This window comes from Dipteris shenzhenensis, chromosome 21 (genome assembly GCF_047967505.1).
Source record: "Dipteris shenzhenensis isolate YYH24624 ecotype China chromosome 21, Dip_SZ_1.0, whole genome shotgun sequence".
Lineage (NCBI taxonomy): Eukaryota > Viridiplantae > Streptophyta > Polypodiopsida > Gleicheniales > Dipteridaceae > Dipteris > Dipteris shenzhenensis.
The window spans coordinates 44,394,847-44,539,025 of NC_141616.1; the positions used below are offsets into that span (position 1 = coordinate 44,394,847).

General features: G+C 42.0%; 2 protein-coding genes across 3 annotated transcripts; both read right to left on the bottom strand.

Annotated features, from left to right (window-relative positions):
• Positions 1–13,593: 13,593 nt before the first annotated feature.
• Positions 13,594–83,281, bottom strand: LOC147888913 (sterol 3-beta-glucosyltransferase UGT80A2-like). 2 transcript variants are annotated; one of them, XM_087392614.1, is made up of 15 exons: positions 83,084–83,281; positions 81,419–82,953; positions 75,907–76,067; positions 75,521–75,766; positions 73,518–73,629; positions 70,102–70,272; positions 62,316–62,379; positions 61,995–62,052; positions 61,670–61,847; positions 61,157–61,287; positions 60,297–60,399; positions 40,961–41,037; positions 31,805–31,852; positions 14,393–14,542; positions 13,594–14,009 (listed from the first exon to the last, which is right to left on the bottom strand). In XM_087392614.1, exons 2-15 carry the CDS (start codon positions 82,104–82,106, stop codon positions 13,818–13,820), a joined length of 2,379 nt encoding a protein of 792 aa, XP_087248740.1. In that variant the 5' UTR covers positions 82,107–82,953; positions 83,084–83,281; the 3' UTR covers positions 13,594–13,817. The 2 variants fall into 2 exon arrangements, with proteins under 2 accessions (XP_087248740.1, XP_087248739.1); XM_087392613.1 differs by having other exon boundaries at positions 81,419–83,281.
• Positions 83,282–110,710: 27,429 nt separating this feature from the next.
• LOC147888914 (TMV resistance protein N-like) lies at positions 110,711–114,480 on the bottom strand. The gene is made up of 3 exons (XM_087392387.1): positions 113,945–114,480; positions 112,635–113,793; positions 110,711–112,453 (listed from the first exon to the last, which is right to left on the bottom strand). The coding sequence occupies exons 1-3, from the start codon at positions 114,478–114,480 to the stop codon at positions 110,711–110,713; spliced, it is 3,438 nt and encodes a 1,145-aa protein (XP_087248513.1).
• Between the last annotated feature and the right edge of the window lie 29,699 nt (positions 114,481–144,179).

Here is a 144,179-nt window from a genome sequence, read left to right on the forward strand (position 1 = left end):
TCCCTTGCCCTCTCCTACTCCCACTGCTACTCCTCGCTCTGTAAGCACTCATAGTAACACCACTCGCTCTAACTCTTCCACTACCATGAGTCCTCCTTACTCGATTGAGGACCTGTCCTATGAAATCATAGTTGCTGGAGAGATAATAGAAAATAAAAAGGGCTCCACAGTGATGGCCACCATGAGGCGGTTGATGAGCCACCACTTCAAGAGCGGCATAGCTACTGACTGGCGGTACGAAGATGACCAAAGAAGCAGGCAGTCATTGATGAATTAAAAATACAATACCCTAACCCCCCAAATTGGGAGTTCAATTCGGATTACATGAAAGAGCATATGGGGTCCTCTTGAAGCATCGTAGGTCAACCTTGTGTACTTCCATCGCAAAGGGGAAGGCTAAACCCAGCTGGGCAAACAAAGCCAACTGGAAGTTTTTCAAGAAGTAGTACAGGGACCATCCTGAACTGTTCGAGGGTCAGAGGAGGGCTGTGAGGAGATGGCTAGACTCTGTAGGTACTTTGCACTTTGGTGTAGGCGGACGGTTGGCATTCGAGGCAACCGTGGTAAGTCTACTTCTTCTCATTTAATGTATTGTTCTACTTGTTTTACTACATATTTCATGCACTTTATCTAACTCTCGTAAATTGGGCCCATAGCAAGCTGTGATGGGTCGCCTTCCCATAGACACAGAGACAAGATACGGGTTCTACATAGGAACAAAGCCATGGTTTATTGAGCAGGAGGCATTGGGAGCGACGATCGATTGGGCTGAGGTGGCTACTCGCAAGGTATAAGTCTACTCCTACTTGTAATCTCACTTTTTAAACTGTTTTATTCTTTAAGTTGCAATCTTATTTCCAATTAATATGGTTTTACTCTTAGAATCAAAGCTCGAACGTCCCATCAGTGGAGGTGAGCGGTGATGACGAGAGATTAGGCTTACACAGCTTCGACGAGGGCCAGGGATCAAGCATAGCTCATAAGGGCCAGGGATTGGGCACAGCCCACGAGGGCTAGGGATCAAGCCAACATGACAAGGATGAGGATGAGGATGAGGACGAGGATGACGATTCGGATGACCAGTAGTAGTAGTATTAGTAGTAGTTTGCATATACTACACCATGTATATGCTTCTGTATGTCGGCTCGTTTGAGCAATTTTGTATCACCCTTTTCAAAAGGGTAATTTTGTAACAAACAATGACATGTATATGCTTCTGCATCTCGGCTCGTTTGAGCGATTTTGTATCACCCTTTTCACAATGAAAATTTTGTAACAAAAAACATTCTTTTGTAATTACTAAAACAAAAACATTAGTGGGGCAAAACACGGCTTGCCATGGCCCTGTTTAGCCCCACTAATGTTTTTTTTAAGCTTTTGTTAATCGTCACTATATAGCGACATTTACCAGTGTCGCTATATAGTGATGTCGCTATATAGTGACACTTATATAGCAACTGTCTTTTTCGATGCTAATCGTGACATAAATACTGACCTTTGCGCCCATCAAAAAAAAACTTTTGTGTAAAAAAGGTTGGAATTTCCGTCAAAAAAGGGCCTGTGCCTTGTAGTGACCTTACATCAATTTTCTCTACTCAGTAATAATTACCATATGTCCACATTGCATTGAACGAATGGTACTGCAGAAGTAATGAATTCTCGTTAGATTATATAAAAAGATTGTAGAAGAATGTAAATAAAAGCAAAATGATTCCATACCTTTATATCACAACCTCATGTAAATTTCTCCTCCGTGTCTATCACAATCTCCCCTCTTCGGCTAGAAGCTTTAAGAGCATCTTCCAATCGATCAATCATGCATTTAGTAGGCATGTTTGATAGCTCTGGGGGATATTCTTACCTCTTTTGGCCCTTTATCAAGCTTTTCTATCCTGCTCTGTTTTAACTCTTTCTTCTTCATATTGTTTGAGCTATTTCTCCACATTTGTAACAAAAAAAAGTGTTCACGTTTTGTTGCAAGGTGATACTCATTTTCTTTTGCTTTCCCTTCCCTTGTCCAAACTCTCCAACATGCAAGTCATTGCCATCATCCCAAAGTCGAGGCATGTCTGGCATGAGTTGTACAAGAAACTCCATATTGTAAAACATTGACTCTTACATTTTGTCTTACATATCATTTCAACATCTTCATAAACCATTCCAAGAAAAACATCCATTGGCTATGCAAAGTGCCTACATATGCCACTTCATTTGCCAAGTGCAAATGCAATTGGATGTCCATGATACTCGTGGAAATGCCTTTTGATCAATCATCTTGGCCAGAAGGCTCTTTTCTTTTCTTCACTTTCAATTCAGCTCATGCCTTTGGGGTGTCTCTATCCCCAAGCAAATGCTTTCACAAACTTTTAGACACATTTTTGAATGTGTGCATTGGGTCCAATAGATACGTGACTTTGTGTTGTCTCCTATAAGGAAGAGTATAAAATATGGAGAGACGCAGCATGCTAGGTGGAGGTATTTAGATTTTTGGATCATGCCAAAGTCGCTCCCAATATTCGAACTTCATGATTGGAGGAATACAAGCTAATTGCCCCTTCTTTATGGTCATCCAAGGAGTCTGAATATTGTATATTGTGACGACTACTACTAGCCACATGGATCATGATGTATATTGATATCCAAAGGGATTAACACCATCCACAACCAGCCCAAGATGCAAATGACAAGGCTCAAGCCCAAACTCTAGCCACCTCTTCTCTATGTGTCTTATTTCCTTTTGGAAGTAGTGTTTGGAGTAACGTGGGACATTGATTGAAGCAACAATTTGGACTCATGCATGAAACTATAGTTTAGACCACATCAAAACTCTTACCAAAGGAGGGACATAACGCTAGTGTCTGACCATCCATACATTTCTTGTAAATTTAAGATCAGAAGAATGGAGGCAAGAATAGAATGGCTTGCCCCTTTGTACAACATGGTGCTTGCTTCATGTCATGAGCTCTCCTCTTCAGGACTCATGTTATCCTCCCTATTCACGTCACATCTTCATCTCTTTCATTTTGTGGTGAAGGAGCATCAAAGTATGTGTTTATCATGTTATGCATTATTTTATCCTCATTCAAGGCATCTTCCTCTTCACTAAATCTATTGTGTTTCTCTTCCAGCTCTCCATCTTTCCTTATAGTGTTTTGATATCCTTGGGTGAACATCGACTCATGAGGAAGATAAAGCATGAGTTCTACCTCATCGTTCAACTATAACTCTGGTAAGGGTTAAAAGTGACCATATCTCTTTATGTGTGTTTTTTATATGTTGCATAATCTCCTTAATGATCATCACATAAATTTGGATGTTAAGTCACATAAATGAATCATGGTTGGCTATAGTGAAGAAATCAAAGCATACAAGCTGTATGATCCCATCAATCGAAAGGTCACAATGTTTAGATATGTAACTTTTGATGAGGAATCAAAATCGAAGACATCAAGTACACAAGAGACTACCACACTGATTACTCAGCCACCTAATGAAAAGGTTGATGAGGAGGAGAAAGAATTGCCAGAGTCACCCCAAGAAGAGCACCAACAACTCAGACTATCTACCAAAGAAAGAAGACCGCCAGCCAGATTGACATATGCTCAGAAAGGCAAAGAAATCTGAGATTGAAACCACCAATTATGGTCTTATGACTACCATCATGGCTGTGGAAGAGCCAGGGTGCTTCGAAGATGCGATTGACAAGCCAGAATGGCAAACGGCTATGAATGAAGAAATGGAAGGTTTGTACAAAAACAAAACTTGGGATTTATGCGACCTTCCACCAGGAAAGAAGGCCATTGCAAACAAATGGGTTTACAAAGTGAAGTACAATCCACATGGAAGCATTGAAAGATGCAAAGCCAGTCTAGTTGTTGTAAAAGGATTTGCCAACAGTATGTTCAAGATTATGATGAGACTTATGCTAAATGACAGTCAACAGCCATACAAGGAGCATACAAGGATATGATGAGACTTATGATTTTTTACATCACTAGCAACACTCAGTAGATGGAATGTGTACCAGCTAGATGTCAAGAATGATTTTATCAATGGTTACCTAGATGAGGGAGACTACATGCAGCAACCAACAGGTTATGTTGAACCAAGGAAAGAGCATCAGGTTTGCCATCTCAAGTAAGTCTCTATGGCTTAAATCAACACCTTGAAGTTGGTATAGGATAATTGACAAGTATTTTGCTAAAAGAAATTTTCAGAAAAAATTCATAGACTTGTATAGAAAAAGGGTGGCTTTTAATCATGAAATATTCACAAGGGATTTAAAAAATAGGTCTTGAATGTGTGTGATCTATAGGGTTTACATATAGTAACTTCATTGAGTGCTTTACCTATTACAACTTCATGTTGAAGGTGTGTATGTTTGCAACATATGCTTTCTTTGATTGCAAGATGTCTAACCACAACATCTACTCAAGTTGTTTCAAAGCCATCAGAAGTGCAGCAAGTTATGAGAAAATAGAGCATCCTATCCATCCATATTTTATAGCTTTCATCATCCTTTATACCTTGCAAAAGAGGGGTGAGTGGAATTCCTTTCCATTCTTGTAGGGGTGAACTCTTTATAGAGAGTGGAATATTTTTGGGACATTAATATTTCTTTTGAAATCTTTATTTTTTCAATATCTTGGATCCATATCATGTTTAGCTATGGGTTTTTCTCTAGGTTTTTGATAGCTGTGACGATCAAATGTCTCATAGAATGGAAGGCTAGGGATGCCTTACAGACTTGTATCATATCAGTTGACTTCATAAAGAGTAAGAAGGAATTGAATGAATCCTTCAACGGCCTATTGGGGAAGAAGGCTTGCAGATTATCGGCTATGTACCATATTGCGTGGTCAAACCATAATGGTTGTGCTGATCTTTTCTTCCAGGCACCTACATTTCAAATATGCTCTTCCCACATTAAAGATATCATTAACATATTTTGCAAATTTCCTTTCAGTTTCTAATATCCTGCTCTTACATCTACCAAATACTCCTACAAGGGAAGGGCTGCGGTCTGCTGCAAATGCAGACATAGGAGTAGATTCATGTCATGCAGTTCCCACACCTTGTTATCACAAGCTAATAATTTTTCTTCCCAAACTCTTGCAGGAAAGAGAGGGTTTGTACAAGTCTGCGTTGAGCCCTTTCTCCATGTGACCGTGGATACCATAAGTTGGTCGGAGAAAATGGTATCTTGTACTTCTTGAGATAATCCTTCCAAATCACAAAAGCTATGTTGGGTTTTCCTTGATGCAGCACTGCCTGGAATGGAAAAGCACCTCAGGCCCAGGTTTTTCCATAGATAGAGGGGACGCTGGTGGAGGAAGATTGAAGTATTCAAACAGACATCAAACAGACATCGCATTGCGTCCGGGGTTTTCTCTGCAAAATCTAGCAGAGTAGTGCTGTCCTCTTCCATGAGTGGGTCCAAAGACTGAACCAGTTGATTAATAATCTGCATGGTTTTTTCAAAGTTTCCCCTCCCTAACACTAGCAATCTGCACCAATCATTGAGGGATAATTGTATCACCAACAACTTGCTAGATTCAGGATGTGTTGCAATTTCTTGAGAGTCGAGAGCAATGATTTCTTCATGGATCTTCTTATTGAACATGGTCATGACTGCCTGGCAGCCAAGTGATGGGGCTGGGAGTGGCTCATCATATCCTAAGGATTTTCAATCCTGATGCCAAACAGAAGTCTGCATCACAAAAGCATAGCATGTATAACCATTAGTTGTGAAGAGTCTGTTCCCTTACAATGGTTACACAAGTGTATTTTTCCTAGGTTGTAATCTATCCTATCATTATCTACTCTTCCAATCCATTGTCATGTCAAAGCATATAGGCTTACATGATCCAACGCTCTCATTAAAATTCAAATGGCATTACTGGCTAGCACTCACACAACTACATACAGCAGATACGCACTCTGTAAAACTGCCCTTAGTGCTGGTCGAAGTGTGTTATTCTTTAGTCGTTGCTAAAAGAACTTGCATGCTTTGATGTTGACTTTGTTCTGCAGAGCCAAATACTTCGATGTATACTTCCGTAATCCCTACTTCTAGGCGAAATAGAAGCGAATTAGAGTTTCGTATGTCAGGAGGATCCATGTCGCTTACGTCACGCTAAATCGTGAACATGCTAACGTCTTAATAGCGAGATTCTAAACTGGACCTTAATCCTACTGTTCTTCCGTTTTCGGGAGCTTGTGTAGCTATTTGTAGAGCTTGTGCCAAATCACGTAGAGAAAGACAAGTATCCGAACCGCGCAGTAGCTGTACGACTCCCACGTCCAGCTCGCATTTTCTATCCTCTAACGTTCAAAAATGGAGGGAAACGTGGCATATTCTCCTTAGCAGGGATGTTAAGTCACATAAATGCATCATGGTTGGCTATAGTGAAGAAATTAAAGCATGCAAGCTGTATGATCCCTCCTCCCGCTATCATTTCCAAATTTTATATGCAATATGCCCTTCTATAAAAAGCCTTCAAGAGGTAGATTATCTATCTATAGCAAAGCGAAAACATAAGGATACGTTCAATTACATGAGGAGTGCACTTATAAGGTCATATAAATGTAGACACATGTGGATGCAACGCCTGATTCTCTAGCGGAAGCCCTTATGTATATTATCTTCACTCCGCCTCCGCAATCTATTAGTAGTCTTTAGTCTTGCTATATGCGAGCTCCAATGGTCTCTTTTATGTAGGTCATTAATACTTAACTGAGCAATTTCCTTGATCATACCGTGAAAGTAGTGACTATATCATAATCGTTGGCATAATCAAGGATTAGGCAAATGTATTCAAGGGGTGGAAAAATGTATGTGCGTGTGTGTGTGTGTGTGTGTGTGTGTGTGTGAATATTACTAAAAAAAAAGTGTGTGTGTGTGAGAGAGAGAGAGATGACAAAATTAGATTATGCAATGAAAAGTGTATGTTAGTCATGAAGTAAGAGAAGCCTTGGGTTCTTCTTCCATCTAGTACAACAAAACCAAAACTCAAATTAACTTGTGCCAAGTCAAAGGAGTCAACAAGCATATTAGACTCCATCCCTAAAACTATTTTAAATGGTTAAAATCTTGCTTAGGCCTTGTGGGATAGTTTTACAAACTATAACCTCTAATACGATGATAAAACAAGACTTTTGTTCTAAGCTACACTTCCCTTATCAATTGCTATCTTGCCTATTGAAACACATACCAAGTGTTTGGGGGAAGAAATTCTCATCAAGTTTGCCTATGATGCTTCTAGAATGTGCATGAAGTCGTCGATTGTCAGCACACCTACTTGAGCACAATGGTTTTGACAGGATACACTATCCAATGTTGTCGTTTATGAAAGTAAGTAGGAAATTTGAATTCGTGATTAGCTGAGGTTGAGAATTGCAACAAATTGCTAGACTAAACATAATGAGGATAGCATCATGCCTTTTGGGTGATCTCGAGTACCAATGTGGCTAGTGCCACAAACTCATGCTCATCGATAAAGGAGCTGGGTGTTCTCTTGTGTCCGCATAGTAGTGGGTGCATTTGAATATGAAATGTATCTTCAGCTTAACGGAAGAGTGAGAGAGAGATCCAACCATACACACACAAGACAAGAAAAGAGTGAGAGATGAGAGACACTACAAGTGATCTTAGGCCAAATCCCCATAGCCAACTAAGGAAAACCTCTACTGAAATGGACAACCAAGGGGCTCACAAGACAACTCCACAAGGCTACTCACAAGGCACCACTCCAAGATCGAAAATGAGGGGAGGGGGGAGGCATATATATAGGCTCAGATACCCCTAGCCGATAAGGCTACTAGGGCACCAACGAGCTACCTATAAGGGGCCAACCTCACTGCTAAAAGTGGGCCAACCAAGCAAGGTGGGCCGACCCATCTATAGGGCTGCACACTGCCCTATATAGGGGGCTCACCCCCTAGCATATGGGGGGATGCAATCAACCAAGGTGGTCAACCTACAAGTCGGCCCACCCTCTACTCCACAACCTACAAATAGGGCACAACATGTAGCTCCACACCCCACTTGGGGACCTCCATTGCCTATGTGGCAGTGCATGGACCAGCATGAGGCACTGGAAAGCCACACAGTCCTACTCTAACCGGGGGGGGGGGGGCAGGCACACCCACAACATAGGCCCTCACTCATCTACCCTAGCCTCACTCATTGGGCGAGCACACCCACATCTCTCTCTAGGTGACATCAGGAAATGTATTTAAATATGGGTGCATTTAAATATGAAGGGTGTCTTCAACTTGGCCTCATTTCCATCTTTCGTACAACATGCATCTCAAAAAACTTACTACACATGCACGCATGCGCATGCATGCAAACAAATAGAAAGATAGATAGAAATAGATATAGATAGATAGATAGATAGATAGCCAGATACGGATATGGATACGGATATGGATACAGATAGAGATAGAGATAGAGATCCGTCTATTTAGTTGTGTCTGTGCATGCATGTAAGTGCAATAGATAGATAGATAGATAGATATCCATGCCTATCCATCTATCTATCTATCTTTGTGTGTGTGTTGCAACAAGGTCTAAAAGACACCATCCTATCCAACAGATGTAGGGTGAGGCAAGTAGTGTTGAGTAGCTTGAACTTTCACAATCAATGGAATCACCTTTTACATTAAGCTGAAAACAAGTGTCATGAATTGAGAGTACATAATACATGGGAAGAGAAATTGTCCCTTACATTGCATCAATGTGAAGGTGTACAGTATGAAGGTAGCAGCTACCACAACATGAAGACATGATAATTCTGCAGAATGTCACACTTTGTGTCACAAAGCCATATTTATCCCCTTAAATAAAGATAATTTCTATTTTAACTTTGGTCAAAGGTTATTGACTCTGATAAAATACTATTAACTTCATCCAAATTTAGTTTTACTTCTGTCAACTAGAAAAGTTACTATTTTTTATTGTGTTTACTTAGTTTCATGGTGGGGAGGCCAATAGAGGGCTAGGATTAGTCAAGAGAATTGAATGCATGCATTTTCTAACCTTTAACAGCTGCAATGTGTTTGGTGGTATTTTATTTTTATCTAGGTTTTAGGAGATTGCAAAAATCCCACATTTTTAACGGGATGGGGAATGCAAAAGTGTACATCTAAATGGTGAGTTTGCACCTTACAGGTGTAGCCAATGCATGGTGGATTGCCAAATTGTCAGATGGAACTGCTTCTAAGATTTGGAAGAAATTCAAAAAGTATTTCTATCAGTAGCTTCTGATCATGAAGCGATTGGTACATGAGGACCACATTGCATGGGATGGCCGAAGGAAGAAACGGTCGAGTCAAGTTTACCAAAGGTTTTGGGATGTATATTGCAAGTAGGCCTATTTTAGCAAAACCACAACTCGAGAAGTATCAAGCAGGATTGCCACCAAATATTCGAGTTGCTGTGAATTTGATGAACAATTCAAGCTTTAAGACTCACCTTCTATCAAAGGGAGAAGAAAGATGTCCCAAAAAGGAGCGGGTATGTGCCAAAACGAAAGGATTTCTAGTCATCCCAATTCTAAAAGAAAGGGTTTTGGTCTTAGAAGCTGAGGGAAAACTAGAACCAAAGACCCTATAAGGCAGGAGCTCGCTTTATGCTTGAGCAAATCAAGGCCTTCCTGAAGGAAGGGAGATGATTCTGATGCAGAAAAGAAGGGCATGTGGCTGCCCAATGCCTCAAAAGGACTTCACGTCCTAGGAAGTAGAAAAGACCATAGAAACCACCGAGGCTTATAGCAGGAGGTATCCCAAATGTTTTAGGAAGACATAACTTTGCCTCTCCTAGAGCAAAGTGAGAGATCCAAATGCCTTGAATCTCTTTTAACGAGGGGCTACAGACAATTTTATCTCTAAGGAGGCTCTGCGACTTGGGATCAAGATAGAGGAGTTTGGAAGAGCTTTAGATGCAAATCACATGTTCTAAGGAAATTCGGTTCGTGTCACTTCTCTTATTGGGAAACTTCACATTCATATGCAAGACTATGTGGTCTAGGAGGAATTTTTTAGTTCACCCTTCAAGCATCACGATCTGGAATTCCCTGGTTTCACAGGAAGGAGGTGTAGCTTATGATGCCTCGAAGAGAGCTGATTTTTTAGCATAGGGGCAAGAAGCATCGGATTGTTCCAAAGAAGAGATAGAGGAAACCATTCCCATTGTATCTGATCATTCCATTGCTAAGTTAATGAAATCTGAATTTTTGCATATATGGTTTTTGTTAAAGAAGTAGATCGAATGATATGTATGCTCAATTGAGCTCCAAAGATAGAAATGATTTGCAGTTTCTTAAAAAATTCAAAGGTTGCTTTTCAGATACTCTTCCAAATGAACGGCCTCTTGAAAGATAAGAAGATATTCTATTGATCTTATTCGGGGGAGTGCACTGCCTAACTAACCTTTTTTAGGCAAATGGATTACAAAGGGAGGAAATAATCACTCAAGTGGGGGACCTTCTATCAAAAGGGCTTATTCAACCCAGCTTATCCCCTTTTGTTTCCGAGTCCTGTTGGTTCAGAAAAAGGATGGCTCTTTCTGCATGTGTATAGATTACCGTGCATTAAATAAGATGACAATTAAGAATAGGTTCCCCATTTCCATATTGATGATGTTCTAGTCCATCAAGGAGGTGCTACAACTTTTAGCAATACTGACCTCAAGAGCTGGTATCATGATTCATATGCATCCACAGGATGTACGTAAGACGGCCTTTAGTACTACTTTCAAGTTATATGAATTTCTAGTTATGGCTTTCGGATTGACTACTTTTGACCCGATGATGAATAAAATTTTCAAGCCACATAGGAACTTTATGGGCACTTTCTTTGATGATATATTGCCTTTTTCTTTGTTGATATCATTGTATTTTCTAAATCAATCAATGAGCATAGGCAGCATCTACCCATAGTTTTTCAAGATCACAACCATAAGCTTTATGTAAATGGTAAGAAAAGTGATTTTTTCTTGGACAAGGTTCGTTATCTTGGTCATTCATTTCTAAGGATGATGTGCAAGTTGATCCTACAAAGATCCAAGCTATACAAGAATGGCACGAGCTGAAAACCATACATGAAGTGCACAATTTTCTAGGGTTATGTTCTTGTTACAAGCAATTTATCCGATACTTTGCTAATATTGCAACACCACTCCATGATTTTGACCAAGAAAAATACTATTTTCAAATGATGGAACATCAAAGAACAGGCTTCGACACTGTTCAGGAGAAATTGACCAATGAGCCCGTCCTTGCTATCCCCAATTTGTAAAAACCAATTGATGTAGACTGCATGTGGGATATTGTATTGGAGCTGCTCGGCATCCGAAGGGGCATGTGGTGGCCTACGAAAGTAGAAGGTTAGAAGATGCTGAAAAGCATTTGCACATTTATAAAAAAGAATCATTGGCAATTACTCGTGCTATGACCATCTGGAAAGATTTCATGGTCAAGACTTAACATCAAAGCCTCAAGTCTTTCTTAACATCAAAGCCTCAAGTCTTTCTTAACCCAAACCAAACTCTGAAAAGCATATGAAGCGGGAAAACTTTTAGATTGTTCATAGACCAGCAGTGCAAGACAGAGTGACAAGTGCCTTATCTCGGAGGCCCCAAGTAAATAATGTTACTATTTCTTATCATCAAGAATAGATGTAGGCCCAATATGCAGACTGAATGTGAAATATGACAAGGATAAGACACCTGGACTATTGATGCCATCTTAGGAGAGCATAGCAATGGATTTTATTTTCGATCTCCCGTCCAAGGTAGAAAGATTTCTCCCATTGGTGGAGTTTGCTTATAACAATATCGTCCGCAACTCCTTAATTTTCGATCTTCTGTTCAAGGTAGAAACATGAAATGATGAGATCTTGACTATCATTCATAGATTCAACAAGCAAGCACATTTTATACCCACTCGAAAAACCATCAAGGCTAATCAAATGGCTAAGGTATTTTTAGCACAAATTTTTAAACATAATGATATGCCTAAGTCCATAGTCAGTCATAGAGATCCCAGATTAATCAACCGGAGAACCTTGTTTGATGATATGGGAACTAAGCAAGACTTTTCTTCTTCCACTCATGCCCAGTCTGCTCAAGACCCTTTTCTAGAACTTTCGAAGACTCAGATCAAATGTACTATGAACTTCCAATGCTCAGGAAAATCCAACTTGGAAGTAAGCTCATTGATTTCATCTATAACCCGAAATAGCCCATAATACCTGGTGGACGGCTTTGGGTACACATATTCCTTACCTTTCAAAAGAATCTTTTGAAGCCTTGCCTTGTCAAATTTGAGAAGCACTCAGTCATGAATTTGAAGATCTAGCTGCCTCCTCTAGTGCTTATCTATAGCTTATCTATAGCTTTTTTTTATATTCCTAAGATCGGAAAATTGTTGTCCTAACTTGCTCAAAAACTGTCTTTAGATCTTGGATATACTGATTAGTAGTAAAAACTTCATCTTTTATCTTGAGGATGGGTGGGAGAATAACATTACCATAAATTATCTCAAAAGGGGCCTCTCCTTGGAGCTGCGAACAATATTGTTATAAGCAAACTCCACCAACGGGAGAAATCTCTCACACTCAAGTCACCAAAAATGGGTGAGTAGGAGGGATTCCATCAACCAGAACAGATTATCTATCATAGGAAAAAGAGAGAACCCAAAGGCAAAGTTTTCCACCATTAGTAGTGCTTGATGCCAAGGGGGGGTTGGCCCCTAGTGTGTGTGTATTTCTTGGTCCTTTCCCCTTTTCAGTTCTCACAACTCCCCAGAAGAAAACCCTGCAGTTCCCTCTCAAGAGAGTGATTAGATACATGTTTTCCCTGTTTTCCTCTGAAATTCGAGTTCTTTATCGGTGTGTATCTGCTGCGAATAGAACCAGGCTGCTTCCAGTTGTGTTCAACTGCTACAATCTCCTCTCATCTTCTGTAAATTGAGATCTTTGGTTGCGAATTCACTAGAAATGTTCTTAGGGTTTTCAGGCTAAGTACAGATACGTTTTTAGCTGATTACAGATTCGTTTTAGGGTTTCCTGGCTGATTTCACTTTGGACTGATCAACTTTGAAGCATCAAGTTCGTCATATAATGCCTAGACAATAAGCCATTGACAATCCATCACAACAATCAATTTGACCTTTGCCCTACCACGCCAGAGGAAGAGAAAACTAAGCCATGATGTGTTTTTGATTAGTCATAATCTAGCCCAACAAGGTACACAATAATCAAGGCAGTTTGCTCAAAAGTAGATTATATGTTCAATCTAGCTATGGAGCACATCCAATCCGTCCAGATAAGCAATGCCATCGCCCTAAAAGACTCACCAAAGAGCATAAAGATGTTCTCTATTGCAAGCAGACATTTCATTGGATCAAAGACCTGCTTATGAAACCTGGCTAAAAACAAATCAACCAAGATTAATTTGAATTCAACTGAGCTCTTATAAATGAAGGCCATAGGAGCTTGCACCTTTATTCATATCACATGTGGATAGCGTCCAGTCCATTTGTACAGAAATGATACGATGCATTAACCACTGCACCCTTTAAAAGAATGAATCTAGAATTTTTTCTTACAAAGAATTAATTAAATGTACAAATTAGCTTTTTATGAAAGCTCAACATAACTGTACAAAAACCGCTCTTTCCTCTGATCATAGTTAATAAATCAAGGCCTTGTGGAAACTGTGGAAGCCATATCCTGAATAGATAATGGAAGGATTGCGAAGCTGTTCCATAAAAGGTAGCAAAATACCTTTGTTCTTAGATGCAGTTCTCTCACTATGTACAACATGTGAAGCAGGATAATCTTTGTAATAGTCTCAGGATAATCTGAAACAAACTCGGAGGCTCTGTAGCAAGGGGGGTTGGTGGTATCGTTGTCACCCAATGTTTGTAAAATGCATTAACTGCTCCGTCAACTCCATCTTCTTCCTCCATCTGCTTTGCAAGGTCAAGTGCCCTCTGTTTCACCTGGCAGATAGAAGAGAAAAAACGTTTTCAGGCAGCCAATGCAGCAGGAAACAGTGAATGGAAGGACCTCTTCATAAATCCTCAGCTTCCTTGAATGTGAGCACAGAGCAGGCAATCAACTAAAGATGTCCTCTTTGTAGAGTAACACTTATATATTTTAAAGTGGGACAGGTTCCAATTTGAGCTGAATATTTTTAAAGTGTGACATGTTCCAATTTGAACAGAATACATTCATTCTTGCAACTCAGTCTTTACAAGAGTAAATCGAATTAGGTTAAGAAAAGAATGTCTACCACTCCAAAAGTTTCAGGCATCTGTTGATGCTGCCTATTCCTGGCAAAGATCAAATGCCAGACAGATTAAGGTGACTCTTAAAACCGTACCTCAACACACAACATGAAGTTGATAGCATGGACAAGTCTCTCCAAGGAAAACTGCTGTACAGGAATTGGTGGTGGTCCAACACCCTTTGAATGCACTCTCTCTCCCCAAAATGGTTGATCTCCAAAAAAAGGAACGATAGTTGTGGGACACTGCGCAGACAACCATGTTACTCCAACTAAAAATTAATATCTCCATTGTCCACCATCAGAACACATGTGTCAGAGACTGTGCAGAGAGAAAACAATAACCACCACCACATGAACTAAATAACAATAATAAGATTTGTTATCCAACACAACAATGCATGTGGTTGACATGACTTAAATTTTGCAGTAGACTGTAAACATGTAAATGTGTGCTGGGGTGTGGATGTGGGCTTACACATCTCTCCATAGGTGCACATGCATGTCCCAGTTGGGCTTACATGTCTCTCCATAGGTGCACATGATTAGTAGATGCTGGTTCTGCCTCATCTTGAGAGAAGTGGAAGGCTCCAGGTTACATAGCTAGTAGTGATCTATCAGCTATTACAGAAGACAGAGCCCTCTGTCTTAAGACATGCATGCCTTTTAAGGTTTGTCCTGGTTACAGAGGATGGGCAGTATGGTATGTTAGAAATGTCTTTCTTAGGCATAGAATGTAGAGAATTGTCTTTAGGACTAGACTGAGCACATCTGGTTACAAATATGCCAATTGTTTCCGCTTGCTTCTTGGTCACTATCGATCGGGGATGTATGTGATGGGTCACTAGATAGTCATTACTTGATGAGACAGAGACCTTTGACTAGACAATCTCTACCCTAGGTTATTACAAACCCACAATTGAAGTGTCACACTCGTTCTCATAAATATGCTTCACACAACATGTCTGGAACACTTGTCCTCCATTGCTTTTGTGGATGATTTGTTACGAAAGATTATCTCTAGCATCTCTTTCAAGTGTTCGGTGTGCTTGGTTGTAGATGAGCCATTGGAGGAGTGTTGAAGGACAAGGCGATTTTGTCACAGATCATAGACCATGTAAGATTTCTCAATGGGATGGATGTTCCATCGGCTCTCTGACTGCAACAAAGTCATCAAAGACCTTTAGCAACTTTCTTTCAGTTCACAAAATATGGAATGAGATGACCCAGGTTTTAGAAGCCAGCTTATCCTTTGGGAATGAGGCTTACAAGGGGTGAATAAGCGTTTCTGAAAGAGCCTTCACATGAAAAATGAGCTTGAGAGGGCATGGGAGGCTTAGCATCACTGCACTAAAAGCAGAAACTCTGTAAATTAATAGGTTTCGAACTACAGTGATGCACTAATTCAACTCAAACGTACGGATGAATTTTAGATTATTAAAGGCCTGTCAACGGTCTAAAAAATGTTGTTCTTATACTTTAGTTAAGCATGACTAAAATTACAGAAATCGAGGATAAGCTCCTGTGAGAACGTCACACAAGAATCATGCAGAAAAAAACGAGGTTGTTGCGACTGATCCAGTGCCATGAGGAACTTGTCACAATATGCGTGAAGAACAAGCCATGTTTCTATTCTCTCATAAAAGATACCGTCCTGGCCTTACCAGCATGGAGGAACCCTAAATCTTGCCCTAGGTGGCCACGGGGTGTGCGTAATGCCTTGCCGAGGTAATACAAACAGACTCATGAATAAAGGTTTGAGTCCCACTTATAGTGGCTACACAAAGACAGACATATCTGCCATGCGGAGACACTGGCTATGACCTCCCAAGCCGAACCTACATGGAGGGTATGAGGCCTAAAATGGTAGCTAGCATAGAATCCAGTCTCATAATCTGTGGGATTCCTCTCTAATTCAAGAGAGCTTGTCTGAATCTGCTCCCTCATAGAACACCTGAGATCTTGACTATGTGAACCAAGAAATGGATTCACACGTGATGTACAAATGATCCCTCATCATCCTGCCAATCAAGTGTGGATAAAGAATTATTTTAAGGTCAAGATAAACATTGGAAGGGTCCATAAAGTATGCCCAAATTGTGATGACAAACTATGAAAATGAGGGTCACATGGGTCTCATGTCAAAACCACTCGGTTTTCCTGCAATTAAAAGAAGGGGCATAGGGGCATTCCAAATGAAAATCCCTCAGATACCATTAAGGAATTTGAAGGTCATACTTGGGATACAATTATTATAGCTTCTTCGCACCAAAAGGTAACAAAGAAGTAAAAGCTTACCTAGAGGACAGCACCCATATGTGTTATTTGCCATTGATAATGTGGAAGGTCACTTTTTGAATGTTGGTGACAATGCAACACCAAATTCGTTAGTTAAGATTTTAAATTTACTAGGAAGTCCAAGTGTACATAAATGTTAGGAGGACCTCATAGAGACAGTTTTACAGATTTGGGTGTCTCATATGCAGGGCGGAGTGCCGTTTCCGTCACTTGTGGCAGCAGCCCTTTCTGGTATTAATTTCTGCCATTCCATTGCTAGTACCAGGAGACGTGAGATATTCAGACCGGAGGTTGGCCTCCATCAACAGCTAGCAGCCCTACAGAGGGAAGAGCAGAAAAGGCACAGCTTATTAGCTGAGTCATTCTGGACTCAGATGGGAGGAAGAGTCAATAATCATTTCTTCTCTATGCATGGCCCAAGACATGGTAGAGAAAGTGTTTCTCATCTTATTGACGCTGATGGGGTTCTACAGACAGATCCTGATATCATCTTATGCATAGCTACGGATCAGTACGCCTCCCTTATTTTAGCAAGTCTTGACAAGAATGAGGCCAAATATAGAGTTTGGCAGGCTATTCCAATATTGGTGAAACCACATATGCGGGTTTCACTTGATGCACCTTTCACCAATCTGGACTGCACTTCTAGCCCTTCATAGGGGCAAGTGCCGGGGTTCAGATAAGTTGACGCCTTCTTTTGCCATTGCCTTTTGGGGTATGATTGGGGACCATGTTACCTCAGCCCTACAGGGCATTTGGGACTCTGGTGCAATGCTTGATTCAATTACAGAGGGTCTCACTCATCCTACCTCAAAGGGGGCTTGCAGAAATTTGCTCTCCGTATAGAAGGCTATCACTCTTTTGGGCAACTTTTATAAGATTTTGACCAAATCTATCATTTTGTGTTAAGCAGCCCATTCTTCCGTATCTTATTTATGATACGTAGATTTATGATACGTAGACGGGCTTTATGCTTGGCTGAAGCATTTTTTAAAATATCTTTTCATTTTGGGAGGCTTCAGATTCGTCTATACCAAGTGGCCACAGGCTTGCCACTCTACTCTTGGTTTTGAGAAAGCTTACAATAGTAGATTGGGGTTTCTTGGAGCGCACTCTTCTACATCTTGAATTTATGCTTGGATCAAAGGGGCTTCTTTTTTGTACAGATCAGCCCCCACCCAGGTGTTTATCGAAGGATAAGGGGGAGAGATTTCAGATTTCCATATCAATCTACTCTTGCCCCTTTCCTCTATTTGTTTGTGGCGGAAGCAATGAGCATCTTCTTGAAATCGTAGGCTGACGTTATTGGGATGAGACTTCCCCTAAGATAGGATGAGGAGATCTTGGACAGTGAGCTTATTGATGACATTGCTGTATTTTTGGATGCCACTCCATACACTCTCACCTTTCAAGGCAGCCTTATTTTGTTCTGCAGCAGGTGCAAATATCAAGCGGAATAAATCCAGTGGCTTTTCGACGAGTGACAAGGACACCCTAGATTGGGAGGCTGATTTTGGTTTCAAATAGATTCAAGGGGGTGTCTTTGTCAGATACTTGGATTACCAAGTCGTCGTGGGCATATCTCTTTCACACCATGGTTTGCTCTAGTGTTGAGAGTATCAGGAGAAAACTCCTCTTTCGGAGTTCTAGCAAACTTGATCTAGCTTCTAGGGTGATTGTTGTTAACCAAATACTACTGGCCATGGCCTGGTTTGTTTGCTCTTGCTGGTGCCACTCTAGCGAATGCATCACTCAGCTGAGAAGGTCTATAATGGTTTGGTAGACACCAAAGCCAAGGTGGCTTGGGAAACTTTGATTCTCCCCCTGCAAGAAGGGGGCCTTGCAGTGCAAGGCCTTAAGGGCTTTGCAAGGTTGTGGTCAGGGGGCTTCTACCATGACAAGAACCTTGGAAGGATTTTTTCATTTGTAGTATACGCTCTCCACCGGTGGGGATTTGATGGATAGAGACAAGTGGCTTTTTACCTCAGCTCATCTCGAGATCCCTGATCTAGTCTTATGGCTGCCATTTTGAAAGCTTGGGGCAGGTAGTCTTCGGAGAGTCTCCCTCTTCTTTGGAAGAGAAGGATAGGCAGTCGGTCGTGTGGAATGATAGTATACTTGATGAGAATGGTAGACCTCTTCGTTTTTCTCGCTATATGCGGTTCTCCGTATGAGAGAGAGGACCCGCTTCCCCTACGGGTGCTTGGAAGGATTTCAAAAACTTTCTGGGTGATTGTAAGTTACCTCGGAAGATATAAGGGGATTGAGCAGATTCATGCAGCTCTACCCGTGCATTAGATCGTTACAGATGGTAGGCCACACCCTCATCATTCGTGGCTTGAGGCCTCTAGTAGGTCAAATATCCCAATTCACACCATAGCTATGACTCCGACAAGGTTCACATGGGGATGCCTTGGTTTTTTATTCACTTTGGGGACATACTAGTTCAGTGATGAGGAATCCTTATGGACGTTGTCTTATAATAGTTTGACAAGAGTGTTTATAGTTTAAATTAATGCCGTTTGGTCTAAGGAGTGCATCAGCAAAATTTATGATACTCTTGAATAGCGTCTTAAAGACCCATCAACGAAAATTTATCGAGATATTTTTTGAAGATCCTGATCTACAGTGAAAACAATAGGCAGCATCTTGAACCCTTGCGGAAAGTTTCAATTGCTTAGGAGATTCTATTTTTGCAAAGTAAGTAAGTACAAATTCTTGCAAAAGATTGAGATATTCGGAACATATAATATTCAAAGCAAGAGTACGTATGGATCATAAAGCGAAGGCCATATTGGAATGACCACATCCAATAAATCTAGGCACAAAGTTTCTTCTAGCCATAGATTTTCAAATAGCTTCAGGTCTAATGACTTCTCCAAATTAGATGGAAATCTCTCTTACTATTGATCAGATAACTCTAAATTAGGGGTGTGGATATACATGATGATGCTACAAATGATGATGATTTCTAAGATCTTTTGCATAATTGTTAGACTAGAAATATACAAAAGTGCTTCTTTTATTTTGATACGACGGTGTATAAGAAACTAAGATCATTTTAACTTCTTTCCATGTGCATATCATGGCTCAATGGAAAATATGATTTTTTAATATAAATTTCAAATTGAGTAGAATAAAAAACTTGTATTTTTCAAAGGTTTTTCTTTTTGGAGTTATTATAGGAAGCCATGTTTCTTAAAATGATTTAAAAATTGGCATTTCTTAATAATAAAAAAATGAAAATTTCATTTAGTTCTTGTCTGTGCGCAATAGTGCGTACTTAATTTGTAGTACTGTTTTGTTTTTATTATGGTCGACACCCACTATCATGCAATGATGATCTTGGTGGAGATGTCATAGTAGTAGCTAGTCGAGTTGGAGTTTATGTGTGTGTGTGTGTGTGTGTGTGTGTGTGTGTGCATGTGTGTGTGTGCATGTGTGTGTACCTTGGTTGGCATTCACTTAATTCATAAAACACAAGACAAAGGGTGCATTTCCAAGGTGCTCTATCAAACTACTAGCCCATCATGTTAAGACTTGAGGCAAAGACTTCATCCTGGCTTCTGTTCGACCAATTCATGTTCTTCCCTTGAACCTTCAAAATTCAAGCTTCTAGACCATTAAAGACTTTTGAGAAGAAGATCCACCTCCAAATGATCAAGGTTGGCTATGTACAAAGCATTTGAACACAATTACCATGACCTCCAAAGACAAAGCGTCTCTTGCTTAATATAAGTCCCACAGTTTAATTTAAAATTCCCATGCTTTATAATTCTTGTGCTGCATTTTAAAATGAGTATTGTTCAATTTGAAGTCTTGGGATCTAATTAAAATACGACAAATTCTTAAGTTATTTCATTTCATTGTTATTTTAATTTGCAGCTTTATGTACACAATTTGTAAGTTCCTCACTTTATATTACACCAAATTCAAAATTGATTAAAATTTATTGTCGCATTATTAATGATATTTTGTATAAAATCTAGTACCTTATTAATGCATATAAGTGTCTTATTTCAGCGATTGAAAATTGACAATAGAGGAGGCCAACGTCTCAATGGATGATTCACAAGAAGAGATATATCAACCAACAATGGATGATCCACATGATATGAATGTCAATTTTGTACCTCAATAGAATGATTTGGAATCGGAGTTGAATCATGCTGTGATTTGAGAGCAAATTTGAATTGGAGCCAACATCCCTTGGAGCCACATCAAGATTCTCCTTTCCTTCCAAGGTAGATGGCACAAATCAAAGATGAGATCTTGGATATGGAGAGCAAGAGTGCACATTTTTCCTTAGTTCATGTCTTGAGAACTTCATAGCTATTGGTCTACATCATTTATCTAAGCCTTTGATGCCTCTCGAACAACAAGTTGTTTTGCACTCTGACCTTGGAGAGTTATGGGTGTGTTGTGCAATGCTTTATTTAGCTTTACGCAGCTATGCCACTCACGATGGATGAAATCATGCAAGCTACGCAACACAGTTGGGCTAAGAAGCCCACAATTGTGACGCCTCAATGTTACGTGTAAGCTCACGGACTCTTCCTCATCTCAAGATCATGTGTTCATTGGCATAGTGGAGGCTCCAATTCTAGGTTGAGTCTGTCTCAACACGGCAGGGGATCTATCGATGACTGACACGCCGTAAGAGAAGGGCTTTCCTCACACACAAGATGGATGAGATTGTCAAATCGTTCCGAGGAGGAGACCCAACCACTGGGGATTTCTATCAGTGGGGAAGCCACCTATCCCCATTTCTGACCCAGATGTGTGGCACACGTATGCATGCTCCCTCTATGATGGCCACTGCACTTCGCCGTCTACACAATTAGAGAGCGCAAGACCACGAGGGCCTCCGAACTGAGCACTTTGCACATGGACAAGAGGTCCTAGCCCCGATCCTAGCACAGATGTTCAACCGGGCTGTTTGTACCACTATTGTATCAATACACAAAGCCGGGGACCCTATGGAGACGGGGAACTATCGGACCCTTACACTCTGGCCAAGATTTATGGATCAGTTCTAGAGAGGAAACTCAGCAGTCATACAGAGGCTCGGGGGCAGCGGGGACTAGGACAGGCAGGATTCTGGAGACAACACTCTACCCTAGATCACATCTTCACTTTGAGGGCTATTATTGAGGAGGCGAGGTCTACACACCAAAAAGTCTACACATGCTTTGTAGACTTTCGAAAGGCTTTTGACACTGTCCCACGATCCCACATGATCAAGAGGTTACAGGCAAGAGGTTACAGGAGCTGTAGATTCCAGAGACACTGATATGGGGGGTGATGAGTCTATATGAGTCAGTCAGAGGCCGAGTTTGTGTTCCAGGAGGCCTATCAGATTGGGTCAAGAGTACGATTGGAGTGAAGTAGGGATGTCCCCTCTCACTGACTCTCTTCGGGCTATACATTGATGAGATCACCTCTTTCATAGACTGCCTAGGGGGCGAAGGATCACCACTGGCCGATCTCATGATACAGATATTGCTATATGTTGATGACATAGTGCTCATCTCATCCTAGGCGGAGGGGCTACAGAGACACTTGGAGGCCCTAGAGGTGTTCTGTAGAGAGAGAGACCTGACAGTCAACCTTGAGAAGACCAAGGTTATGGTCTTCAACACCTCATACACAGTAATCCGGCGACTCAATTTCACTTACCGAGCCAGTGGAGATAGTGCATTCATATACATATTTGGGAGCAGTCTTCACAAGACCCCTTTTCACTATGATACATGTAGCCCAGGCACGACTCACACGGGGACAAGGTGCTCTAGCCCGATTGGAGAGGCAATGTTTCCAGGCACACTTCCAGGTCCACTGACGAAGTGCTGGCTTTTCGATACGCTAGTGCGTCCGACTGCCATGTATGCAGCACCTTTTTGGGGATGTGATCTACCGATAGCAATGTGGAAGACATTTGAGGATCACCACTGGCCGATCTCATGATACAGATATTGCTATACGTTGATGACATAGTCCTCATCTCATCCTCAGCGAAGGGGCTGCAGAGACACTTGGAGGCCCTAGAGGTGTTCTATAGAGAGAGAGACCTGACAGTCAACCTTGGGAAGACCAAGGTTATGGTCTTCAACACCTCATACGTAGTAATCCGGCGACTCAATTTCACTTATTGAACAGAGCCAGTGGAGATAGTGCAGTCATACACATATTTGGGAGCAGTCTTCATAGGACCCCTTTTCACTATGATACATGCAGCCCAGGCACGACTCACACGGGGACGAGGTGCTCTAGCCCGGTTGGAGAGGCAGTGTTTCCAGGCACACTTCTAGGATCCACTGACGAAGTGCTGGCTTTTCGATATGCTAGTGCGACCGACTGCCATGTATGCAGCACCTTTCTAAGGATGTGATCTACCAATAGCAATGTGGAAGACATTTGAGTGGTTACAGGTGACCATGGAATCTAGGATGATTCGGAGCAAGCCCTCAGTCCCGCATGAGATAATACAAGCAAAGTTCGCCATGACACCACTACAGATTGATGCCATCTTTCAAACAGTGACTTTCATCCATAGAGTCTGGGATTTACCCCATTGGAGACTACCGACGCTGGCTCTGGAGTCATCCAAACGACTAGCAGAGAGTGGGACAGACACATGGTATGCACGTATATCCACATGGTTTGCCAGACACGGGATTCAGATAAACAGGCACCCCCCCTTTCAGTATAATTTGGATGCACCCCCTGAGTCGATCTTGCAAGATGAGATTAACCATATCATATGGTTAGATCTTCTCCAGCTCCATACGTCTCGAGCTTGAGAGGGAGATCAGGAGTTCCCCACCAAGACAATTCTACCGTGACAATTTTCTGAATGTCTCAGAGGATTGATTCATCGTCAGACCCCTATATCTTGAGGACAGAAGAGTCTCACATGCGCTGAGGATCGCCATTGGGCAGATGTGGGTTTCATCCCATCAGCTGAGGATTGAGACAGGGAGAGTAGAACGTATACCTAGAGAGCAACGGACCTGCACGCTATGCACACTCGGAGTGGTTGAGACAGAGGAACACTTTCTTTGCACCTGCCCAGCCTACTACAAGATCCGGGGACAATACCACTGCCTCTATCAAGACGGAAGTGGCTTCGGCCCACTATCACGCTTGATCCTTTTCCATGACCAGGTTTGCATTGGGCTCTACCTGCTTGAGATGCACCGACACAGGGAGACCTTGCTACGACAAATCAGAGAGCAGCAGCAGTCGATCACATCACAGGATGCAGAGGCTAACCACAGACAGCGGCACGTCACAGATTTTTATGCATTCGAGCCAGCTCCAGGACACAATGGGGTGGAGAAGGAGGCGCTAGCTGCTATGCGGGCAGCCTCGATTACCGAGAGAGGACTGCAGAGGCCACCCACGACACGGAGACCGCCCAGAGCACACTCGATTGAGGTTCGCCCAATCACAGCTTTCCTTATAGGGGACCGCCCGAGACGAGGGGTCACTCTGAACATAGCTCAGCGGGTTCAGAGATCGAGGAGACCACGCCCCCCTCCGATGCCACAGTATGAGACAGCCAGACAGACTCAGATTCGAGACATTTTCACCGCTCATAGACAAGCCACCACAGTGCCCGGTTTCGATTTCTGAGTTTCCAGTCCAGTTCCAGTTCTCAGCCTGCCCCCGATAGCAGATAGCACATGATATGATATGATTTATTTTTGTACTTGTTTTTGTTTGAGCCAGTGAGCTCTTTTTATTTCAACACAGTACTCAGCAAAGGGTCTTAGCGCCCCCTTTGCCTCAGCCCCTTGTGGCTTGTATGAGTTTTTCTCTTTGGTGTCACTTTGTCCCATAGGCCCGCGAGACTTTTTGGGGACGTTAATATATCTTTCTTTCTTTTCTTTCTCTCTCTCTCTCTCTCTCATCCTCCATTGTTCTCTATTTTGCCCACATTGTTCTCTTTAACCCTTTTACTTCTACTACTAGCTACTCAATCCTCCTTATGTTATGCATCTTAACCCCCTTGTCCATCTTTTCTCCTCAACCTTTTCCTTCTTCTACCAGTTGTCAACTGCTTTCTCATTGGCAAAAGGCTCTACTTTCCTCCTCCTTTGGTGAAACCTTGCATGCTCCTCTCTTTTGTTGGGGTAAAGGCACATTGCCACCCTTTTATTAAAGATATGACACCTATGACTGTCTTAAGACAGTCATAGGGTGAAAAACCTAATCCTAATAAAACCTATGAGTTTGTGGTGTGGCTCATCACTTCACACCCACATCTTTTGTGTCACCCCTCTCTCTCACTCTCTCCCCGTTGTTCTTCTCCCTCATTCTTTCCCTCTCAACTGGTATCAGAGCCTTCATCTCTCACTCTCCCTCTCCACTCCTGCCTACCTCTCTCTACCCCTCCCTATCCCCTCGGGCCTCGTGCCCTCAGTAGCGTGCAGGCAGCACGGGTGGGGCTGGGCATTGCGCAGGCAACGTGGGCATCGCGGGCAGAGAGGCGGTGCGCAGGTGCACGCGCAGGCAGCGCGGGCCGCAGCGGGGCAACCTCAGGGCATCGAGCAGGGCGACGCGCAGGCAGCGCGGGGGAAGCTCGTGTACGGACGTACGGCCGTCCGTACCGTCGTACAGACACCGTACAGGCGCCCGTACTGTACGGACGCCGCCGTACGGACTGCGTCAGGTCGCTGCGTCAGGAGAAGGAGCATTTCGAAAAAAAAATTTGGGATCTGTACCCTACACAGGTACACAAAGTACAGCAGGTACAGCAGTTTTTCTTTGGGGAAAGAAGAAAAAGAGAGAGCACTCTGCTCTACATTCCCGCTTGCTCCTCTGTTCTCAAAACTGTGTGTTGAAGGTACAGCAAGTACCCTCGTGTCCCTCGTGCTTGAGGTGACTAGTACCACAGTGTGTGGTGGTTGCACAGTTATCTTGTTTCGGGAAGGTAATGCCTTGATTTTGCAGAGGGCTTTTATGCTTTTGCTGAGTGCAAATCTCAGCTTTTGGGTGACATTTTCAAAGGGCTTTTGCCTGGAAGTTTATGCAGTGTATGCCTTGAGGCAGTGTGGAGCCAGGGAGCTCACATTGGTCTTGCTTCCGCAGTGTATTCAGTGACATTTCTGCAGGTCACATTTTGTGTAGGACACCTTGAAAAATCTCAGTTGAGCCACGCTTGGCCAGGGCGCATCGAGTTTACTCGGTCCCTAACTGTCCATCGTTGACAGTGCTCAAAAGATTTTCTCTTCAGTGTTTGTACGTTGGGATCTGTGTTGTTATTGTGTACACAGGGCTGTTTATGCATTGCATTGTCAGGTGAAAGTGCCAGGAAAGCGCTGTATTTTGTATGCTACCTCAGTGTTGAGGTGTTTTTCACTTGGTACAGGTGTCAAATCAAGGGGCTTTTGCCCAGATTTTGCTTGAGAGCACTTGAGTTACTGTTTGAGACCTTCAGATGCCTTTTATCCCCTTGCAGAAGGGTGATTGCTTGGGATTTATCCCATTTTCTGTTGCAGGTTTGTGACAGGCTGAAGTGTCTGGAGCCTCTTTTTTTTTTCAGTGAACAAAACAGTGTATGACAAGTGGTTTATGCATATAAAATCAGTGCAATACCTCATCTGAGGTGGGAGAAGTGTCCAGGACAGCAGTGTTTTGTGCTTCGTCAGCTGATGATGCACTGATAAAGCACTTGTGGAACAGCTGCAGCATTCTGAAATTACTGTTTTATGCCTATTTGAGCACGGTACAGTGTGTCAGAAGGTACAGTAACTGGAGGGAAATTTTCTGTTTTGCTGCAGATTTTTTGACAGTAAAAACAGCACTATTGTGAGTGCTCCTGGCTCTTGATAGAGCAAGTTTCTTTTTTCTGAGAAATCAGAATTTTATTCAGTCATTTTTTGACTTACAGGGAGTCAGGTACTTTCCTTATCTGATATGGCATCAGGGGGAAGTAAATCATCAATTCTGAACATAAAGAAATTGGAAGGGGCACACAATTATGCATTATGGGCAGAACAGTGTTTGAATGTACTTCTGCTGAAGAAGATTTCTAAGCCCATAAGGGTGAAGGGTGTCAAGCCATCTGGGATGTCAGATGATGAGTGGGAGGAGCTAGATTTGTCCGCGAGGGCTGCTATCATGCTTACTCTCAGTGATTCTCTTGTGTTCAATGTTCAGGCTGAAAAGACCTCTTATGGCCTATGGCAGAGGCTAGCAGAGTTGTATGCCCAAAAGAGTTCAGGCAGTAAGGTTTATTGGTTGAAGAAGCTGGTTGATCTTCGCATGAAGGAAGGTACAGCTATGACCTCACACTTGAGTGAGTTCAATGCCATCTTTACACAGCTGATTGCACAGGGGTTGAACCTTGATGAGGAGTTCAAGGCTACTTTCTTGTTGTGTACCCTCCCTGAGAGTTGGGACACTTTCAAGACCACCCTGTCTAATTCAAATGTCACTCTTATATATGCTGATGTAGAGAGCTCTCTCCTTATGGAGGAGATGAGCAGGAAGAATAATGCGGGCAGCAAGTCTTCAAATGCTTTGCAGGTACAGGAAAGAGGCAGGACTCAGAGAAGGGGAGATCTGCTAGTAAGTCCAAATCCCGCAGTCAGTCCCGTGGCAAAAAGGATATTGAATGCTTTTATTGTGGCAAGAAGGGACATGTGAAGTCTAAGTGCTTCAAGTTTATACGGGATCAGAAAGCCAAGAAGGCTAAGGCAAAGGATGCAGGCAGTGGAAGCAAAGGCAAAGGCAAGGCCAAGGCAGATGACTTGGATGCAGTGAATGTTGCAGCAGAAGACAGTGAAAGTGACAGGCATGATGTTTTATGCTCTTCTGTTGTAATTGCACATACTTTGGTTATTGATGGCCATGACATGCACACCTGGCTCTTGGATTCAGGTGCTTCTTTTCATGTTACTCCTCATAGGGAGTGGTTTACTTCCTACACAGGTACTCATGGAGTTGTTCACCTTGGGAACAACTATGCATGTCAGATTGCAAGGATTGGCAGTATACAGATAGTATTCCCTGATGGACGCATATTTATGCTTGATGGTGTTCGCCATGTGCCGCAAATCAAGAAAAATCTAATTAGCACTGGCTTGTTGGATGACAGTGGTTACCACACCACATTTGGGGATTCCAAATGGGTGATTACTGATGGCCAGGTTGTAGTGGCTGAGGGTTATAAGAGTGATACCTTGTACCCTCTTTATGTTTCCAGTGTAGGTAATCATGTTGTTGCCATAACCGAGCTGCCAAAGGTTTCATTGTGGCATAGCCGGTTGGGACACATGTCCGTTAAAGGAATGCAAGAACTGTCACGATTGGGTTATCTGCCGTCTCTTTCATTTTCAGATTTGCCTACTTGTGATCATTGCATATTTGGCAAGCATTCTATGACTCCTCATAAGAGGAGAACTCCCCAAAATAGAGCACCGCTTGATCTAGTGCACACTGATTTGTGTGAAATGCCACAGCTATCACTAGGGGGTGCAAAGTATTTCATTACTTTTATTGATGATGCCACACGCAAAGTGTGGGTCTATTTCTTGAAGCATAAAAGCGATGCCTTAGATGCTTTCAAGAAGTTTGTCGCTCAAGTTGAGAATCGGACAGGTCGCAGGCTGAAATGCCTCAGATCCGATAATGGGGGTGAGTATGTGTCACATGCTTTTGTACAGTTTTGCGAAGCTAAGGGCATTAAACAGGAACTCACAGCCCCTCATAATGCATCTCAAAATGGTTTGAGTGAGCGGATGAATCGAACTATTCAGGAGAAAGTTCGATGTATGTTGTCTTATGCTGCATTGCCCCATGGCTTTTGGGCAGAAGCCGTGCAAACAGCAATTCACCTAATTAACAAGTCGCCGAACAAGGCTTTGGAGTTGAAAGTGCCAGAGGAGGTGTGGTCTGGCAAGCCACCTTCATATAAGCACTTACGTGTGTTTGGCTGCGAGTGCTTTGCTCATATACGCAAAGAACTGCGCACCAAACTGGAGCCAAAGTCTTCTAGATGCATCTTTATGGGTTATGGTGACGAAGGTGAAATGGGGTACAGGTTATGGGATCCCGTTAAACGGAAGATTATACGCAGCAATGATGTCATCTTTAAAGAGGATAGTGTACACAAAGAACCCGTGCAACCTGTGGAATACAGGAGGGTTATTTATGATGATGTCGGACAGCAAAGAATGCCCATTTATATGCAGCAGCAGGCTGCTGCAGATAACCCTGTTCAAGATGGTATACAGGCTGAAAATCAGCCAGATAATTTTGCCAATGATGCACCACTGGATATGCCAGCAAATGGGGCTGTAGAACAGCCAAATATGGTGGTACAGCCACCCGTCATGCATGACGAACAGGCTAGACAGCAGCCTAATCCGGAACATTTTGTTAGGAGGAGCACCCGTGTACAACGGCCTCCTGACAGGTTTGTTCCAGGAGCCAATAATGTGGCTGATTTTATCATGCTGACAGATTGTGGTGAGCCTTCCAGCTTCAAGGAAGCTATGGGAAGAACAGAGAAAAGGAAGTGGGAGAAAGCCATGCAGTCAGAAATGGACTCCCTACTTCAAAATGATACATGGGACTTGGTGCAGCTACCTACAGGCAGAAAGGTTTTGCCATGCAAATGGGTTTACAAAGTCAAAGTGGATTCAAATGCTTTACCGAAGTATAAGGCCAGATTGGTTGCCAAGGGATTTAAGCAGGAGAAGGGCATTGACTTTGATGAGATCTTTTCCCCTGTAGTCAAGATGACTACTTTGAGAGCAGTGTTAGCTCTTGTTGCTCATGAGGACATGGATTTATGTCAAATGGATGTGAAGACTGCTTTTCTTCACGGAGATCTCCATGATGAGATCTATATGAGTCAGCCAGAGAGATATGCTGTTAAAGGGAAAGAGCAGCTTGTGTGTAAGCTCAAGAGGAGCTTGTATGGACTCAAGCAGGCGCCAAGAGAATGGTACAAGAAGTTTGATGCCTTCATGCAGTCCCAAGGGTATCATAGGTGAGAGACCGATCACTGCTTGTACACCAAACGGGCAAAGGATGGCAGTTTGATGCTACTCATTCTATATATGGATGACATGCTGATTGCCAGCAAATCTCAGCAGGAGATTAGTGCTTTGAAGAAGCAACTGCATAAGTCTTTTGACATGAAAGACTTCGGTGATGCAAACCATATTCTTGGTATGCGGATTATTCGTGACAGGTCCAAGGGACTTTTGTTTCTGTCATAGAAGGAGTACATTGACAAAGTACTGCAGCGGTTTAAAATAGAGGGGGGGAAGTCTATTAGTACCCCGTTGCCTCCACATTTAAAACTCAGCAGTAAGGACAGCCCCAGATCGGATGATGATAAGGCTGAAATGGCCAAGGTTCCGTATGCATCTGCAGTTGGTTCTTTGATGTATGCCATGGTTGCCACTCGTCCGGATATTGCTTTTGCGGTGGGAGTCATCAGCAGGTATATGGCAAATCCAGGCAAGCGGCACTGGGAAGCAGTGAAAGGTGTCTTGAGGTATCTCAAGGGTACCAAAGACTTGTGCATATGCTATGGTAGGCAGGATGCATTGGTGCATGGTTTTACAGATTCAGACTATGCAGGGAATGCAGATAACCGGAAGTCTACTACCGGTTATATTTTCACATTTGCAGGAGGTGCTATATCATGGGTGTCTCGGTTGCAGAAATGCATTGCACTGTCAACCACTGAAGCTGAATATGTTGCAGCCACTGAGGCTTGCAAGGAAGCAATATGGCTTACTCGGCTGGTGGGAGATTTGGGCATTACAGGAGATATGCCAGTTTTGCATTGTGATAGTCAGAGTGCTATCATGTTGGCAAAGAATCCGGTCTTTCATCAGAAGACCAAGCACATAGATGTGAAATATCATTTCATCAGGGAGGTACTGGAAGACAAGCAAACTTGAGCTTGTGAAGGTGCATACTAATGATAATCCTGCAGATTTGCTCACTAAGAGCTTGCCTACAGAGCGGTTTGCACATTGCCGCCACATCATGGGATTAGGATGAGACCATTCTTATTTTATGGTCTTGTATACAGTGATTGTTGGGGTAGAGGCACATTGCCACCCTTTTATTAAAGATATGACACCTATGACTGTCTTAAGACAGTCATAGGGTGAAAAACCTAATCCTAATAAAACCTATGAGTTTGTGGTGTGGCTCATCACTTCACACCCACATCTTTTGTGTCACCCCTCTCTCTCACTCTCTACCCGTTGTTCTTCTCCCTCATTCTTTCCCTCTCATCTTTTTCTGCACTCATGGCCTACAACATATCCACAATGTGAGGGAAGCTGTTGTAGTAGTTTTAGTTTGTATGTCAAACTTCTCTTGGCAGTCTACATTCCACAGAGACTCTTCGTGCCAATGTAGATCCTGATCACCATTGAGCTCTTGGTAGAACCCACCACTTGACCAGCACATAGTCCCCTCACCTATTGTCTAGTCCCCTATTGCCATGGGTGTCTCCACCACATGGTTGGCCACAGTTTATGTGGATCCACAGCTTCTCACCAGTATGGGCATTCCTATGTGGATGTTTATCGTTTTTTCCAATCTTCCCTGCATCAGTCCCTTCAGGATGCACTTGCCCACGGAGATCTTCCTCTGGCCCACTTAGAAGTGTTCTTTCAATGTTTTTAGTTCTTGAGTAGAAATTGCTCCTCTCTGAAGCAGCTTTGAATGTGCATGGGCACTTTCAGAAAGTAGAGATCAGTTTCTTAGAAAGTCGGATTAAGCTATTTCTTTACTTTCTAATATGTAAATGAGATGGCACTTACAATGCCTCACTAATTGTAGTATATAAATGAGATGGCACTTACAATGCCTCACTAATTGTATTTCTTTGCTATTCCAGTAAATAAATGAGACGGCACTTAAGATGCCTCACTAATTGTATATAGCACTTCTTAGACTAAGAATGTCGCATTAATGAAGTTTTAGAGTTTGAAGACATATAATCTTTTCTATCAAATTATGAAGAGAAATAACTATGTAAATGTTCATAAAACTTGCAAAGATTTAGCATCAAGAATTGAATAAATGCAAGCTTTCTCACTGACAATTGACCTGCAAAAACAACCTACCTTTCATTGTCTGCTTATATAGTTGCTGATGAAAATTTTCTATATCACAAGGGATTTAAAAAAGGGCAAAAGGGGTTTCCGATAAAAGGCATATTACCCCAGATTTCAGTCCTGCAGCTGTTGTACCAGCACCACCATGATGAACCTGCAGTTATACCATTACAAAAACACATCATTTCTTGAAACGATTTCTATTAAAGCAATACCAAGACACAGACTGGACATGCAAGCTACAGCACGATGCATAAAAGCGCCACAAGACAATCAGCATAGACAAGCAGGCGCGCATACAAATACTTGACCATTGACCAACAACAGATATGACCCAACTACTACAGCACAGATTCAACAGCCAGCAGCAAGAGATCAGACTATAATGCAAGACAGTGATTGACAGAACACCTGACTACAACAGCTCACAAGCAGCAAGTAGAACACTGCGAATGACCAGGCACTAAGAACTTCTATGACGACTCAGTCACAGCGCGACTACATAAATAAATCAGCGCAACATATCAACCGCAGATGTAGACTAGATGCAATACACAAAACAACAGCACACAGCAAGTTCACGAGACACACAAAGCAAACACAATGAATGAAAAACAAACTACGACCCCCCCCCCCTCCAAAAAAAAAGGCTTGATAGAATCTTATCTTTGTCAACAGAAAATTCTCAAGATCGAAATCTCCCACCTCCACACAGCTAGAAGATAAGCCGCGTGGAAGAAGTCCATGTTTCAGATTGTGAGACGTGGCAGATTGCCACATCATCTTATCTACAACATCAACACTCACCCATCTTAATGCCATGTCATCACATTGACACATGGCAATCCACGTCGCATTGCTACATCATCAATGCAGGGCCCCATTATCGAGTCAATAGAGTGACATGTGGACGCCACATCAGCATAGTGCCATGTCATCATTGCCATGTGGCACACACAGTGCCAACTAAGCACAGTCACTCCTTGCTAGGCACACTATGCACTCTACATGTGCACACACCCACCACATCATCACTATGCTCCACACACACCTCTCTTTACATACACACATGCATTTCCACCTGACTGCCCCATCACCCTTTTGACCCTCTTCTTGATCAAAGTTTGGCAAGCCATAACTTTTGATCCAAAAAGTACATGGAGGTGATCCAACAACATAAAGTGACCGATTTTTCGAGCTCTATGCCTTCGTCACGTAACGTGCAAGTTTCAACACTCGCATCTGACAATCCTGAGCCTCTACATCAGAACCACTTCTTTTGCACATTGAAGCACGCATCTTACCCCAACTCTTCATAACAAACCAAGAAAAGAAACTATTTCTTGCTTTTCATCACTACGACAGTTGATCTAGCATAGATTAGTCAATCTCAAAGGAGATTAAACTCCACAAAGACAATTGAGCCCTTGCCCAAACTCACTTAACTAGTTATTATCAGAGTCATTCCCTTCGCTCACATGCTGTTTCACGCTCATTACATATCCTCAACCCGAGCATGCACATAACAGAGAGCAGAGTTCACACTATTCAGAGATATTGGCATTGTATCAGTGTATAGATTGCACACATTGTCGATTTCGCTATTCACATGCCTTCATTGTAAAGAGTTATTGGCAAAAAAATTAGCATTTTATGCACTCTATTCCCAACACATTTTTGTTGTATCGAGCCAGATTGGATACCTATCTTTACCAGCAGAGCAGATTACAATTTCACATAGATAGCATTTTCACATGAATTGTGAGTACTATGACTACATTTAGAAATCTCAATCTAGAGACATCTGCTAAGCTAGACAACTCCAACTACGGTACTCAAAAGTACCAGATAGACCCACAATAGAAGCCCTCTCTCACTAGACCTACACCTGAGATGCCCTCAACTCTAGCAGCTTCTTCATTACCCACATCTCTCGTCCTTTGCTTCTTTTAAACCGGGGGTGGTTGTTTGAACTCTGGATGGCCACTCTCTCACTCTTTTCCCTCATCCTCGCTTCCTCCTTATATGTGCTTGCACCCAAAATCTTTCCTTGTTCATCATCCACAACTCCCTTCTTTTGCTTCTTTTGAACCTATGATGGCTGTTTTCTTTTTTCAAAAAGATTACTTCATTAAGTATGAACGAAAACCGCAAGAGCAAGCTCAAGTGCGGAAGTACATAATGACATGCATGAAAGAATAAACCAGCTCAGAAAGAGCTAAAGGTGGAGGCTGAAAGTGCCACCTTAACCCTGAAGGAGAATCAAAGAAGAAAGGAGATGCCCTCCAAACTCTGAAAAAAATATCCCTCCTACTACCTAGCGGTGGCTGTTCTCGAAGATTCATGCATGCTCGCTCATATGGCCATCAAAGTGTGTATAGTATCAGTCCATATATTGGCCATAGTCTGGGAAGGGTGAACATGGGAACTCTCCATTGTGTCCGTACATCTGGCCCTCCAAATATGCCAAGCTGAAATACGAGCCAGTATGTCCCAAGATGTGTCTACAAAGGCATGGGCCGCTCTGTAAGGAGTGAAAGGAACATCTTGGACGAAACATGACTGCACAAGATGGCATCGTACAAAGAAGGACGAGTCTAAGTCATGTCCCTCAAAAACACCTAATGACCAATAAGAGACAACCATGCGACTGATCCCCAAGTCATAAAGAAGGGTGCTCTATGAAATATGCAGAGTATCCTAGCAACACCCTTCCAGATCATCCTCGCCTATCTGTACTCCCAGAGGCAATGCTGAACTAACTCAGCTGTTGTGTGGCATCAAGGACATGTAGGGTCGGCCGCAAACCTGGATCTCCACAGGTTCACCGTAATCCCTCCGTGAACAGCAAGCCAAAAGAAAACAGTGATTTTGCTATTCCTGAGAGATTTCCAAAGCCTCCTCCAAAAGTCTTTTTGCACATCTGCAGAATCTGCAAACTATCCCAATGATGAGCTTGGGAGGGCCTCCAACCTCTACTGCTGAGCTGGAATCTCCTGGCATTTTTGACTGTGTAACGAAAGAAGGGGATGCTCTTCTCTCGGTGCTCTATGATGGCTGTTTGAACTTTGGACAGCCACTCTTTCAACCCTCCCACATTTTCCCCTCTCTTCTCCTACTACTTTATATGATTGACAGACTTTATATATTCATAATTATGCATATTGTGTTTAATATTATGTATTTTAATTGTATAAATAAGCATATTTCTAGAGTTCTATGAAAATTACCAAATGTTTTTTGTTTGAAACCTGCAACGCACGTTTCACGAAATGTGTCTCAAAACATTTTTTATGAAACTTTTGATTCTTGGCACGATCTATAATCCTTTGAACGCTTGCATGACTTTATTCTTTTCATATGTATCTCTTCACTGCAAGCAACAACAAAGCTTGTACATTCCACCTGTCAAACTTTCTTCACTCGTCCATGGGAGGAGGAGAATAGTTACAATAGAAGAAGCTTCACTACCTACCATGCTCTATAGTTGCATCGGGTTTTATTGAATCTTTAGAAACAACATCCCACACACCCTTATCACCCAAAATTTTTTTTAGCGTGAGTGACTACAGTAAAAAATTGCTACTCTCCAGCTCAGCACTAAAATGTTTTGCTAGATTGCATGACTACAGTAAAAAATTGGTACTCTCCAGCTCAACACTAAAATGTTTTGTTAGCATGAATGACTAAAAATCGGTATTCTCTAGTTCAACACTTTCACTCATAGTACCAAAGTTCTCACTAAGATACATGTTCTCATTGTCCCAAAGTTCTCACTGAGCTCATTGAGAAACATGTTGAGCAAGAATCTAAACAGTTACATCAAATATTTTCTCTCTTTTGTATTGCTGTAATTTTGGACAATTACAGTATAGTCCAAATGCAAAAAAAGGAAATTGCTCAATGTAACTATTCAAAATTACAGCAATGCACATCATTGCCCGTGTAAGGTCTTCCTTTAAAAACAACTCCAATCTTGTGTTTGCTGTTGTAAGTCAAATTCTGGACACCTAAATGCTTCAAAGTGACTAAAAGTCACACGTGTCTCATACTTTTGAGCCCAAACTTAGTCAAAGATGCTCCTTCAACCTAAATACTCTAGGAGACCGAGTAAGACTAGATGACTGCACCATTTGATGTGGCAGTTAGATCAAAGTGCTCCAAACTTGACCAAGGTCGTATCACAAGATAAGCCTTTCAGCCCAAAATAAGCTTTTGACCTAGAGTCAAGTGTGAATATGCCTTTAAGCTGATCGAAACCCTCAAAACAAATGAACTTGTTCGAGCAAAAAGCATGTACCTTTCATGTTGTTTGAGCTTTGGCATGCTTTTGTTCCTAGAGTGATTTCGTCAATTGAACGAAGTTGTTGAAATTCTAAACTTCACTTCTTTTTGCAAAAATAGACCAAATGGCAAAAAAGAAATGGGAATGTCCTTGAAAGCGTTTGCAACTGATGCCTTTTGCACAATACTTAATGGAGCTGAAAACACCTCTACACAACAACAAAAAATTGATGACTCCTCATAAGACCAAGTTCCTCTTCCTCGCAATAATCTTAAACCATCAGGGACCAGCATGTGAGTAGAAGGTGAGAGGTGGCTCTCGAACCTACAATTAAGTAATCTACATAACCATACAATTGTAAGTGTCTCTACACTATGGGAAGCCTGGTTATTTCACTTTTAAGTATAAGAAGGAAAAGACTGGCATGAATAAATGAGAGTCTAAACAAGTGGTATAATATCACATCCTTAGCTAGCCACGGGTTGCTAATAGTTAGCCCAAGGGTTAGGGGAGACCCTAGAGGGTGAGGCTATTAGCCTAGGAAGGCCCTAGCGCTAAGGTTAGTAAATGGCATCTAGATTAGAGGTCTAAAGGTGTAAAAAGAAGTCACAATATACTTAGCCACAGCCTAGGCTACATATTGGCATGAAGGTTTCGGCCATGGGCATTCATTGATTGTAGATCTTGGCCATTGTCATGGCAGGCTGGCAAGCTACTTTGATGCCTCTTTTGCGTAGCGAACATCCATGGTATGGGACACAGATGTCTATTTGGCTAGGGTTAGGCCATAGACCTTACCAATGACCTCTATGTGGTTGAGGTTGAGCTAGATGAGCTCTACAATCGGGTGGTGACTTTCATATAATTATTGGGTAACTGCTGAGGATAGATCATACCATAGAATATGTTCAAGGCATATGTCTCAAGACAATCATTAGATTAGGAGAGGTACATCCCAATAGTGTAGCCCATGATTATACTAAGCAAGCTCGACTACATGCCATCGCTTGGAAATGCTTAGATTGAAACTTTAGTCCAAATTTTTGATAGACCTAGATTGTAAAAAGACATGGAATCGTATACAAATGTGACTTCTTGTAGGTTATGCATAGACTCTTGCATTAACTGAAGAAAGACCCTCCTCCATGGCACTCTGTATGTGCAATATTTGCAAGCCGTAAGCTCTCTAGGACAACCTTGCAACACATCAAGATAGCAGATGGATGGTTGCACGCGGATATAGAGCTCCATGGGCGACCACGATCAGCGGTAGTAGCCCATGGTAATAGCTTTGAAAGGCTTGGCAATGGCAGTAGTGACTTGGGTTAGCATGGAGCTCCCTGATCGATTCACACAGCACCAACGATTCTTGGAAGAAAAACCACAAGCCAAGGTGACTTAGGCAATGCCTTTTGAGGTATCTCTGTGAAATGTTAGTCGATAGAGCATGTGTTCTCGGTCCATCGAGGTTGGCTATGCGATGGCCCTTCATGGGAGCACGTGAAAACTGTGAGAGAGACTTCATAAGTATTTGCTTTTAGAACAAGTTCCTCCAACGGTGGGTATAGAAGGGATGGCTTTGCCTCCTACTCCATAGCTAGCTCGAGCTCCGGCTCCATAGTGACCACAATCGGCTCATGCATAGCCAGCTCCAGCACAACAAGCTTCTCTAGCAGCTATAGAAGACTCTCCATTAGCATCGGGTTTGGCATCTCCAACTACATAGCCATACAATCCCTTCAGGAGAGAGCAGCATTGTGGGCCTCGTGCCCACTCGGAGTCATGTTCGAGACTAGAGGGTGACCACATTCAAGAGGTCCCCATCTACCAGAGGAGAGGCTCCAAAATGCAAACTCGAATGAAAATACAGCAAGAAAATTCACCGAGATATAAAACTGAACCAGAAGAGAAGCTGGAAATGCTGCAATAGGTCTGAAATCAGCAAAGAGGTAGCTGTAGGTGCTCCAATTGCAAAGATATGTCTCGAAATTTGTGAAGTGGCTCAGCAAAACAGCTCCAAGGTACACCGAGGTGCTGCAGCAGGTGTGTGGGTGTACCAAAATGCAACAGCAGGTCTCTGAAGTGAAAGGCAGCTCCCTACAACAGCTCCGAATGTTGTAGCAGGCCACTACAATGGAAAACGTCTGTTATACATGAGCTGGAAGCCAAGAGACTGCTCGAAAATGCTGCAGAGTATGCTGTCAGATGGCCAACTACACAGCAGCAGTAATAAAGAGCTGTTCTTGGCATTGAAAACCTCTGGAATTGGCGTTGGAAACCTCCGAAACAGCTCTGTTGAAGGCGACTATGCAGCAGCAGCTCAAAACCCCTAAATCCGACGATGGATAGCTCCACAACAGCCTTGGGAACCACACGTTTAGGCGCAACCTGAAGGAAGTGCCGACCAGCAGGTAATAGGGATCCCTATACCTCCAAAATGATCCAAATGAATGTGAAAGGAAGAGAGGAATAGACGCGGCAGGCTGTGGAGGTTGTAGACAGGCAGAAACAAAAGTAAGCGGCTGAGAGAAGGAGGCATAAATGAGCTGAGAGGAACCTGAGCAGAATTAGGGTTAGGTCAGGAAGATGATGATGCGGCAGGGGGCGCTAGGGCAGGACCGACATGCTTTGATACCATGTTAGAAACATGGTGTGAGAGAGAGAGAGAGAGAGAGAGAGAGGAAGGAAATGATAATCAAATGACATGATGGATAGGCTTTCACTCATTCATCAAGTATGACAAGACAAGTGACGTACAATCCTTATATAGGCTACACACACACACACACTTGCACCAAGTGCATATGGGATAAGTCTCACAGTGACACGTGGCACTCACACATGAACTAGTACTAGATCTCCTAGTACAACACATAACACATCACATCTCACACACTCTTTGGCTATGATATCTCCGACAAGGCCACCACATCGGTGTGTTGGCTTACAAGGCCAGTAGTTCCAGATAAGTTTGTCCACCATCTAGAATCCCAAAAATCCCGATCTCTGTGCTTTTATTTCCCTTGGATCATGACGCATCAATGGTAGTTATCTGCCAATGTGCCCACGACCTTCAACAGTGCTTCCCACAGGCTCCTACAACAAGCTGCACCTCTCCAAACGGCTGACTCCATCTCCTACGTCGTCCAGCGGCTCCTTCAACCAGTTCGTCTACCTAGACTTAACGAGCTTCTGCCAACGACCTCCAGCCTACAGCGGCTCCTTCTGCCAGTACGCAATGTCCACAGCCCTTAATAGCCGCCGGTAGTGCTTCTCCATGGACTCCATCTCCACCGCGACCAACAACAAACTGCGCCAACGCCAAGCAATGCCAATGAAATCCAACGACGACCAGCAGCTGCTCCAACATCAAAAACCTACACAAGCAAGTAGCACGGGCAACGAGGTGTTAGAAGGGAAGCAGTTGTTGTCGCCACGCCCATGCCGCCATCGCCGTCACGCGCAGAGAAAGCTTCAAAGCTTCTCTCTTTTCTAAGGTTGTAAACCTTAAGCCACGTGGCAACCCCGTTGACGGCCACGTGGCAGATAAGGTAGGATTTGTGTGGGGTTAAGTTAACCTTGGTTAAAGTTTATGGTTAGGTTCAATTGGACCATGGTAAAATTAATGTAACCTTGGGTTCACCTAGTTGGGTCAAAAGATTGCCACATCAGCATGCACAGTCAGCAGTGCCTTCTAAGCACACAGCCTCTTGTTAAGCACAGTATGGAATTCAGCATGTGAATCCCTGTGCCACATCATCAAAGGCCCTCTTCTTCACAAAAGCTTTAACAAAGCGTAACTTCCAATCCAGAAAGAATTTGGACACGCTCAAAAGGGAAAAGTGATCGTCTTTTCAAGCTCTACGCGCCTGTCAAGTCAGAATCATTGTATGCAATTAGACACTGCCAATAATGAAAGTAATTAATTGGTAAGACCTTTGCAACAAATGGAAAAGCAACACATGAACGCAAAAAGCATGCCAAAAGCACAAGTGCATGAGATGACCATAGCACGAAGCATGGCATCCACACATAAAGCATCAAGGCACATGGAAGAATAAAGCATCATGCATGTAGCTATACCAAGCAAAGAAGCAAACGCATCGTCATCAAGCCAAAAGGTGACATCAATGGAATGTATTGAGAAACAAAAACCCTTGCTAACCTTGCCTATGTTTTGTAAATCAAGCCTGACCACCTGAGAGTAGCTATGAAAGCACCCAGGGGAGGTATTGACATGTAAAAACCACACTTGACCACCTTAAGTAGCAATGTATGTACTAAGGGGAGATGATGGATTTGTAACTCACATCTGACCACCTTGCAGTAGCCAAAGGATCATGGCACCAAGGGGAGGTGTTGAGAGTTGTGGTGCCATGAGCACATGTAGAGCAAAGGTATGAGTAAAGGGCAAGCTGCCACATGGCATGGAGGAGATATCCCACATGTGAGCAAGCGAATGGATGTAAGTATCCTCACCTATAAAAGGGAGGTTCATTTGAAATAATATCAATCAAACACTTTGCACTATCTCAAGATTCTCTTTATGAGTCCAAGCTAATCTATCTTGGAACCTAATTGACTTGAGATACATGTCATGAGCACTCTCTTCATCATGTCTCCACATAGGTTCCATCCACCTTAGAGTGCTCCATAGATCCTGAGGCACACATGTTTTGTCAGGGTATTGTTAAAGGATTCTTCAACCCAACTACCTCAAGGTATTACTTCCAGATCTTCTCCAGTTAAGCAAGCAAATATTCAGCCTTGAGGAAAGGCATCGCACTTAGTTAAAAGAGGAAAAGCATGACATTACCGTGAAAATTCACAAATCAACAGACCACACATTCAAGATCACCTCAATAATTATCACTATATTAGTATGTTCACAGACAATTATCATACAACACAAACATTTTCAAGAAAATGAAGGCTTGGAAGATATGCTGAGCAAGAAATCTGAGATAATTCACTTACCACAGCAGCGCACCTTGGAAATAACCAATCGTGAGGACAATTCTCCAAAAGATATATGAAATCAGGTATTTCTTTTACTGCAGAAAATAAACCACAAACTATAAGGACATTCATGATCATAAGGAACCAAGCCTTCTAAATAGGAGGATAAATGCTCCTTTAGTTTGCATGCTTTCTCTCGTGGTTTTTAAAACTCCTTTATATATGCAACCTTACAAATCCACAACTGAAAAAAGAAAGAGACGTAGAGCAGCAAGAGGGGGAGGAAACCCGCCCGCGGGGACACAGGGGGGAAGGAGGGGGGGGGCTCTACGCAAAGCCCAAAAAAAACTATGAGACCAAGAAACTGAAAGCCATTATGAGAATATACCCTATAAGGTGAACTAGAGGTGTCTATCACAACTCCCAAATACAAAAGCTACTGATAAAGGGAACTTAGGAGCAAAACCGTGAATTGACAGAAAAAAACTCCATGTGTCGTGAGTAACTCCTATCATATCTAATCTTCTACTAAGTAACGAATGAGTAGTCTGAGCTCCACGTGGGCCTGCTGACTTGGATCTCACTAAGCGTCCTGATATCTCTAGAACGTCTCAGATCTAGTACTGGCGTGCTCAACTCCTCTTTGTAGGGTGTACTCGTGGATGACTTGGATCTCACTAAGCGTCTTGATATCTCTAGAACGTCTGAGATCTAGTACTGGTGTGCTCAACTCCTCTTTGTAGGTTGTATTCATGGATGACGTGATGCCACCTGGCATCAAGATGCTGCTATGGTGGTGCCCCGAATGGGTCGAGTGCTTGCAGGGCCTGTGTCTAGTCTCTTGCTGACCTAGCATGCCTAAAAGAAAGGATCTTGGAGTCTAGACCTGAATCGGATAACCTCGTGTAAAAGAGTGCAGCACAACTTTAATCTACGTAATCGATGACTCCACTCATGTTGCTGTATCCATGGGTAAAAAGGCAATAATACCTCACTCAATTCTCTAGTATCTGGCCAGTGCATCAAGCCGTAGTTGGTCTCCACCTCATATGTGTTGCATCGCGCAAACCTCATATCTACTGTGACATGTGGCTGCAATCTTGCATCCTGCCTCATTAGGAATCTCTGAGATGAGGTCTCTATCCTGACGTCTGGAAAAAGCCATTCTCATCAAATGGAGGAGTTCTCTTTGTAGAAGACCATCTTAGTCAATGTGATTGTGGGGGAAATATCCACGTCCTATGGAGGTATACCTGCCAAAGGTCATCCTTAATGATTTGATGAGTCCCCTGCCATGTTAGGCGGATGAAGAGGCATCTAGCGATGGTGGTAACATAGTAGACAAGGTTTCGGAGCTTCAGAAACGTTTCGGGACAAACCCAAAACGTCTTTAAAAACGTTTCATGCATAATAGGGTATTTAAATATACATTTTTTCCCAAAAATATTACAACAGTTTAGATTATTACCTCAAGAAGTCCAATACTTGAAAAAAACTCATGAAACGTAGTGCACAAACATTTGATATGTCACTTAGAACTTGAAATTGGATGCTTGAAACATATTACTAATTTCTAAATCAGAAAATCATTGCAGATTCAACAATCAATGGTCATATTTCAGAATTGAAAAAGATACATGGAATCATGAATCGTGATTCATGTCCGTGCTGCACCTAAATGGGCTGAAGGCAAATGTACAGGATGAATGTCGATTTCAGCATACGGGCAGCGACTTGAGACGTATGGGCGGCAAAATGCAACACCACACCAGATTTTCCAAAATGGGGGGCAAACTTTGGTTTTTTGAACATTGGGTGTTTTTTGGGAGCCCTGAATCAGAACGAAACATTTCGGGGTGTCCTGAAATCCTGAAACGCGTTTCGGGCCTACTATGGGTGGTCAGTGGTCAATAGTGTGACTAAAATTATCTAGATACTCCTGTGTACTAGCACTGCTCATCCCAGCTTCATAGATGACTTAAGGGCCCTCAATGGAAATCTCTATCTATCTAGCCAATCAAAATGACTCTGCCTAGATATGTAATGATTTGAAATCATGCATCTGTGAATAGATCTCACTGCAAACTCTGCTAGGATGACCTGTCATGTAGTGTATATTGGTTTCCCTAAATCATGCATGATAGCATCATACTTGTGCCAATCCACCCCATATAGGGTTGTTGGTCGAACTTGTGAATCAAAAAGGAGTGATTTCGTGTTCAAATGCTGGAAGTGTGTGTGGAAACATTGACTCTCTAGTCTCGACAGAGAAGTATGCCCTTGGTCAATCATTCCTGCACTGCCCAGTTTCATGGTAAACTTGGGGCTAGTGAAATGCACCCTATGTATACATAAGGTCTGATTATCTCGGCTCCTCTACAAGTGAAGTTTCCCGTTGGAGTTGGGCCTCATTATTGTTAAAGATAATTACCTTGGTTCAAGATTGACCTTCATGTCTTGGCCCTTACAAAACACCTATAGGGCTGTCAAGTGCATTTATAGTCCCGCCGTACAGTCCCGCCGTACTTAGCTAATATCAACACTACATAATCTGCATACAACAAGATGGATACGACACATTGTGCCAAAGTCAATCCTCGACCTTCTAGAGTGTCCACAAAGGAGGCCAGCTCATCTATGTAAAGGTCGAGGATGGGTGGGGGAGAGGTAGCATCCCTGCAACACTCAGATGGTGCTCCTCGCCTCCTCAGACATCCCCTCTATGGTGCGCACTCTGCGAGTAATCCTCTTATGCTATCCTAGACTTCAAGTTGTGCTATGAGCTAGGCTCGTATAGAGCCAAAGGCCTTCCAAAAATCCACAAAGCAATAGTATACTCTATGTTTCCAAAATCTTGCCCCTCTATGATGGCTCTCAGGGTGAAAATGTGATCCAGTGTGGAGTAGCCCCATCTAAAATCTGACTGTTCAATCGCTCGCATGTCTGCTCTCCAAGTATGCTCGTTGATGTGTATCTCAAGAGCTGACCCATATACCTTGTCATCAAATGGCCAACCACAATAGTCCGGTAGTTCCCTCCTATAACCGTTGGATCCCCCTCCTTTGTGAATGGGTATGATGGTGTTTGTGTCAAAGAAGTGGCATAGGCCTTTGCAACAAGCTTTAACAAACAGCTTGGCTAGATTGGAGCAAGCATTTTCCACCTGTGGATTAGGAGTTCTGCTTGGAGGCCCTCCTCATCCTTGGCTTTGCCATTCTATAGCTTCCTAAGGGCACATGTGGGCGGGCAGTAATAAAGAGCGTGGAGGATATTCTCTAGATCAAGTATGGGATGATTAGAAACATCATAGAAAATGTCCACGTAAGCTTTCCAGAGTCCGAGATCCTTGCCAAGACATGGGGACCTTTTTTCTAACAACTTCATCCAAAATTCTTTGGAATTACTACCATAAAGGACACCAAAGACATCTTGTTCATGGCGGACAAGAAATTTGCCATTTCTTCTGTCATGCCAAACATTGATACTCTTTCCCACTCTGTCCTTGGTCAGGGCGTCCAAGAGATTATATGATTGTATTAAAGTTAACGGGACACCCTTCAGAATCTATGGGAATGATGATCACTATCAACTAATAGTGATCCCTTACATCCAGTGAGAAAAATTACAAACTTGTCATGTATTGAGTACCTGTTGGGCTACCTTGTGTGCTAGACCCAATACTTGTTGTGATTCCCAAAACCTCTTTCAAGTAGCTTCCTAGCTTTTTAGCTGGCTGCTCCAGCAGATTTTTTAGATCTCTACTATCCCCATATCCTTCTCTGATGCGTGCGTAGGATCTACGTCTTAGGAGTACATGCTGTTCATTATCTACCTCCCTTGTGGGGCAGATTTTGCATGTTCTTTCCTCTCTAGGAATCTGTGGTCTTGCCCATCTACCCCTCTCTACCTCGAGATCATGTGACCTAGTTCTAATTTTGCAGATGAGATGCCTTTTAAATGTTGATATGTCTTCTATAAGGTATTTCTGCATTCCATGGTTGTCCATTGAGTTAATTTCTTGTCTATAAAACTGCATTTTGTCCCTGGGTTTTGCCAAAGTCTTTGTAGCATTTTTTGCATCACAATCTCCAATGCATCTTCTGGAATATCAGTGGTTGTTATACCTCATGTTTCCATCCGTTTCATTCCCTCCCTGTGCCATACCATGCGTAGCTTCCATTGCCTTGTGTGGTATCCTAATGGCGTCCATCTTCTCAACTATGTTGAGGTAAGCCATGAATTGACACAATGCTTCCCCCTCTAGAGGTATTATACCCATCTCAGCCAGAACGATTGGGTAGGGCTTAGGTGCCTTAACCCCTTACTCCCCTATTAGGAAACGCCTATGTATAGTTTCTATTCTTTCCCAGTATGTTCTAGATAGCCCGGGTGCCCAATCGGGGCATCCGTAGAGGATTATTGTCTGCACAAACATGGTGTACAGAAACTCTCATTTCCCAATTCCATAGGCACGCCTTCCTGCATTTGTTTCGGAAGCTATATATCGTTTTCAAACCCCCTAGAATCCTTCTTTCGACGCATGCATTCCACTTGTAGTTGTCCATGAAATCCAGTCCTGAATATTTACATGAGTTGACTATTCCAGGGGCTCCCCTCAATATGTGACATTTTCTTGTTTGTTGCGTGTCCTAATGACCATTACGTTTGACTTATCTATATTGACCTGCATCCCCGAGTGTTTGCAAAAGAAATCTTTCAGTGCATCCAAATGTGCTTGCAAGATCTCCTTATTCTTTGACAAGAATACAACGTCATCTGCGTAGATAAGCATTAACAAAGCGTACCCTGCAATCTGAACCCCCTCCTTGCTGTACATTCTCATCCACTCTTCCAACTCATCGACAAAAAGACCCAAGAGTGTCGGTGAGAGGGGGCAGCCTTGTTATGTCACTTCTTATTACAGCTTTCCCCCTAAAGCATGAGCCGTCCCCTAGCGGCTGTGCTAACTCAGCTAGTACCTTCTCATCCAGATGGTATGCGGATTCTTTGAGTCCTTGAGAAACTTTGATATTTTCCCATCTTTCCCATAACCTCTTACACTCATTATATTGACGGCTTTCCTGAAATCTGTGAAACAACTGTAAATAGCCTCTTTCTTACCTTTGACTTCTTCAGTTGCAGCCCTTATAGCAACCAGATGATCAACCATTGTGTGTTTGTTCCTGAGATGGCACCCTCACTCCTTGTTCCTCCGCCAATTTGCTGATTTTCTGCTCAAGGATAGTGCCATATAACGTTGCCATTAGGTTGCTTACCATGATTGTCCAATATTCTTTGCCATCTTGCTATCTCCCCCCTTATAAATTGGTACAATCCTACTTATCTGCCAATCTAATGGAAACCCTTCTTCTAGAGCCATATTCATAAGCTTGGTAAGCATTTTCTTTGTTTTCTCACTCCCCATGTTAGCACCTCTGCTACTAGTCCTTGTGTGTCTGAAACTTTCCCATTAGCTAGCTTTTTCAAGATGTTTTCCATGTCCTTCTCTGTTATGATTCCATTTGTTGCTTTGATAGTATAGTTGTGGTTGACTTTTTCTTCCCCATCTCTTTCATAGAGGCTTTTGACAAATTGTATCATGTACCCATTGTGTCTTCCTCTCCTGGGGTTTGTTGCTGTATAGTTTCTGAAAGAACTTTCTTGGATTTTGTTTCACCTCTTCAAAGCTCTCAAGCTGCTAGTTTTTGAGACATTCTTTTTTTATGCCTTACTACTTGTCTATATGTTTGATCTTTGTCCTCCTCCTCTATTGGATTTTCTGTTTTCACGTTCTATTTGCATACTTGCAATCTTGGTCGTACCAATGATTACATGGCATCCCCACACTTCTCCCTTTGCTTTTAGTGAAACATTTTTGGGCTGTTGACAACAGCACATTTGTTATGTAATTGCTCATTTCTTGACATGTTGGAGGCATTTGCCCTTGTGCCTATCTCCTTTTCATATATATGCGCTCTTTTGTAGTTTATTCTTAGCCTAGGATGTACAATAGTTTTTTGTTTTTTCACAGCATTGGTTGTTCCTATGATGCCTAAGGACATTGCTTTTTATGGTCTGACTCAAGAGACTCATCCTCAATCTTGATCTTGATGTAATCAATCATGTACTTTGTATGTGAGTTTGTGATCACATAATCAATGACACATAATGAGAGAGAGAGAGAGAGAGAGAGACTATTGTGGAAATAAAGGATGGCAGATAGAAGTGCATAACCACAATGGGGTAATTGTATACCTTTGTAAGACTAGAACATATCCAAACGTACAAATCTAGAATCTAAAGTCCAAAACTCTACAAAGAAAATAAAAAAGAAAACAAAAGAGAAGAAACATGAGGTAACAAAAAATTTTGAAAAACAAAAGGGAGACAAACTTAGTAAGCGAAGCAACACTTATGTCATCATCAGTGACCAAGCATAAGCAACTATACTAGGTTTCTAAAGACCCACAGAGTCTGTTGAGTAGACCCAGTGCTTACTAAAATACGTCAAAAAAGAGAAAGAAAACAAGAAATAAAAAAGAAAGGAAGAAGGTGACTAAGCAAAAATAAACAAACAAATCAAGAAGCAAAAACAACCAAAAAACATGAATAAAATCTCTCTCTCTCTCTCTCTCTCTCTCTCTCTCTCTCTCATGTAGGAATGAAAGAAAGAATTTACAGAATGAAAACATAAAAAACTAAAAGAGCCTCTTACACTAATGTACCGCTTCCTACAAAAATGTGAAATTACATTTCTAACTTAGAAAGCACATGCATACTCAATCAACCTCTCTTTTGAAACTAAAAGCAAAACGGTATGTTCAGCTCCCTGCTTTTTGTTTTCAGCTTATGTTCAATCTTTTGAAACATGCCTAAGGCCAATACACGGTACACCATAGATAAAAGACTTCATATAAAAGATTGTGTGTACTTTTTTCATTAATTTTCTTGTATTATAGATCTTGTGTATAACTTGATCAAATTACTACATTGGGTAATAAAAGACTCCTTAATTGTACAAAGGTGGGAAAATCTATGGAATTGGAAAGAAATGACTCCATATTTTGCCAAATCAAAAATGTTTGAGTCAATGTGAGGCATTTTTATAATGTGTTAACCACTATATTCAGGTTGTTCACGTTTATCATTCAGAATAGGTGATTCTTTGTTTCAACAAATTATAGGAATCCCTATGGGCACTAATTGTGTTGTCGTTTTAGCAAAATTTTATCTTGGGCACTAATTGTCCTGTCGTTTTAGCAAACTTTTATCTTTTCACTTATGAATTTGAGTTTATGCAACGTCTTATTTCTATATGCCCTATCATTTTACATAAGCTTAGCCAAGTTAGGTGTTTTATAGATGATTTATTTATACTAGATGTTCCTGACTTTCAAGACTTTATGTAGAAAGACGCTTGTGCTTTTGGAGAAGGAATCTATCCTCTTAACTCTTGTGAACTGAACTGCAATTCAAGAGGGGATTCTCGTATTTTCTTATATCTTAAGACTTTCTCAATCTACCGTAGGATTAAAGGTACACTGATGTAAAGATTATCTAAAAGAAAATCTATACAAGAGCAAACATCTTCAACACACAACCTTTGTGTTTCTTTTCTTTTTAGAATCAATGTCATGATCTTTTATTATTTAGCCACAAAAAGTCAAAACATAAAGCTGTTTTCTCAACTTTTACCACTTTGCATCTATCTTTGTCAAATCTCAGCCTAAAGACTTCAGCCATTGGCTTTTTTATTATAAACTTCAATCTTCCAGCTCAATCTTTCTATAAAGCATAGTAAAATCATAGGTTTGAAGGAGAATAGGAGACTCTTTTTCTTGAATGCTTCGGGAGGAATTGAAAATTTTCACAATAAGAATCACCCCTACAGAGTTATTTAAAATCCAGCTCGAAAGTAAGGGGACATCTGCTACTTTAATAAGTCCCTCCAAAGCTCATAGGCAACATGGCTTTGAAGCAATAGCTTAGCCATTTAGAGACATTTGTCAAAGTGGTCTCACAAGCAGCTACAATAAACCTTGGCTTTTTTGGAGTTTTCTGAAACTTCCAAGCAGCACAAAGAAAAGGGATACTTGGATTGCAAATAAACCATGAAGACTTGCAAAAACCTTGGCTTTTTGAGATCAGATCCTTTTAAGAAACTAAGGCATGGCATAACTTGTGACAGACGAGTTCATTTCTCTCAAAAGACAGAATATTCTTAGTAAAACTTTTTGCAAATGTAAACAAAGTTATTGGAACATTTGTCCATATAAGATATGACAAATTTCCTATGGAATTTTCGAAGAAGATATGACAAATTTCTGACAAATTTCCTATGGAATCTTTCTTTAGAAAGATGGTTACTTTGCTTTGAAGAATTAACTGAAGACTTTTATCAAAATCTTCCCTCTCCATTCTGATAGATATTTTGAACTCCTAAACTTTCTTCTATTTGCAAAGCAAACTTTGAGATTCCATTATCAAGAAACTCCTAAACTTTCTTCTATTTGCAAAGCAAACTTTGAGATTCCATTATCAAGAAATTTTTTGAAGATAGAGATATGGATATGGAGATGCCACTACCAATGCCGGATCCAATTGATCCACAGGGATCTAGCGAAGAAGATGAAGATCACAATATGAGCCAAGAGGAAGATGCGCATAATGACATCGTACGAGAGGAAGATGGAGATCATGATATTGAGAAAGAAGATGAAGATCGTCAAGAATCACCACACTTTATTGAAGAAGATGATCAAGTCTTGGTGAACGTACGATGCCAGGGTACGATGATGATATAGGAGATCAACTCGGTATAGAGTTAGAGATACACTGGTTTGGCGCGCTAGACTTGGCTCAGGATGAAGCCGTTGATGTAAATGCTCTTCATTGATTTTTTTCATCTCAAACTTGGACATGAATATATGAGCTTCAAACTTGATGTACATGCTCTTCTACTTTTATTCTTTCAAAGGATCAAACATGTATGAAAAGGAAAAAAAATTGTCATTGAGAAAAACTATCTTTCAAGCAAAATTGAAGTATCGGCTATGACTACATGTCCTAAATCAGTATTAGTAAGGCTTTGGAATCTCTTACTTTTACAACAACAAGGTTTGCTAAGGATAGAAGATTTTGAATGCTCTGAAAGTCTTTTACCTATCTCTCCCTAGTTGAAAGCCTTTGTCCTAAAGTTTTTACATACTTCCAAGCTACTACTGTATGCTTCCAAATTCTTCTCACATAATGAGAGAGAGAACCATTACTTCAAGAGACTTCAAAATTGAGTTCAAGCCTACCTTGTCAAGAGAAGGAGAAGTAAAAATAGAAATCAAGAGTTCCTTATTTAGATCAAGTTCTTTGCTTTGAAAGGAAGCCTTTAGTTTTAAGAAGCTATCCAACGAAGTTTTAAGTTGTATATAATGGAGCTTATTTAGATTCAAATCCTCAAAAGAGAAGTTTTCCAAGGTGTATTGAAGTTTAAAAAGAACTTTGAGATTATATTTTTCAAACTCTTTTATTGAAAAAAGACCCAGAGACATTAGTTTATCTAGGTAAAAAAGTCTTCTTTTATAGTCTCAAGAAACTTTAAGGCTTTATTAGATAGCACTCATTATACAAATAACAACATAAGAATTCTTAATATACTAAGACGTCTTAGAAACAAGCATCTTAAGACTTCTATTCCTATTAGTCCTATTCATACCACACAAGTAATTTATGTTGTCTAGAACGTACATAGTAGTAATATGCTTTAGGTAGGACAAACCTATCAGACGGCCTTTATTCGTTTTCAAGAACATGTTAGGGAAGCTAGAAAAGTTCATAGGAAGAATTCCTTGATTGAGAATTCAAACCCTTATATGCAGCAATGGCAACATCTAGTCACGAATCTGTTCATTGCTTTCCTATTGAGCATATCGAGGTCCATTTTAATCATGCCAACGATTTTAACAAGGTTGCTCGACCTCGTGAATTGTTTTGGATGAGGACTTTACACACTTTCTTCCCAAGAGGTTTTAATTTGGAAGGAAAATCAACTCACCATAGGAATAAAAGAACCTTATGATGTGGAGAACTCATATCAAGCCCTTTAACATTCTCATTACCAACATAGTCAAATACCTACCCTTGTAAAGAAACCTACAGTTATGTTACGGGATTTTCCTAGCTCTTCTGCAATCTCGCATATTGACAGTGATTTGCCTCCCTCATTTCCTCTTCCTCCTCTTTCAGTTCCTTTAACTTCTTCGGTTCCCAGTATCTTTGCAAGACCAATGAAAGTTACCTTCCCCAAAATTATGAAGATCATTCATGTTTGACCTTACTAAAAAATTAAACCTTTCTCAATATATGTTTCTTCTAACTTTTTCGTTTTGATTTACCGAGCTAGGCCCAACTAACTCACCTACCAAAGAGAATCACTAGCATTTCCAATGTTGTTTGGTGAGGTCAAGCGATCCAACATTGGGGAACTTGCTTGCACTCTCCCTGTCCATCCCAAGGCGGAGAATTATACATTAATTGTAAATGAAGGGAAATAGGGTATATATGCACAAGTGGATAATGGTTGCTTCCTTTAGTCCACATGGTCTAATCCACATACATTAACTTCTCTCTTTCCGATGAAGCTTGAATGGAACAATTGAAGAAACCTATGTAAGCTACCTTGAATGATCTTCGAATTGCTCAAGCTAGACTGTGGTTGAAGTTGCCAAACCGCCTTAAACAACTTCTTCTTACATTTGTCATGTGAGGCCTCATTTGTCACAATAATCACACACAAAATCATGGTATGTATGAATATTGCATTGCTTGAGAGCACGACACATAATCAACGCACCCTCTGGCCTATTCACACCCCACCCAAAGTGGGACAATGTACCTCCCCTTTCAACCATACAGAAACCAGACATGCAAGCCTCCTCCAAAAACCTTTCTATTTTGCTAAGAAGCCATGGACTCCCTTAGAGCCACATATCTATGACAAGTAGTAGGAGCAATATGTCGACATGCCAAGATTTGTCCAAATGGATGACTCCAAGCATAACCCACCATAAGTGAACTTGTTGGCGAAGAGGGAGCTAGCAATTCCAAAGTTGTAGCAATCTTTTCCACCACCACTTTGCATTATGATTCATAGACCAAATGTGATTTGCACGATCTAAAATCAAAGGGGGGCGCAACACGACCTTATACCACTTGACAACAATGACATTAGCCAGCAGTAAAGGACGACCGACCGGAACCTATGTATTAAGGGGCCAATCTTTAAGGTGATACATGAGCTCGAGATTGGGCACACGTAGAAAGCCTTAAAGCATCTGAGAAAGTGTATGCCAAAGAGATCTATAATGCAGTCCCAACTGGGAAAAGGTAGCACAATACTAGTATCATCAAGCACATCTCCAGCAATGTGAATCCCTTTAGTCCAAATAAAATATGAGCATGGAGGCTCCTACAAAGCTAGCAGATGAGCAAACACTTCAATCTAATGTAGACTCTCTGCACACAACTGCATGCAGCGAGTATCCATCCAGAGAGTCCCTACCATGCCAAGAGAATATTTCTTTCCAATCTAAAAACATTCGAATCACAAAAGGGCGTCCTTTAAGTCTACCATCAACATGCCCAAGAAGAAAATCCCATTGAGTTGGCCGCCATTGGCCAAATGCATCAGTGGTCAAGTGTAAAAGTAAGTGACGCATCATGACAACCCCGGGCTGATCACCTTGCATAAACTCATGCATCATTTTACCTTTGCGAACCAGGATGTGTATGTGAATATTAAGGATATTTAGTTGCCATGCATCTTTGGCGATTGAGGCGCTCTATGGAAAGCACCCTAAGGCCTTCAACCGCTGCTGGGTCTCATATTGGACATGAAGCATGCAATATCTTGTTTGCCAGACATCATCAAAGGCACATGTAACCAAAATCGATTGGACTAAAAAATGTGCACGCACACACACACACACAACATAACAAGTATAGATTTAGAAATTTTAAATTTAACGTATTTTAGTAAAAGTACATTCCTACTTTTGAGAAAGAAGAAACATCATGAATTATTCCTCCTAGCATATCCTATTGTGTAGCACATAGACGAATTTGTTGGCACTACATCTACTAAACTAGGTACTAACGGGTGCGAATGCCTTGTGAAGGGACCGGCAAGGGGGTAGTCGGCAAAATATCCTACAGAAAAACTAATTTCAAGACTAATAAAAGTTCCTATTTTTGCAAAAAGAAGGCGCCACTAGAACCACAAGACTATGTAGCCTATCTCCATGGGAGCTGCATGAAAGACTCCCAGATGCTTGACTCCTCATCGAGCCCTCATCTTGACTTGAAACATGACTAGGTAGACGATAGATAAACCGAGCTTCTCCACGTAGACCTAAGCATCGTATTATCTATTGCGTCTTCACCGAGAAGGACCTTCTCAAAATCTCTGCCCCCAATACTCCCTGTGAATTTTGGGATCTTGTTACAAGGCAACGTGGAGATTGGCAAGTTGGCATCAATGCTTGGAAAAACTTGATATTAGGTTTTGTAATGAGCTCATTAGGCATGGGCAGATCTTTTATCATTTTGTTTTTAAATTCAAAGGGGCAAGACAAGATCATGTTGGGTTAGAGATGACACGATTGAATTTCGTAAGATTGATCCACATCCACGATCACAAGTTGTGGCCACAAGCCTCTCGCTCCATTAAAATTTGACCTTTATTGCGATGTGCTCATCTTTTGAGGACATCTAGCTTGCGACAAGGATCCTATTACAATTAGATGTGGATGGCTTTTAATTAATGACCAAGGATGATCCTAGAAATGAGAGGCAAGAGCTCGAGTGGCACAGGAGTCTCAATCTCAATTGGCTTCTGAAGTATGCTTTCAAAAACCTTATAGAACTATTAAAAGATTTAAAAATCCTTAGAAATCTTATAAACACTTTGGACAAATAGAATTTCCAAAGAAAGATATAGAGCTTTATAAAGTGTACAATTCTATATAAATCTCTCCACAAGGAGGACAATCCACCCAATGAAACAAATCTAATAGGTTAAGTAAGCCAACGTTGGGTTTAGGGGTTTGATTGGTCCAAAATGCCTCTCACCGTGAAAATCTTCAACCATTCATCCTCAAATGGGATTGACCAACCATCGGAGTCATAATCTCAACACCAACCATTGGTGTTGTTGGGCCATGGGATGTATCCTCCTTTTTGTCTATTGCAATGCATGAATCAACTTCAATGATCTCCTTCATAATTATTTGTGGATCATGCACTCGCCCTCTTGAAGGTTATTTCATCTTCTTTCTTGATGAACGTATAGCCCAAATGTGGTTTGGTATTACTCCCCACTCATTCCATGAGCTCAAATCAAAAAGCAAGTCAATCTCATGATCTTTCAAGAAGGTTACAACCTAGCTAGTCAAGGATCAACTAAAAAAGCTGATAATGATGAGGACGGTTGAGAACAGCATGGGGAAGGCTCTAGAAACTTTGCAGTCAGCTTGGAGTGTGTGGGTTTGAATCATGACCTACATACACTTAACAATCACCATGAGAGAGGCTGAATGCTCTTTCTAAAGAGTCTCTCCCTCTTCCTAGCTTGTAATAGGTTGAGAAATCCAGAAAAGCCCCTCAACCATAAACAGCCCCTTCCCGGGCCAATTAAGGTTGTCATGCCTCTTTCATAGGCCCAACTCCAAATTTGAATTAAGCAAAGCTTGCTTTCCACACAAAGCATTCTCCAAAAGTAGGCAAGAGCTCCCAGAAAAGCATAAAACCTTTGCTTTCCTCAGCCTCCCATCTGAATGGATCCACATCAAAGCGAGCTCATCCATCAGCTCAGTTCGAATACACTGCCCTAATAGCCTGAGGGCTGCTTAGCATGCTGAGGATAGTTCCCAATTGCATCCATTATAGCCAGTGGTAGATTTAGTGATCTAGCATCTAAGTAGTTGCCTCTCCAATTAAAGCACCAACTCAGGCCTGTATGGCAGCTTAGGTCCTCCAATAGCCTCATCTCTTAGCAGCCCATGGGTTACCCCATGAGATAAATGACTGTCTAGTGTGTAAGCTTGATTGCAGCCTTCAATTCCCTATGGGCTGTACCACCAATACACAACACCCTCATGCTGCCTTTGGAATCGTCTCTAGGAGAAGACCTCTACATCACCAAGCACAGTAAGGAGTGCACAAAGTAGTGCCATACATGGCTGTACCAGACAGCAAGAAGTGGCATACCATTGGGTAGGTTTTGTGTTTTGATTCATGCATCTATACATGAGATTTTCGGCTGTACTATTGTAAGTTTATTCTTTCCAAAGCTGACTTGTTTCTTTATCTACTATATGCACACGTGTGAATTAAAATGAAGTGTTGTAGTATCCTGGCATATCTTCTGCAGTAGATGAGTTATGGTCAAGCATGGTGATTGATACAAGGTCATTCTTGTGTCCTAAGATGGTATCTAAGCTAGAGGTACATGTTGAGCTTTTCCCCCATTCTGTGTCTCACATCCCAAACTGCATGTAAGACGAGTGTCACCAGCAATTTGAAATCCTCCTCCATCTACTCATCTAACTTGTCAACAAATCTGCCAAAGAGACTTGGATAGAGAGGCAGTCCTTGCTTAATGCTAATACCACTATTAATCATCTACATTCATCTATGAAGTAGAAGTCTTGCCAATTCAGCCAGCATTTCTTAAAACAACCTGAGCATGGCATCCTCCTGTCCTTGAGGAAACTTCAGCTTTTCTATCATGTCCAAAGCTTTCCACCCCATGTAAGGTGTCAAATGTATGTTTGAAATTCATAGGAAAAACAGTGTAAAGCCTTGTCCTTACCTTTAGACCCGCTCCTTTGAAATTCACAAAAAAACAGTATAAAGCCTTGTCCAAGGACCTTTAGACACGCTCCTACAGCTTTCATTGTAACCGAGCATTTTAGAGGAAACAAGGAAGCTTAGACATCTTTGACATGGTACATTATTCTCTACCCATTCCTTGCACTTATTTTGATCTACATTGTATTGGAGAGGTTTGTTAGATATTATCATGTGTGATGTGTGATTAGAGTGCCTATAAAGGCAAATAATCAGGTGGTTCTTGTATATACGAGTATCTCTTCAAGTTGTGCAATTGCTCTCTCCCTCTTCTTGCATGGCTCTCCTCCTCCATCCACCATCGCCTACTCCTTCAAGAGTTGGTATCAGAGCCTCTTGACTTCTCTGCATGTCTTCTCCAGCCCGAATAAGCCACCTTTCTGTCCACCCGCCATGTTCAGGCTGCACGCACATTTTCTGTGTGATCTTCTCTTTAATCTGAGCCATCGCTTTCTTTAGAAGGATGCCACCACGCTACCCACGCCATCAGTCTGTCAGGTGTTTCTTCTATCAATCAGCAACCCGTATGCTGCCAGTGTCTATCTTGCCATGCTCCTGAGATTAAGCAAATGACCAAGCGAGGGAGAAACTGCCATTTGCATGTTCCAGTGAACTGGCTCTTTTCCTGCAAGGTGCAACAACCTCTGTCTCCAATCCTGGATCCACCCACGTAAATAGTCAGGATGGACTATTCTCAACGCCACCACTTCTGAAGTAAGTCATCGCTGACATCTTCCTGCGGAGAATCACACATTGCTTTGTTGCCTGTCGACCATGTCTGGACGTGACTGGCTGCATCAAGTGTCAAAATTTCACCGCTACTGTCTTGCTGTCAATCTGCGCATCCTTTTTCAAGCACATTGTGTGCAAATCTGGAGCTACCGTCACCATTCTAAGGGCACCACTTGGTTCAGCTCAACATCACCGTTGTTTTTTGCATGTCCCCTTCTTGAATGCCAATTCTGCTCAATCGATCCAGCACCGCCGATCTGTCTCATCATAGATCCTGCCCACGAAATCCTAAGCCGATGATGCTATCTGGCTACTTGCGCTCCCTTATCTGATTTTTCTTTCCTGCATCAGAATTATAGATAGCAATGTGTGTAAAAATTGCCACTTTTTGATTCTATGCCTTGATTCTGATTATTGGACCCCTGCAGCGATCAACATTTGCCTCATTTATCAATATCTTCACAAAGCTTGTGCTTAAACTTCATTAGCTACTTCAGCAATTGCTTTCAATCAGCATGGCATCTAACGGTACCACAAAATATGGCATCTCATCGAGAAATTTTCCAACGGCACATTTGCTCTTTGAAAGACCAAGATGCAGCTCCTTCTCATGATGCTTCAAAGGCATGTGGCAGATCGTCACTACTGAAGAATCCAGGCAAGTACGCAACAAACCAGCTCAACATGCAACTTGGAATGACAAGAACAAGAGTGTGTTGGCGATTATTGGTCTCGGTCTCTGATAATCTACTCCGTCATCTAGATCTAACCAAAACTACCAAACAAGAATGGACTGGTCTTGAAACAGCCATTGGTGGTAATTTAAATGACTCCAAAGTGTTTCTCAGGATGCAATTGTATAGCATGACATATCAAGGGTCACATACCCTTAAACAAGAATAGGATGCTCTTAGCCTTCCTTCTCAGCAGCTTACAACTCTAAAATGCCTGCGAGATAATGACAATAAGAAGGCTGTCCTTCTTAACAGCCTCATCAGTGAAGAAAGATTTAAAGAAATTGTGCGAACCTTGAAAGCAGGACAAGAAATGTCCTACGAGGAGATGGTAGCTGTTTTTATGGAAGAAGACTGATGTAAGCTCAAACTGACCATCCTACAAGGGCCTCTCACCCAAGACAAACCAAGGAGAGTGCACCTACTGATGTCATGTTGAAAGATAAGGCTCTCCTAAAAAGGCAAGTACTTGGGTGCTTCATGCAATTATTATGGCTCTTGCACTACAAGACGATGAAGGGTACCGTGCTTGTCCCTATCCTCATCCATGGCAGTGGCAGCCAAGGGTGACTAGAGGTGCTGGTATGCATGTACATGCAGGTGGTTTGAGAGCTTGGGCATAGAGGCCCCCTTCGTCTCGTGCACATTCATGAGATGAACCAGGTCATCCAAGAGGATCTCTTATAGTTACACACGTTCAAGACCTGATTGGCACCCCATGAGCCTTCTGTGAAGCTCAGTTTTTACAGGGATATTACTTGCGGATTTCAGCAGAGGCTTCATTGTTCCACCAAAATACATACAGATCCACCTCCCCACCCCTTGAGGATATCTATCGTACAGTTCCGAGTCTCATCACACCGACTTCGTATTGGAGCGGACGGGCAGAGGGCGTTCCTAGAGAGGCTCCCATTTGCACCCTATGGGATCATCAGAAGATTGAGTCGGAGCATTTCACCTTCGGATGCCTTGTGTACTATGAGATCAGAGGGCGCTATCACTGCCTCTTCAAGGATGTTTTTGGACCCCTATGTAGTCTCCTATCCTATCCAGATTAGAGATGTCTATATATATCTGGACGTATCCAGGAACATGCCCAAACTCATCCTCTAAAAACACAACATAGTGCAGTTTCAATCTCATGATAGTCACTCATAAGGTTGAAAACTTCATCACGCAAGACCATAGTATAAGCATATGCTCTCACATACAAATCCACACACTCACACATACTTGAGCATCCATTTGTACAAGTCTTCGTGCTGCGTTTTTGTCGGCACTCCAAAGGTGAAGGCTAATCAAAAATTAGTCCAAAATCTCTTCATTCAAGCTACCATTGCCTTAGAAGACTAAACAATTTCATTTTAGTCTCTCCCAGATGAGCATCTAAATCTAGCTGATAGGGCAACGCACCACTTAAGATAGAAAGAATTATTGCAATACCAGGGCAGAGATACCTAGTGGCTTTCATTTAGGAAGCCGTCCGCCAACACTGCTCAGAATATGTAGGCAAGATCAAGATGCACAGCCAAACCCCACTCAAAGCGTGATCACTGAGCTTTTTCAGCTAGACAACACTGACCAGCAAGTTTTAGGCTACACTACCGCCGGTACGAAAACCAGAGCAAGAGACACGTCAAACTCGCCAGCAGGACGAGGCACGAGAGGACCTTCCCTCCATGCTCACTAGATCAGAGACACGGCCGACAAGAGTGACAATGGTGCTTATTCATTGCAGGACCATAGCTAGGAGACCACAGAGGACCACACAGGCCAACAAACGTCAACACTCCATCACAGGTTTTATGCCACAACGGCCTCGCAGCTCCCCTCTTAGGCTTGCCATCTCCGCCACCTTCCAGATGACGGCCACCGTGTCACCACGCTCCCAGAGCTCAGTGATCTCTCTCTATGTATCGGTATCGGTATGATTATGGATTTCGTTTGTATTTCTCATGGGTGTTAATGCCCGTTTAGAGGCTCCAACCCCAGCTCATTCTATCAGGTTGCTTTTAGTCTCTGAAGACTTTAATAAATTGTCTTTATTTCTTAAGCTTTCTTTCTCATGGCTCTCCTCATTCACCCACCATAGCCTCGTGCTTCAATAAGCTTAGCACCAGAATACTTAACAGAATATCTGTAATAAGTCTCATCACCTCCCTGTCATCCATTTTGAACAAAGGAATATTTTAATTATGTTTTATTTCCAATGCTTTGTTTGGCATGCATGTGAGCACTTGTCCCTTTTTTTTTCACTTTCGCATCTCTTAGCTTCTTTTGTTGCCTCAAGTCAGACAATGTAATAGTATCATCATCGGACAAGATGAAGATCTTTTGCTCTACTTTAAGCTTCTTAATATTGTGAAAGTAACACACTGTCAGCTCAAGCTGCCTCCGCTTCCAAAGGCAATATGTCCGACACGGTAGGCCATATTTCCAAAGGCGTACTCTATGCTCTCTAATAATTTAGCCCCTTGTTTCCGAGGCTGAATATGGTGCTGTGGTTTTTCCTCTGATGACTTACTGGAGTCCAGCAAGTTCTCGATATTCTCAGATTGTTTGACGACACCTCCAAGCATGCTCAATACTCTTCAGGATTACAAGAGTCCACTCCTTCAAATTTATAATTGACAGAGTTCCTCCTTAAACCAACAAAAATGATGAGTCTCACCAAAGTCAAAAACCTTACATAAAAAAGAGGGCCAACATCCAGGGCCAGTCCTGCCTTATTGATCTTGGCACTGCTTCCTTTTCAGGAGCATAGCAACTTGATTAAACCAGGCAACAAAAACAAGCCTGAATTTCTCAACATAAATCTTCAGAGAAAACAAGGTGTTTACCCAAATCCAACATGTATTGGACACATAGCAAGCATTATACATAAAGGCCACTTATTAGCAGAGCTCTTGAATGACACTTTTCTATCATCTCAATGTTAGCATTGATTGTTACTAGAGAAATTGACCAAGCTGGCACCTGGCACTTACAATTTCCAAGTCCACCCCAGCCTTTGTCAATGATGCCTCTTTGATTAGTCTGTTGCAATGCTTGGACAATAATTTCTGTCATTCTTCCTGGATCTTCAACGGGCTTCAAGTTTTTAAAAAAATTGACCCATGCATTGAAACACATAAACACCATTTATCAGAAATGGAGGCATAAAACTCCTCGTTATAACTGTCAGAATTTCATGCAAAGATAGAATATTCCAAAACTCACTTCTCTTAAATCCAAAGATGTGCACCAAGATCCACAAGCAGAGATGGAGGCATACTATAACTACTAAGAGTCCCAAAGGATATAACCGACCCCTCACAAATCAAAATATATACACAAAAGACCAATCTTCTCAGTGCCTAGAACACCAGAATCCATGCTTGATCAAAGGGTGAGACAATCCAACCAATCTTCTCAGCAGACTATGGACACCAGAATCCATGCTTGATCACAGGTCCGATAATCCACAGATAGTAACAAGACAAATCGCATGCAGAAACATTCATGCTGTCATAGAAGCCAAAAAAAAAAGATGAAATGGAAAAAAGACCTAAAAGAAACAAGACAGCATGCATCTTGTCTTCCAACAAGTCAATAAGGAGAATCTAGGTATAATTCCATCATAGAACAGAAGGCCTGGGCTCTTGAAAGCCAAAACAAGTAAGAACAGATGGCATTGATGCTGCATTCTTTCATGCAAAAACCATAAAATATAAAGAGATTATGTCAAAATCCAGACACTGTAAAACTTTTCACATCCATAGAAAGATATAAAGTATGACTAAATCTCAACAGTAAATTGTTTCTAATATCAATGGAACCCAGTAAGCCTAGGAAGTTAGAAGATTACAAGGCTGCCAAAACCCACGTAAATGGGCTTTTCACCCTTTTGAAGCCACTCCACAAGAGAATCCGGCGGACTGTAATCAGCAGCCAAATTTAGAAAGCAGAATCCAACGACATCCACTTTAGGTCCCCAGTCTGCAAAAAATGGACAAGGAACATCTCAGAAAAAGGACTAGCATATATGACTAATAAGTTTTGGTAGTAGTCTTACATATTAATGCCTCCAAAACGTATCCAACTGTTTTCTTTACCAACCTAATGAAACCTACATGAGAAGGAAGATGACACACCAAAAGATATGTGGATTTATCATATTACTTAGACAGCGAACACTCACAAAACAATGCTGACCTATAAACTCTGATGTCAAGCTAAAGGGAAAAATTATCGAGGTTAGCCCCCTTTCATCTGAGGGATGATAATGATGAGCACCAGCAAGCAGTATAATCTATTCAACAGTCGTAAAGAAAAAGTTAGAGTACAGAATGGGGGGGGGGGGGCGCGGGGGATCCAGTACCTTTTGGCTTTGGAACAAGATGTGGACTCCACATGTAACCAATTGGCAAGTGTGCAATTGACCCTTGATTTGAGTTGAAGTACGTCATGGAATTTAGCTTCAGTTTTTTTATCCTGAATTCATTGATAAGGCCTCTCATTCCCCACCACATCAGTGAGTCTACTACATGATATGATAGCTGCAGCATTGAATACTGAGAATTAAAATATTGTTGGGCACCTCAGAAAAATCTAACGAGATTTTTTTTTGGGAATCTAGCAAGAAATTTAAAAACTTTACAGAACAAATCGTAGACTGGCAGCATATCCACTTTGAAATGACTCACCCGGTAGCCAGCCTGTGTTTTGACGCGAGCCAATGGATGTGGAAATTCATTAGTTGGTCTGCACACATGTACGCCAAGCAAACATAAGACTTGCCTAGCACACACTTAATCTCTCCAAATAGTTTGAATGCAAAAGATCATACAAAAATATTGCACTGTGCTAGAGGCCTATCATTGATATTGCAATTTTCATAGTAAGCCCTAGTATAACCCCTGCCACCAGTATAACATGTACTACCGTACTCAAAATAACTGAAACTAGCATTCCCTATAACTTGTACATTCTTCCTGTCCATGAAGTTTCGGCAGCGGTTATCTTACGTCCAAGGCATGGTGAAGAACATATGCAGAGGAACACCAAGACATTCTGCCACATGAACATGCCCTGCACATGACAAATCATCAAAGATTGCTACAAAGATTCTTACTGGATGTTACAGCTTGTCCAGATTGGATGAGAAGCTGTAGGGAACAGACAAATACACGGATTTATCACAACTTCAACAGCAGTTTCAGCAAGGGTTTAGATTGACCACACCTTTGTGCTTATTAGAAATATTTCTACATCAATACATATTTTTAAAGGATTCTAAGCAATCGATCTTACAACCCCTTTGCGTTCACATGCCCTCCCAGTACCCTTAGAAACAGAAAACTTATGAACACAAGCAAAAACATTTGGAAGAAAAAAAAAAAAGTACCTTCCATTCAATGTTATCATAGCTGCTCTTGAAAAAAGAGTAAAATAGTGGTTTCTTTTGTTCGTTGGGTCAGTTTCCATTGAGATCCCCCCACTACTTTCCAAGTAGTCCCCCCCACTACTTTCCAAGACCGTCTTTTAGGTCAAAAGAAAACACTAGACCATCTAGCAGCATACAACAGCTTCAAGAAAAGGAGTTCTCTTGAAGGAGTTCAAAGGGAGGACAACTAACTCTTTGGTTGTTTTATTAGCTTTTAACAAAGTATTCCCAGCTATGACTGGGCATAACGAAGATGACAAGGGTTTCTTCAAGTTCTATAAGAGAAGATGTACCGAGGGTTTCCTGAAAGCCAAAAAATTATGCCTATGCAATCTCTACAGCATAGTAAGATTCCTAAAGGGAATACTTGAAAAGTGAGTTGAGCGGAACGAAACATAATTTCTCTTGCAAGCCCTTAATTCTAGGAGGTTTCCAAGGTTTTTAAAATTATAAGCTGATGGGCATAGATGATGTACGAAAACCTCTGCTCTCAAGGATATCTTTACTAGTGGATGAATACTTAAATGATCAGTTGATTGACAACTATCAAAGGGCCAAACATCGTAACTTAATTTTGCAATTTCAAGGATACCTCACTGGTGGCTTGTATACTTAAACGACCAGTTGATTGACAAATATCAAAGATGGTGTAGATATCATAGCCAAATAGTGTGTTGATGTGATGTGTTGGTGTGTAGTCCTAGGAGATCTAGTATTTGTGTGAGTCATGTGTGAGTGCCACGTGTCACTATGGGACTTATCCCATATGCACTTGGTGCTGCAAGTGTGTGTGTGTGTGCCTATAAAGGGGTGTGTGTGTGTGTGTGAGTGTGTGTGTGTGTGAGAGAGGAGGTTCTGTGGAGGCTGATTTTGATTTTTCGGTGTAAGAGAGAGATCCCGTGCTAGCCCAAATGCTCCCACGCTGCAGCTGCTTGTTTCTCTCTCAGTTTGATGCCCTTGAGGTTCCGTTTGACGCCCGTTTTGTGTCCGTACGCTCTGTTAAAAAATCCGTACTGTCAAAAACCCCGTACGATTTTGTCCGTACAATCAGAAAAAATCCGTGCAGTTTTGTCCATACAGTCAAAAAAATCCGTACAGTTTTGTCCGTACAGCCAGGAAAAATCCGTACAGTTTCGTCCGTACAATCAAAAATTCCGTATAGTCAAAAATTCCGTACAGTCAAAAAATCCGTACTGTTTGAAAATCGTACTATCAGATTTTCGTACAGATTCGTCCGTACTGTTGTCCATACAAATTCTGCTACTATTGTACCTACTGTGCTTTCCTCCTTGTAAAGCTTTGCTGCTTCCAAGCCTTTTCCTTGACTCGAATGGCGGATTATTCCTATGAGAAAACCTTTCACAAAGACAAGTCAGTTTCCAACAAGAAACAAAAACAAGTGATGGATTCACATGATTCCCTTCATGACTCTGTCGAGGCTTAGCTTGTTTATGAGGTTATCCATGAAGGGTTTGAAGACACCCGCAAAGGTTGGAAAGATCCACTTCCCACCACTGGCATTATGGTGGAAGTGGATGATATCTTTAATCCAGTTAAGAAGTATGCAAAGCATGCCATTATAATTTTCTTCCCAAGACGAATGCCTATTGCAGTCGATGTTGGGAATTGGTTGACTCGAACCCTAAGTGGTTCTTATGTCAAAAAAGTTCATTATGCAGCGAGGGGCTTTTTTGAGATCATCATGGCTGATAAGGAGCACCGTCAGGTTTTGCTCGAGCACTCTCCTCTCTTCTATGGCCAGCAGATGGTCCATGTCCTGCCCTGGTCTCCCACCCGGGATTATCAGGCGATTCGGCATCGTTGCCCTATTTGGGTAGAAGTTGTGGATTTTCCTCAATGCAATTCACTGTGTACCAGCCGATTTAGGAGTGGATACCTGCTTCTTGAGGTGAGCCCTGAAAGTGGACATAGAGCCAATTATGCCTTCGTGCACCATCACTCCAATACAGACTACTCCCCATCAAACCCCCACCAAAGTCACCAAGTCTACAATCATCACACCGGCTTCCACAAAAAGGAGGGAATGTTTGCCAAAACCCCCCCCCAAATGAGTTAATGGTGAGTTGGAACATGTAGGGCCTTCATCACCAAGCACTTCAGCAGCCATAGCAGCTTATTCTTCATCAAAAGTTGTAGCGAGCTTTGGCAGGTAGCTTGGTCTATGTTCATAATAAAGGAGCACATACTCTCCACCTAAGACATCAAACGATGGCACCACCTCCTCCCAAGGCATGGGCCAAACATTTGGTCCTTATTAGTAAGCAAGAGCACAGGAGGTGCATCTTATTTTTCCAGTCCTTGGCCACAGATGTTCATTGTTAGGTGAGCTCATAGAACGATGAGCAATATGGATTGGCTTGAGGATGGGGCAGTCCAAGATTGGATCTTGAATGTTTACACATCAGCGCCAGCAATGGAGGCCCGCTTCTTGGAGACAGATCACAGAGTGCTTCTTGAATGTAGACTTGTGGATTGTTGGAGGAGACTTCAACGATCTAGAGTTTGAGGAGGACAAGCAAGGAGGAGCCTCTTTTTCTGTGATGCCCCCATCAAAGCATAGTATGTGAGAGCAGCTCATCTTCATGGTTAGCATGGTGGGAGGCATATTTCTCTAGACTCCCTGGCAAACTCTGCTACTAGTTCGGCCAAAGGCAACATGATGGCATGTTTGAGTGTCTTGATAGATTCTACGCAATGCACAGAGGAGGAGCCATAGGTATCCTAGCTGAGACGATGATGTCATACCATTTGTATATATCTAGATGAATCCAGGAACATGCGGCTCCTCCTCTAAAACACAACAATAGTGCAGTTTCAATCTCATTATAGTCACTCATAAGTTTGAAACCATAAACTCCATCAAGTATAGTAGAGACTAGCTACTATGACATCCCCACTAACGTCATCAGTGCCCAATAGTGGGTGTAGACCATAGTATAAACATATGCTCTCACACCTACAAATCCAAACAACCACACATACTTGAGCATCCATTTATACAAAGGTCTTCATACTGAATTTCTATCGGCACTCTAGAGGTGAAGGGCAGACTCAGCTGTGACAAGGGCTAGCGCTAAAGGAGAAGGCTAATCAAAAAGTAGTCCACATTCTCTCCATCAAGCTACAATTTCTTGTGAAGACTAAAAGACTTCATTTTAGTCTCTCCTAAATGAGCATCCAAGTAAAAAGATGCTTAGACCATCTAGTTGATAGGGCAACGCATCATGGCCTCCCCTCACATGGGGGCCTTACAGTATTAGACACTCAGAATACTGGTGGGTAACTTACATGAGAGGTTGACAATTGAGCTAACTCTAACAATGGCCGCCACTAAGAAATCAAATTCATGTTAGAAATGGGATGACTAAGACCTATGAAAGAGAAGATTGCATGCTGCCACTGTATCAGATCTCCTCAAAGACTGAAGTTACAGTAGTTCCTATCGAATCCCATTGAGTCATAGGAGTGATGCCATCGAAAGGAGAAATGCGTCCAACTTTGCATAACTATGAGAGAAATAAGATGTCGCTAGTCTATTGTTTCAAGGCCAAAACAATCTGTATGAAGTATCTGATTTTACAACTCAATTAAATTTTCTGCTTCTCAAATAAATTTTACTGGCTTCATCTAAGATATACCTTTGTAAGACTAGAATAAGTCCAATCATACAAATTTAGATTTTTTGTTGTTCTAAAGATCAAAAATCTACAAAGAATATAAAAGAGAAAATGAAAGAGAAGAAAAAAGAGGTAAACAAAAACTTTTATGAAAAACAAAAGGAAGACATACTTAGCAAGCAAAGCAACACTTATGTCGTCATCAGTGCCCAAGCATAAGCAGCTATACTGGGTTTCTAAAGACCCGCGGAGTCTCTTGGGCAAACCCGGTGCTTACTAAAATACGTCAAATAAACAAAAGAGAATGAAAACAAGAAATAAAGAAGAAACAAAGCAAGTGACTAAGCAAAAATAAACAAGCAAGTCAAGAAACGAAATCTTCCAAAAAACTAGAAACTCTCTCTCTCTCTCTCTCTCTCTCTCTCTCTCTCTCTCTCTCTCTCTCTCTTATTTAAAACATAAAAAGCTAAATGGCCCTTTACACTTATGTATCGTTTCTACAAAGAGGCAAAAATACATTTCTAACTTAGAAAGCACAAGCATACTCAAACAAACTCTCTTTTGAAACTAAAAGAAAAACGGGCTATTCAGCTCCCCGCTTTTTGTTTTCAGCTTATGTTCAATCATTCTAAACATACCTAAGGCCAATACACCATAAGTAAAAGACTTCATATCTAAGAATGTGCGAACTTTTTTCATTATTTTCCTTGGATTATAACTCTTGTGTAATAGTAAAGTGATCAAATTACTACATTGAGTGATAAAAGACTCCTTAGTTGTACAAAGGCGAGAAAATCTATGGAATTGGGAAGAAATGACTCCATATTTTGCCAAATCAGAAATGTTTGAGTCAACGTGAGGCATTTTTATGATGTGTAAACCACTATATTCAGGTTGTTCACGTTTATCGTATATATCAACCTCTAATCCTATGGTAGATTGAGAAAGTCTAAGATCTAAGAAAACACAAGAATCCCCTCTTGAAGTGCAGTTCAGTTCACAAGAGTCACGAGGATAGATTCCTTCTCCAAAAGCTCTAGCATCTTTGTACATAAAGTCTTGAAAGTTAGGAACATCTGGTACAAATAAATCATCTATAAAACGCCTAACTTGACTAAGCTTATGTAAAATGATAGGGCAGGTATTGATAGAAATAAGACGTTGCATAAACTCAAATTCATAAGTGAAAAGATAAAAGTTTGCTAAAAAGACGGCACAATTAGTGCCCATGGGGATTCCTATAACTTGTTGAAACAAAGAATCACCTATTGTGATGTAAAGATTATCTAAAAGAAAATCTATCCAAGAGCAAACATCTTCCACACTTACTACATTTGTGTATCTTTTCTTTTTAGAACCTATGTCGTGATCTTTATTTTTTAGCCACAAAAAGTCAAAGCATAAGGCTGTTTTCTCAACTTTTAGCACTTTGCATCTATCTTTGTCAAATCTCAGCTTGAAAACTTCAGCCCCTAGCTTTTTAATTCTAAACTTCAGGTCTTCCAGCTCGATCTGAGATGAAACCAGTACATGAATAGATAAAGCGTTTGTGTCAAATCTTGGTGGCCAAACCACATATGATGCAGCGTATAACTAACAAGAAAGTGTTTATAGGAGGTGTCCCTGCAAGGGTCATAGAAGTGGATATACCTAGATGAATCTAGGAACATTCCCAAACTCATCCTCCAAAAACACAACATAGTGCAGTTTCAATCTCATGATAGTCACTCATAAGATTGAAAACCATAAACTCCATCACGCACAGCAGGGACTAGCTACTATGACATCCCCACTGACGTCATCAGCGCCCAACAGTGGGTGTAGACCATAGTATAAAAGTATGCTCTCACACATACAAATCCACACACCCACACGTAGCTAAGCATCCATTTATACAAAGTCTTCGTACTGAGTTTCTGTCGGCACTCCGGAGGTGAAGGGCAAACTCAGCCATGACGAAGGCTAGCACTGAAGGAGAAGGCTAATCAAAAAGCAGTCCAAATCTCTTCATTCAAGCTACAACTGCTTGTGAAGTCTAAACGATTTCATTTTAGTCTCTCCCAAACGAGCATCTAAATCTAAATCTAGCTGATAGAGCAACGCACCATTTAAGATAGAAAGAATTGTCGCAATACCAGCAGGCCACAACTTTAGCTCAAATCGCTTGCACATTCTTAGTTTAATTGATGTTTCATTAAATTAACTCTCAATTGCATCCAGCTTGTCCTATCATTCCTACAAATTGAAGGGAAGTACCATGAAGAGTGGAGGCTGTATATTCAATATGAGTATATAATCCACTCTCCATATATGATCCAGTGTCAATGTAGGCTGTATATTCAATATCACTGTATGATCAAAGAATCTTTCAGTGAGGGCCTCAATTTTAAGCTAGAAAATATTTCAGAGCCAAGCATCCATTTGGTCTAACAATTGATAACTCATTTAATCTTGCCTCCGGGAATGACATATCAAATGCACTTTTTGATAGTTTGACTCTTATGTGCACTCATCCTAATTGCCACAATGACTAAATAACAAACACCTGAATATGAAAGAGCCAAGCATCCATTTGGTCTAACAATTGATAACTCATTTAATCTTGCCTCCAGGAATGACATATCGAATGCACTTTTTGATAGTTTGACTCTTATGTGCACTCATCCTAATTGCCACAATGACTAAAAACAAACACCTGAATATGAAAGAGGCCAATAAGATACCCTTAGGCGGCACAATGAACAAAATTGTATCAACAGATGCATGCTTTCCTTTCCTTGTTGCACAAGTTCAACCCATTTTGATAAAGCAACGTACGTGAGAGCTTCATCATATACAGTCTGCCAGATTGGTAGCTCATTGGGAAAAATCTGAGTGCGCTTATTCATGTCCCAAAAAAAGGTGCATGAAGGAGCCTATTGGGAGGTTGTCACCGCAATAAAATAGGACATTTGTAGTTACAATAAGACCCTAGAAATAGTAAATATGGTCAGAATGGCAACGTACAGATGGGTTCATCCCTTGTATGGGTGCTCCACATGAGAGAATAAAACTATGGAATTCGCTAGTTTGATATGCCACTCCTTTAGGACTATGCACTGGCAAAACCCAGGCCATTACCGGCTTCTTATGGCCAATCACAACATGAGTCTCCTACTTCGGATTTCACGGTGTTTCATGGCAGCACCCTAATATGAATGTTGTGACACCATGGCGAGCTTGTCACTACTTCTTGTAAGCAAGGGGCTCCATGCATTCAAGAAACCAAATTCTTGGAAAGATAGAAAATTGACCCATAATATGGTGTGTCTCCATGAGATCAGATCAATGACCCTTGGAGAGCACAAAACCAGCACCCAAGAGGCCCCAATTTTAGCCCATAGGTCCCATTTACAAGAAAAAGTTCAGTAGTGGAAAAGAATTCCACTGTTATTTGACAGAATTCAAGTCACCCTGTTTGTAACTCTCAAATCCTGAGCTTATCCCGTCATCCAGGAAATAATTCTGTAATCAGAAGCTTTTGAGGCGAATACAGCATGAGAATTCACAAAAGTTCCACGTTTGCCAAATGAGGATTTTAGTTTTGAACTTGTAGAAGGATGCCTACACAAGCTTTGCCTATCAGATACAATTTTTTAATGATGGCTATATGACAAACACTTGCTGGAATCAAAGAGCTACGTGAGCATATGCAAACAAAAGGAAAATCAAAGAGCAAAGGAGAATTACCATATGCTGGAGGATTTGCAATTATTGCTTCTGCCTTGAAAGGAACACCTTTTTCACCATCAGACTCTGTGCAAGCAGGCAGCAGCGAATTCATGATTGCTTTCAGTTGCTTTTTCTGGACTGATATTTCAGATGGTCCTGAAGGTAGAAAACCCTTGTTCTTCACCATATCTGTACAAAAAGCAGTGCATGTAGGGTTTAGTTAGATGTGGACACATTGTCAAGTAAGGACATCGATAGCTTCTTTGATTCACTTGTCTGAATCAGAGGTTTGGTGCATAATTGCACAACAAAATGGGAACAGTAGACTAGAAATACATACTGCATATGCCTTGACATAGATGCGATTAAAGCATGTCCCTGCTAGCCACAGGTAGAACTATGTAGTGAATAAGATGTATTAATTGTTTAGGCATATTGCCTATATTGACATTGTATTCTAAATATTAATGCCTTTGATCATTTCCTAATACAACGCTCGAGCTATATATTAGGAGCTCAACTTGAGCAGCATGCACTTGAGATTTCAAAGGGTGATAAAAAAAAGATCACAATTGGGACGCCGCCACAAAATCTTGCTAGAAATACCAAGTCAGAAGGAGTCTCAAAAGTGGCACACAACTTTCCCTAAATCAACATAAATTGAAGTGAGCTCTTGCAAATCAGTTCTACAAAAGCCAGCGTACATAGGGGTTATTTAGCCTCAAAATCTTGCTAGAAACAGAAAGAGCCTCAAAAGTGGACCACAACTTTTGCCTAAATCAACGTAAATTGAAGTGAGCTCTTGCAAATCAGTTCTAGAAAAGCCAGCTTACATAGGGGTAGTTTAAAATCAAAAAACGTGTTTCACAAAACCTCCTTGTATACTAGCTTTTCAAGTGCACATAATCTTATAACACCATACTCTAATCCTTCTTACGGAAGGCACAAGACATGCTATTACGTCCCTGACAGGATTTACCAGGGCTTGACGAGGGTTAACTCCAAGATCTGGTTGAATCTAGGGCTAGGTCTAACCTAGAGGTTGGGAAAAGGCAGGCTGATCTGCTCTTTCATTGTACCGATAAGGGTTACAAAATACTTGCATGGAGGTAAGTGATTTCAGACAGATGTAGGAATGTCAATCCTACCACTTTTGTAGTTTGACCGTTTATGCTATAATCATTTTGGATGGGGTGGTTCTCAAATTTCAATCCAATACCATGGCAGTAAGACTACAATCGGTGTAGGGCCTTAGTGGCTTGCAGTCCCCCGAGTGTTCTTCCCACCCCAAGGGGAGATGGCTGCTAAAGATAGACGAGCCAAGCCATAATAGGTACTTCTGGTCAACACGTTGACTTCTCAGGACCTTCCTTTCTTTTATTTAAATACAAAACTTTATAACAGCCAGCCAATTTCCCTTCACGCTGACCATAGAGCATGTCTAGACGACAACGTGTGTGACCAAAGAAAAGATCTACATCACCCGCAAGGCCCACCAGCTTTACGGCTGAAGCTAACCATGTTGCATTCCCCCTAACTAGCATAAACACCAACTCTCCCGCCAACACTGTGCCAGCGCAAGCCATGAAGCCAGCACACAAAGCTAGCATCCAATCCTTGCACCCAACTCAAGGACCAAATGAAACCTTGACCACCCTCAAACTCAGCTCCCGTAGTCAAAATGCAGCAGTCTGGTTAGTCCGCACTTAGGAAACGGGCCCAAGAACTGGGTGGGGGGACTAAGGGTCTTAGCACATGGATGGGGCTAGCATGGGTTTAGGATGGGAATATTTTTGTCATCATTACTCCCATCCTACACCAAGTGGTCTAGGATGGATTTAGAATGGGAGTAGCCACTTTTTCTCCCATCTTGGACCATGGCCTCTAGACCCTGGCAGCCAGAATGGGTTCCCCTTTTTTAGGGATTCAAAAACATGGAAGGATGACATGTGTCCTTGTCCCCACAAGGTCCCCACCTCTTAAACACATGAAATGATGCCATGTGTCCTCTTCCTCCTAAACCCATCCTTAGTTCTTTTTTTGTTAGCACATGGTGGGATGGGAATAGGATAGAAATATGCATGGGACCACTTGGGACCACCGCTTCCCATTCCCATCCTATTTCTTCCCATGTGCTAAGCCCCTAAGCACTCTGCCTAAGCTGGAATGTTGGAAAGAAATGCATAAGCTGCCTAAGTGGCAGGAAGCAAGGCTGAGCCGAAAGGAGTAGGAGGGAGTGGCTAAGTGGAGCAAATCCAGATGAAGCTGAGCAAAAGGGAGCACAATGGAGCAGGTCTGAAAGGGGGGGGGGACATCTTTAGAAAACTAGAATGGCCTATGAGACAAAGTACACTACAATGCATGCAGCATGACATACTAAAGGGCGAGCCTATGTGCTTCCGCTTACTACCTTAAAGAGACAACAGACTGCAGAATACAACTCTGTTATGTCTAGTGCAATGTAACTCATGTGGGCTGAGGTGTGTTTTCATCAGCTAATGCAACGGAGATAGATTTATCATTAAGTTTCGTGGCATCTAAGTGCAATTGTGATTGTTTTGAGCACGTGTTCTTTTGGTTAACATACGTATACGTTTGATATAATTGAAGGGCAGATTTCTGTGAGGGTCAAGCCATTTACATAAGTATATTTTTGAAAGGGGCTCCCCAATTACAAGGGGGTTTTGTTTTGGTCCAACCATGCCAATGGGGTTGCTATAGTAAAGGCAAATGATAGGGGTTGCTATACAAGAGTGAATCCACCAAGAATCAAGCATACCAATTGGGTGACCACTGTCTATTGCTCTTTATTAAACATGTCTTAAAAAGGCAAATGATAAGGCAAAGGATAGGGGTTGCTATAGTAAGAGTGAATCCACCAAGAATCAAGCATACCAATTAGGTGACCACTGTATATTGCTCTTTATTAAACATGTCTTAGAAAGGCTTGAATTCACACTTGAGTCAAACGTCCTATGATAATGGGAGATCTTGGCCACTAATAGCTAAGGTAGTAAGTGTGGTCTGTGCACGCAATAGAGAAAGTCTATATAAAAAACTTTTATACAGATGAATAAAAATTCAAAGAGTAGTCACTATGCACATGATTAGCATAATACACCATATTATATACATTGACCCTTGACAGCACCTTCAATACATAAGGATCAGTTTGGTATCATTTGGACAGCTACAATACAAGAGGCTCAATCAAAGGCCAATGGATGTCTACATCAAACCAAGCAAGCAGTTCAATACGCCAACACCTATCTACACTTAGAACTCATGATTAATCCGCATCTTGGAAAGAATGCTTTCAAAGATATTTCATGCAGAATTCGGTCGCAAAACACTTTTCTACCCCATCTTCACAAATAACTACATTGTTCCTTTTAAAACTGAAATTTCAAAATGAAACATTAGAAAAGACTTACATCCAGCTAGAATTTTAGGATCTCCACCCAAAGGATAAAATTCAAGACCATTTGATGTAACAAACTCTCGAAAATTTGCATGTGTTGCCAACCTTACACGATGCCCGCTTTCCTGAATAAACATACCAGGAAACCTAGTAATCAATGATCATTACAAGCAAACTTCTAAAGAAGCACAAAAGCTACACTAAAGTCTATGCATGTTTCCTTCAAACATAAACAAAAGAGAAAAGGCATGTGACATGAGACCAATCTTGGTTTTCCCACCAATTTCACAAATAAGACAAAAGACTTATTGTAACAAAGGTTATGCATGCAACCTTACACCCAAACCTCTTAATCTAGAAAACGCTTCAGATTTCTGCAAAGGATGATAAAGTGCAGAAACTCAAGAGGCCAACTTCTTTTTTCAAAAGTAAACAAAACAACTCTTCTATCAAGCAAGACTTAACAACCTCAATTGATCAGGAGCCCACATCCAAAAACTTAAAAAATAAAAGCCATCACCAAATGGGCTCCACAAACTCAAAAAATAAGAGCCACCACCAACACAATGGATAGACCATAATTCACCATTGGAGAGTAAACCTGATTTAGTCAACAATACGGTGGGCATAAGTTAGAACAACAAAATTCTACTTGGCCTTGTGCCTTCAAGTCTACTAAAATGGCTATTATGGCGACAACCTTCCACAACAGTAAATATGGTGGTGGAAACTGGCAAGTAAGAGATGACCTCAAAAAGATGGATGCTCTTTTGCAGTTGGGCAAAAAGAACATGCAAGGTGCTCAGGATAAACAACAGATGTACACGAATGATGGTTGGAGGTATTTCATGCACTTAATTTCACGCTGGAGGACAGCTGGGAAAATTTTTTGATCCTTCGTTTGGCGTGTCACGCTGGAAGGAAAACAGGTCCTCTACTACGCAGGTCTTCGGGGCTTCGTATCATGCTTATCTATCTTGCAGGGTTTTTTCGGGGTTTTCCATTGAGCTGTAGTGAGGATTGGAATTGACCTTTGTCTCCCACCTCATGAGCAGGTTTATGAGAGGTTACGGATTGAGTGTTTTCTCTCTGCCTCTGTTGTGTTGGTTTTTTGGGTTTTTGGTGGAGGCTTGGGATGGAGATCGCTCTCCCACCTCTACTGTAATGATCATACTTCGGCACCGTGTTGTTCTGAATGGAATACATTACTTTTTCGGTTAACTTATTCGCAGACAATGCATTTTTCAGGAGCATGATAGCTAGACCTACAGAGCTACAATATTGACCATACCCAAGTTTGCCCAAAGTCTTGGCAGTATCTGTGTTGTGAGCTCTTTCAATGACATAAAGGTACTTCAATGAAAATCAAACTGCCTAACCATCTGCTTGAACTCTTTCCTTACATTAAATCCCAAGTTCGCCCAAACTCTTGGTAGTATCTGTTTTGTGCTCTTTCAATTACATACAATCTGCTTGTATTCTTTCCTTACATTAAGAGACTTCTGGCTTACAGCCATCCTTCCAGGAAAAAGGCTAGAAACCATTTGTTCCTCAACCCAACACGTCATCTTCTTCTAACATGCAACAGTACTTGAAAACATTTGTGACACTCTCCACAACAATTCACTTTCAAGTATGATCTCAACCCGCAGATGCAGAAAATAATCTTTCACAAAGTTTCGCAAGGTAGCTACAGGTTCACTTATTTGGAATTTGAGATACGAAACAATGTAGTCATGTTCAATGTGGTTCATATTAATCTCAGTAGCAGCAGCTATTGTTTAGATGACAATGTTTTATTACTTGCTGCTGTGCACTGTGCAGTCACAGAGTCGTGAACCAAAAACTCTGACAATGGCAACCTAGGATGTTGTCATATAGCATCTTATTAAGCTGCCAATCTATACAAATGTCATCAGAAGATATAAATCTCACTGCTGTATCCAAGCAACATCTCTGGGATTGTGCCTTATGTCATCTGAACCTTTGCAACATTTCTGTAGATGAATATTTTACCTGAAGCCGCTTACCAATGGCCACGAAAGGTTGAACATCTCCTCGTGTGCCTACAATAAGCATGGCAATATTAAGGCATGGTGGAATGACCTTAACAGGATCCATATCGTCTTCCACAGGATGGCTATGTACATGATCTGCTACATCCAGATCAAACAGCGTGGGTGCTATGTCTGCACTTCGATCAATATGCACCTCCACAGTGCCATCATTTTGAATTGTGACTAGGTTTTCAATAAGCTTTTTCTGTTACACACAGGTTGCAGATATAAGTGACGAAAAGGTTGAAAGTGCTGATATCAAAATAGAAAACAGATATGCACATGTTCATGAAACAAGAAAGTAAGAATCTATAAGATTTCCAGTTTCAAACTATAAAAGTATACCCTTTTTCTTTCAGATAGCTTCTCAGCTGGGCTCGGAAAACTCTCAGTGTGGCTATGCTGTTTCCTCTTTTCCGTCTGGGACCTTGAGAAAATTTCAGGGCTATCATCCATATCTGATTTATTAGAATGTCCCGCAGGTGCAGTTTTGGAGCGGCTAAACCCTGCGCACAAACCAGGTTACAATGCATCATCATAAACGAGGCAAAGAAAAAAGGAAATCATTGGTGCACCTAATATTGAAGAGCGCAAGAAGGAAACACTAGAAACTCTGAAAACTCCATATAAAAAGGTCCACAAGACAAAAAATATATCGTATATTTTACAGCAAACCTTGCAACTAGACTTGTATGAGCATGCAAACTTCAAAGAGGCTCAGGGCAAAACGAATGGATAGATACTATGTAATGGAAGAAAATAGACCATGAAGAATGATGGTGTTTTTTTTTTTAAACAGAAAAGAAACTTCTATTAATAAACTCCTTACACTGCAAGTGCGAAATCGGAAGATACCCACGGTGTTGGTTGCATGGCATGGTCAGCCTCTATCAGAAGCTACCTGGGAATCCGTATACCAGTTGCGGAGAGTATTCCCAGACTTTATCATCAAGGACGCTGATGTCTAAAGAGGGAAGGAATGTTACGCTCTAGCCGAGGTAGCATGACCTCAGAAGAATCAGTCGACATTTCCCTTAAAGGATCTCTGTTTGTAATATATCTGTTTGCGCTTCATGTAAATGATCGGGAGGGAATTAATGTCAAGGTCCTAGGTGAGGGCTGATAGCACTAGACTAGGTGGATCTAAGGCTAAGGGCCTAATGCAAGAAATGTGCCTAGGGGCAAAGGAAATTAAAGTATCCCAAGAGAGGGGTGAAAAGATGCATTAGGAAGGCCCTATGATGATGACATGTGGCATCTAGATCCATCTAGGGAGATGGGGCCTGTTGGAGTTAGTGAGAGAAGGAGAATGTACTTTCACGTGTGATTTTTTTTGGATTTCGACTCTCTGAGAGCTCTCACGCTTCAACAGGATTTGGCTGGGAGGATACTCTGTGGTGCTACTCCTGTGATCTGCTGTGGTTAGTAGAAAGTACTTGACACAACTCTCCAATGAAGGGTACAATATAAAAACACAAGGATATCCCCATGATTGGCCGCTCTATGGGGACTACCTCGTACAAAGGGCTGAACAAATAGCCACCCTGGTGGTTCATAATGCCATATTATACCGCCACTGTTAAAATGAAGGAAGGGGCCTGGCTCCCATGTACCGATAAAGGCCTCCCTGCTGCCTAGCGCATCCCATCTACCTCTGAGAGTATGAATGATATCTAGCCAAAAAGCTGGCCAGTGTCTCTGAGGCTGACACGATCTGCTGCTCTAGGGCATGCCTACACCTAGCTGTCCATATGTACCAGGCAATCATGCTTGTTATCAGCTCCCATCTATGACAGTGTCCACACTGTCTCTGTGAAGTCTGAAGTATCAGCTCCCATCTATGATGATCACTATCAGCTCCCGTCTATGATGATGTCCAGATGTTCACAAAGCCAGAGTATGGATGAAGGTCAACTCTGGCCCTACTAATCTGAAGGACAAAGTCCCCTGAATGTCCTCCTACCCACAAGCAGGACCTCTGTCTGTAACCCAGGCCACTGCTCCCCAGGTCACTGATCTCATCCTAAATCCCAGCAAAGACTATCCTCAAAGCTCTCCTCTAGACCTCCTATTCGGCAGGCAGTCCCAAATGCAATGCCTCTGAGATTCCTCTGCAAAACCATCGTGAGCATGTAACTGGAGAACAACCAAACCCAAGCCATGTGCCCACTGCATATAACTATCACAGAGCCTGCGCTAAAAATCATCAAGAAACCTCTGAAAGAGTCCCTGTCTGTGCCAATGCACTGCTGCAGCTGGCATGCCCTCAATCCTCCTCATCTGGATCCTCATGTCTAATCTCACTGAATAGCTGAAAAAGGAATATCCAGGGCATCCAGTCTCTATAAACCACTCTCCTATGTCCCACTGAAACCTCTGCAAGGGTCTCCTCTACCACACCCAAAACCTCCAAGCCTCCTCCTCTGTTGTGCAAGGATTTGGATGAATGTAACACCTCCTTTGATATTGAGCTACTATCCTGACTCTCTGAGGCGTACATCCTCCGAAGTCCTCCATCCTAACCTCCTGTCTCTGCATCCTGCCATCATCCTGCACAATAAATGTGCATGATCATTCCCTCGGATGCCCACTACCAAAAGCAAGACCTCATGTCTCATAAAATACTCAAGCCATGAATGAGCCTGTGCAGCACGTGGCTCCAGAGCTGCTCTCAAGTCCTTAGAGACTGCATGCGCAATCTCCTCTATCATTGTCTGGGATCCTCTAAGTCGCTGAACTCTCTGTCTCTGAGCAAGTGGGAGGCAACCCATGAAAGAGAACCACTCTCCCGCTATGCTGGCCACTGCGCAAAACCTCCCCAGGAGAGGTTAGGTCTCTGCCAATAGTGTGTGCAGCGCCGATATAATGAGTCAGTTGGAAAAGAGGGGCTGACGCCTCCACTCTTCAAACGACATGGGATGCCTTTCTTCAAACGACATGTGCAACACACATGCAGACTCTTCCCTGGGGCCGTGCTCCCTCTCCTACTGCGGGAGCCCAGAAGGTCCTACTCTGTCCTGGAAGTATCCTCCTGCACCTAGCTGTACGAGACTCTGAAGAGGTTCTCCTGCAGGAATAAGAAATCAATGTCTCCGTGTGACAAAACTCTGTGAAACTCCTATCTTATGATGCTCCCCGCTTGGCGAAAATGAGCACCAGCTAGTCTCCAAACATTCCAAGAGACGATCCTCATGGACGGCACCAAGCAGATCTGCATGGCTCAGGTGCCACCTCTTGCAACCACTGTCAGCGGCCATGAGTAACCTTTGCCAGAGAAGGCCTCTCCCTCTCCATCTAACCTACCATCATCCTCATCGTCAAAACTAGGAGTCTGCACTGAGTCTCTAGGCTCCATAGTGTTACGAGGCGTTATAGGCATTTAAAATCCAGGTGTTTTGATTCGTGCATCGTATGCCTCCTCCACAATCGAGTCTTTCAAGGCATTCCGTTGAGAGGCGTCGTTATATGCTCGAAGCGTTCCAGGCACCTCGTACAAACATCTTGAACGCCTCCAAAAAAAAGTCGAATTTTTTTCTATTTCAAAAGAAAAAAGCATAAGACTCATAACGCCTCGTACAAACGCCTCCCAAAAAAAAACATTCTAAAAAAAAGATGCCTCAAACTGTTCGAGTCATTTCAGGTGCCTCAAATGGTTCAAGTCATGTGAGGCACCTCAAATGGGAAATACCATTCGAGGCACGCCTCAGTTCTACCTTGCTCATCATCACACCCCTCCTTATGAGCATCCTATTGAGGGGTGTCCCTAACAAAAGAATCTAGTTGAGCCAAGAAGCCTAATCCGGAATATGCGCCTGAAGCCCCCTGGAGCTCCCTACAGTGAGGCTGATCCTCTCTCCTACTGAATTAGCTGCCCAACCACATCCTGCACCAGTGCCTCAGTGGTCTGCTCCATGGGCACCACTCCATGCAAACACTCTTGCGCTAAGCCTAGCGCAGTCTCCTCTTGGCCCTCTCTCTCTCTCTTGACCTTTTGTGCGGGTACTGCCAACCCCCTCCCTCATCATGGGGCCTTTGCTACTGTTACTGGACCTTCAACCATTGTCCTCTGTGCTATTGGACGCTCTACTGTCTCTCTGCTACAGTCCTCCCTGTCTCTCTTGCTCTACTCGTGCAAGTTGATTCTGTCTACTCCTGGGGCAAGCTGCTGCAAGATGTCCCAGCTGTCTACAAGCAAAGCATTGGCCTGAAAGACCAAGATATTCTACCTGCTGTAAAATCTCTCCATCATGGTCAGGAAGCAAAATGAAGCGAGGTAGATCCTCCACTTTGGTAACATATGTGACTACTGGAATGGAAGGAACAAAGGGCTGATCCACTCTAACAGCTACAAAAGATCTGCCACATGACCAAAGCTCTGCCCTATCTCAACGATGTACAGTAAATACTCTCCGTGCAGCCCAGGAAAGGATATGTTGGCCATCAGGCCGGCCCCCCCAAAGCTGAAAAGTCTTGTCCCTTTACCCATTTGTCGAAAAAATCGATCGCCGTGCGCAGATCAATAGGGCTCCTTGTAAGAACCTCCTCTAAATGCTCTAGTCTGCTGAACTGAATGCGATAGCACTCTTTCCCAAGGGGAAAGACGCCAGTACTGCTGGCAGTGAAGCCTGCCAAAGCTGCCTGAAGATCAGTCTTCAAAAGACCCAAAGCCGGTCGATCACCGATCAACTGACACGCCAATGAAGAAGCCTTCATGGCTGATACTATGTCCTGAATAGATAGAACGGTTGTGGGGGAAAGAAGAATACTGAGAACCAAAATGGCGGGGTGAGGTTGAGCTACTCCAACAGAATCCTCGGGCTGATGTAGACCTGGGTCGATCTCCCTTGCAAACCACCAGTACCTGCTGGGAGTGTAGTCGAAGAAGAGGGAGGGACTGGCATGATGGGATCTGCAGCGTGAGTCATCGTCACCAGAGAAGGCATCTTTTAGAGAAGAAAATCCACAATGATTCTCCTACTGCAGACGTCGATTGGAATGTAGACAATCCCCATGTATAATATCGTGGGTGGATACACAAGAACTCCATACACCAGCTTACCTCTTTTCCATCGATTAGCAGAAACAGCATATGTGTGCACTCTTCTAATGAACCCTTTGTAGTGTGATCAGCCTCTGTAGTCTGGTTTGCCCAGTTCTGTGTGCTCGCTGATGAACCCTTTGTAGTGTCATTGTCAATGAAGACTTTGTAACATGTTTGTTGATGAAGAAGCGTGAATGTTGGTGAAGATAGGCTCTCTTACATTTATGGGCCAGGTATGCGTAATTTGGGTCAGCCAGTGGCCTTGGTCTGGTCAGCAGCAGACCTACTGGTTGGCCTTATTTGTGGGGTCAGCAGCGACAGGGTAGGGCATGCTGTTGGATCAGTCTAGGCTAGCAAGTTGGCCAGCTAGCCTACAAGGTCGCTAGCAAAAGAGTGGGGGAAGACTGACCCTTCCCCACCATTATGTAAGGAGCCCCTTGGGCCATTCCAGCCACTGAAGCCCCCTTCTAGGGCACATGGCAAGAGGACTGCAACATGCACTCTTTTGTTACATAGTCAGAGCAGCATATAGGCTGCAAGTACTTCCAACAGCAGGCTTTAGGTCATGTTGGGTCAGTTTTGTACTACACCAGTTACAATGATATGGATAATCATTAGCATTTACGAGGCTTTATGTCCATTTTTCACTCAAGTCGGGTCCATAGTTTTCATTTTTGTGGTAAACCAGTTCTTACCAAGAAATGATGCGGATGTACCGTGGACAATGGACAACCCAGAAAATTCTCAATAAGCTTCAAGCCAGAAAAACATTTCTCACCATTTTAAACAGGGCATCACAAGAAATCAGTAACAGACCTGGAAAAGGCAAAGCCGATCGTGAAGGTGAAGCTGACGCTGACATTGAAGACGCGGTGGATGTATACGAGCCCCATTCCTCAGGCGAATAATACTGCTCACTGTCAGATTCCAAGGCTTCCTTGTTTTCTGTGGTGTTCGGGGCGATATCAAGGCATGAACCGTCAACTTGCTCATTCAAACGATCCTCATGATGGAATCCTGAGGCCACAGCTCGTGTCTCAGAGCAGCAAGAGGCTCCATAACATCTTCCCTCCATTGAATTGGACCCTTCTGTATTACAAAGTTCTGAATTATAAATTTGCATATTGGTCCTCTCTTCCATACTGCTCTGCAGAGCACTGCTCTTTTCTACCTCTATCGGATTTCTCAACGCGAATGGAAGACTGTCCCTTGGTTCTCTAAAGCCATCACTTTCTCGAAAATTTGAACTGAGCTGTCCACCAAAGTTATTTCCAAGCTTGAAAACACCTTCTGGTACGGTCCCATCGGATCGTACCTTAACATGCGCAGGCGTGGTAGGAACCTCAGCTCCGATTTCATCTGAGAACCGAAGCCCTGCAGACTGGGCATCTCGTTCCGATGGTCCCTCCTGAGAGAGATTACTCGCAGAACCATACAGTAAAGGCCGCCTCAGGGAAGACGTCGCCTGAGAATGGTGGTTATTTCCAAGAACAACGGAACTCATCTCATAAGTGCAATTGCCTCTCGCATATAATAACGTTGGAGGACACACGCGCACTAGAGGAGATGATGAGGTGCAAGACGAGATTTCATTTCAAGTCGTTCGTCCGTCTGGATTCAGAGCTTCAAAATCGCACATGCCTCTCCATCTTGTATGCAAAAAGTGCCGTTGAACAACGAAGAAAGTCGAGCAAGTTCGAAATTTCGTGGGAGCAAGAGAGAAAAGAGGCGAATTGCAGCGCTGTTTATACTCTTACTGTGACAGGAGCGGCGGCATTGTAGGAGGTGAATCCACATAAGGACAGGACAAGGCGATAGTGGAAGTGCAGGCAACTGCGTCGGAAGCAGGGGCGTGGAGGAGAAGGTCGATCAAAGGATATAGGATGAAGTGGGAGGTCGACATGAAGCTGAAAACGGTAAATAGAATGACCAGGACGAAGATGTTATTTCGATTCCACCATAGCCAAGAGAATGCTCTTCTTCTAGGTCCCCGATGATAAACGTGAATCGATCAGGGCAAAAACATCCGCACACTCGGCCTTGAATTCCGCCGCGGCCGTTCTTCGTGTAGAATTCTCGAGTAAAAAGCCTCCTGTTTTTGCTTGACAGCGGAGAAAACAAAGAATCTCAATCCTCGTCGTATTTACCTGGCACTAGCGGAGCCGTGTAGGAAGCGATCGTCTCCTTCCAGTGAGTTTGCATCACAGACTCTGTCTATCAAAAGCTCATCCGTCTCCGAACCCTGGTCGCCCGTCATTACCTTCACCAGTTGGATTCCATTGCCTCACCATCTAAATTTACGATCGCGCGAGCGAATTATCCCACGAAATACTCAAAGATGGATTATTATCCTGGTATCTACCGATCATCCTAGACCACTCTTCCTCCGTCAAAATCTCCAGAAAGGAGAACTTAGAGAAATCGATAGAAGACAAATAAAGGATTCTCGTCGTATTCTGCACAGGCCTGAGGTAGTTTCACCTCGCATGAGAAGAACCGACACACGCGGAGGGCTACGATTGACTGCACTGCATCAAACACGCTGCGGCTGCCATGCTTGGAGTCTCGATGAGTCATGGCGTGGGAACCCCTGAAAAGCTTGCCATTCCGTGTGGCAAACCATGATGCTACAAGTGCGGAAGGAATCAGGAGAAGGAGAGGCGAGCGGGACAGCGAGGAGCAACTGAGGAGCTTCATTATGGTCATCATGAGGATGATGGCAGCATCATGAGGACTGTGATTGAGCTGTGGTAATTAAATCATCTCGCTGGCGCCTGATGCCTCGTGGCGTTCGTATTTGAGCTGACGTGACTTCCCACCTCCTTCCACGTCACCCATTTTCAATACCCTACACCCCTCTTTCGGTTTGGTCGCGCCCCTTTACTCAATTCTCAGCCCATGCACACGAGCTTCTCACCGTCCAATTTCTGTGTATGTCAAGAGCGTGGCTCTTACAATTGAATTAATTCCACCTCCAAAGGTCTCACTTCCTCCTTTCTCCCCACACCTTGACATATCAAGAGGATCTTTCCTGCTGAGAAACCCCATGTACATAATCAAGTTAATACATAATATTAACATGGAGAAAACAAATGCCAAACATATTCCATACACTTTGCACACTCGATTACTTTTGGATAGAACATTATGACATGCAAATTAGTGTACCTTCTCTCCAACAACTCCCCACAATGCCAAACATATTCCTTACACTTTGCACACTCAATTACTTTTGAATAGAACATTATGACATGCAATTTAATGTACCTTCTCTCTAACAACTCCCCACACCACTCCTCCTAAGTCAACTATCCTTGGTGCCTTACCTACTAGGAGTGCTCTTTCCCCCAAACACTTATTTCATCCTAGCTCCAAAAGAAATAGCTATTTGAGAGGAACTCCAAAAGATAGTACAACAAATCAACAAGAATCCAAACATCACAACACAAACTTTGGACACAAACCCACATTAGCTACCACTAGAAGAAACAAGAAATCCAGGCGTTTTATGTTCACGTGTCATGGAAGAAATTGATTTAAAGGAGAAATCCTTGCATATTTTGTTCAAGTACCAAGAATAAAACAAGCAATGATAATGCTAGAAGATTCAAAGGAGAGACATTTGCTTTTTAAGTGAAGGTGTCAAAGATGCTAAATATAAAAGATAAACTTCACCCACGTTGAAAAAGTCGTTGAAAAAGTAAACTTCACCCACATAGCAATGCCCCCAACCCCAATCCTAAAAATAGAAGGTAGACTTCACGTATGGTAGTGCATTGAAATGCACCCCTAATCATAAATATTCTACACTAGCTTTGACCTTGTCACTCACATGGATATGGATTCCCTAGTGCATATCAATTTCTCACAAGGCCCTACCACACATGCCAACTGAATATGAAGGCATCCACTATACCTCTGCTTGCTTCAAAAGCCTGCCCCACACATGCATATTTCCAATTTGGTGAAAAGGATGGGCACATGAATCTTGACCAACATTAACTTGTCACGTGGCTTTCTTTGACACCTAATGATCCACCCTACCGTGCATTTAATGCCGCTATGAGATATGATGCAAAAATAAGCTTAATGTGCATCCTTATCATGACTAAGGGCAATCTGTGTTTTGGCTCATGATAATCCACAATTTGAACCCTATGGTGGTTTGTGCCTCACCTTCATGTCCCTTCTTGATGCTAACACAATGTCATTAGCTATGAAGATGTGTGGGTGAGTATATAAGTCTTCATCACAAAAGTAAGAGGAATTCTACAAGGTCGGTTTTACCCTTCTATGATAGAGGGTACCTCTAAGTGACATACTAATTTCTTTAAAACAAAAAATATTTGACTTATCAGTGGTTTTGTTGAGTTCCATTAAAAAATTTAATTGATACCCATGGCCTTCACCCATTTAAAGATACCAACTGCCAAGGTTATAACAATCTCCTCAAACCACCTCCACATAGATATACTTGTATCATATAGCAAATTGTTTTTTTTAGTCTACTCTCTTTGCCACTCAACCATGAGATCCTTACAGAGGATCATATTAGGAAAATGGGAATACCCCAAGTCCCATTGTTGGTCGGAAAAAAGAGGAATTTTGAATCAACATTTTCTCAAGCTATACATCATCAATATTAGCAATTGATGAATAAATACTACATTCATGAGCATATATTGCAGTCAATATGACCGATAAGTACTTCATATTGCCAAACAATCTATGGAAAATTTCCTTTATCATTGCATTTTCAATTTGATATTACTAGAATTCACTCGTATTTTCCTATTGCATTATTGTAGATATTGCTTGAATGCTTTCAATGTTGCCATAAGGACTTGTCTTTTTAAGATCTCTTTTTGCAAATCCTTTTCATGGGTTCCATAAGTCTAAAAGCAAATCCTTTCATTTTTTCCCACTTTTTTTTCCCAAGCAGTCGTTTCCCACATTTCCAATTTGATTATACTAGAATTCACTTATATTTGCTTATTTTGAAATATTGCATTGCATTTTCTCTCTTTGCATGTGCTCATATACAAAATTATGAAAGTTCATAGATTATGTTTGTATTGACAATGATCTCATTTGACATGCATATAGCATCCTTTTTTCCTTCATTTATTATTCAATAAGGTCGTCTAGAAAACTCTAGAATAACAAGTTATCAAGCAGTTGATGGGATATAAAAGCAAAATACAAAACAATTGAGCACCAACAATAATGAAGCAATGATATAAAAAGTGGCATGAACAAGCCCACATATCGTATTCAATGAATAACTTCTCTTTTGAAGCAATAGTATATCTTGCTTCCATGGTGGCATTCATGGAACGTATTCCCAACATGCATATGTCTTTCTCTACAATTTTTGGAGCTATTAAGGTAACTAGCCACAACATTTCATACAATCATTACCCTCTTAGTTTCTTGTTGTACTTGGTGATCCTCACACAGTGATTACTTCTTCATTTGTGGATCACATTACAGTAAAGCTTTCCATGCATAGCAATCGAATCATGTTTCATAGTATGGAAACAATCCACACTTTGTTGTACCTCTGAATAAATAAGCAATCATTTTCCTACACCTGGAATTTTAGAGTCATATATTGAGTATATATGTCCGTTGAACTTGAATTGCACTTGAATGGTATTGAAAGATTTAGTAGCCAAATTTGTGGCTTGCTTGGATCCAGATGTCTTGAAGAGATCCTTGGTATTGTCTTAGCATTTATCTTTGTCGAGTTCTTTGGGAAATCATTTTGCTCTATTCAGGCATAAACTTTGAATGACACTCAAAATATGCATGTATGTTAGTAAACAAAGAACTCAAAATTTTAGATAAAAGCACACAGTGATTACTTCTTCACTTGGTGATCCTCACACAGTGATTACTTCTTCATTTGTGGATCACATTACAGTAAAGCTTTCCATGCATAGCAATCGAATCATGTTTCATAGTATGGAAACAATCCACACTTTGTTGTACCTCTGAATGGATAAGCAATCATTTTCCTACACCTGGAATTTTAGAGTCATATATTGAGTATATATGTCCGTTGAACTTGAATTGCACTTGAATGGTATTGAAAGATTTAGTAGCCAAATTTGTGGCTTGCTTGGATCCAGATGTCTTGAAGAGATCCTTGGTATTGTCTTAGCATTTATCTTTGTCGAGTTCTTTGGGAAATCATTTTGCTCTATTCAGGCATAAACTTTGAATGACACTCAAAATATGCATGTATGTTAGTAAACAAAGAACTCAAAATTTTAGATAAAAGCATTAGATTATGCATGATTCTTTGAAGCTTATAACTATTGTGTTATTTTCATTGGCATGCTGATAATAATAAAAAGCTTGATGCTGAACTTAGTTTTATACCAATATAAGAACTAAGCTAAACAATGTGTTAAAGTTATTCATTAAATTTCATTTGCATCATGCAAATCATGTGATTCAAAGTACTATAACAAAGTTTCTAAATCAGCACCAGTAATAAAGAATCTAGATATGTAATTGAGTTTAAGAAATGGGATTTCCATTTGGTCCTGTAAGTACTATGATGTCTTTGCCAATCTTCCAAATGTTGAAGGTTAAATCCTTGCAAGTTTGTCCGTAATGTATCGATGGGAAAATCCAAATTGTTTAACATTACCTCTATACCACTCATTCAATCCAACTTGTGCATTGATTGTAAATATATCACATTGTTCTATAGACAATTTCCTTGGCGTGAGCTTCCTCATTATCTGAAAATGTTCGATAATATTCTCAAAGTATCCATACAATCCATGATCTTGTACCAAAACATGCCTCAGTTCAAGGAGATAAGGAATCAATGTTTATTTGAGAAGATGGTCTTGACTCTGAAGGGTAAATGGCTTTGGGAATACACAACTTTGATTAGATCTACACAAACCTTAATGCCCATTTATCAAGATAGTGTTTAACTGATCATATCGACCTTTTTTATTTTCCCAAATGGTATAAAGTGGCTTAAATGACACTTCTACATTTGGCTTGTCTAGTAGTCTAGGATTTTTCCTTTTATAACCAAGGCACATGATCATATGCCCACATTAAAGTGTTCAAGAAGAATATGTAGAAACTCCATGCATCCATTGCATAGCAATACCTTTACTCCCCCTATATTGTTACATCTATTATCTAAGTGTATCATTTCTCAATAACTATCTGGAGGTAAGCAAATTTGGGCTTTTTTCATGGTTGCATATAGAATTAATAATGAAGAATATAATAAGATATCTAGATGGTATGAGGAATAGAAAAATAATGCACTGATCAAGACAAAGAGGCCGACACCATTGCCACATAGCTAGTGACAAATATGATAGCTTCATGATACATTGGGTTAACAGAAAACATACCATGGACAATGTCTATAGTGGAATCATATTTTGAATATGCTCTAGATGTTTCAAATAATTGAACATCTGACGATGCAACATGATGGTATAAAACGATGCGATGCATGATGATGTAACGTGAAATGATGTATGACAATGCTAGATCTTGCAATTCATGAATGTTGTGTTTTGGGATAGGATACTCCCTCCAATATAAAGATAGAGTTCTACAAAGAGGAGCTACATGAGGTGCTTGTTTGACCTTTGCAAAGTCCTCTCCCTCTTTGATGGCATCGTTGCCCTTTTTTTCTTCTTTAAGTGGCTAAATCAAGCAGGGATTTCCTAGCTTTGTATTTTGTGCCAATGTCCATCCACCACTCCACAATTTGTCTTTTGTAGAGGTGATCATGTGGATGTCAGTTGGAATGCCTACTTATTGAGACTCAACTTTGTCATCGCAAGTTCAACATTCAGAAGTGATAAAGTAGAACTTGTACACATATGACATTTTCCTTTGAGCATTTAAAGCATTATAAATTTCAATATCAAAGCAAATTATGAATACATACATTCCATTAATTGTTGTGATCGTGTCCCTCTCTTAGCTCTATAGGGTTTCCAAAAGCTTCCCATTATTTCCTTTTATGCCTTAGTTGGTCAACCTATGGACGATTCTCAGTGGTTTTTGCATGTACAATATTTGTTGCTTGTTAACACTCAACTAGCTCTAGGTTTGCATAATTCATAAATGATTCTTGCTCTTCATTACATATTAACATTAGTAAACAAATAAGCACTTGTACCAAGTTGCATCTCAAACTACTAATCATTTACATGAGAAGGAAATAATATTCTAGAGCACACAAAAAAGCATGATTGTTAAAATACCTATATTAATATTTTGTTGCTTTAGGCACTACAGAACTATCTTGAATTCTCTTGGCTACCTCAATGGAGCATCACCTTGAAATTCAAATATACTCCATGCTATAAATGTCTTCTTTTCTCAAACTTTTTAATAGGGCATTCATTCTTTTTCTTAGGATTACAAGAGTCTATATATATAGAATGGAAAATATTTTACATGGATCTTCATACAAAACTTATTGCTAGCCAACTAGATCAACCATAGAGCATGTGCTCTAATTTGTACCCATATATCTTGCTTGACCTTCCTTGCATCTCCAACAATTATAGCTTTCTAGTTAATGGGGTCCCCTATTAGCATCTGAATTTCCTTCTAAACCCTTCTGGGATTGGACATGCAATAAAAAGGTGAAAGATATATTCTGGGGAAAATCTTTTGGCGAGCTTTTTAACGTGAGCTTTTTTACCATTTCCTTTTTTTTTGCGAGCTTTTTTTAGAAATCCATATGTGTTTTTGTTATAAGAAAGATGGGGAGGTTAGAAAGAGGGGGAGAGGATATAGGATATGTTCATTTTCATAGCATGTGGGAGGGGTGGAAGAGTGTATACTATGCACAAGGGGGGGCAGATGTGAGTGGTAGTAGGAGGCAAGAAATTATGGAAGATATGTCCATATTCAAAGTAGAAGGGAGGAACTATGGGAGATATGTTCATTTTAAAAGTGTATAATTTGAAACTTTTGACCTCATATTTGGATTCCTCGTTGAATTCCGGTCATTTTGAGTACCAACATGACCATATTCCGATAAAAATTGAAAAAATGGTGTTTTTGTCATTTTGGCCTGTTTTGGGCCTATTTTGAGTCTGCGCTAGCGCAGATTCAAAATAGGCCCAAAACAGGCCAAAACTGAATTCATGACAAAAACACCATTTTTAAAATTTTTATCGGAATATGGTCATGTTGGTACTCAAAATGACCGGAATTCGACGAGGAATCCAAATATGAGGTCAAACTTGTCAAATTATACACTTTGAAAATGAACAAATTTCCCACATGCTCTCCCTTCCCCTTTGCATTTAGTAGATGAACATAACTTTCACATTCCTCATCCTCTCTCTCCTCCTTGCACTCCTCTTTGCATACCTTATAAGTTCCCCCTCTACGTTCTCCACTATGATAACGAATATATGTTCCAACTCCCCTCCCCTCGCTTCTCCATGCCACCTTACCCATGCGCCCGTCCCTCCCCCTTTCCTTTATCTCCCCTCCCCCCCTCTCTCCTCTTAACTACAACCACAACCCAAACTTTCAACCCACCCCACTCCATGAACCCCCCCCCCCTCTCTCTCTCTCAGGTGAATGAAAAGCTCGCAATATTCATGAAAATTGAAAAAAAGCTCATGACAAAAAGATCACCAAAAAATCACACCCATATATTCTTTATGCCCAAGGCACCTCTTACACATCACATCCCCTTTGCCTATACTTTGTCCCCTAAGTTATTCCCCAGTGAGTCCAAATAGCCTTGTGCAAGGTTAACAATAATAAAGTGGATATCTTTCCACATATTTTCTTATTCCACATTTGTGTTGATATTTTTTTCCACTCACCTCTGGCATATGAGACCTTCCACCTAGTGTTCAACAATTCGAATACTTCCTCAATATCATTGGTGGGAGTAGGAATAGGGAAAATATGAGTAGACTCCATGCAACTAAATTCCCTTTTGTAGCATAGAGAGGAGGACATCTTGTCCCATCACCCTCTAGATGTGGATCCTAAGATGACTTCTAAGTGCAAGAGTATGGCTATCTATGGTGGGGGGGAGATGTAGATGATGGGATCTCCCATCTAAGTTGAACTCCATCCTCCTTCAAGGTGCCACACCGTTTCTCTGTAGCCAACTACTATTCAAGACATGGCATTCATTCTTTTGATCATAAGGGCCCTAGTCCACACCCTAGTCCAGTAGTTGTATCCACAAGATGCAGTGCTTCACAAAAATCCATCAATAACATAAACACCATTACCTTGCTATGTGGCATGTAAACATAATCCACCTGTATCAAAACATCTCATAAGAACCATTACCTTGCTATGTGGCATGTAAACATAATCCACTTGCTTCAAAACATCTTTAGAACATCTATCTCAAAGGTTTCATATCCAAATGGATAGTATGCATGCCATTGTGTTGATAAGGTATCTATGCATGCCTCGAAATCTGTCTCGTTCTCATATCCAAATGGAAAAAATGCTTGCCACTGTGATAAGGTCTCTGCACATGCCTTGAGATCTATCTCATCCTTTTGAAACTCCTCATTATGTGAGGATTCAGGTGGCATCATGTCCAGAGGCTCTATCATTGGTAGACCAATGGCCACGCCTTCATCAACACTCTATGTTTTCTCCTTATCCTTTTTGTCCTTGTTCCACCTTCGAGCTTTTGGTTCTCCTTTCTTTTTCTTTCGTGGTGTGTCTTGAACTCCCTAACCCTTGTGTTCTTTTCATGGTCTCTTTCTTTTGTCTTTAACTTTGATCATATGGTGTGGAGTCCTTCACTTTTCTCTATCATGCTAGCTATCCCACATTATTTTCATGTGGTCCCTTGCTTTATCTCCCAAGTTTTTTCATTGACAAAGCTTGCCACCCTATTGGTAACCTCATAATTCTCTAGTCCCCATCCTTGACCAAAATAGATGCACCTCCTTTCATCTTTATTGTAACACTAAAACATGGATTTGCTTTGCCATCCACATCTTTTTTCATATCACATACAATTCCAATAGTATGCCATCCCTATAACTTCTCCTAAGCAATTGTCATAATCCATAGCATATGTATCCATGTACCATTATTTTAATTTAGGGATTTTCAACCCTCTCTGGCTCCTTTGATGTTTGAACCTAAATTAGTTGATCTACAAACAATTCTATCTCCAATGGTTTTGTTAAGTGGAATTCCTCACTCACTACCTACATTGGTTTCTTCATCTCCTTTTAAAGGTCTTTCCATTAAGAGAGTTTTTCATTTGAGAGAGAGCATTGAGCCCTTGTTCCATCAAGGCAACAAGCCCTCCATTTGAGGCATCTTCTTCTCTTGAAGAGTTCATCTTGTAGATCTCCTCTCGATCTTCGTGCTGCTTTAGAAAGCTCCCAGATCTGATATCTAGAGCTCGAGATATGGTTATTTTCATGGTGAGGAGGTTCCTTTGAGAGAAAGGTGACGGGTTCTTCAAATCTGCCATAGGGGCAGCTCCAACTCTATCTATAGTGAGCTACACAGAGCTGTACAATGACTCCCTATAGCTCTACAAGCTAGAGCTCTCCAAGTTCCATCAATGCCACATACCCAGCCACCTCCATCATCTTCTTTTGGCTGCTCCATGTAAACCTCTTCTTGCAACTGCATGTGCAAGAAGGCATTCTTTACATCCATCTCCCATAACTCCCATCCTTTTGACTCAGCCATGGGAATCACCCATTCTCATCGTTGCCATTTTAGCAACTGACTGAAAGTTCCTCATAGTCTAGCCCACATGTTTCTGCATATCCCTTGGCCACCAATCTAACTTTATAGTGTTTAATGCTACTGTCAGCTTTACATTTCACCTTATACACCCATTTGCTGCCAATCACATTCTTCTCTTCAAGTAGTGGCACAAGTTCCCATGCCTTGTTTGCACTCAATGAGTCCATCTCCTCATTCATTGCTTTCTCCCAATTTTTCTTTCTAATCGCTTCCTTAAAGCATGTTGGCTCCTTATGCTTAATGACCAACGTGATGTAATGCATTTTCACAAACCTATTATATGTCTTCCTATCCATAGGGTATTTTACCTCACCCGCTTTGATTTCCTAAGTGGAGAATCCATATGCACCTCTTGTCTCCACAAATGTGGTGGTACATACTTCTCTTATGCACATCTTGCACCTCGTGTCTTCACTAATGGTATTCTCAATTCTTCATCAAGATTTTCAAGCCGGATGAATCATATCCTGCATTTTGTATACTTAGCACATCTGTATGAACTTCCTTATGCACCGGGGTACTCTCCCTTGAGCTTTCTAGTTTGTTCACATTCTTGCTTGCATTTCCTTGCAAGTGTCCCAACCATGGACTTACACTCTCCTGTGACTTCGAGGTCTCCCTTGGACCTAACATAGTGGTACTCACAGCATGATTTTTTCCATTGTATCTATCAACATACATCCTGTGAAGCATACCAACTGTCCTCTCATCAAATATGACATCTTGGATTATCAAACACTTCTTTGTCACCAGATTATAGCAGTAATAAGACTTCCTATCCAAGGAAAACACAAATTTTCTCTTTTGGCTCCAACTTTGTTCATCCAGTACATACACATATGCAATGCACCCAGGAAGAGTGATGCTCTTCATTCACATGCGTTTGAGGCATACTTGCAAGAGCATGGGCAGTTGACATGTTGGTATAATTCACAGCAAAATCTGATTGCAAAACAAAATAATTGAAGGCTTGTAGAAGCCGCATGTGCTATGTTGAATGAGAAGAACATGCCAGATTACTATTGGGCAGAAGCTGTGGCAATGGCAGTCTATATTATGAATAGGACCACTATGGCAGCCATTCATGATATAACACCAGAGGAGAGGATTGTTGGGGAAGCAAGGGAGACATGGTGTTGACACAATGATGGAAAATGAAGCATGTTTATTTATAGAGAGAGTGCCATTAAATAGGTTAGAGATACAATGTACCTATGAGCTCAAGAGAGCATCTAGATCCACACATTTCTCCATGAATCTCTCAATCACACACCACACTCCTAGATTCACTCAATCACACCTATTGATTGACACATCATCAGCCACACCTAACTTAGGCACACCTACACACACACATGTTCACACACTCACTCATGTGATCACACTCATAACTATAGACCTTATAATCCTTGGTATTGACCCCAGTACATCAATTTGTCCCAAGATACCCCTCCACAAATGTCACCCCAGTAGTAGTACATGGGAAGCTTCATGGCTTGTTCACACCTAGTAACAACACTCATGACCCCAAGCTGTGACTCACTCTGGTTATGGCTCTTGGTTTACAATGGGACAATGGACAATGACTATGCATGGGAAGTTTCCATAAGGAAAAACTCACACATAAGACTAACAATCATTTAAGGGGAACATCCTAGGGGAGAGAACCCTTATTGATGACCACACACAAAAATTCTAATATTTTGGAGATGTGGGGAAGATTCCCCCCTTGATAGCAATCCTTTTTCAGTGTTGTTTCCATGCTATCATTGTGTCTGGTCCACAAATGTAGAATGATATATTCAATAGGGTGCATATTCTTGACTACCATGTTGATGTAAATGAAAAATTCCAAGTTGGTGTCCAAAAGCCAATGCTTTGGAGAGGCTCATGAATCATATGTGGTTTATCCTTCATCTTGCCATTGCAAAGCTTTTCATTGTGCTTTGACAAATCATTTTGCATCCTTCTAGTGTCCATCTTACCTTTGGCTTGAGTGACCATGAGGATAGATAGGAGGGTCTTACCATTGATTTGGGCAGTGTCTGCTCTCTTACAAGGCTGAGATAAATTAAACAATGATGCACTCAAATCACAAGTACATGAAGCATAAAATCTCTCAAAGTGATTTCTTCTCCTGGATGCAACAAGAGATTAATTGTTGGTTCTTTCCCATGGCTTCCATGGGAAGAGCAGGGTATTCTCAATATGCAGGGTTCCAAGGCTTTTTGTCACCTACAGATATATAGCGGTTGTCGTTTGTAGTATACGTGTAGCTTAGGACCTCGAGTCGTGTTCCAGTGCGAGATGTAGGCTTAAGTGTGGTAAGCAAACATAGTGCATGCATGTGTAAAAGGAACGTGTATCATCATGGTTGAGGTAATGAAGGCTTTCGTCTTCATTGGGGGTTGCAGGGTTTAGGAGGAGTTTAAGGGTTAGGAGGAGGTTCCAGGGTTTGGAAGAGGTTCCAGGCTTAGAAGGAGTTCCAAGGTTTAGAAGGAGGTTCCAAGGTTTAGAAGGAGGTTCCAGAGTTTAGAAGAGGTTCCAAAGTTTAGAGTATACACGGTGGAGAACTCATCTCCCTTGTCGATCATGGAGATTAAGGGTTGAGGAACTAAGGGTTTAGGGGGAGCATAGGAGTGGGAGAGGAAGAAGGTGTAAGAGCATGGGGGGAAGAAGAGAGAGGAGGGAGGAGGAGGGGGAGGGAGGAGGAGAAGGGAGGAGGAGGGAGGAGGAGGAGGAAGAGGGAGGAGGAGAAGGGAGGAGGAGGGAGGAGGAGAGGGAGAGGATGGGTTACAAGGTTGGAGGAGAGGGGAGGAGGAGTTGCAAGCTTAGGACATGCTTTTGGATGTGGAGTGCAAGGAAGCATGGACACTTGAGACAATTGCTTGGAATACCAAAGTAGAACTCAACACAATGCCCTAAAGAGTGTGGGCTTCATTCCATTATGGGGTATTTATACAAGTTGGAGAGCTTCTCTCTCTGCATGTAGGAATTGTAAGACATTCTCTCTCTACATGTAGAACTTGCATATAGAAGTTGCATGTAGGAGTTGCATGTAGGAGTTGCATGTAGAACTCGCATGTAGGAGTTGCATGTAGAACTCGCATGTAGAAGTGGCATGTAGAACTCGCATGTAGGAGTTGCATGTAGGAGTTGCATGTAGAACTCGCACGTAGGAGTTGCATGTAGAACTCGCATGTAGGAGTTGCATGTAGAACTCGCATGTAGAATTCGCATGTAGGAGTTGCATGTAGGAATCGTATGTAGAACTTGCATGTAGAACATGCAAGTTGGATTTCTAAGAGGGATTATTTCTAGCCTTATGCAAGTACAAGTGGAGCTTTGCCGCTACTCTACACACACATTCTGTTCTACCTAAGTCCATGTTGGCACAGAGACAACATACTCCTGGATCCATTTTATTACCTGTCCTCGGGTTATGGCTTATTGCAAACACGTCCTGGATTGCCATGCCTTTAGTCTAGTGGCTATGGAACTTGTGTCATGCTAGTCAATCCTACTATAAAGCCTTGGTACCATACCATTTTTGCTTAGTTTCCAGATAGCCTATATCCACCATTTGCTCGAACAGAGATATGTGGCATGCTTCTAAGAAGATTACTCTTTGATAGAGTCGGCTTGTAATCTAAGCATCGACCCATTCATTGGGATTGAAACTGAGTGGAGGCAAATGGGAATCGAGGTAACATGGGACCTCCAGAATGAATTCCAATGTTTTACAGAATATAGCACTTAGGCGAAGGAAGCGATCAATGTTGCTGTGCATTATTTGCTCATGCTGCTGAAGTGCTCGGACCATTGTGCCTTGGATATTCCATTCTACACTAGAGTATGGTTTGATCATTGGCCAATTAATGGTTCAATCTTCATCCAAAGTGTGTATGTTGGCTTCCCATTTTTTACGCCATGGAACTGCATAGAACTTGGGATTGTTTCTGAGACATGGAGGTGCACGTAGGTACTCCTTCAAGAAGATTACATCAAAGAGCTTGGGGCAGCGCCAATTAGGTTGTGGATCCAACTTGCTAATCCAACCTTCACTAATTTGACACTGATGAAGGTTGGTAGGAAAGTTGTCTAGCATCCATCCACCTCGAGTGTTCATATTAGGATATTTGCTCCAAAATTCCTTGATGGGGTTACTAGGAAGTGGTATCTCATCAAAATCATACCCATCATTGGAACTTAGCATGGGAGTATGAATTGGATTATCCAGATCCTGATATTCAAAATCAAATACTGTGTCATTTTCTGCTGATGGAAGCACAAGTAGTGTCGGAGGTGATGACAGGGCAGGGAGAGAATTTGGGGACATGGGGGAGAAATATGGAAGAGTGTTAGTTGTGGAAGGGGGAGCAGAGGGGAGGGGGGGAAGAACTAGGCAAATGGTTTGAGCAGCTTGGTAATCCTCAAGGGTAGGATTAGCAAGGGAGGGGAAGAAGCTAGGTGTGAGGGACTCGTAAGTTTGTGACTGTTGGGTTAGTTGAAAATGGTGAGAGGCATGAGCAAAGAGATAATGGAGGGAATAGATGTTAGGATGGAGCTCGGGAAAGGTTAAGAGGGTGGTAGCAACAAGGACAAATTTATGTGATGATCATTAAGGAGATTATGCAAAAAATTAGAAACACACATAAAGAGATATGGTCACCTTTAACCCTTACCAGAGATATAGTTGAATGATGAGGTAGAAATCATGCTTTATCTTCCTCATGAGTCAATGTTGACCCAAGGATATCAAAACACTATAAGGAAAGATGGAGAGCTGGAAGAGAAACATAATAGATTTAGTGAAGAGGAAGATGCCCTGAATGAATAAAATAATGGATAACATGATTAACACTTACTTTGATGCTCCTTCACCACAAAATGAAAGAAATAACATGAGTCCTGAAAAGGAGAGCTCATGACATGAAGCAAGCACCATGTTATACAAAGGGGCAAGCCATTCTATTCTTGCCTCCATTCTTCTGATCTTGAATTTACAAGAAATTTATGGATGTTCAAACACTAGCGTTATGTCCCTCCTTTGGTAAGAGTTTTAATGTGGTCTAAACTATAGTTTCATGCATGACTCCAAATTGTTACTTCAATCAATGTCCCACGTTACTCCAAACACTACTTCCAAAAGGAAATACAATGCTTGACACAAAAAAGGATGCAAAGAAGATGCTGACATCATTAGGAATGGATTACATGTCAATTCATGTATGCCCCAATGATTGCATCCTTTACAGAGGAACATATGAGCACTCTATAAGCTGTCCACAATGTGGTGCATCACGATTTAGACAAGACACACAAGGAGACAAGATTTTGGGAAAGGTATTGTGACACATGCCGATCCTAACATGCATCACGCACTTGTTTCATTGTGGATTATTAGTTGGAGTTATGGATTGGCATTCTCACAACCACTCAATGGATGGAATGTTGAGGATCCCTACGGATGGAAAGGCTTGGAGACACATAGAGAAGAGGTGGCCAGAGTTTGGGGCTTGAGCCTTGTCATTTGCATCTTGGGCTGGTTGTGGATGGTGTTAATCCCTTTGGACATCAATACACATCGTGATCCATGTGGCCAGAAGTAGTAGTCACAATATACAATATTCCTCCTTGGATGACCATAAAGAAGGGGCATTTGATGATGGCACTCATTGTGCCGAGCAAGCACAAGGTGAAAAACATGGATGTGTGTGGACGAGTTGCAAATATTATGGAATGGCATGCAAGTTTATGACATTTCAAAGCCTTTGGGTCAACATCATTTTCAATGGAAAGGCATTCTAATGTGGATCATGCATGATTATCCTAGGTTTCATGATTGCTCAGGTACCAAACTTCTATTCCTCTCAATTCTCTTTTGCCTATTAAAATGCAAGATGTAACTTCTGCCAATGCTCTTTGTCTCAATAATCTTTCACTTCTACAAGATGTAACTTGTGTCCTTGCATTTTAATAGTCTCCAAGTCTCTGAATACATTGCGTGTCCATCTTGTGGAGACAATTTGTGCACTTGGCACTCAAAGATCTAAACAAGGTGGCATATGAGAAGCATATGTGATTTCTTCCTATGGACCATTTGTATTGTGTGGATTCATCTTTTCAGGGGCTAGAATTAGCTTGTATTCCCCCAATCATGAAGTTCGGGGATTGGGAGCGACTTTGGCATGATCTAAAAATCTAAACACCTCCACCTAGCATGCTGCATCTCTCCATATTTTACCTTGCTGACATGGTTTTCACTTGGCCAAAAGTCTCTTTTCTTTTTGTTACTTTCAAGTCAGCTCATACCTTTGGGGTGTCTCTATCCCCAATCAAATGCTTTCACAAAATTTTAGACACATTTTTGAATGCATGCATTGGGTCCAACAGATACGTGACTTTGTGTTGTCTCTGGTAAGGAAGAGTATTTTGCCAAAGGCACCATGGGTTTTGACAAAAGCAAAGGAGACCTAGTTGAAGAGCGTTATCATAGGTATGAGAACCCCAACCAAATACATGCATAACTTAAAGGGTGCCTTTACTTCCTCTAGAAATTTGAGTGGTCTAAAGTCGCATGATTGGAAAAAATTGATTTGGGTAACATTGCTTCCACTTTAGTTCGATCCATTTTTGACCTCTTGAGGTGTTGAAAGGGTATGTAAGACAAAAAGCAAGAGTCAATGTTTTACAATATGGAGTTTCTTGTATAACTTGTGCCAAACATGCCTCGACTTTGGGATGATGGCAATGACCTGCATGTTGTAGGAGAGATTGGACAAGGGAAGGGAAAGTAGAAGAAAATGAGTATCACTTTGCAACAAAAAGTGAACACCTTTCTTCATTACAAATGTGGAGAAATGGAGAAATGGCTCAAACAATATGAAGAAGAAAGAGTTAAAACAGAGCAGGATAGAAAAGCTTAACAAAGGGCCAATAGAGGTAAGAAGTATCCCCCAGAGCTATCAGACATGCCTACTAAATGATCGATTGGAAGATGCTCTTAAAGCTTCTAGCCGAAGAGGGGAGATTGTGATAGACAGGGAGGAGAAATTTGCATGAGATTGTGATAGACAGGGAGGAGAAATTTGCATGAGAATCCCTTACTTCTGCAGTATCGTTCGTTCAATGCAATGTGGGTGTATGGTAATCATTACTGAGTAGAGAAAATTGATGTAAGGTCACTACAAGGCACAGTCCCTTTTCCGATGGAAATACCGACCTTTTTTACACAAAATATTTTTTTTAACGGGTACAAAGGTCAGTATTTATGTCACTATTAGCATCGAAAAAGAACGATCGCTAGATAAGTGTCACTATATAGTGACACTGGTAAATGTCACTATATAGTGACGATTAACAAAAGCTTAAAAAAAACATTAGTGGGGCTAAACAGGGCCACAGCAAGCCCTGTTTTGCCCCACTAACATTTTTTTTTTAGTAATTACAAAAGAATATTTTTTGTTACAAATTTTCCCTTGTGAAAAGGGTGATACAAAATTGCTCAAACGAGCCGAGTGGCAGAAGCATATACATGTCATTGTTTGTTACAAAATTACCCTTTCGAAAAGGGTGATACAAAATTGCTCAAATGAGCCGACATATAGAAGCATATACATGGCAAAGTATATGCAAACTACTACTAATACTACTACTACTACTGCTCATCCGAATCGTCATCCTCGTCCTTGTCCTCGTCCTCATCCTCATCCTTGTCCTTGTCATGCTGGCTTGGATCCTTGGCCCTCATGAGCTATGCCTAGTACCTGGCCCTTATGAGCTATGCCTGATCCCTGGCCCTTGTCGAAGCCATGTAAGCCTAATCTCTCATCATCATCGCTCACCTCCACTGATGGGACGTTCGAGCTTTGATTCTAAGAGTGAAACGATATTAATTGGAAATTAGATTGGAACTTAAAGACTAAAACAAATTAAAAAGTGAGGTTACAAGTAGGAGTAGACTTATACCTTGTGAGCAGCCACCTCAGCCCAATCGACCATCGCTCCCAACGCCTCCTGCTCAATAAACCATGGCTTTATTCCTATGCAGAACCTGCATCTCACATCTCTGTGTCTGTGGAAAGGTGACCCATCACAGCTTGCTGTGGGCCCAATTTACGAGAGTTAGATAAAGTGCATGCAATATGTAGTAAAACAAGTAGAACAATACATTAAATGAGAAGAAGTAGACTTACCACGGTTTCCTCGAACGCCAACCGTCCGCCTACACCAAAGTGCAAAGTACCTATGGAGTCCAACTGTCTCCTCACAGCCCTCCTCTGACCCTCGAACAGTTTGGGATGGTCCCTGTACTACTTCTTGAAAAACTTCCAATCTGCTTTGTCTGCCTAGATGGGTTTAGCCTTCCCCTTTACGATGGAAGTATGCAAGGTTGACCTACGATGCTTCAAGAGGACCCCCATGCGCTCTTTCATGTAATTAGAATTGAACTCCCAATTTGGGGGGTTAGGATATTATCTTTTTAATTCATCGATGACTGCCTACTTCTTTTGGTCATCTTAGTACCGCCAGTCAGTAGCTATGCTGCTCTCGAAGTGGTGGCTCATTAACCGCCTCATGGTGGCCATCACTGCGGAGCCCTTTTTATTTTCTATTATCTTCCAGCAACTGTGATTTCATAGGACAGGTCCTCAACCCCACATCCCCCTTTGGACACATCTCTATCTCTTTTGATACATCTGTTAAAGCCTCCAAGGTTAGATCTATAGGTGATGCTCAACTCCCTACTGGAGAAGTGTGTCTCCTTCAAGCTATGATGGAAGACATGACGGTATGCAAATGCTGCTTACTCCATCGCAAGGGTGACGCCCACATTTGATCATTATCTCGAGGGACATTCGCAATGTCTACATGTCCCCCAATAATTTCCCTCTCCCTCTTGCCCATCCCCACATCCCATACTGCAACCCGAACCTCCTCACTGAGATACAAGGTACCTTCCTCACCACTACCCATGAATCACCCTACTGCAAATATAACCAATGCTACCTATGTTCAAGCCATGACTATAGCCTCCATTGTGAATAATTCTATCCTGAATTCTTGCTCTAAGAGTAGGAAACTCATAGAGAGAGAGAGAGAGAGAGAGAGAGAGATGCTAAAGTTGGCAAAATACATGGGATGTGAAATAGTAAGTGAATCATGGACCAATGGATGCAATTCCCTTTTAGGATAACATCGACACTAAGCCCTCCCCCTCTTGGGGTAGGCGCAAAATGTGCAATTGAACACTTATCAAGGCAATGTAGTATAAAAGTTAAGGTAAGTTAGCTATCTATAAATATATATATTTTAAAAAGAAGCAAGAATGAATAGAGGAAGTAGAGAAGATGTAGAGTAACATGATGTGCAGAGAGCATCATGAAAGTATGTGAAAGAAATATGCTTAATGATAAAACTTGATTAACATGTAGAAAAGAGGCGATGAAGGGCTAAACTTAACAGGAAGACCTTAGCAAAGGTGGTGCACTGATAAGATGATGCATAGGGTAATAGAACATGTACAAAAGAGATTGGTAGCTAGATTCTCTAGTAATTGTAGATAAAAGGAATTCTAAGCTACATGCTACCAGTTCATAGCCAAACCAAAATATAGAAAATGGAGGTGGGGCTATTGAAAAAAAAGAGGTACAAAGTCACTACTAACCTTTTATCATTTATCGTCCATGAGCCAAAACAAGAGGGGAGGAAGCAATGACATCCTTGGTGATCCCAGAGTTAGAAGATGTGAGGCTGGTTCTACCAAGAATCACAGCTTTGTTAGCTCCTTCAATTTCTTCCCCTACTTTGGGGAGGAAGTAATGTCATCGTTGGTGATCCTGGAGTTAGAATATGTGAGTTAGGCTCTACCAAGAATCACAACTTTCTTAGCTCCTCCAATTTCTTCCCCTCCTTTGAGAGACTCTTGCAATTGCAGAAATTGTTTACATTGGGGTGGGACCTGTATCACTACCCCTACTCTATGGCCAATCTTTTGTCTTGAAGGTGAAATTAATTGCCAAAGTGATAGCTAGCATCTAGTTCTTTCAGATGCAGTAAGGTCACCAGATACATAAACAACATCCTTAGAGTGAAGGCCATGTTCAAGAGCTATATGCTAGAAATACAAAGAACCATGTTAAAACCAAATAGTGATTGAACACATCAAAGTTAAGAAGTAATTGATGAGTTCAATATTGAGAAGTACATTAAGCAGAGGATGAATATATCTACGTATAGTTTGGAACTCATCTTACATAGCTAGATGTACATAATAGCCACTACTATCACTCTTCTTCATACATGTGTACATAATAGCTACTACTTCCACTCTATTGATACATGTGCACCTAATTGTTACTATTTCCATTCTACTTGATACATAATTTGCAATACACATATATATTAATTGCCATTCCATCTAGAAAACAATAAAAAACAACCAATTTTGCATATACCTTTAGATTCATGTTGCCTTGAGAGCTTAACTCATGTCCTCCAATAAAAACAAGCTATGTGCTCCAAGGTTGTGGAATCTGACAAAACATGTGTGCCTCAGGTCTATGGAGCGCTCTAAGGTGGATGAAACCTATGTGGAAACATGATGAAGAGAGTGCTCATGACATGTACCTCAAGTCAATTAGGTTCCAAGATAGATTAGCTTGGACTCATAAAAAGAATCTTGAGATAGTGCAAAGTGCTTGATTGATATTACTTCAAATGAACCTCCCTTTTATAGGTGAGGGTACTTCCATCCATTTGCTTGCTCACATGTGGGATATCTTCTCCATGCCATGTGGCAGCTTTCCCTTTACTCATACCTTTGCTCTACATGTGCTCATGGCACCATAACTCTCAACACCTCCCCTTGGTGCCATGATCCTTTGGCTACTGCAAGGTGGTCAGATGTGAGTTACAAATCCATCACCTCCCCTTAGTGCATGCATTGCTACTTAAGGTGGTCAAGTGTGGCTTTTACATGTCAATACCTCCCCTGGGTGCTTTCATAGCAACTCTCAGGTGGTCAGGTTTGATTTACAAAAGATAGGCAAGGTTGGCAAGGTTTTTGTTTCACAGTACATGTTGTTCCTATCATTCTGCTCATGGCTTGATAATGACCCTGTTGGCTTCTTCGCTTGATGCATGATGCTTTGTTCTTCCATGTGCCTTAATGCTTTATGTGTGGATGCCATGCTTTCTACTATGGTCATCTCATGCACTTGTGCTTTTGGCATGCTTTCTGGATTCATGCGTTGCTTTTTCATTTGTTGCAAAGGTCTTACCAATTGATTTCTTTCAATATTGGCAGTGTCTAATTGCATACAATGATTCTGATTTGACAGGCGTGTAGAGCTCGAAAAGACAATCACTTTTCCTTTTTGGAGCGTGTGCAAATTCTTCCTGGATTGGAAGTTACGCTTTGTTGAAGCTTTTGTGAAGAAGAGGGGGTCTTGATGATGTGGCATAGGGATTCACATGCTGAATTCCATACTGTGCTTAGCAAGGGACTCTGTGTGCTTAGGTGGCACTGTGGTAATCTTTTAACACAGCTTAGTTAACCCAAGGTAGAAAATTTAAATATGGTTATCTTTTGACCTAACCATGGAGCTAACCCATGGTTATATTAACTTTACCATGGTCATCTTTGATCTGCCACGTGTCTTATCAAGGGACTGCCATGTGGCCTAAGGTTCAACCTTAGACTTGATGAATGGTTGTCTTCTTCAGCAGAAATCGGCGCACAGACTTCTCTCCTTGCATCTTCGCACTTCTCTGGGTGAAGGCGATGTTCGTGGTAGCCGTCGAGAGGCACAGTTCGGGGATTGTTGTAATATGGCGGGTGAAGCTAGGAGGTGTCGCAACGGCTGTTGGCGGTTGCTCTTAGAACCTGTGAGCATGAGAGGCTGCTAAAGGTCGGCATATTAGAAGTCGTTGCATTCTGCTTCGTGGTGGTTGGTAGCTATGCAGGGTCGTTGGGAACTATGGAGGCCGTATCTATGTTCATTGATGGAGTCACTGGTCGGCCGTGAGAGTCGTAGATGGCACGTTGGTTGTAGAGAATGCGCAGGTCGAGTAGCTACATCTCGTTGTGAGCGCCCGAGACCAAGAGCTTGGGCAGCTATCTTTTCCAAGGGCTAAGCCGAGTCTGACTCGTGCTTGAGGAAGCTCTGCAGCCTTGTGACACTGGAGGAGGCTGACTGTGAGGTGGCATTGAACGTAGGAGGGTACCTTTGGCAATGGAGTCACTGGAGAGGAGTTCGCCCATTCGTTGCTGGAGAGGCTGGCCATAGGAGCTTAGCGCTTAGGAGCTTGGAGCAGTCGGTGAGCTGATTCCGTCGGCTGAGCATTGAAGGAGAAGGCTGTCCGCTGTGGTCTTTGGAAGCCAGCCGCTATTGTTTGGAGTTGGCTGAGTCATTGTGGGAGCTGAAGACCTGCCTGTCGAGGCACATCTAAGTAGAAGCTGAAGCACTACTCGATTGCTATGATGCTTTTAGTTGTAGAAGCGGGTTGTAGGGCGTGCTATGGGCCTCCGTTTGCTATGTATAGCTGAGTTTTAGCTGAAAGGCCGTTTTAGCTTCGGGTGTGAAGCTTAAGTCATTACTTTCCCTCTGAAGGACATGCTAGTTTCTCTCTCTCAATGAAAAGCACACAAAGAACTCTCTCTTTTCACAGAAGATTATGAAGGAATTGCTTTCTTTCAGAATGGGAAGACGGAAATTTCATAAGAACTCTCCTTCTAAAACTAAAACTAACCTAGGAGAACTCATGAGCTCCTAAGACATGCCTACAACTAATCTAGGAATGGAAGCAATCCTAGTGAACTACTAATGAGCTAAACTAGGAGAGCTAAACCTATGCTCTGATACCATGACAAAACATGTGTGCCTCAGGATTTATGGAGTGCTCTAAGGTGGATGAAACCTGTGTGGAAACATGATGAAGAGAGTGCTCATGACATGTACCTCAAGTCAATTAGGTTCCAAGATAGATTAGCTTGGACTCATAAAAAGAATCTTGAGATAGTGCAAAGTGCTTGATTGATATTACTTCAAATGAACCTCCCTTTTATAGGTGAGGGTACTTCCATCTATTTGCTTGCTCACATGTGGGATATCTTCTCCATGCCATGTGGCAGCTTTCCCTTTACTCTTACCTTTGCTCTACATGTGCTCATGGCACCATAACTCTCAACAGAATTGTGATGGTATTTCTCAAATACAAAATCTTTGTAAGTTTAGTGTTAGGAGCTAGCTCTATTCCAATCATATCACTCACAAATTAATTATCAAGATTCTTGAACATTTGACTTGCTTGAATGGAGAATAGAAGCTGCATGCGAAAAGGACATTCAGGTTTTGAGCCATACACTACATGTTGAGCAAAGGAAGGTCTAGGTGGTGTGGGATCCATGTGGTGTCTCATCTACAACAAACCTAGATCTTGATCCAAATTATAGCTAAACATCATGTGGATCCAAGATATTGAAAAAATAAAGATTTCAAAAGAAATATTAATGTCCCAAAAATATTCCACTCTCTATAAAGAGTTCACCCCTACAAGAATGGAAAGGAATTCCACTCACCCCTCTTTTACAAGGTATAAAGGATGATGAAAGCTATGAAATATGGATGGATAGGATGCTCTATTTTCTCATAACTTGCTGCACTTCTGATGGCTTTGCTTTGAAACAACTTGAGTAGATGTTGTGGTTAGACATCTTCCAATCAAAGAAAGCATATGTTGCAAACATACACACCTTCAACACGAAGTTGTAATAGGTAAAGCACTCAATGAAGTTACTATATGTAAACCCTATAGATCACACACATTCAAGACCTATTTTTTAAATTCCTTATGAATATCTCATGATTAAAAGCCACCCATTTTCTATACAAGTCTATGAATTTTTTCCCAAAATTTCTTTTATAATAGTCGTGTGTAAATATATTTTTGTTAAAATCATGCTTTATAAATATCCATTTGTTGATTGCACTTGATAATCACATTTTTCTATTGACTCTTTCAAGTACAAGCATTAATGCTCATGATTGGAAACTAAAAGATAAACTCATTTCAAAAGACTTGAAATGATGCCCTTCGATTGGACTCAGTCCACAACCATCACTGTGAAAACCTCTACGAAAGATGTCATTGGAGCTGCCCTTGTTCCCTCTACTTTTGGGATTTAGAACTTGCTAGTGCTTGAAAGAATCCCAATGAGTGTTCTCAAATGTTGTAAGGGTAGCACAAGACTCGTCATGTGTTGTTGTTCAACCATGGTGCAAGAGCCTTGTTTTCAAGAACTTGTAACTCCAACATGAACAATACGTTGATAGCCAATCTAGTATGAGCTATGAAGATTTACTCAAGAACTATGTGACAATGCCTGCTATTACTTCATGAAAGATCAACTTCAAAAAGTTTTCAACATTGAAATCCTTAGTAGAAGATCCATAGATACTCTTATAAGTCAAACGGGTAGATGATTGTCGAAATTCCTCACAAACTTTCACATCTTCACATAAATGGAAGGGTTTCAAGAGTTGCACAAGGCAATCATCTATCAAATCTTGGTTATCTACTAAGATCACAATGTCATTCTCTTTCTGAACATATGGAAGTACAAGTGAAGTAGTAAGAGAGATTTGAAAGGCCTTTTGAAATTTTACCTTGAATTGTTGGATGGAGAGCACTCTTCTAATCTTTTCAAAATGCTTAGAGAACCCATTTGTGAAGAGTATCCTTGAATTTTTAGTTGGTAGGTGGACCCTTTTGGATGTAAGGTAGAAAGCAACTGAGTTTTTGGTGGGCTAGGCTATTAAAAGGAAGTTTCAGTTTGAACATGAAAGATGAATAAGATGAAGCTTGGTTTACCTTTTAAAAATAAAATAAAATTGGAAATTCAGAAAAGGAAAATTCAACTCTCCATTTGAATACTCCCTCTAAGGAGAGTGCTAATACATAATGTTGAATACTAATGCCGCTCCATGTGTGTTATTAAACACTTGATTGAATACTTCCTCTAAGGAGATAGTGCTAATACATAATGCCCCTCCATGTGTGTTATTAAACACTTGATTGATGCTCAGCTACAAGAGCATGGTTGTTAACACATTATGGGCACATTACCACCTCATGAACCTCTCTTAATATTTTTTATTTTTTCAAAGAAAAGCATATTTATTAAGAAAGTGACAGGCATAGCATTACCAGCATTCAAATAACAAAAATAATAGAGTGCTAAAGCTACAAATGTTGATGCATATTAATTATTGGCTCCATAATGGAGATGATTTCTCTTCTCCTCCATTAGATATTATGAGACAAAGCATGTTTTTTACATCCTAAAATTTACATTATGTACTCATAAGGTATGGGTGACCATCTTGTTGACATTTTGTCATCTCTAGGTTATGCCTCTCAATGCTATCTTATTTTGAGCTACTTGACTAGACCCCAACTAAAGAGAATTTAAAAATATATTAACTAGTAAAAAATGGGTGGCAAAGCAAGGGGGGAAGGGGGAGGAAAGTTTGTAAGGAAGAGATTGAATATTGAGGACTTCCTCTAATTTATGGGGGAAGATGCCCCTCACCTCTTATTTATGAGGGTAAGAATTAAAAACCCATGTGCAATAGTTATTCTACAACATCTCATGTGCCTAGTGAAAGACCCCATGAGTAATTGGAGGAAGTCCTTGGTGGAAAACCTCCATTTGTATGAAAAGTTTAGTTTTGAAATTTATTTTAGTGGTATATCTCCACCTTTCACTTAAGAAATCAATTGAATTTCCCCCTTGAAAAAATACTCAATTGAGTTTCTCAATTGAAAAAATAAATGCCTTTTCAATTAGATTTCATATTAGGTCAAGTTATATGTATGGAATAACAAATTGAGATTAAAGGCCTTTAGAATAGGTATATGGTAATGATAGATCTCCAAACTAATGGAGGAATTATGTGAGATCCAAATAGGTCATCCTCAATTGAAAAGAATTCAAAACTCATTCAAAACCAATGGATATATGCCCCAATCTAATATTTCAAAGTGTAGTCCCCCCCCCCTTTTTCTTTAAAAATAAAGGCTCACACACATCACACTCATACAAGGGATGGGGGGGTAAGGTGGGTGCGGTCATAGCCCAAGAAATAACATTTAACTAGGTCATCCATTATGGGAATTTATAGGTGGATAGCTACTCAAGAGAGCCAACATCCAAATAACCTAAGTTGCTATGGCTAACTTTTCTTCTTACTTTGTTAAGCAGTGTACAAAAATGGATTCAAAATCATTGCATATCAGTAGATACAAGTGATTTCGAACACTTAACTAGGTCATCCATTATGGGTACTTATAGGTGGATAGCTACTCAAGAGAGCCAACATCCAGATTAACTGAGTTGCTATTGCTAACTTTTCTTCTACTTTGTTAAGCCGTGTACAATGATGGGTTTAAAATCATTGCATATGAGTAGTTACAAGTAGATCATTGGACTAGATACAAGTGATTTAAGGCTATCAAGATTCCCTCCCTTCTCTATGATGGTGGTGATAGTTAAACTCGAGGCGTACGAGGGAATTGGAACCTTGAATAGAAAATTTAGCAAAGTATGCCTTCACTAGCGGTACTCAAAACAATTGTTCTAGCCATAGAATTGTGTGTCTCACCTCACATGCATATGAAGTAGTAATAATTTATAGGGATACTAAGGTTACTACTTTTCAATCACTTGCAAGAACTCCATCATACACATTGTGCACCAAAATGGAGATAGATTGGATGCTCTTGATTATCATTTTTCTAATGAAACGTATTCAACCACCTAGGCCCCAAATACACAATCCAGGGAGTGAAGAGAGCCTTAAGTTACAAGATACCTTAAGAGTGTACATCCAGTTAGTCATATGTCATAACACATATTTTGATCACATTTTCCTCCCTCGTTCCCTCCTTTAGAAATTTTAAACCCCCTTAATATGTAGTGCTCAGATTAAAGTGGAGCTAGAGTGCCACCCATTTATATGAAATATTTTAGCTAAATAAATTGCAACCACATTAGACCTAGTTTGATCACAAGTCCCTCTTTTGGGACCCCTCAAGTAGTTTTTGGATACTTGGCAAATCTGTTTCTCCCCATCACTGTTATTTATTGTGCATTTTATAGCATATATGTGCTCCTCTTTCATGATTTCCTTGGAGGAATAGTTTCTTGTAGCTTCTTGGTATATATTCTCAAGTATTCATGGAAAATGTTATTTTTCATCTGTCATAATTATCCTCCCAATCTTCTTAAATTCTAATTTACTTCACGTGTGGTCTCTCTTATTTATTGAGTGCACATGGACATGTATATGACTCATCCTCCCTAGTATCTATAATTTCACCTCATGTTTCAAATCAATTCTCACCCAATACCAAGGTATTTACAATTGATTTACATGGTATTTACATAATGATCCATTCCATTGATCCTTTGAATCCCTCCTGAATCTCTTATAGTATCTTTGAAAATGAAAAATAAAGTAAATGTCATCAAGCTACCACTTGACTACTAGTAAAGATTAGGTGTCATTACAAAATGAAATTTCTATAATTTTTGAATCATAGCATTCATATGGTATCCATCCATTAGGTTGCATACTATCTTTTATTAATTTAATGTTGTACTCAAGATTGGTTTATAGAAAGTCTAGGATACAAGCCACAAATCAAAGATATAAAATTTCTAAATCACAAAATGCATATGGGATCTATCCATTTGGTTGCATACTATGTTTGATTAATTTTGATGTTTAGGATACAAGCCATAAAATGAAACATACAACTTTTTAAACCACAATATGCATATATGGTCTATCCATTAGGTTGCATACTATGTTTTATTAATTTGCATGTTAATGTACTCATGATTTCTTTGTAGAAAGTCTAGGATGCAATACAGAAACAAAATTATAATAGAAATGCTACTACACATGGATCTAATCATTTCATTTATTTGCTAAGTTCTCAGCACTTAGAACTTTTTAAATACTAAAAAAAGGTGTATTTCTTAAAAAGATAGTAGAGTATCGACATTTGCAAACTTGGAAAAAAATCAAATTCTTTAGCTGTTATGTCAAAGTAGGTGTCTAAAAAAGTACCACATTCTAGTGACTAATTTCCAACCCAAGTAGAAAAATGGTTAATCTTTCTGTCTTTTTTAAACAAATTTGACTCTTGCGGCATCTCCCTATTATGCACAATACTAGAAGGCAATAGTATTTATTTTAGTCCCTACCTTTGCGATGTACATTCATCTTGACGAGATGCAAAAACTTGGAGAGGCCAGGTGAACTATCCGTATTTTAAAATCCCAAGCACATGCAGATTTCCAAAGGTCGATGGAAGTTTCGAGAGGCCTATACAACCATCCATCCTCAACTCTTGAAGGGCTTGCAAATTCCCAAAGGTTGACGGGAGTTCGATAAGACTTGTGCAATTATCCATATGCAAGTACTTAAGGGCTTGCAGATTCCCAAAAGTTGATGGGAGTTGTGTGAGGCTTGTGCAATTACTCATGTATAAGTGCTGAAGAGCTTGGAGATTCCCAAAGGTTGATGGTAGTTGCATGAGGCTTGTGCAATTACTCATATATAAGCGTTGAAGGCCTTGGAGATTTCCAAAGTTTGTAGGCAATTGTGAGATACCAATGCAATTATCCATATGCAAGTCCTGAAGGGCTTGTAGATTTGTGAAGGTTGCGGGTAGTTGCAAGAGACCTAGGCAATAATCCATTTCCAAGTGAGCAAGGGCTTGCAAATTCCCAAAGGTCAAGGGCAACTCCGAGAGGCTTGTGCAATTATCCATATGCAAGTGCTCAAGGGCTTGTAGATTCCCAAACGTTGACGGCAGCTGTGAGAGGCTTGTCCAATTATCTAGACGGAAACGTTGGAGGGCTTTCAAATTCCCAAAGGTTGATGGAAGTGGCAAGAGACTTGTGCAATTAGCCATAGACAAGCGCCGAAGGGCTTGTAGATTACCAAAGGTCGACAGAAGTTGCGAGAGGCTTGTGCAATTATCCATAGACAAGTATGCAAGGGCTTGTAGGTTCGCAAAGTTCGATGGGAGTTCCGAGAGGCTTGCGCAATTATCCATACACAATATCTCAAGGGCTTGTAGATTCGTGAAGGCTGACGGTAAATGCGAGAGGCTTGTGCAATTATCCATAATCAGGCTCTGAAGGGCTTGCAAATTCCCAAAGGTTGATGGCAACACGGAGAGACGCGTGCAGGTACCCATTTGCAAGTCCCAAAGGGCTTGAAGATTCCCAAAGGTTGACGGCAGCTGGGAGAGGCTAGTGCAATTGTCCATACGCAAGCACATAAGGGCTTGCAGATTCCCAAAGGTTAACGGGAGCTCCGAGAGGCGTTTGCAATTACCCATATGCAAGCTTTTAAGGGCTTGCAAATCCCCAAACGTTGAGGGCAATTGAGAGAGGCGCGTGCAATTATCCATTCGCAAGTAAACGAGGGCTTGCAGGTTCCCAAAGCTTGAGGGCAGTCGCGAGAGGCTACTGCAATCGGTGAGATGCAAATGCTCTAGTGCTCGAAGATTTCCAAAAGATGGTGGTAAGCCGCCCAACGCAGGACACGTCAAGTGCTTCAACAGAGTGGCACAACCCAAGCTCCTTGGAAGCGGCTTCACTAGCATAAAGTCACGTTGGAGCCAGCCCAAATCTGTGAAAAATTCCCACGCTTCCGAGAACCACGTCAAAACACCCCGCTTTCGCTTCCGGCCTGATTGCTGGATGGCTACTGGAACGCTACGACTTGTTAGACCAGTTGTTGCACTTGTGCTGCAAAACTTATATTTGCTGTTGCGAATTTGCAGCACCGTAAGAAATTGCAGTTTAGGTAGAGGATTGGAGGGGAAGCCTGACCATTTCAGCCACCTAATTTGCAGCTCGGTTAGTCCGTTAGGATTCCCCTCTAAGAGCGTTCCCTTCAAGAAGAGCAGTTGTAAGGACTCCATACGAGAAAGGAGATCTGCATCCAGCTTAGGCAAGGAAGTGGAAATCCCACGTACTTTCGCAAGGCTCTGCAACCATTACCAACCGGCCAAAAAAACCACATTTCATCACAATATACCCTCATCACACATTAACGTAGTGCTAGCAACAGGTAAGTCGCAATCTGTAGAAAGCACGTTACTCGTAAGCAGCAGTCTAGAGGTGCTGAAAGAATGGCAAGAGAAGAACTCCATTATACTACTTACATACCTTTCCACTTGTAGCTAAGTTTTTCAAGTCGTCATCAGCCCAAATCCGACTCCATTCGCCTCTCTCTTTGAATTCCCTCCTCACAATTGCCCTGCCCAAATCTCTCAGCTGATTATGCATTGTCATTGTCCCGCAACCTTCGTCAACCTCTACTAGACAACGTCGCATCAACTTCTTCATACCACTTGAAGGGTAAATTTTCAAACTTTCCCAGAAATATTGCGCACAACTCAGTTCTTCTCCAATCATCAAGCAAGCCACATCCAGAAACATCTCTTTCTCATTTTCTTCCAGGGCATCATAACTAATCTTGAGTCTGCCTGCTATCTTTCCTTCTGTGTATTCACTATCCCTTAGCTTCTGGATTGTCTCTTGCCAGATTTTTAACTGCGTTTGCTTGCCACCCTTCTCCGCAGGACAAGTAACATGACCTAAGTGAGTTCCGAGCACGACCAGGGAAAGAGGGAGCCCATCGCACTCTTCAACAACCGCTGCCACGAGACCATGCTCCTCAAAATCGGTTAGTGGATCAGAGTTTTCGAAAGCATGTAGACAAAAGAGCCGGTGGGACTCATGGGGATCCATCCGTTCAACATGATACGAATCGCATTTGAACGCATCACAGACGTATTTCTCATGAGGACACACTGCTCGATCCCTTGCTGTGACCAAGATGCGGCTACCTAAACAAAGGGCTTTTGGATCTATAGTTTGTGTGATGTCTGTGAACTCCTTTACGTCATCCAATACAATCAAAACCTTCTTCTCCCTCAAGCGAACTCGCAAGAGCGCTCTTCCTCTTTCAATGTCGTCCCTCGGGTCTTGATCTTTGTCCAGCAACAAATCGTGCCGCAAAGAACGCTGTATGTGGCTCAATTCCTTGTCCCCGCAATCTTTCACAAAGCTTACTCCATCAAACTCCTTGGCAAGGGTCTGGTGAACAGCTCGAGCAATGACGGTCTTGCCAACGCCGCTCATACCATACATTAGAACAAACTTTACAGTTCTCTTTTCGTCCAGACACAACAGCCGGACCACTCGTTGGACCCTTCTTTCCAGACCAACTGGGTGGGGCACGACATCGTTCCACGTCCAGGACCTGGCGTCTATCTCTTGTACTATCGTTGCTACGAGCTCTTCCAGCAAGTTGCCCTCGAAACTGCACATGAGCAGGATATTATTATCGAATTCTGACACCCAGCAAGTCGATGAGTTCGATTGTATCTGGCGTTGCGTTTGATGGATCAAAACGAAAACTTGAAATGACCACCATATAATTATAGGATGAGAGTCGACGAATTAGTTGTTACCCATTGTAGGTCTCGAGCCGGAAGCCTTCTAGCCAAGAGACGTAGCTCAAGCCTTGTTTCCACCGATCGATGCTATCTTGGCTGTGCTTGCCTTTGCAATCAATATCTACGTGAGCCTTGAACGCCATTGCAAGAGGTCCATTTTCGTTCTGCAGGTCTTTTGCTGAGACACTGCGCAGATCTTCGGGTTTCACGTCAAAAAACACCGGGATAATCACCTGGTCGTTGGAGGACGTGCATCTTCCCACGGCTTCCACAAGCTCGTCCAGACACCAATGAGCAGCAGTATAATCTTCAGTCAATATGGCCACAAAAACAGTTGCTGCACGAGCGGCTTCCAGCATTTGAGGACGAACGTTAACTCCCTTGGGAAGCACCACGGCGTCAAAAAATGCGGTGATCCCACGTTGCTTGAGACTCATGTAGAGATGATTGGCAAATCCACGCTTGATCCGCAGGCCACGATGGTTAATGAACACCGCATGCGTGCCAGTAGGCTGGGCTGATTTACGCTTGCAGGTAGAAGAACTTGCCATTGCCATTTTGTGGCACTACGGAAGCTAAGGGAGAAAGGGCAAGAGAAATTGTGTTTCACTCCCACAAACACCCAGCAAAAGAGAGGATGTTTCTTTGGATGTTCTCCTGGAATTCATCAATGATTCTGAAGGGTAAGGGAATTAACAACAGGGTTAGGTGCATGAGACTATGTCAAAAGTGCATGAAATAATGTCGTAAGGACAACCTACTCGTTACATCAATGAGAGATCCATGTGTTCTCAATGGTAGGGGATGTGCCACCTTTCGAGAATCCACATTTATGTGTTCTCAATGGTAGGGGACATGTCACATCGGTTTGGTGGATGAAATAATGTCAAAGGACAAGGAAATAGCACAAGAGGTTCGTGCATAAAATAATGAATAATAAAGAAAAGTTACATATAAAAAAAGAGAAGTCTCCATCCACAATCTTCCAAAGGGCAACACACGCGGGTGGGGAGGAGGTGGATGTGAGGCGGAAGGGGATTGAGGACTCGAGAGGGAGGAAGATAAGGTGAGGATAAGGCTCAATGCACACGGTGCCCAAAATGCAGCATTGGTGGCTGTCTTTTGAGGCTAGCATAAAAATTGAGATCAAAGCGAAGCACCCTTGATGTCCAAATTATCACCTCAAATTTTGAAGGTGTCATGTCAAGCACTAGAGCGCCATTGCCTCATCAACCAATAGGAAATTGACATGTAGCACTAGCGCTGAGGTGAACTACTTTCAACGCTTTGAAAAAGGTACAAACTTGGGTGGGTAAGCCATTCAAAAACTTCTAGCTCCCACAGCTAGAGCTCTCCGCAAGTACTCAAACCTATATTAAATGCTCTATTCAATTCTTGATGTAATTTTGTAATTAGCCATGTGAACAAAACGAAGGTTATTCACAAACTTTGTATTTCTTACGCATGTGCACTAGCCCTATGAAGAGAAGTAGGAGGAAGCATTGAAGAATACTTGATGTGCTTTCAAAACTCATGAATTAAAGAAGCCGTTGGCATTTTTTCAAAATTTATGTTGGTATTTTCATCAATCACCGATGCCAGTATGTCTTCTTGCCCTATATTAAGCTCCCCTATGTGTGTGTGTGCGTGTGTACGCATGCGCGATCTCTCTCTTTAGTGTCTGTCTTCCCATACTTTCGAGCTTCTTTGCTTTGCTCTCTTTAGGATGATCATTCCTTTGGAGACCTTCCTAGCTGGAAGTTTTTTATTACTGTTTTAGTTATGAGTAGTAGTTGCCCACCACTCTGGGATAGCAATGAATGTAAATGCTTTCTTAATGCAAAATTTCTTTTACAAAGCAAAAAGTGTGTGTGTGTGTGTGTGTGTGTTCTCTCTTAAAAAAACTGGAATTAACACAAGGAAATAGGAAAACAAGGAGCTCCTTGATCCTTTTTGCTGCCTTCAATGAGGTCACACTAATGTCGACGTCTAGAAGAGCCTTCACATGGTGTGTCTACATGGGCGGATGATTTGGCTTTAATACCAATTGGCACAATCATAAATGCAAGATGCTCATGTGTGGATAATGATGCAAAAATTGACATGGATTGGCCCTTTGAATGGGAAGGAATTTGATGTCATCAAATAGATAACCTTATCACTACAAACATTTTCATAATTTGTGATGGCTGGTTCAATAAGACCTTGCATTTTATTAAAAATAAAAAGCAAAAGCATCAATATAAGTGTCATTAAGGAAGTATTGAAAAATCATCAATCTATTAATATATTGATGCTTATATAGACAGTTATATTGATGTTGTTACTGTAAAAACTGTTTTTACAACTATAGCTTGGGAGGCTCACTAATGTAAACCCTATGTATCACGTGCATCTAGGGCTTAATTTTATAAAATTCCTTAACGGTGAATATTGTATGATTAAGAGATACCTTTTTCATTATAAATCTGTAAATTGTTTTCAGAATTTCTTATATGAGTCCCTCTATGAATATTATTTTGTTTAAAAATAATTCAAAAATGTCCTTATGTTGAACTCATGTGATAGCTACATAATTTCTTAAGTGACCCCCCCCCCCCTCTTTCGCATAAGAGAAGGTTAGATCTAAAATAGCCTCAAGTTGCCCTAAAACTATTTGTGTGTGTGTGTGTGTGTGTGTGTGTACAAGGATTGCTCAAAGGCACATTGTTAAACTTTCATGCAAAAAATATTTGAGGACAAGCCAGCCTAGCCTACTAGTGGCTATATGCTGCCCAACTCTAAAAAGGCTCCACCGACCAGCTTGCCATCCTTGATACTCGCTACTAGAGCCGTTGTCATCTCCCCTTCCTCATTGTCCTTACCAAAGTCATCTCCCCCTTCCTCTATGTCCATGCTAGAGTCATTGCCTAATCAACAAGCTACTTCTAGGTCGGGTCCTCGTTTCATGTCTCATCCTTGTTGTCATGTTGCCCCTTAAACTACTCCTCTCCATGTCTGCCCAATTTTTATTGACTATTTTTTATTGATTTCTTCAATGGAGAATAGATCCTAAATGCATTTTATTATTATTGATGGTGGGGGCCACATAATGTTGGTTGGTTTTTCCAAAGATTTTTTATTTGTGGTAGTCATAGGTGTGGTTGGGTGGATCAGTGTTAGTTGAGGTTTGAATAGATTACATTATGCTTAATTCCCTTGAACAAATATGGAGGTACGAGAGGAGAAGATTGGAGATGAAGAGAGAGGGCACAGCTAGAGAGCACACAATAAATGAATAATTGTGCGCTAGATTTAGTTGGAGATTATAAATATATACAAACCCCTTTAGGGTTAGGGCTAGGGTTTCCAACCCTTCTGTTTTTAGCACTCTTTTGTGTTAGTGCTATGCACATATGATCACATGATGTTGAGATGAATCCTCAACACTTTCCCTCAAGATCAACATCATGAAGTCGGCATTCCCTCAAGATGATGATTATGGGGACTCGAAAAAGGACTGATATTACATTCGAAAAAGGATTGATATTACATTCCATCACACTCCTTTAATGGGAATGTCCTTCCTTTGAGTCAAACCAAGAGCTTGTCGGTGCTTCTTAAAAAGCTCTTTCCTAAGTGGTTTGGTAAAGATGTCTACAATATTATCTTTGCTGTGATAATGTTGCAATGTGATATCGCTAAGTAATTCTCTTTCTCTGATGAAGTGCTTTCTGACATCAATGTGCTTTGTCTTGGAGTGAGATACTTGATTCTTGGCTAATGCTTGAGCCGATTGATTATCATGTAGCATATTGTTGTTGGCTTTGACTCATCAAAATAATCTATTTCTGACAATAGTCTTTAGAACCATATAGCCTCACATGCACTTGTTGTGAGTGCCCTATATTCTGCTTTTGTTGAAGACAAAGAACCAATTGGCTGCTTGATTGACAACCATGATATAACACCTTGACCAAGGAAAAATTCATAATATCCTTGTATAGATATCTTAGTCTCATGATCTCCTACATAGTCACGGTGTCACAATATCCATGCAACTTTGGAGGACTTCCTCTGTCTTCTATTCCAAACTGTCTTATTACCTCTGATGTATCTCAAGACTCTCTTGGCTACATTCCAATGAGACTACTTTGGATTTGACTTAAATTGTGCAAGTGAACTTACTGCATAACAAGTATTTGGCCTTGTGATAGTCAGATATATAAGAGATCCGATGAGCTATTGATAGTACTTGTCATTGACCATAGGCTTTTTTGGATATTTGGTAAGTTTCAAACTCTGGTCCATCGAAATGGCTGCAATCTCGCAATATGCCATATGAAACCTCTTTAGGAGACTATCCCCATATTTATGCTGTCTCATGAAGGTGTTGTCCGAGTCTCTCCGGAACTCAATTCCAAGACAATAGTGCATAATTCCAAGACCTTTCATGTTGAACTCTGGAGATAAGCCTTGTTTCAACTTGTTGATGAATCTATCATTGCTTCTTGTCACAATTAGATTATTTACATACAAAAGTGCAATAGTAATGTCTTCCCCTTGAACTTTGTAGTAGAGAGTATGATATGCATTAGACTTCATGTATCCTAGATTAGCAAAATACTTGTCAATTATCCTATACCAACTTCAAGGTGTCGATTTAAGCCATAGAGACTTACTTGAGATGGCAAAACTGATGCTCTTTCCTTGGTTCAACATAACTCGTTGGTTGCTGCATGTAGACTCCCTCATCTAGGTAACCTGCATTGAGAAAATCATTCTTGACATCTAGCTAGTACACATTCCATCCCTTGAGTGTTGCTAGTGATGTAAAAAATCATAAGTCTCATCATATCCTTGTATGCTCCTTGTATATGGCTGTTGACTATCGTTTAGCATAAGTCTCATCATTATCTTGAACATACTGTTGGCAAATCCTTTTGCAACAACTAGACTGGCTTTGCATCTTTCAATGCTTCCATGTGGATTGTACTTCACTTTGTAAACCCATTTGTTTGCAATGGCCTTCTTTCCTGGTGGAAGGGCACATAAATCTCAAGTTTTGTTTTTGTACAAACCTTCCATTTCTTCATTCATAGCCGTTTGCCATTCTGGCTTGTCAATCGCATCTTCGAAGCACCCTGGCTCTTCCACAGCCATGATGGTAGTCATAAGAGCATAATTGGTGGTTTCAATCTCAGATTTCTTTGCCTTTCTGAGCATATGTCAATTTGGATGGTGGTCTTCTTTCTTTGGTAGATAGTCTGAGTTGTTGGTGCTCTTCTTGGGGTGACTCTGGCAATTCTTTCTCCTCCTCATCAACCTTTTCATTAGGTGGCTGAGTAATCAGTGTGGTAGTCTCTTGTGTACTTGATGTCTTCGATTTTGATTCCTTATCAAAAGTTACATCTCTAAACATTGTGACCTTTCGATTGATGGGATCATACAGCTTGTATGCTTTGATTTCTTCACTATAGCCAACCATGATGCATTTATGTGACTTAACATCCAAATTTATGTGATGATCATTAAGGAGATTATGCAACATATAAAAAACACACATAAAGAGATATGGTCACTTTTAATTCTTACCAGAGATATAGTTGAATGATGAGGTAGAACTCATGCTTTATCTTCCTCATGAGTCGATGTTGACCCAGGGATATCAAAACACTATAAGGAAAGATGGAGAGCTGGAAGAGAAACATAATAGATTTAGTGAAGAGGAAGATGCCCTGAATGAGGATAAAATAATGCATAGCATGATAAACACTTACTTTGATGCTCCTTCACGACAAAATGAAAGAGATGAAGATGTGAAGTGAATAGGGAGGATAACATGAGTCCTGAAGAGGAGAGCTCATGACATGAAGCAAGCACCATGTTGTACAAAGGGGCAAGCCATTCTATTCTTACCTCCATTCTTCTGATCTTGAATTTACAAGAAATTTATGGATGGTCGAACACTAGCGTTATGTCCCTCCTTTGGTAAGAGTTTTGATGTGGTCTAAACTATAATTTCATGCATGACTCCAAATTTTTGCTTTAATCAATGTCCCACGTTACTCCAAACACTACTTCCAAAAGGAAATAAGACATAGAGAAGAGGTGGGTAGAGTTTGGGCTTGAGCCTTGTCATTTGCATCTTGGGCTGGTTGTGGACGGTGTTAATCCCTTTGGACATCAATACACATCGTGATCCATGTGGCTAGTAGTAGTCGTCACAATATACAATATTCCTCCTTGGATGACCATAAAGAAGGGGCATTTGATAATGGCACTCATTGTGCCAAGCAAGCACAAGGTGAAAAACATGGATGTGTGTCTAGCCCCTTTGGTGGACAAGTTCCAAATATTATGGAATGGCATGCAAGTTTATGACATTTCAAAGCCTTTGGGTCAACATCATTTTCAATGGAAAGGCATTCTAATGTGGATCATGCATGATTATCCTAGGTTGCATGATTGCTCAGGTACCAAACTTCTATTCCTCTCAATTCTCTTTTACCTATTAAAATGCAAGATGTAACTTCTGCCAATGCTCTTTGTCTCAATAATCTTTTACTTCTACAAGATGTAACTTGTGTCCTTGCATTTTAATAGTCCCCAAGTCTCTGAATACAGTGCGTGTCCATCTTGTGGAGACAATTTGTGCACTCAGCACTCAAAGATCTAAACAAGGTGGCATATGAGAAGCATATGTGATTTCTTCCTATGGACCATATGTATTGTGTGGATCCATCTTTTCGAGGGCTAGAATTAGCTCGTATTCCTCCAATCATGAAGTTAGAGGATTGGGAGTGACTTTGGCATGATCCAAAAATCTAAATACCTCCACCTAGCATGTTACGTCTCTCCATATTTTAAAAATATTATCTCACCTTCAAAACAAACCATAAATTCACTCTTTTATAAGTTTTTAAAAGTATAATATAAAACACGTAAATATATAAAACTCTCTTTACTTTCTCTCTCTCTCTCTCTCGACTCCTAAATCTCTCTATAGCCATAGTCAAGACACCTCATTCTCTCTCTTAATCTCTCTCTCTCTCTCTGACAACTCTTATGTGTTTCCCTCTATGTCCTCATCCCACTCATTCTCTCTCTTAGTTTATCTCAACTCTCTCTTTCTCTCCCTCCCATGGCAGCTAAGATTTTTCATTCTCTCTCTTTATCTCTCTTTCTCTCTCCCTAGGATTTGTAATTATTTCTCTCTTTCTCTCTCCATCTCTCTCCTCTCTCTCTCTCCTCTTCTCTCTCTCTCCCTCTCTCTCTCTTACCCTCTCTACCTCCCTACCTCTATCCTCTTGGCCGCTAGGATTTGTCATTCTTTCCCTCTCTATGTCTCTCTCTCTCTCTCTCTCTCTGAATTCTCTCTCTTAATCTCTCTCAGCCTTCCTCCCTCCCTCCCTCCCTCCCTCCCTTGGCGGCCATGGCCGCGAGAAGTCTCTCTCTCTCTCTCTCTCTCTCTCTCTCTCTCCCTCTTCCTCCCTCTCTTGGCGGCCACGGCCGCTAGAAGTTTCACTCTCTATCCCTCTCTCTTTATCTCTCTCTCCCTAAGTCTCCCTCCTCTCTTCTCTCTCTCTCTCTCTCTCTCTCTCCCTCTCTCCCTCTCTCTCTTTCTCTCTCCCTAAGTCTCCCTCCTCTCTTCTCTCTCTCTCTCTCCCTCTCCCTCCCTACTCTCTCCCTCTCTCTCTCTCTCTCTCTCTCTCTCTCTCTCTCTCTCTCTCTCTCTTTCTCTCTCTCCCTCTCTCTCTCTCTCTCTCCATAAGTCTCCCTCTTCTCTTCTCTCTCTCTCTCTCTCTCTCTCCCTCTCCCTCCCTCTCTTTCTTTCCCTCCCTACTCTTCTAGCAGAGAAGTTTCATTTCCTCTCTCTCTCTCTCTCTTTCTCTCTCTCTCCCTCTCTCTCTTTCTCTCTCCCTAAGTCTCCCTCTTCTCTTCTCTCTCTCTCTCTCCCTCTCCCTCCCTCTATTTCTTTCCCTCCCTACTCTTCTCTCTCATTGCTGCGAGGAGACTCTCTTCTCTCTCTCCCTCTCTCAGCTCTCTCTTTCTTTCCCTCCCTACTGTTCTCTCTCATTTAAGGAGCCCCTCTTCTCTCTCTTAATCTCTTGTCTCTCTCCCTCTCTCTTTCTCTCCCTCCCTACTCTTCTCTCTCATTTCTCATTCTCTCTCTCCCTCTCTCTCTTTCTCTCCCTCCCTACTCTTCTCTCTCATTTCTCATTCTCTCTCTCCCATTGGCGGCCACGTCTCAGCTCTCTCTTTCTTTCCCTCCCTACTCCTCTCTCATTTAAGGAGCCCCTCTTCTCTCTCTTAATCTCTTGTCTCTCTCCCTGCCTGCTCTTCTTTCTCCCTTTGGTGGCCATGGCCCCGAAGAGCCCCTTTTCTCTCTCTTAATTTCTCTCTTTCCCTCTCTCCTCTCGCCACGTTTCATTCTGAAAAACATCTCTCTCTCTCCCTCTCTCTCCCTCTCTCTCTTTCTCTCTCTCTCTCCCTCTCTCTCTTTCCCTCTCTCTCTCTTTCTCGCTCTCTCCCTCTCTCTCTTTCTCTCTCTCTCCCTCTCTCACCCTACTCTCCCCCTCCCTCAAGCAGCCACGGCCGCCAGGAGACCCTCTTCTCTCTCTTAATCTTTCTCCCCCTCTCTCCTCTCTCTTTCTTTCCCTCCCTACTCCTCTCTCATTTAAGGAGCCCCTCTTCTCTCTGTGAATCTCTCTCCCTCTCTCCCTCTCTCCTCTCTCTCTTTCTCTCCCTCCCTACTCCTCTTATTTCTCATTCTCTCTCTCCCTTTGGCGGCCATGGTCGCCAAGAGCCCCTCTTCTCTCTCTTAATTTCTCTCTTTCCCTCTCTCCTCTCTCCTCTCTCTTTCTCTCCCTCCCTATTCTCTCATTTCTCAAATTTACAAACTCAAATATAAATAAGAAACTAATTAAAATAGAACTCAAAAACTCAAATAAGAAACTAATTTAAAAAGAATTGTGATGCCTTCTAAAAGACCCCTTCCTCAAAAACTTTAACAAGAAACTAATTGAAAAAGAATTGTAAGTAAAGAAAAAGAATTACAAGATGAATGAAAAAGAATGCAAGTACCTGGAAGAAGTGAAAAAAGTAAGGCTCCGCTTATCCTTTCTCTTCAGCTCTTGGTTGCTTCAATGAAATGAGGAGAGACTGAGAATGAATGAATGGAAAGAAGAGTATATATAAGAAAAACTAGCCCACTCCTCCTACACATAAATTTGAATTTTCAAAAAAGAGAGGGAAATTTGAATTCATTATAAATTTGAATTCAAATTTGTGTTCAACATTCTTCTCATACTTTCTTCTCGTATGTTCCTTTTGAATTCAAATTTGTGCTCAACATTCTTCTTGATACTTTCTTCTCGTAAGTCCCTTTCATTCTTCTCGTAAGTCAAATCTTATTTGTCGCTCTTGCTCGTGATAGTAAGTCAAATCTTATTTGTCGCTCTTGCTTGTGATAGTAATCTTATTTGAGCAAGAATCTTATTTGTTGCTCTTGCTCGTGATAGTTCTACTCTTAGTTGTAAGAATTCAAATTTGTATTCAACATTCTTCTTAATACTTTCTTCTAGTAAGTCCCTTTCATTCTTTTCCTAAGTCAAATCTTATTTGTCGCTCTTGTAAGAATTCGACCTCTCTCCCTCTACTCCCTTGTTTCTCTCTCCCTCACTCTCTCTCTCTCTTTCTCTCTCCCTCCCCTCACTCTCTCTCTCACTCCCCTCCCTCCTCTCCCCTCTCTCTCCTTCGGGTCCCTCCTCTCCTCTCCCTCTCTCTCTCTCCCTCTCTCTCTCCTCTCTCTCCTTCCGCTCCCCTCCCCCCCTCCCTCCCTCGACCCGGTCCTCCCCTCCCTTTGCCACCAGAACCCCTCCTCCCCTCCCCTCCCCTCCTGCTCCCCCCCTCCCCTTCCCCCCGTCCAGGGGGGCCACCCCCCCTCTGCCCGCCCCTCTCCCCCCCTCGACCCCCGCCCCATCCACCCTCCGACGGCTGTGGCCGCCAACCCCCCCATTCCCCCCCGCCCCCCTTCCCCCTGGAGGGGGAGCCAGCCCCCCCTCCCCCCTTCCCCCCTCCACGGGGCTAGCGGCCGAGGCCGACAGGCCCTCCCCTCCCCCTTCCCGCCCCCCTCCTGCTAGCCCCCCCCTCCACCCTTCCCCCCCCCGCCAGCCCCTCGCCCCCCTCCCACCCCCTTCCCCCTCCCCCCCCCCATCCACCCTCTGGCGGCCGCGGCTGCCAGCCCCCCCTTCCCCCTCCCCCCTTCCCCCCCCTCCCGCCAACCCCCCCCTCCCCCCTCCCCCCCCCCCCACCAGCCCCTTGCCCCCCTCCCACCCCTTCCCCCTCCACCCCCCATCCCCCCTCTGGCGGCCGTGGCCGCCAACCCTCCCCTTCCACCCTCCCCCCCTCCACGGGGCTGGCGGCCGCGGCCGCCAGGCCCCCCCTCCCCCTCCCCCCCCCCCTCTCGCCACCCCCTCCCTCTCCCCTTTCCCCCCTCCCGCCAGCCCCCCACCTCTCCCACCCCCTCCCGCCAGCCCCCCCTCTCCCACCCCCTTCCCCCTCCACCCCCCCATCCCCCCTCTAACGGCCACGGCCGCCAGCCCCCCCCCCCCCCCCCCCCCCCCGGCCGCCTTCGCCCCTCCCCCCTCCCCCCCTTCCCCCCCCCCGCTAGCCCCTCGCCCCCTCCCACCCCCTTCCCCCTCCACCCCCCCATCCCCCCTCTGGCGGCCGTGGCCGCCAGCCCCCCCCTTCCCTTCCCCTCCCCCCTCCCCCCTCCATGGGGCTGGCGGTCGCGGTCGCTAGGCCCCCCCCTCCCCCCTTCCCCCCCCCCTCGCCAGCCCCCCCTCTCCCCTTCCCCCCCTCCCGCCAGTCCCCCCCTCTCCCACCCCCTTCCCCCTCCACCCCCCATCCCCCCTCTGGCGGCCGCGGCCGCCAGCCCCCCCCGCCCCCCTTCCCCCCTCCCCCCTCCACAGGGCTGGCGGCCGCGGCCGCTAGGCCCGCCCCTCCCCCCCTCCACCCTTCCCCCCCTCCCCCCTTCCCCCCTGCCCCCCTTCCCCCTCCCCCTCCCCTTCTCCATGGGCTGGCGGCCGCGGCTGCCAGGCCCCCTCCCCCCTCCACCCTTCCCCCCCCCTCCCCCCTTCCCCCCTCCACGGGGCTGGCGGCCGTGGCCACCAGGCCCCCCCCCTCCACCCTTCCCCCCTCCCCCCTTCCCCCCCTCCATGGGGCTGGCGGCCTACCCCCCTGCCCCCCTCCCACCCCCTCCGCCTTCCCCCCCGCGCCAGCCCCCCGCCCCCCCTCCCCCCCTCGCCAGCCCCCCGCCCCCCCTCCCACCCCCTTCCCCTTCCCCCCTGCGCCAGCCCCCCACCCCCCTCCCCCCTGCCCCCCCTCCCTCCTTCCCCCCCTCCACGGGCTGGCGGTCGCGGCCGCCAGCCCCCTCCACCCCTCTTCCCCCCCCGCCAGCCCCTCTCCCACCCCCTTCCCCCCCTTCCCCCCCTTCCCCCCTTCCCCCCCTCCACGGGCTGGCGGTTGCCAGCCATCCCCCTTCCCCCCCCGCTAGCCCCCCGCCCCCCTCCCACCCCCTTCCCCACCCACCCCCCCATCCCCCCCTCCACCCCCCCGCCCCCCTTCCCCCCCACCCCCCTTCCCCCCCCTACCCCCCTCTCACCCCCTTCCCCCCCTCCAAGGTGGGTGGTGACCGCGCCCCCCCCTTCCCCTTCCCCCCTCCAGGGGAGGCTGCCCCAGCCCCCCCCTTCCCCCCCGCCCCCCTTCCCCCCTCCTCCCCTCGACCCTGCCCGCACCTCTCCCTCCCCTCCTCCTCCCTTCCCTCCCGCCCCTCCATCCTCTCCTTCTCCTCCCTTCCTGGCAGGAACCTTTCTCTCTCTACTTCCTCTCTCTTCAAATTTAAAAAAAAAATCTAGATAAAGAATTAATAAAAAAATTTGCAAGTACCTGGAAAAAGTTTGTAAGTTTGCTCTTTCTTACTTTCTTGCTCTTCCTTCCTTGCTTTCTTGATCGTCCTTGCTTTCTTGCTTCAATGAATGAAATGAGGGGAGAATGAATGAAGAAGGAAGACTATATATAAGAAAAATTAGGTTTTCCTTCTCCTCTCCTATTGGCTTTCCATTCCTCCCCTCTCTCCTATTGGCTTTTCATTTATCCCCTCTCCCATTGGCTCCCATTACTCCCCCTCTCCCATTGGACCCCCATCCCTCATCCCAATCTTCCATTAGCCCTCCCTTCATCCATTTCTTCTTCCTCCCCCATTGCCACCACTCCCATCCCACATTTCCACCACGTCCCATACTCCTCCCATTTCCCAAAATCCCATATTTCCCCATCTCAACCTCCTCTTTTTCATCCCCTATTAACTCCCCTCACTCATTTCACTCCCTTATTATCCTACTCCCCTATTACCTTTCCCTCTCCCATTCCATTCTTCCCTCCCCACTCTCACTTCCACTTCCCATTACTCACTTGCCATTTGAAAACTATTAATATATTATTATATGATTTTTTATACTATTTGCAAACTTACATGGCAAAATCACAGGTGTCAAAGCGATCCTATCGTGGTCATACAACAACTGTGCTTTTATTCAAGGGCGTATTTATCCTCATCAACAAGCTTATTTACTCAAGGTATGAAGTGCATAATTTGTGCACTAGGTGTTTACTTTATTGTATCAAAATTGTTTGCCACACACACACACATATACACATACCGAGAATTTTCTAATATTATCGCATCTACATTTCTCCGATGGGCACAAAACTTTGTACACGCCTCAACCTAGGTCATATTGACTTTCATACAAAGTGGTGCACCCATCCCATAAGTACTTGTTTGGATAACACACCTCCAAACGTATTTTATGACGATTGTGCATAACACTAGGAACAAAATGGTGTATAATGTGAGATCGACTATGCAAAGCATATCCAATGGACACAAGACTTTGCACATTCGTCAACCTAGGCAGTATTGACTTGTGTGCAAAGTGGCATCCCCATCCGATAAGTACTTGTTTGAAAAATACACCTACGATCGTGTTTTTTGACGGTTGTACATGACACCAAGGCCAAAAACGTATTTAATACTCAATCTACCATGTAAAGCATATCCGATGGGCATAATACTTTGCACGTGCCTCAAAAGCGATGCTATGGTATTCCATGCAAAGTGGAACGCCCATTAAATAAGTACTTTTTGATGGGATATCTCAAGGTGTATGCCTCAGGCACACCTTGGTTTCTATGTGTGAGTGCTAGAGCACAGTTAGGTGCCCACAAGCACAGTTAGGTGTGGAGGCCACATAGGATGATTGAGAGAATCTAGGAGCAGATTGAGGAGATGATTGTGGAGCTCTGAAGTCATCAGTGATGTCAGTGAGCATGTATGAGGTGCCTACTTAAGGACCTCACTCTTCTTCATTCCATAATGCAAGTATTCTGAGTTTGTGTCCACTCTTTCCTTTCCTTTCAGCTTACCAACATGGTATCAGAGCCCTTTGATCCCCCTTGAGCCCATTTCTGCCACATCATCATCTTCTTCTTCATCTTCTTCTTCTCCATTTTCCTCCTTCTTCCCAAAATCTTTGAGAGCTTGGTTCTCCACTTACAAACGACCATTGCCCAAACCCTTTGAGCTGGAAACTCCTCTGGTATGGGCAAACTTCCACCTGCAAGCAATTGAAGAAAAAACGTCTCTGTTGGCTGCCATTCCCCAAACAACGCATTTTTTGCCATTTCTTCTATTGCTCAATACTCCTTGCTTGCTCCGCCATTGCCTGAGCCTTCTTAGGAGTAGATGGGCGACTTCAAGACGAAGATTTTGAGCCATTTTTCAGCTCATTTGTTCAGTAACGAGGGAGAAATCGTCAAAACTCAGGTTCAGCCTGTAGCAACTCCCCCGGGCAAAAGTGCGCACCATTTCGTCCAACCTCTGTGCTGGACCCTCTCTGGTATATGAGCTTTCTTTTGATTTGAAAAGCCCTCTTTTCCTTGCTTTGAATAGTGAGCTACAAGCCCTCCAAGTTCAGCCTTTTGGTTTTGACAAGTTTTGGACAAGTTTTTGAAGAAGATGCTACATAAGATGCTATTCTAGCATTTCTGGTTTTTTGAAACTTTCAATAACTTCAGTACAAGTGTGGCTTCAGTTTTGTTTTGAATTGCTAGACCTGGTTTTGATTGGAAAGTATTCATTTTAGCCACCTCTATGAAGCATGTAAGAAGAAGCATCATTGTTTGAAATTTGGTCACAAGAATTTGCTACATTAAATGCTTATATTTTGAAGCATTTCAGTTGTTATTCTAAGCTCTGTAAGAGAGAAGACACTGCCCAATACCTGGGTTAGACCCTCTCATGGCTTGCTTATGCAAAATATGTGAAAAGCCAAAACATAAAGCAATGTCTTGTTATGCTACAGAGGATGAAAATGTCAACCTGACTTCCTTGTTGAAGATTACCAAAACAATGGTTGCCAAAAAGGAAGCAACTACAAAGCCAGAGATCTACCCTCTCATGGCACTTTTATTTGACTCCAAGTACAAGAAAAAGATGAAGGTCTGATACGTAAGATATGCTTCTCTACACAACTATGAAGATGACAAGATAATTGTTCTCTTGAAGGATATGATTTTCAGATCCACTTGTTCTATCATAGTACCATCTTATAAGGCACTAGACACTGCCCATGTGGTAAGACCTTGCCTTGACATGGATATTTTGCCTCCACAAGATGAGGCATCCCATGAAGATTATGCATTTTAAATCATCTCTATGTATGCTCCAGATCTCTCCTTTTATGTCAAGGTACTCAGCCTGGATAGTCCTCCAAAATGAATGAAAATAAACTATTGTGTTTTGTGTGTTTTGTAAACACCTCTCGTCACCTTATGATGTAGGCCATGTGTATGTTTTGCTCCATGGTACCTCCTGCAGACATTGTGTGCATGTACATGCAGGGGAGATAAACATTGGAAGGTCTTTTTGTATCCCTTTTGTTTACCTTACACCCAAGGGAACCCTTGCTAGCATGAGAACCTAGCCATAGATTAATCCTTGACCACCATGAGATGGCATGAGAAACTATGAGACTAGATGTATCCTTGACATAGCCTGAGGCATTCCCTTGAGGGGGGGTTTGATGGGATATCTCAAGGTGTATGCCTCAGGCACACCTTGGTTTCTATATGTGAGTGCCAGAGGCACAGTTAGGTGCCCACAAGCACAGCTAGGTGGTGGAGATCCACATAGGATGATTGAGAGAATCTAGGAGCAGATTGAGGAGATGATTGTGGAGCTCTGAAGTCATCAGTGATGTCAGTGAGCATGTATGAGATGCCTACTTAAGGACCTCACTCTTCTTCATTCCATAATGCAAGTATTCTGAGTTTGTGTCCACTCTTTCCTTTCCTTTCAGCTTACCAACACTTTTTAGAATATCACACCTAGGACCATGTTTTTTATTGGTTGTTGTCCATGACACTAAGGCAAAAACGTTGATTTAGGCTTAATCGACAATGCAACGCATATGCAATCATCACAATACTTTGCACACATCTCAACCTAGGTATTATTGACTTACATGCAAAGTGGCGTGCCCATCCCATAAGTACTTAGTCGAATAGTTCACATCTAGGACCGTGTTTTTTGACGGTTGTGCATGACACTAAGGCCAAAATAGTATTTAATGCTTGTTCGACAATGCAAAGCATATCCGATGGGCACAATACTTTGCACACACCTTCAACTAGGTGGAATTGACTTACATGCAAAGTGGCACGCCCATCCCATAAGTGCTTGATCGGATAACATACCTAGCAGTGTGTTTTTTTACGGATGTGCATGACACTAGAGCAAAAATAGTATTTAATGCTCGATCGACCATGCAAAGGATATCCGATGAGCACAACACTTTTTGTATGCCTCAACCTAGGTGGTATTGAAATGTTCTCAAAGAGGCACACCCATCCGATAAGTACTTGGTCAGATAACACACCTAAGGGCATGTTTTTTTGCGGATGTCCATATCACTAGGGAAAAAATGGTGTATAATGCATGATCGACCATGCAAAGCATATCCGATGGTGACAATACTTTGCATGCACCTCAACTTAGTTGAAAAAAACTTGTGTGCAAAGTGGAGCCCCCATCCGATAAGTACTTATTTGAATAACATGCCTACGGTCGTGTTTTTATATGGTTGTGCATGACACAAAGGCAAAAACGGTGTTTTATGCTTGATCGACAATGCAAAGCATATCCAATGGGCACAATACTTTGCACACACATTCAACTAGGTGGAATTCACTTACATGCAAAGTGGCATTCCCATCGCATAAGTACTTGATCGGATAACACACCTTGCAGCGTGTTTTTTTACGGATGTGCATGACACTAAGGCAAAAATGGTATTTAATGCTCGATTGACCATGCAAAGCATATCCGATGGGCACAATACTTTTCCTATACCTTAACCTAGGTGGTATTGAAATGTTCTCAAAGAGGCACACCCATCTGATAAGTACTTGGTCAGATAACATACCTAAGGGCATGCTTTTTTGCGGATGTGCACGCATCTCAACCTAGTTGAAACAGACTTGCGTGCAAACTAGAGCCCCCATCCGATAAGTACTTGTTTGATTAACACACTTAGGACCGTGTTTTTTCATGGTTGTGCATGACACTAAGGCAAAAACGGTGTTTTATGCTTGATTGACAATGCAAAGCATATCCGATGGGCACAATACTTTGCACACACCTTCAACTAGGTGGAATTGACTTACATGCAAAGTGGCACACCCATCCCATAAGTGCTTGATCAGATAACATACCTAGCAGCGTGTTTTTTTACGGATGTGCATGACACTAACATTGTATAATGCGTAATCGACCATGCAGAGCATATCCGATGGTGACAATACTTTGCACGCATCTCAACCTAGTTGAAATGGACTTGCGTGCAAAGTGGAGCCCCCATCCGATAAGTACTTGTTTGATTAACACACTTAGGACCGTGTTTTTTCATGGTTGTGCATGACACTAAGGCAAAAACGGTGTTTTATGCTTGATCGATTATGCAAAGCATATCTGATGGGCACAATACTTCTCACACACCTTCAACTAGGTGGAATTGACTTACATGCAAAGTGGCACACCCATCCCATAAGTGCTTGATCGGATAACATACCTAGCAGTGTGTTTTTTTACGGATGTGCATGACACTAGAGCAAAAATAGTATTTAATGCGCGATCGACCATGCAAAGGATATCCGATGGACACAAAACTTTCCCTACACCACAAGATAGGTGGTATTGAAATGTTCTCAAATAGGCACACGCATCTGATAAGTACTTGGTCAGATAACACACCTAAGGGCGTGTTTTTTTACGGATGTGCATATCACTAGGGAAAAAACGGTGTATAATGTGTGCTCGACCATGCAAATCATATCCGATGGTGACGATACTTTGCGTGCACCTCAATGTGGTTGAAATAGACTTGCGTGCAAACTGGAGCCCCCATCTGATAAGTACTTAAGTGATTAACACACTTAGGACCGTGTTTTTTCATGGTTGTGCATGACACCAAGGCAAAAACGGTGTTTTATGCTTGATCGACAATGCAAAGCATATCTGATGGGCACAATACTTCGCACATACCTTCAACTAGGTGGAATTGACTTACATGCAAAGTGGCACGCCCATCCCATAAGTGCTTGATCGGATAACATACCTAGCAGCGTGTTTTTTTACGGATGTGCATGACACGAGCAAAAATAGTATTTAATGCTCGATCGATCATGAAGAGGATATCCGATGGGCACAACACTTTTCGTACACCTCAATTTAGGTGGTATTGAAATTTTCTGAAAGAGGCACACCCATCCGATAAGTACTTGGTCGAATTACACACCTAAAGGCATGTTTTTTGCGGATGTGCATATCACTAGGGAAAAAATGGTGTATAATGCGTGATCGACCATGCAAACCATATCCGATGGTGACAATACTTTTCACGCACCTCAACGTAGTTGAAATGGACTTGCGTGCAAAGTGGAGCCCCCATCCGATAAGTACTTGTTTGAATAACACACCTAGGACCGTGTTTTTATATGGTTGTGCATGACACTAAGGCAAAAACGGTGTTTTATGCTTGATTGACAATGAAAAGCATATCCGACGGGCACAATACTATGCAAACACCTTCAACTAGGTGGAATTGACTTACATGCAAAGTGGCATTCCCATCGCATAAGTACTTGATCGGATAACACACCTTACAGCATGTTTTTTTACGGATGTGCATGACACTAAGGCAAAAATGGTATTTAATGCTCGATCGACCATGCAAAGCATATCCGATGGGCACCATACTTTTCCTATACCTTAACCTAGGTGGTATTGAAATGTTCTCAAAGAGGCACACCCATCCGATAAGTACTTGGTCAGATAACATACCTAAGGGCATGTTTTTTTGTGGATGTGCTTATCACTACGGGAAAAACGTTGTATAATGCGTAATCGACCATGCAGAGCATATCCGATGGTGACAATACTTTGCATGCATCTCAACGTAGCTGAAATGGACTTGCGTGCAAAGTGGAGCCCCCATCCGATAAGTACTTGTTTGATTAACACACTTAGGACCGTGTTTTTTCATGGTTGTGCATGAGACAGTAAGGCAAAAACGATGTTTTATGCTTGATCGACAATGCAAAGCATATCCGATGGACACAATACTTTGCACACACCTTCAACTAGGTGGAATTGACTTACATGCAAAGTGGCACACCCATCCCATAAGTGCTTGATCGGATAACATACCTAGCAGCGTGTTTTTTTTACGGATGTGCATGACACTAGAGCGAAAATAGTATTTAATGCTCGATCGACCATGCAAAGGATATCCTATGGGCACAACACTTTTCCTACAATACAACCTAGATGGTATTGAAATGTTCTCAAAGATGCACACCCATCCGATAAGTACTTGGTTAGATAACACACCTAAGGGCGTGTTTTTTTACGGATGTGCATATCACTAAGGAAAAAACGATGTATAATGCGTGATCGACCATGCGAATCATATCCTATGGTGATAATACTTTGCGCACACCTCAACTTAGTTCAAACGGACTTGCGTACAAAGTGGAGCCCCCATCTGATAAGTACTTGTTTAATTAACACACTTAGGAACGTGTTTTTTCATGGTTGTGCATGACACTAAGGCAAAAACGGTGTTTTATGCTTGATTGACAATGCAAAGCATATCCGATAGGCACAATACTTTGCACACACCTTCAACTAGGTGGAATTGACTTACGTGAAAAGTGGCACTCTCATCCCATAAGTGCTTGATCGGATAACATACCTAGCAGCGTGTTTTTTTATGGATGTGCATGACACTAGAGCAAAAATAGTATTTATTGACCGATCGATCATGCAGAGGATATCCGATGGGCACAAAACTTTTTGTATGCCTCAACCTAGGTGGTATTGGAATATTCTCAAAGAGGCACACCCATCCGATAAGTACTTGATCAGATAACACACCTAAGGGCGTGCTTTTTTGTGGATGTGCATATCACTCGGGAAAAAATGGTGTATAATGCGTGATCGACCATGCAAAGCATATACAACGGTGACAATACTTTGTACGCACCTCAACGTAGTTGAAACAGACTTGGGTGCAAAGTGGAGCCTCCATCCGATAAGTACTTGTTTGAATAACACACCTAGGACCGTGTTTTTTCATGGTTGTGCATGACACTAAGGCAAAAACGGTGTTTTATGCTTGATCGACAATGCAAAGCACATCCGATGGGCACAATACTTTGCACACACCTTCAACTAGGTGGAATTGACTTACATGCAAAGCGGCACGCCCATCCAATAAGTGCTTGATCGGATAACATACCTAGCAGCGTGTTTTTTTACGGATGTGCATGACACTAGAGCAAAAATAGTATTTAATGCTCGATCGACCATGCAAAGGATATCCGATGGGCACATCACCTTTTGTACACCTCAACCTAGGTGGTATTGAAATGTTCTCAAAGAGGCACACCCATCCGATAAGTACTTGGTCAGATAACACACCTAATGGCGTGTTTTTTTGCGGATGTCCATATCACTAGCGAAAAAATGGTGTATAATGCATGATCGACCATGCAAAGCATATCCGATGGTGACAATACTTTGCACGCACCTCAACGTAGTTGAAACGGACTTGCGTGCAAAGTGGAGCCCCCATCCGATAAGTACTTATTTGAATAATCCACCTACGGCTGTGCTTTTATATGGTTGTGCATGTCACAAAGGCAAAAACGGTGTTTTATGCTTGATCGACAATGCAAAGCATATCTGATGGGTACAATAATTTGCACACACCTTCACCTAGGTGGAATTGACTTACATGCAAAGTGGCATTCCCATCACATAAGTACATGATCGGATAACACACCTAGCAGCGTGTTTTTTTACAGATGTGCATGACACTAAGGCAAAAATGGTATTTAATGCTCGATCGACCATGCAAAGCATATCCGATGGGCACAATAATTTTCCTACACCTTAACCTAGGTGGTATTGAAATGTTCTCAAAGAGGCACACCCATCCGATAAGTACTTGGTCAGATAACATACCTAAGGGCATGTTTTTTTGTAGATGTGCATATCACTACGGGAAAACGTTGTATAATGCGTAATCGACCATGTAGAGCATATCGGCGGATGGTGACAATACTTTGTACGCATCTCAAACTAGTTGAAACGGACTTGTGTGCAAAGTGGAGCCCCCATCCGATAAGTACTTGTTTGATTAACACACTTAGGACCGTGCTTTTTCATGGTTGTGCATGACACTAAGGCAAAAACGGTGTTCTATGCTTGATCGACAATGCAAAGCATATCCGATGGGCACAATACTTTGCACACACCTTCAACTAGATGAAATTGACTTACATGCAAAGTGGAACTCCCATCCCATAAGTGCTTGATCGGATAACATACCTAGCGGCATGTTTCTTTACGGATGTGCATGACACTAGAGCAAAAATAGTATTTAATGCTCGATCGACCATGCAAAGGATATCTGATGGGCACGACACTTTTTGTACACCTCAACCTAGGTGGTATTGAGATGTTCTCAAAGAGGCACACCCATCCGATAAGTACTTGGTCAGATAACAGACCTAAGGGCGTGTTTTTTTGCAGATGTGCATATCACTAGAGAAAAAATGGAGTATAAGGCGTGATCGACCATGAAAAGCATATCCGATGGTGAAAATACTTTGCACGAACCTCAACATAGTTGAAAGGGACTTGCGTGCAAAGTGGAGCCCCCATCCGATAAGTTCTTGTTTGAATAACACACCTAGGACCGTGTTTTTTCATGGTTGTGCATGACACTAAGGCAAAAACGGTGTTTTATGCTTGATCGACAATGCAAAGCATATCCGATGGGCACAATACTTTGCACACACCTTCAGCTAGGTGGAATTGACTTACATGCAAAGTGGCACGCCCATCCCATAAGTGCTTGATCGGATAACATACCTAGCAGTGTGTTTTTTTACGGATGTGCATGACACTAGAGCAAAAATAGTATTTAATGCTCAATCGACCATGCAAAGGATATTTGATGGGCACAACCCTTTTTTTAGTTGAAACAGACTTGCGTGCAAAGTGGAGCCCCCATCCAATAAGTACTTGTTTGATTAACACACCTAGGACCGTGTTTTTTCATGGTTGTGCATGACGCTAAGGCAAAAATATTGTTTTATGCTTGATCGACAATGCAAAGCATATCCGATGGGCACAATACTTTGCACACACCTTCAACTAGGTGGAATTGACTTACATGCAAAGTGGCACTCCCATCCCATAAGTGCTTGATCGGATAACATACCTAGCAACGTGTTTTTTTACGGATGTGCATGACACTAGAGCAAAAATAGTATTTATTGCTCGACCGGTCATGCAAAGGATATCCGATGGGCACAACACTTTTCGTACACATCAACCTAGGTGGTATTGGAATGTTCTCAAAGAGGCACACCCATCCGATAAGTACTTGGTCAGATAACACACCTAAGGGCGTGTTTTTTTGCGGATGTGCATACCACTCGGGAAAAAATGGTGTATAATGCATGATCGACCATGCAAAGCATATCCGATGGTGACATTAATTTGCACGCACCTCAACATAGTTGAAGCGGACTTGCGTGCAAAGTGGAGCCCCCATCCAATAAGTACTTGTTTAAATAACACACATAGGGCTGTGTTTTTATATGGTTGTGCATGACATTGAGGCAAAAACGATGTTTTATTTTTGATCCACAATGCAAAGCATATCCAATGGGCACAATACTTTGCACACACCTTCAACCAGGTGAAATCGACTTACATGCAAAGTGGCATTCCCATCACATAAGTACTGGATCAGATAACACACCTAGCAGCGTGTTTTTTTTATGGATGTGCATGACACTAGAGCAAAAATAGTATTTAATGCTCGATCGACCATGCAAAGCATATCTGATGGGAATAATAATTTTCCTACGCCTTAACCTAGGTGGTATTGAAATTTTGTCAAAGAGGCACACCCATCCGATAAGTACTTGGTCAGATAACATACCTAAGGGCATGTTTTTTTGCAGATGTGCATATCACTATGGGAAGAACGTTGTATAATGCATAATCGACCATGCAAAGCATATCCGATGGTGACAATACTTTGCACGCATCTCAACCTAGTTGAAACGGACTTGCGTGAAAAGTGGAGCCCCCATCCAATAAGTACTTGTTTGATTAACACACTTAGGACCGTGTTTTTTCACGGTTGTGCATGACACTAAGGCAAAAACGGTGTTTTATGCTTGATCGACAATGCAAAGCATATCCGATGGGCACAATACTTTGCACACAACTTCAACTAGGTGGAATTGACTTACATGCAAAGTGGCACACCCATCCCATAAGTGCTTGATTGGATAACATACCTAGCAGGCTCGTGTTTTTTTACGAATGTGCATGACACTAGAGCAAAAATAGTATTTAATGCTCGATCGACCATGCAAAGGATAACTTGGTGTGTCCATCTGATGAGTACTTGATCGGATAACTTCTCCCACCAATAAATTAAGTACTAATTAAAAATTATAATAAATGAGTAGATTATTAAAAAGAGACTAATATTTATGTAATTGTTGCTACTGCAGCTTGCTTGCGAAGGACTCTCACAAAGGAGATGGCTATAGATTTTGTTCCAGGGCTGGATGTGATTTTATGTAGCAAAAGAGAAGTAGTTGCATTTGCTACAATCCATGATAGTGATTCCAATTCACTTTGCCACTTTCGAAGACTTGGCGAAGATAAGGTGGCAGTTACTGTATCAAAGATTCTTAGCGCACATGTTGAGCTAAAGTATAAATGTGGAGATATGGAAACACTTGGAGATGTTATGCCCTACAATACATCCAACAAATCATTTATAGCATGGGACAAAGATGAGACTTATGCAACAGACATTATCAAGAATACAAAGTGCACCACCTTGGATTTTACTATAGGGGACATTTTACAAATGAGATCATTTGCAAATAAGACTGTAGCAGAAGGTGAAGTATTGGGATTTGAACAAGTGGAGCAATGGTCATTTGCACAGATGAGGATTCTAAAAGTCACTGATGATGGTATGGTTGATAACATAACATCCTTATGTGATCCCTACTATGAGGTAGGCAAGAATATGAGATGGAGCATGCAATTTTTAAACATGAGAAAGAGGCACATGGTTTTCAATGATAAAGACAAGGTATACTACAATATCAAAGGACCTAAAAAGTGTGCCCATGTGCCAGGCTCTATCACTTCAAATGTGGATAATTTCAATATACTCAATTATAGAAGTGACATCTTATCTGGAGTGGATGAGTTCATTGGTTCCGAGAAACAAAATGATTTTAGAAGCGAAGCCTTATTTAGGGTGGATGAATTCTTACACAGTGAGAAGGGCAAAGGTTTCAATAGTGGATGAGTTCGTGCATATTAACAAACCTAGTGTCAATCAAGCTTGTGGATTTGTGAAAGCCATGCAAGATGTCCCAATGAGTAATGTTCTCTTAGAAGTGGAAGAGTTTCAAGGTTCTCAATACTCTCATAGAATATTGAATTCATTGAATGGTCCTAAGAGTATGTTAAAAACGAGGATGAGATCAACAGAGGATTATTCAATATTTAACTTTGATTGTGATATGGACAAGGATGTCAACGACCAATCATGGATGCTTGGTTACAAACAAATGTGAGGAGAAGAAGTGCATAAATATAGATAACAACGTGCACGAGGAACAAAAACGGTCATACATATGCATGAAGAGAAAGCGAATCTAGGCAGATCCACAAAAGCAACCAAAGAGGAAGAGAGTAATGAAGGAGGAGAACATGTTAAATGCATTGGGATATCTATGTTGCAAGCAAAGATGTATACGCTTCATTGATCTTGCAGACATCAGGGAATGTAGAGGACACGTGTGGCAAAGAAGAGGAAGCGAAAGAAATGAATACCTTCTCACAAGTCTCTCTTGCTTTCTTCAGAATGGCAATAAAAGGCTAAGTTCAAGACAAAAGGTAAAACGTCTCGTAAATGGAAAAAGGATTTGCAATAAGGCATATCGCAATATTATTGGATTATCCCATGGTACATATTGGGATTTAGTCACCAAGCGAAGGGCGGCAACAAATTTAACATTCACGATAATAGAGGAAGGTCCAAATCAAGAATCTCAACTGTCAGGGCAGCAGCAATTTTGCAAGACTTCATACATGAAAATGCTTTACCTCAACCCATATATCTACCAAACTCCCTAACGGTGACATGATCACTGAAATGCACCTTCCAATGGGCTTGACAAAGCTCGAAGCTCGGGGGGGTCACTTAGTGTAATATGTCTATATCACGTGCGTTCAAGGGTTCTTTTCTAAATCCCTATGTAACCTATTTCTAGTATTTCCTAGTATCCCCTCTGTAAATTTTGGGAAAATTTATAAATCCCCTTCTATAAGTATATTTATTTTCCTAGAGAAATTTTAAAAGTCCTTATGTGAGTCATACACTACTACTTTTGGAGTCCCTTTAGGTAGGATGAGATATTTAGAATGCAAGATCTCTACATCACCTGCATTATTTGAATCTACACACAAAAAATTGAGGTACTGATTGCAATAATGGGCAATGCATAAGTTTAAGATGGGTTTGTGTCTTGATGATGCCATAAGGCAAGAGAAACAAAGAATAAAGACATATGTGCAAAAATTAAGAGGAACAAATATCAAACAAGACAAATCATGTGTGCCATACACCAAGAGCAAAGAATTGTGCAAAGTCACTTGAAACACGTAAAGAGCTCAAGAAACAACCTTTATAAAAATACTACATGAAAGATTGGGAGCTTTTATAAATGCTTTATATCTTTCAATTTTTTACAAAACTATATGTATGGGCGTTTCAGCTAGGAGAAGGGATGATAGATTAGCCAATTTTACAAAGCATTCAATGATGATATATAATGTTTATTTCTTGCCAAATACAAACATCTAGAGCTTTCTTATGTGAAAGATTGGAAACTTGTTTAAACAATGTATATCTGAGACTTAGTAATTTCTTCCATGTCTTTATTGTTAGAGAAGGAGTAGAGAAGAAAAAACTAAAACACCATGCTTTCGGCCACATTCACAATTGGCCTTGCCACTTTTTCCATGTCTTGATTGTTAGAGAAGCAAAAGATGGAAATATCATTCTTCTTTGTCACATTTATAGGAGACCTTTCCACTTTTTTTCTTCCATGAAAACCCTTACTAAGTCATATCAAACCATGGTATTAAAACCATAGAGGCTACATTCATACAACATCTTGTTGTACCCGATGCCAAAATAGCATTTTCAAACTTGCTTTATGGCATTCATATAAACAAAAGTACCCAGGCGGTTGCAAATCATCCACTTCTGTGATTCAAGATCCTGCAAAAAAATAATTTAAAAAATCCATCAAGACAAATTAGACTAAACTCAGCGCATAGTAATAATCATAATAAATCTTTTATCATATTAGAAAGATTACAAAGAAGCCCCTACCAAGTGCGTTTAATGCCCCTTTACAAAGTCATTGAATACATTCCAATCATTCTCATCTAAAGTATACTTATTGCTATTACACTCATAGGTGAGGTTTGCCAATGCAATTACGCTCTCAATATTTATCATGTCAAGGTCTGTAAGGTCCACAAAATTTGCTAAGAAAGCTTCCTTAGTTACGAAGTTTCTATTCAACGTATAGTTGGCATGATGAACAATCCAAGACCTCCAAATTTTAAAGAAAAAAGAGACTTTGCTTGCAAGATAGACTCGATCCACAAGATTCAAATGTGGAGATAAGAAGATGTCGATGTAGTCTCCAGCAATTTCAAGATAAGCTTGTGTTCCTAGCATGCTCCTCTCTTTTCTATGAATTCCATTGTTTGCCAATTCTCCCAAGCACCATTGCACTTGTCTACTGCATATTCTTTGAGCTCTAGCCCAATTTTGGTGGTCATCTCGCCTAATGTCTCCCTCCCTTAGCATATGCTTGTCGATAGAAAAAGCATCATACACAATAATGACATGATTTAAGGTGATCCAACCATTGACAATAGCCAATTGACACTTAGGCTTGTCAAGAACATTGACTAACTTTTTTCCATTATGTACAAAATCTTGATCATGGAGCCCAAAAACTTGATTTTCTAAAACTTTTGCTGAGAGAGGCCATGCATCCCATTTTATCCCAAATCTACTACCTCTTTTATCTAGATAATCAGAGATCATCAATGTTCTTCGCCGACGATCACCATCAGATAATCGGAGATTATCAATGTTCTTCACCGACTATGATTCTTGGTAAAATCTAGCATGACATTGAAAGGGTGTAGATCACAATGTATAATGCCTTCTTGGTGTACAGTTGCTAATGCATCAACCAATGCGTGTATGATGTCTGGGGTAGCTTCCACAAATGCCTTTAATCTCGTAAGCTGTACATCACTTAGTATTGGATCTGGTTCTCTCCTAGTGACTCCATTGCCTTTCAAGCATAACACTTGCTTTCTGAAAGTCTCTTTCTCAAAGGGTCATCATCATGTCTCCAATACTCCCTCCATTGAAGTATGGAAAAATGTTGATCCAAGGTAAGCTTCTAGTAAATCCTATGCATCTGACAATCCCTGGATGTAATATTTGCATTCCATACTCTTTGTCAAATGACTTTAAGGTGTGAGGTATGTTCCCTTTGTAGCGCTTCGCCGCATAAGTAATACTTCGAGGAAAGAAAGAGATGCCATTAAAAGTGACTTTAAAGCATACTCCAAATGAGCCAGCACCAAGATTCTCACCCTCCTCTATAGCCTCATGGGGGATACCTAACAAAATTGAACAATCACCATTCCTAAATGAATGTGCTTTGTGAGAAGCATCCCCGCGACTACCCTCAATAGCTAACCATGCCTCAGAAGTTGGATCACATGAATGTTTTGATTGCTCATATCGCACTCTCTTCGAAATAGTGAAATGTGAATCTATGTCTTTTGCCCTCTTGCTTCTACCCTTCTCCTCTTTCCACTTCAAATCCCAAAAACCTAAATTTTCCATGTCAATATTAGGAGGCAAGTCATCTCGCAAGTCTTCTGCACATTTCTTCATATTTCCTATGATGCTATTGATCATGTGACGTACTCCACCTTCATTCATTTCACTCTTGGGCAACGTCTCTCCCATTGTGTTGGCTATGACCTCATTGTAGAAACACTCTGTCCGTATTGCATTGCTAGTTATGTCTGTTATTTGCTCCTTGCTCATCTTACTTATCCCTATACAAAGATGCCGCCTAATGACTTTGAGCCAATTTTTCCTTTGCTCTGCTTGCATCTTTTCACAAAAGGATTTCTGGCAAAACATGCATGAAAAAACCAAGTTTTGAGAGAGAATCTAAAATATATTCATAGATTAAATAATCAATGAACACAAAGTTAATTACAATAAAGAACACAACGAACTCCATTCTTATGAAATTTGCATCCTTATACATAAGCAACTTTCAAAGACCCCATGGATAGGCTATAGAGAAACGATAGGGTTTGCAGTGGAGCGATAAAAAATAGACGATACTCAGACACAACTGAAGAACAGAACTCAGAAAACATAGTGCCTATCGGTAATATGAAAAACTGAATACAAGAACCTCAAGCCGTCATGTCTCAAGGACCGTGGCTGAGGCTTATCTGAAAGATGATTCCATGTAGAGAAATGGTAGAAAAGATAGCAGCAGAGGGAGCGAAACTCAATCCTCCGTGTATGACGAAGATGATGAAGGGCTGGAGCTGCTTTAGGAAATGGCTGAAAACAACATGCTCTGAGGAAGGAACCTTCAGGCTATCTGGAATAGCAACATGATGAAGAAAAGGAGTAGATCTGGAGCAGCAGCTGGAGGTCCAAGGCTAGATCTGGAGGAGAGGAATAGAGAGACAGAGGAGTTGGGGCAGAACTGGAGCAGAGGAGTAGATCTGGAGCAAGAGGGGTTGCAGCAAAGGATGGAGGAGGTGAGGAGCAGCTACAGGTCCAGTCGCAGAGAGTGAGGGGGTAGGTAGTCTTTTATAGGCCTGACCCAGGAAGTCGGCCAGCTGGTCGGTCAGTTCCTAGGTCGGTGGGCTGGCCAGCTGGTCGGCCAGTTCTAGTTGGCCAGTTCTAGTCAGCCATTTTTGGCCTTTCTGGCCACTTGTTTGGCCCTACTGGCTGACCTTTTGGCTGGCCTGTTTGGTGCCTTTTGTGCCTTTGGCTGGCCTTAATGCCCCTAAAATAAGGAGCGCTACAAGCTGGTATATTTGCCCCTAAAATTGGGGATTGTAGTTGCTTAACATAGGCATGAATCAAAGACACAAATATCATTGACTCTAGCATTGTTACCTCCGATGTATGAGCATGAATCTCGGATGTATATTTATTGGGAATGATCCATCTCGAGTGGATGTAGACTTTATGTCTATATCCTTCTACCTTACTTCCTGTGTACAGCCTAGGTAGGCAGCCCTCTATGAGCTAAGTCTGCAGCTCCTCAGCCAAGTTCACCTTCTAGTCATAGGCCAAAAGATGATGTATGAGGGCTTGGAGTCCCACCACAGCGTGGTACTTTGATCTTACCACAAGGTACTTCTACTATCTTACGGATATCTCTAGACTCGAGCCCGCGTGCTCCGCCTCAAGCAGATGTAGACTTTATGTCTAGATCCTTCTACCTTACTTCCTATGTACAGCCTAGGTAGGCAGCCCTCTGTGAGCTAAGTTTGCAGCTCCTCAGCCAAGTTCACCTTCTGGTCATAGGCCCAACTGGTGCTGCTCTGCTGCTCCTTCCTGCTCCCTGAAGTGCTGCTCCACTCTGCTTGAGCTAGATGGTGATTTGATGCTTCTAAAATGTTTTTCTTGTCTATCTGCAAGATTGGTGGTCGAATCTTAAGTTCTACATTCTTTGCCCATTCTTTTGGCTGTGTTTTGGCAACATTCAGTGGTTTCAGGAGTTCTACACATCTATTGGCTATTCCAGACAGTTTTGCATTAATTGTACTTGGTGATTTTAGAGAGAACTACCTCCTAATTGTTAAAGGGGAGATAGAACAGTTAGTTTGTCTTCTAGGGCCCATTTTGGTTGCATCAAGGATTCTGGAATATTGTTTTCAAATACCAGCATTACTCGAGGCCCAGTGCTTGAACCTCCAACACAATGGATCTTTCCAAACACACAGAGATGCACAAAGAATTATGAACCCACAAACTATAAAGAACAGAGAGAGAGATCAACACAGCTTCAAGGAGCTGCAAACATCCAGCAAACTGCTGCACGAAAGGACAGCCACGGAAGACTGCGCAAATCTGAGGTATACACAAGAAAGGTGGCCAGGTTTTGCTCCTGCATGCCTCTTGTGAAGGGCTTCGATGGGATAGAACTTCGGCCACCTATGGCTTCTCTTCTAGGTAGCCAACACCCTTACCAGGCCAACCTGGTCAGTAAACTGAACCAAACAGATCTAGGCTGACCCTGGTCTGTAAAAATCACCTCCTCTGCAGGTCTGCTGACCTGCTTGTACCCAACCTGTTCCATCCCAGGCCTGTCACTACTGCAAAACCGGCTGCAGGTCTTACACTAACCTTGCACTGTTCTAGACTAGCGCACAGTTCCA

What these genes read in the sequence shown, in the direction of transcription:
- LOC147888914 (XM_087392387.1), bottom strand. Translation starts at nt 114,480, where the DNA reads ATGGCAAGTTCTTCTACCTGCAAGCGTAAATCAGCCCAGCCTACTGGC. An exon ending in CGGCTCGAGACCTACAATGG is followed by an intron (nt 113,794 to 113,944) that starts GTAACAACTAAT and finishes GCTCATGTGCAG; the next exon opens with TTTCGAGGGCAACTTGCTGG. An exon ending in ACTTAGCTACAAGTGGAAAG is followed by an intron (nt 112,454 to 112,634) that starts GTATGTAAGTAG and finishes TAATGGTTGCAG; the next exon opens with AGCCTTGCGAAAGTACGTGG.
- LOC147888913 (XM_087392614.1), bottom strand. Translation starts at nt 82,106, where the DNA reads ATGAGTTCCGTTGTTCTTGGAAATAACCACCATTCTCAGGCGACGTCT. An exon ending in ATCGGCTTTGCCTTTTCCAG is followed by an intron (nt 76,068 to 81,418) that starts GTCTGTTACTGA and finishes GTTTGTGCGCAG; the next exon opens with GGTTTAGCCGCTCCAAAACT. An exon ending in TCTTGTTCCAAAGCCAAAAG is followed by an intron (nt 61,288 to 61,669) that starts GTACTGGATCCC and finishes CATTTTTTGCAG; the next exon opens with ACTGGGGACCTAAAGTGGAT.